This window comes from Pteropus medius, unplaced genomic scaffold (assembly GCF_902729225.1).
Source record: "Pteropus medius unplaced genomic scaffold, Ma_sr-lr_union100, whole genome shotgun sequence".
Classification (NCBI taxonomy): domain Eukaryota; kingdom Metazoa; phylum Chordata; class Mammalia; order Chiroptera; family Pteropodidae; genus Pteropus; species Pteropus medius.
In genome coordinates this window covers 10,112,489-10,256,667 of record NW_024350319.1, presented here as the reverse complement: position 1 = coordinate 10,256,667, position 144,179 = coordinate 10,112,489, and the positions used below count along the sequence as shown (strand labels likewise).

General features: G+C 33.5%; 1 protein-coding gene across 1 annotated transcript; it reads left to right on the top strand.

Annotated features, from left to right (window-relative positions):
- The first annotated feature begins 31,741 nt into the window (after positions 1 to 31,741).
- On the top strand, positions 31,742 to 124,678 carry PIGK (phosphatidylinositol glycan anchor biosynthesis class K). Its single transcript, XM_039838626.1, has 11 exons — positions 31,742 to 31,896; positions 35,217 to 35,270; positions 39,599 to 39,690; positions 59,287 to 59,422; positions 61,100 to 61,211; positions 64,010 to 64,106; positions 66,250 to 66,367; positions 67,051 to 67,161; positions 71,507 to 71,679; positions 94,797 to 94,881; positions 124,327 to 124,678. The coding sequence occupies exons 1-11, from the start codon at positions 31,804 to 31,806 to the stop codon at positions 124,441 to 124,443; spliced, it is 1,188 nt and encodes a 395-aa protein (XP_039694560.1). The 5' UTR covers positions 31,742 to 31,803; the 3' UTR covers positions 124,444 to 124,678.
- The last annotated feature ends 19,501 nt before the right edge of the window (positions 124,679 to 144,179 follow it).

The window sequence follows — 144,179 nt, the reverse complement described above, 5'->3', positions numbered from 1 at the left end:
GTATGGGTGGATGCATTAAGGCAACTATGTGGATAAAGGATCTTCCTGTTACAGACCATGATCAAAGTGTAGCCATCCTCCTCCTACCTCCCAAGATGACTCATTTTCCCCATTAAGATATCTTTTCATTGCCTGTTTGAAAGATGGTTTGTGCCACCATGATAATATGATCTTGAACTGTGTGGAAGGCCTGACTCTGTGGGAGGGTATATGAGAGAAAGGAGGCTCTGATAGGAACTGACATCTGGGTTCTGGCCAGAGAGAGAAGCAAGACAGCAACTGCTTCCAAAAACCAATGTCTGAATGTCCATTTCAAGTTCATCTTTGCAGATCTTTTCTTGATTTTATTTCTTGTCCCACAAACGACTGCTTTCCAAGCCTTAACTATAGTTGTGATTTCGTTTTACCCAGGGGAAGAAACTCAAGAATTAATTGAATTTTGTGAAGTAAATGGAGTTTTTCTGAACACCTGTGAAACCATGTGTCATATGGTAGCCTTAAATGAGGCCGGCGTTCCAGTTCCAGGGAAATATGCCATATCACTTACAGTCCCAGCTTCTATTTCTTTACCTTAAGAACAGCTTACAGTAGTAGTGAAAGCAGTGTCTTTTTCCTGTGGAACAATGCTTGAAAAGTACCAAGGTCCATAACATTGAGGCTTACTTTGTGAACAGGCACAGCTGAGATGAAGCACTTAGGACTGAAGAGGCTACTTTCTGCAAGACCTCAAGGTCACACTTTAAAGACAAGAATCTTGCAGAGCTCAGCACACATCTTCCCTCTTAGGGAGGAATATATCCTGAATGGATATATGATTCTAAATGCACGTTAGCATAGCTGAGCAAGGATGGCATCTTGCTTGTATAAAGAGTAGATAAGAAAGACTGCATTGCTCCAAAATAGTCTAGACAGCCTGAAAAACATAGTAACTGTAGTTACGGCAAATTTCCAGGTAGCCTTATGCAATGACAATCAGTGCTTTTTGGTGTGTTCCAGGTGTATGGAAGAGGCAAGATGTTCACAATTACTTTTGCAAAAGAAGTGCTGATCTGGTAGAGAAGGGCTAAATGAAGGAAGTATAATGCTTAAAAACCAGGCTGATGATTTGGAAGAGAGAAAAGACAAAGGACAAGGGACATCAAATATACCCTTGCCATGGGAAAGCTGGCCCATCATTTCCTGATATACAGTTCTAAAGGTGGTTATGTAAAGGGTTCATAGCCCTTTTCTCTTTGTTTACTTGGGGATGCATTCTTACAGGTGTTAATTAAGATGATTGCTACACGTCTGGTATCTCCAGATAGAATTTTTCTGTTCCCTCATTGGGTGTGTGTGCTAGGTTTGACATACAGCATTGAGAAAGACAGATATGATCCCTGCAGTCAAAGAAGTTACATTCTACTAGAGAATATATGTAAGAAGTGCAGATGGACAATAAACAAATGAAAATGCAGAAACAACATCAGAGAGTGAGAAATGAAAGGCAAATACTTTAAAATGCCCCCAAGACAAGTAGGAACATATCACATAATGATAAATGTAATGATGAAAATCAAATCAAAACTGTTGATTTGAAGCGATGGGGCAGAGTCCAGATTTGTTTGCTGAAAGTGGCAGTGGAGATAACCATTGGAACAATAACTAGAACTTTCCAAATATACAAACATCCTTCAAGAGGAGGCTTTTGGTGGGAATGTTTCTCTGGGTGATCCCTAAAGAAGACTCACTGTTAATATACAGGCTGTGTCTCAGCAAAGGTCCGAGCCTGCTCTGTCCGCATTAATCAAGTGTCTACAGGTAGGGACCATTTGCTCCATTCACACAAAGGAGGCTCAAGGGTTCTAAACCCAGAACAGCACTTCCCAAACTCCACAGATGTCTGGAGCCTATGCTATTACCCTTATCCAATCTTAACAGATATGTATGCCATCTATAATTTAACTGGGGCCAGTTTAGCCATAGAAAATTTTAGTGATAAAGTGCAAAATATTTTTCATGTTCCATTTCCTTGTCCCAGGAGAGGAAACTAATGGGATCAGCTATAGGCACTCGTACAGTTGACAGCGATGATGTGATGACAAGTTTGGCCATAATACAAAGGAAAAATATATTGAGTGTTGTTTTGCATCAAGCATTGTAATAAACACTTTATAAAGTATATTACATCTTTATATATTACATATTCTTAAATCAATATGTAAGGTATGTATTATTTTCATTATATAAATGAGATAACTGAGAGAGAGTCTAATTTGAAAGTTATACTCATAATGTTAATCCACCTGCAAAATCCTGTGAATCCACATCCCTTAGGACATTATTATCATAACTCCTTTGAAGCTTACAAAGGCTTGCAACATTTTTTTCTTTGTACCTTTTAATTTTTTCTAAGGGTCCTTGCATTCTTTCTTTTTTTTTTTAAATTTGACAGATGTCATTTTGCATTGGATGGGGGGGGTCGTTATTTAAAACACAAGCAGAACAGCAAAACATGTATAAGAACAAATTTATCTCAGTAGATTTCCTAATTGTTCAAGGTCCTTTTCTGTTAGAAAGTTTTTGCTTGGTTCAGCTGTTGAACGGACAACACAGCATTCCTATTTACTGAATTCTTGAGTGTCAAATTTTTCTCATTCAGCACAAAAAAATCAGTATCTTCCTCCTAACCTAATTAATCTATTTCCCTCACAAAATGACAACTTACTTGGCCATTTGTGCATTATGGGCCATTTGTAAATATTTTGTTTACCCAGAAAAAAACTAAATTTATAAGCCTTGCATTTGTGTGTATATTGTCCTGGTAAGTATCCTTCGTGTTTACATGTACTCTTTTTAGAAGGTCTTTTGAGACTTTTACTTTTTTGTTAGTGTGGAATGTACACACTGGTCGGTGAAATCTGGGGTAAATGCAGGCTGAAATAATGGTGTGTAACACAATTCTTTAGCCAAAGCAGAATTTTCCTATGCTCTATTTCTTTTCTTCAGCCTGTCTGAGTACCTAAGCCAGACATTTGGATTCTGGATCTCAAAGACCTCTAGGAGTTTTTGGGTTAGAGGTAAAAGATTTAAAACTCTCCCCTAATGTCTGAAAACATTAAGAAAATTTCCAAGTATATAATAATATATACGAAGAATAACTAAGATTTGGAAAACTGTACTTCTTTATTTATCTATTGATTAATTAATGCATTCATTGATCAAATAATTATGAAATAAACTTTTACATTCCAGACCCATGTTTGGAGCTGAGAATACCAAACAACAACAACAGCAGCAATGAACAAACAAACAAAACAAGACTCAAATGGTTCACTGTTTAGTAGGAAAAGATGAATAATTAAGTACAGAGAAATGAATATGTGTTAATAATATGATAGAAGTTAGATATGTGGCGGAAGGTTGTTAAGTGGGAATATAAAGGTATATGATTCACATAAATATATGTATGATAAAACAGAACTTACAAAGTTTTAAGAATAGACTTTCTTCCAATATTTCCTTACCACCCTTAAAAATTATTTGTTTTTAGCAGTTTTCCCTTCCAGTTTTTTCCCCAGATACATAACTGTTCAGAAACATTGTCAAACTGTAATTACATACAATTCCATGCTCTACATAGCCACCTTTTGAAATGGCTTTGTGAGAGTTCATTGAGAAGCTTCGACATCAGCAACTTAACCATTTTCTTCTATGACTGCACATATTGGTTGCTTCTTCTGTTAGGCCACTATAAGCAACTCTAGTATAAAGAACTTTGTGTATATTTTTTTCATATTTTAAGTTATTATTCAGAAAAATTTCCAAAAGTGGGATTACTGGATAAAATGGAAAGTGCATTTTGTATTCTTGATTGATTAATAAAATTTCCAGAAGTGTCTAATCCATTTATAGTGCCATAAGCAATGTTTTGAATGGTTGAGAGTCCCAGTTTTACTATAGTCCCACTAATAAGGAATTACATTTTTTATTCTTAATTTTACCTTAGTAGATTAAAATTACACAGTAAAAAAATTCTACCTTAACTTAATTTGCATTTACTTTGCTAAGTCCTACCTTCTGTCATTTTCCTTCTAACTTGGGTATTTTTCTTTACTTCTTTTCCTTCCTTTACTTAGTATTTTGCTGCTCTCCCACAATCATGCTTTTGTTTATGTCTCTCATAATATTTTCTATATTCTGCATTACAGAACAGTTTTTTGCAAAACTGTCTGTGTCCTTTAATAGGTTATCCAGCACCTTTTAGAAGGGATTTATCTTTGTATCTGCCATAGTGTCAGTATTACACATGGTAAGGCCTAGTGTATGAAGCACTTTATCACACTGTCTCATTTAATTCACACAATAATTTGAAGTGGGCATTATTTTCCACTTGCAGATAAGAAGAAAATAAAACTGAGTCTCAGATCACATCAGTAAAAATTGACTGAAATATATACACAAAAATCAGTTCCATGTAGGTTTTAGATCAAAATATAATGCTAAAACCTAAATGCTTATAAAATGATAAAAGCGTCTAAAAGTTCTTAGAAGAAAACATAGAACATATTTGTGACCAAGGAGTTACAAAAGACAAATATCTCAAATTAAAGGTGTCATTAAAGGTGTTTGTAATAAAAGAATATAAATCAGACTATATTAATGTAGTAAGAACTTTTGTTCCTCAAAAGTTACTTTTAAGAGAATGAATTAAGAGAATGAAAAGGCATTGTATTGAGTAGGAGGAAATATTTGCAATACATATATCCAATAAAGGACTCAAATATATGAAGAACTTCTCCAATAAGAAAAAGATAATCTAATAAAAAAATGGACAAAAGACTTGAGCAAACACTTCATGAATCTAAATTCAATGGCCGATAAACATGTAAAACGTAATAATTTTGTTAGTCATCAGAAAAAATGCAAAATAAACAATGTGATACCACTAAATACCCACCAGAATGGTTAAATTGAAAAAAGACAGTAAATACCAATGTTAATGAGGCTATGGAGTAATCAGAGCTTACATAGACTGCTGGGGGAATGTTAACTTGCATAACAACTTTGGAAAACTGGAAATAACTATTAAAACTGAACATATATTTATTTTTGTATTCACCAAAAGTTATATATTAGAATCTTGACCAGATACTATTCTAAATAACCCCAAACTGGAAACTACTTTAACGTTCACCAACGTTCACAACTTATGGAACACATAAATTGTGTTGTATTCACAAATAGAATACTATGAGCAATAAAAATCAACAGTCTACAGCTACATGAAACAATATGGATGGGTCTCACAAACATAATATTGAAGGAACACCAGACACAGAAGACATAAAGTATATGGTTTCATTTACATAAAGTACAAAAACAGGCAAAATGAATTTATGCTGTTAGAACTCAGGGCAGTGGTTATTCCCTAGGGGAGTGAGGTGACAGAGTGAGAGCTCAAGGAGTGTTTTGGGGATAATGTTCCTGTTCTGCTCCTTGATTTGGGCACAAGTTACATGGGTATGCTCATCTTGTGCAAACTCATTCAGCTGTACAAATAAGAAGCGTACTTTTCTGTGTGCTATACTTTAATTAAAAAGTAAAAGATTATGGAGTATGGGATTCAAATCTAAGACCATCTTATTCTTTAATTCCATGCCTTCCTGTTTCATGCTATTTTATCATTTAATAAGCAGATCAAAAGTGAACTTGCAATCCATGGCCCTTTGCTTGTGCTTTTATTATTGTACTTACAGTCAAATTGCTGCTCTAAACACTATGTTGCTTGCTTTTAGGTAATAACTTATTTACAGCTTAGTCTCTCTCACGTGAGGTCTGAGCTCCTCACTAGCAGAGACCATGTCCTAGAAATCTGTATTTTCCCAGTGCTTTGGACAATGCCTGTCCTAAAATAGATACACATGAATGTAGGAATGAACTATCTATATCTGTATCTATAGAATTCTTAGGACTCAGCCAAGGAAATTTAGCAAGATGCTCTAGCAGGAAAAAGTACAATTTTTCACATTTTTAAAAATGTTGAAGGCTTTTTAAAATTACACCATGATGACTTGAAATCATGAGTTAATGCCATTTATAGGGATCTCTGATTTACCATGAGGGAGAATCTTTAGGTGCTAAAAAGTCTAGTTTAAGCAATGTCTTTATAATGTCTAGAAATAGAATGGTTTATAAATACATGATTAGGTTATATAAATTACAATGACAATAGTGTTTTATGATTCATTCAGTCAATTATTTCTTGAGTACTTACTATGTGCCGGGCATTGCTGGCATTGCTGTGCTGCCAGGCACGTAAGTGAATAAAACATATGCATGGAGCATATGTCTAGGAGGGGAAAAATAAACAAACAACATATGTCTTAATTAAGTATATTATTTATTAGAAAGTGATAAATGCCATAGATAAAGAAAAAGTAGAGAATAAGAAAAGCCAGAAGCTGGTCACAATTTTAAATAGAGCGGTGAGGGAAGGCGTCGTGGAGAAATGACATTCCAGCAAAGATTTGAGAAGGTGTGGAGTTAACCTGCCAATACCTGGAGGAATAGCCAGTTCAAATGTACTGGGGAAGGAGGATGCCCGACATGGTCTAGCAATAGCAAGGAGGCTGGTGTGGCTGGAGCAGGGTGAAGCAAGAGAAGGGCAGAGAGGAATGAGGCCAGATCACATAAACTGTGGCAAGTTCTTGGACTTTTATTCAGAATAAAACAAGAAATTAGTGAAGGGTTTTGAGCCAAGACTAACATATTCTGACTTACATTTTAAGAGGAACATCTGCCTGCTGTTTTAGGAAGAAGTAAGAGAGCAAAAGTAGGAGCAAGGAAAACAGTTGTGTGAATCAGATAAGAGATAAAGTCAGTAGAGGCCATGAGAATTTGTTAGATTCCAGATGTATTTTGAAGATAGAACAAACAGGATTTCTGGACAGATTGGATGTAGTATATGAGAAGAAGAGAAAACATCAAGGATGACTTCGTGTTTTTTGGCCCGAGAATAGCAGGAAACTATTAACTAATTGGCCACAGTAGCTTACTAATTTACGAAGGAAGATACACAGAGAACTTTGATTTGCTCTGATGGAGTTCGGCACAAGGTGGATTCTCCCTACTACCTACTGACTATGTTTCCATTTTCATCCACGACCTTTAGTTTATGGCCACCATCTGAGCTCATGTTGTACAACGTCACCGTCTTGTATAAGTAAAAAGAGGAATTTCCACTTATTTTGGGAATATACTTGGAATTTAATGATTTAGAATTTCAATGTCCATTCATTTGCAAAAATATTTTACCTACCAATGGAAAATCTGTAATTCCATCAAATCTAGTCTTCATCAGTCATCCTAACCTGGCTATAAGAAATATAAATAAGGAAACAGCATGAACTCCAAGAAGCCTCTAAATTTAAAAGCTACAGCTAAAATACATATGGAAGCATTTTTATTTTGATTTAAATAAGTATTCTGAAATACATTTTGAAATAAAAGCTCTTTTGAGTCCCATTTAAGCCCCAGAGAAAAACAAACATATGACATCAATTTATTTTTTTAAATTTGTTTTTGTAGAAAATAACACATTTTAGTCTTTATTATTTCTTTTTTTTTTTTTTTGTCATTATCAACAAACGGCAATTCTGTGAGCCTAAAGGCCTAGCACTTCTAAATCACACATATGTCGGAACCATTTTGCCCTTTTGAGTATGTTTTGTTTATTTTTGTGTTTTTACTATGTCACATGAACTATGTATTAGTAATACATATATTAATCAGTTTAGGATGAGTAAGATATAATTTTTCTTTGCAAGGAATGAAATGTGTTGTTTCTTAACAGTCACAAGGCGTTCATGTTGGTGTGCTGGAAATTTTTAAAACTTACCAGAATTTACCATCTGCTACTGTTTTTTAAATCTATTCTGTTTAGCCATGTTTCCTCTATTAATTGTTCTCCTGCATATAATTAACTAGCATTCGCAATGTTTTTCTAATAGAATTATAAAAATAAACATCTAGTGGAGATTACATGAACAGATTAATTTAAAGAGGTCTCTTCCCCAAATAAATTAACATTTTAGATTGTGCAAAGAAAAACTATTACTTAAGCATTTCTCCAATCATGTCACTGTCTTGTGCAAAAATTTTAGTGGCACCTTATCTGCACTGTCCGATATGGTACCCACTAGACACTGTAACTATTTAAATGTAATATGTTAATTATTTAATAATAATTTTAAAACAATAAAATTAAAACTTCAGTTTTTCAGTTGAACTAGTTACACTCCAAGTACTAAATAGCCATGTGTGGCTAGTGGCCAAAATGTTGGATAGTGCAGATATAGGTCATATCTATTATCACAGAAAGTTCTAATGGAAAGTGCTGATCTAGAGAGTAAATTGCAATTTTTATAGCATAGAGTTCCATAATTTCATTTTAGTTTATCTTATTGGGTGTATCTTCCACTATACTGATCATTTGCAACCCATGCATCCTATACATTTTTATTTCTGAGCCCTTGCTTTTTTGAGTCCTTAGCTTATAATTAGTTTCCTTTGTTTTACACTTAATGAAATATTTCCATGTCTACAAGGATCCACTTAAATGTCATCTTCTTCATAAAGGCCATCTTTATTTAGCCCTAATGGATTGAAGTATTTTCTTCCTTTGTACTCTCTGGAATGTTCTTGTATATCTTACCTTGTACCTTACTTATGTATGTTTCTTTCTATCATCTGCTCTAGCCCCCAAAATGTGTCTTCAAGGTAGTATCCCTATACAGCTTATTACAATGTCATGTACATAATAAATACTTTAAAATCATTGTTCGAATAATTTATAACAAATTTAAATATTACTTTTGTTCTGTGAGCATTTGCAGTCCCATAGTTTGATGTGCTTTAAATTTGTAAATTTATTTGCTCCATTGTTTTTTAAGATTATGATTTTCAAATTTCATCTACATTGACTAGTTTAGATGGGGCTCAGGTGGGTAGGGGTACTAACTGTGTAAGTTATAGATGCAAGTTTCTCTTTCTGTGACTGTAATTCAGTGCTTGAGCATTTCAATTGCCTTCACTATTATCTCTCATGCCTGTTGCTATAAAACAGAATGAAGTTTAAGTCAAACAAACAAATAAAGAGTGTCCGCTAATCTCTGATAATTGATGCTAGGTGATAGGTGTCTTTCCACTCAGTTGCCACTGGTTTTGCAGAATCCCAATCATCAGGACAGAAAAAGATTGTTATGACCTTATTTATGCCTTTCTAAAAACTATTGGCCACTGCTACACTGCCATTATTTAAAGCTACCCAAGGTCTCTCGTAAGTTAATCTATTTTCAAATTATGAAGTCCAAATGGATACCCAGAGGTCATCACTCCTCTCATCTTCAGAAAACACAGCACAAAACCATGGCATATTCCTTTTAAGGAAATTTCAAGTTGTGTTTCTTTTGTTTCCCACAACATTCTCATTTATAATTTTCAGAAATTTGCAGGTGTTATTTTTAAAGATTATTTCATGCTAATGAAATGTCAAAATGTGGAACAACATTTGTAAGAGAAGTGTTTGTATATCTCTGTTATCCTGAGTACCTATTTTCAGAAGGTGTTTCTTAACAAGGCCCTGTGGCTTCATAGGGACATTCACCCTCATATCTTTGGGCTTGTTAGCTACTACTCAATAGAAGCAAAAGGAGAAAGTTTTCTTATGCTCACTCAGTAGTCAATGTATTCATTACATACTCTTTAAATTTATAATAAATACCTTTAAACTCATTTATCTTATGACTACACCACTGACCTCTCAGCAGGTGACTTCTACATTTGTTTATCTCCAGCCTTGGCCTCGCTCCCCTGTGCTCCAATTCTGCCAGGAAAATGGGTTGTTAGGTATTGATTCTTTCATTCAGTTAACATTTATTGATCACATACTGTATGCCAAGCACTGCACTAGTTTTTTAGGGAAAAAGACACAGCCAATGTGGCAAAACCCTCACAGCCTCCATAGAGGAAAAAGGTACAAAACCAAAGACGACAATGTAACAAGGGACATCATAGCAGAGTGGAAAGAGCATAGGCTCTGGGGTCATAATTTCCAGTCTTGTCTCTTTCTTATCGAGCTATCTAATGCCTACAAGTTCTTAATCAGTCTGAACCTCAGTTTTCTCTTTTATAAAAATGGGAATATTATTCTCTAACTCATTAAGTTATCGTGAGGGTAAATTGGTAAGTGCAGAGTTGAAACTTAACCTAATTCTCTGACTTCAAATTTTAGTTCATTGCCTATTGACTTTTGTATTCTATCATTTAAGACTCTGATCTTAATTATCCATTGTTCTCTTTCCCACCTTGTAAGCTCAGATTAAACTGATTTGCTTTCTGTGCCTTGGATATATTTGCCTGATGCTTCCTTGTCTTTGCTCAGGCTCTTCCTTTTGCCTGGAATGCTTCCCCAATTCCACATGTCTAAATTTTTCCTGCTTCAAGGCTCTTGATGAAATATAATCTTCATAAAGCTTTCTTAGGTTTTTGCAGCATGAAATAACTGCTTCCTATAAAATCCTGTAGCATTTTGTTCAAACTTTTTTTAAAATTATGTTTTTATCAGACAACCTGCATGGAGTACCATAATGAGAATAATAATTAATATCTATGCAATGAAATATTGTAACTTTGGCAATAGTTTGTTTTTGAGCTCAAGGAAGATATGGTGGCACAAACTTACCTCTGAAATGAAAAGAAACAAATGGAATTTGGAAGAGGAATGTCCACCTTTTCCCCATGTCAAACCCTGGTTTGCCCACTTCGCCACTTTTATTTTCTTTGTCCTCAGAAAGCTGCTTCTATGTTTAAAGTAAATTTAAAATGGTGGTAATAAAACAGACATAAAAACTAGGTGATATAAATCATTATAAACAACTTTGAAGTGGGCATATTTAAGATTTTGTTCTTACCCTGGTTCTTTGTAAATGAGTTTCTTAGCTTATTATTCCTTGAAACATTTCTCAAAACTCTGAATGCTTGAAAATTTATGAATCTCTAGAGCTTCAAACTGTTTTAACTATTAAAGAATGGATTTCACAGGTAATCTCATTTGTTTTATCTGCCCTTAGACCACTCAATCAGTAAATATGTTAAAACTTTGTAAGAAATATTTTCCATAGCAGCAATTTGATACCTATTGTAAGGTTTGAGAGTATATAATGAATTAAATTATTCATTGCCAAAATAATCTCACTTTCTGTGTTTGTAAAAATATCAGTAAAGCTCATAGATCTCTGTTAGATGCCTAGACTCTCTGACAAGTCAATGTGATTCGATAATGAGCTATTATCACTTCTGTGCCAGTCGTCAACAACCAGGCAGGGACCAGAAAGTGCTGGGGCAAAACCAGTGGGCAGCCCTGTATAGTTTTACATATCCACTGATATTGCCATTTGTGCTTTCTTTTGCAGGAATGGCCATCAGCTCCACTTTCTCATTAATATGAATATATTGAATTATAATGTGTAATATGAATGTATGTATGAATACAGACAGATGGTTTCAATGAACTCTGTGAGCAACTCTACCTTATTAACCCTAAATCACAGATATAATTTCATACTCCACACAAAGAAGCAAATAAACTCTTTCTGTTTGCTTCCTTATATTATTTCTGCCTTGGTTCTTGCTAGAAATTTGAAAACACTATTTATTTAGCTTCTCTATACATTAAATTTGAAAACCTTGGTCATTTTATCTGTTTCTATAAGCCAGGCTACAGACTGCACAGCACAAATACTTTCTATTTTTTTTCTTGAAAATGTCACAGACTTTAAGTTTTTTACTTTCCAAGTTCTTTAGAATTTTTTTTATTTCTGTTAATAGCAAAAGATTTTTGTATTGAATATCTTTGCTACATATTTCTCACACTCTCTGAGATTTAATTATTGTTTTTCTTGTTTGTCTGATCTCTTTATTTAATCAGAATTCTGAATTATTTTATTCTATACTAAAGGCCTGTATTATTCAACGAATCCATGGATAACAGTCAACTGATGGCCACTGCCTACTGCTGAATGTCTATATAATGTATTTCATTTTGAAATACTTGATCTGTGATAATGTCAGGGACTGGTGACAGAATTGTATAAATCTGCTGTCTATTTTAACTATATTCACATCTAGTGGTTTCATTTTTACCTTCACCTCACATGTACTGTATAGTTTCCAGCCTTGGCACCCTCCTGGAAGAGAAAAGATAGATCTAATGGATGGCTACTACTGATGCCACTGGAGCGAGTGTTTTCTTCATCTTAAGTGGCACTAGTGGTTAAGAGAATGGCCTCTGGTAATAATTTATTGTGTGGTTAATATGAGATCAGGCCCCTTCCTTCTTCATGGCCTTTGACTTTCCATGCCTGGACATTTGAATGTGAGCAGAGGGAGAAAGAATTTCATTTCTTTCCTGTGGTAGCCTCCTCGATGGAAAAAATGAGTTTGATTTGACAATTACATAACCTCTCTACTATTGCAGCACCACATGGCAACATCAAAAGGATCCTAAGGAAACTGGGAAATCAGGCCTATGTGTGATTATGAACCAAGTATAGAAAAGATTCCACCAGTGCCTTCGTGGAACTAGGCAGGCTAGTGCTTTAAATTATTCTGGAACCAGTAAGTTCACAGTTGACTTATAATCATTTCCCTTCATGTGATTTGAACCGTGAGTCATCTGTTCCTCTGAAATTGTGGACACATTGGTGTATTTTTAACTTACTATGAGCCACTCTTCTAGAATAAAACAGAGCAGAAATGCAGTATGCAGTTGTCGAGGAGGAAATGGAGCACAAAGTCTTGCTTAGAGAGCTATGTCTTTCAGGAGCTGATGAAGGACTCCAGGGCTGAGGTTCTCCGTCCATATTCCCAAACTGCCACCAACAGCATAGATGTGTTCATAAAAGGGAACAATGATTATATCCGAGAAAGACGAAATCAGTCAAGTAGCCCCAGACAGTCAAGGAAGGAAATATTTGTCTCTTTCTCTTGCCTGAAATGAGGCTTAGTCAGTCAGGGAGAAGGACTGGCCTGGCCTCTGAACAAGCCACGGGTTTTAGATCATGAATTATACCAGAGGCCTAAAGTTAAGCAGCAGCTAAAAAAAAAAGGACATCACTCAGGGAACAGAAGAAGCAGAGGACCTGTGGCCTGAGGACTCTAACTCTTCCCTGGCACCTCCTCATGTAGACCACACTCTGCCCTCATTATATGAAGACCGTCAGGAGAAAATCAGAGGAAAGCTGTCTGAGAGACTATAAGTGTTTCTCTATGAGAGGCTAAATGCTACCTAGAGAGATCTTTAAATGATTTTGTGATACTAAGCTTTAAAATGTAGTAGATGATGTCATTTTTGTTCCTACTTACCAGTGGATGAGTGGCTCAAGGGAAATCTAGAATAGCTGTAACTAAATAAACAATTTACATTTACTTCATATACCTAAAGTTTCAAGTCTGGATTCCCGACCCTCCTATGTGCTATGACTGAGTTAAACAAATAATTGGATTACAAAAAGTCTGAAAAATTAGGTTCTCTTTTTAAAGTAATACATTGTGGAAGTAATGTTATACAGAAAAACTATCTATGACTGAAGCTATTTTGATATGAAATAGAGCAGCTCATTTTCCAGCTCTGCCACTAGGTATGTCTGTGGTCTTGGGTGCATTGCTTAATCTGTCTGCCTCAATTTTTCCATCTTTAGAAATGTAAAGTTATAGCTATCTTGTTGAATTATTATAATGAGTAACATGATTATTTATGAGTAACATGTGTAAAGCCCAAGTATAGTCTCTGGCACAAAAATTATGCTAAGCATTGACAATTATCATTAGTATAATTACTATATGCCAAAGCCTTCTTACTTTTTATATAACAGAGAAAGTCAGAATCAGTGGCCCCCAATTATTATTTGCTTTAGATGAATAGAGCTTAATAATCGTCTTAGCCACAGCCAATTCTCATTCTGCATATTGTAGACACCCTATGCTTACCAAAACCACAATGAGAGTTAGATTTCATTAGTTGTTCACTAACAACCATTCTGCCTGTTCTCTGGAAGTCTTCTCTTCCTCAGTTAATTGCCACTACATCCTTCCAGTTGCTCAGGCTAGAAGCTTTGGGTCATCCTTAACTCTTCTTTTCTTTCATCTCCCATGTCCTGTTTTCTGGAACTTCAAAACATTCCCAGAATCCCAATCACTCCTCTCCACCTTCACCATCGTGGTCCAACTACCATAATTTTTCACTTGCATTATTGCAAAAGCCTCCAGACAGGTCTCCCTGCTTCCATGCTCTGCTGCCCACCTCTACTCTCAGCACAGTAGTTAAAACAATTTTGTTAAAAATTAAGTCTGATCATGTTGTTCTTTGCTCAAAATCCTCCAATGGCTTCCTATCACACTCAGAGAAAAAGCTAAAATTTTACAATGGCCAAAAATGCCTTATGCATCTGCCTTTACACATACACGCGTGCGCGCGCGCGCGCGCGCACACACACACACACACACACACACACACCACCCCCAAAATCAACCCTTCACTCTGACCTCATGAACTGCTCTTACTGTTCCCATTCTCCTCTGTGTTCATTCTGCTATCTTGAGATTTCCAGACCCTGCCAGGTGTGTTCTTTTCTCATGGCCTATGACTCGCTGATTCTCTGCTTAGACAGTTCTTCCCTCAACTAGCATGTGGTTTATTCCCTTATCTCCTTCATGCCTTTCCTCAAATGTCCTCATCACAGTGATACCTTCCCTGACAACATTATTTAACACTGCGAAACCCCCTTTCTGACTACTCCCCACACCCTATATATAACATTCTGTTGCCTCTCTTGTCTCTTATTTTTCTACATACTACTATCACCTTCAAGCAAACTATACAATTTGACAGTTATTTTAAAGATATTTTTCTATCTGATGGTCTATCTTCAATTAGAAAGTAAGTTCCATGAATGCAGGGTCTTTTGTTTTTCCTGTATCCCTAATACCCCATACATAGTAAGTACTCATTATTCATGAAATGGATAATAGTGGATACATACTGAACTTTACATGTATTAATTGAAATCTCACAACAACCCTATGGGACAGAGCTTATCATTATCCTTATTTTACAGATAAGGAAATTGAAGCATAATGTGAATAAGTATCTGGACCAAGGTAACACAGCTAGTATATAGTGGAGATGAATTTCCAATCCAGGCATCCTAGTTCCAGAGCCTTCCTGTCTTTATTTTTAATTTACCAAAAAAATCTTTTTTAAATTTTTGTAAAAGAAGAGACAATATAGCTTACTAGTTGAAAAGGAGATTCTGGAGTATGGCTGCCAGGGTTTGAATCCTGATTCTGCTCTTTCCAGCAAGTTAGTAAGGCCTTTGGCAAGTTACTCAAGATCTCAGTATCTTAATTTCCCCATCTGGGATAGAATTAGTACTACCTTAGAGAGTCATTGTGACTATCCAACAAGTTAATACAAGTAAAGCATTTGGATCAGGCTCAGTAAATACTAGATGCTATCATCATCGTCATTATTATTATTATTATTGTGAAATGAATGAAACCATTGGACATGCCCACAGAGAAACAAAGTACATTTGCAAAATTTCTATAAAGATTTATACAGTTTTCCTCTTAATTTAAGTTATTTTCAAAATATGTAAAATAATAGACTCTTTCTTCCAAATTAAAGAGAATTCTAGGCAAGGACTTTGGAAGGAAAGAAGTGAAGCTCAGATTGCAAGGACATGCAAGCTGAGAAGCAGAAGTGACCATTAAGCCTGGCTAGGAGGAATAATTTTGAGCTCATAAACTCATTGACTCAGGGATTTAAAAGTTTCAAAAGGTATGGAGGTGAAAAGCAAAATTCTGCCTTTTCACCATCTATGCCAATACTCTATGCTATTGCCAAGGGTTACTACCACTAGTAGTCTTATTTTTCTCTCCAGAAACTATTTGCTGTCCAGAACCTATCTATAAATATAGAAGCATATGTATTTTATTTTATGAATATAAAATAAAGTTTCTATCTGTTTGTCTCTGTGTTAGTGCATCATACAATTATACCTGGAAGAGATTCTATCATGTTTGAGAAAAATTCATTGAAGATGGTTTGACTTAAAATACAGAATGCACAAACGAAGATGAAAGTCACTTTGGAGAGTCTTTTGGGTCATTCCAAAGCAGCATGCAGTTACCCTCTAAAGCGACTGACACTGAAGTACAGAAAGCTTGTGTGCTGCCACCTGGGAAAGAAGTGCTGTATAGATGACTAGATCAGAGACCAAGAAATCAAACTGGTATTTTAGACATGGATCTGAACTGGAAATTTGCAGAAGTAGGCACTCCAAATTGCAGGTGTTGATTTCTCATAAAGCTCTTTGCCACATAACATTATTTTTAGCAGTATTCTTTGGAATGAGTGGCAGAGGGGATTTATTTATTTAATATTGGGCAATGAACTTCTCAAGCCACCCCGGGCAGGTTTGCTAATTCTATGTAGATCCTTTCCTGCTTCACAGAGGGTAATTTGTAGTATAAACAACAAATATATGAGTGTCTACTCTGTGCCAGGCATTGTATTAAGTGATAGGGTTATAAAAATAACCAACATTTTGTTTTTGACCTCACAGAGTTCAAGTTAGGTTAAGAAAAAATTTTCACTAATGGCCTGAAGGGTGTGTCAGGTATAACCCACTTTGAACCTGACACTCTTAACTTTGTAGGGAGGAGAGCGGAGAGAGGGCACCTTCAGATACTATAGATACATTTTTAGAATAGTTCTTTATTTATTCTTTCAAGACATATTAACTTAGTACAAATATTTGGTTGGTAGGCCATGGTAGGTCATTGTAAGGACTTTGGCTTTTTACTCTGGGTAGGATGGAAGAGATTAGAGTTTTTTGAGCAGAAGAATGAGATGATCTGACTTACATGTTAACAGGTTTACTATAGCTACTGTATGGAGAACAGAGCCTACAGGGCAAGGGCAGAGAAATCTGGGTGGAGAGAGAGAGAGTGAGAAAGAGAAAGAGAGGGAGAGAGAAAGGATGATGGTTGCTTGGACCAGTGTGTTGATGTAGAGGTGATAAAAATCAATTGTATTCAGGATATATTTTGAAGATGTGTTTGGTGATGGGTCAGAGGTGGGGTTTGAGTATGTTGTTGATGGAGAATTCGATTTAACAGAGGTAAGACTTTAGGCATGTATATGCTATATGTTGGAATATGATGAAGTGAGCACGAATACAAAAGAAATGATTGTAATGACTGAACATGGAGTTGCACAGAGAGGGATGTGGGCACCTGAAATGAGGTGAGGGAAAGTGAAAAGGTGGTAGAATCAATGAATTGTTGATTTTGATTTGGTCAGAGATCTTTGGAGACAGGATTCTAAGGGAGTGAGCTAGAAAAACATGTAGTGATGGGAGGCTGGATACTGGATATTTAGATTATGGAATGATTGCAATTTTTTGTAATAACAGAGTCTAAGATATATCATAGAAATGAGTGGCTGGTGTAAGGTGATAGACAAGATCACGGAGGAGAGGAGGTAAAAGTGTTTAGAGGCTAGAATATTGGAAGAATCATCCATCTGGATTTTGATCTAAGAATTAAGGCAGCAATAGCGTTGAAGAGAGTGGCAGTGAGCCAGGAATTAAAATCTGGTGGATGACTGCAATAAGAAGAGGTAATAGGTAGTGTAGTCAGCTGATATGAGATTCAAAGTCAGAGAATTTTAGTGAGGAAGAAAAGAGAATGAGTTGGAGGTGAAGCAAGGCAGACACTTATCCCACATCCTATTTTACTTGCAGGCTTAATATTTCCAAGAACATGGAAAAAAGTAGCTACTACATGAGAAGATCCCAGGGAAGAGGCAGGTTTCCAATGGAGCAAGAAGATGAAGGAAATGTTCAGAGAAGGAACTGAGAAACCAAGAGTTTGCTGATGATGATCCATGTGATCCAAAGGGCATAGGGATCCTTCCCATTCCTGCCACTGGAAAGTAGAGGCTGGGAGCATGGTGGTCTTATTCCAAGAGGCTTCTCAGAAGACATAAACTTTTCAGGCTTTGGTGAATCATGAATCTGTTAGCAGAATATATATTCTTTTGGATTTTTGAAGTGGAAATGCCTTTCGCATATTAGGATTAATACATTTTGTTTACTCTAGGAAAGACCGAGGTGTAGAACTAATCCACAAAACCACTATAGATTTCCTGTAATGGGCACCCAAAGGACTCAGCAGAAACTGAGAAGAGACCTATTTGGATTGATGGTGACCCCCTAGGACTAAGACTATTAAACAAATAGTAAGGGATAGAGACTTCCTGAACCTCTCCGTAAGCCTCCTGTTTGGTAAAGGAATTAACACTCAGGTAGAAGAGAGCTGAGGTTCCTGGAACATTTTGTGGTGCAAGACTAATAGATTAAGCAATTCTACTGGGTAAAAGTTCTGAGCCAGAGACTGTATCTATTACCTAGTTTTTGTTATGCTCACCTCCTTGATGTTTGCAATCTGGTTGGGATGTCTGAGAAAGCCAGGAATGCATACATCTTAAACTGATCAAATCTGACAATGTTTGGCACTAAGGCAGCACACTGCTCCCTTTTGTTTCTTAATGGAGTTAGATTTTCTTTATAAAGCTTTTTTCCTATTAAAATAAATCATTATTACACTTCACTCACAACCGTCAGCTGGAATAATGTAATGGGTTTTTAGAAGCACTTTCTTTCCTGATATATCATTTTGGGGTAAAAATTGATCCTTTGTCTAAGTAATTTCAGAAGCATTTAATTGACTCATTTCTGGAAGGTTCCATTTCTACATTCTTAGAATAGAAATTGAATGGAAGTTGACATACTTAAACTGTACAGATTGTATTTGAAATCTTTACAGCTATCGTTAGAAGAGTAGTAATGAAAATTGAATGGATGTGTCACTTAACTATATACAATAGAATACAAAACTTATTTTTCTCTGACACCCATAACTTTATATATAACTCTTGTGGCACTGTTACATATTGCTTAGGTATAATTTTATTCTAAATTTTCAGCAGTTTTGTGCCCTTTTTAATTTGTATCAAAAATAAAATATTGTAATTCAAGGAACAAAATAGTCGTCAGGCTTGTGTGTGCAGTGGGTGCAAATTTCACAGACACAAGCTAAAGTGTGCAAAAGATGACAACTCACTTTATTTTACTTTAAATAAACTTAGTTTCTACTTTTAGTTCTTGTTTTACCTGATGGCAGAAAGCTTTATCTTGTAAACTCAGGCGGACAGAGTCATTTCTCAGTCATTTAGGTTTCAGCGTAGTCCAGTTTGAGTGCTGTCCCTTCCTCTTTTCTCCCCAGGATCTATAGTATCTTATTTGAGGGAAGAGAGCGAGGGAGCAGGATTTGGAGGGGTCATATGTAGCATTACAGCATTGAATAAGCAGATAATTCTGCTCTGAGGTTCTCCGAGGTGACTGGTTATCGCTCATGTTGATATACACTAGGTCTGCATCTGGTTTCTGTTTGCACAGTCCCTCCTGATATCTACAGATGTCAGCTCTCTTAAGGACTTCAAGACCCTTTGAGCCTCTGGCTGTTTGCTTTGTATGTTTTATTCTCTGAAGCAAAGAGAAGATTTGGCCATCGCCCCTCACTTCTCCAGGGCTGTGAGTGACCCAGAGTTGTCACTGGGCTTCTCTGTTCTACTGCCTTCATCCACTGTGGACCAAGGCAGTTCTTTAGGGTTCTTTGAGCTTTATCTTCAGAGCTCCAGAGGTGAAACAGACACAAGTCCCCTCTATAAAACCCCTCTCTCGAAATTTATATGGTGGGCCTGTTATCTATCACCCTTCCTCAAGACCAGCTCTTGGAGGGGGCTGGGAAAAAGGCCTCTTGTAGGGATCTGCTAGAATCTAAGCTTTCCTCTTTCACTCTTGAAATTCCCTTCTCAGAGGATGGTTTTAGATGGTACTCTGGCTCTTTTATTTTAAGCCTCAATTCTTCTAGAGCTCTGCCTTTTAAAACTCAAAACCTACTACTTTTAAGGACCTACTTTGGGATCCAAAATACATGTTGACCTTTTTTTTTTATATCCCTGCTATCCTCTGAAAGAAATGGATGCTTGACCAAGTAGAAGGAGCTACTTAGATAAGGAAGGGCTGGCCAATGAGCAGAGAAGCAGGATGTAGAGAGTAGTAAAAGACAATTGGTAAGTACCTGGAGCTGCTATCCCATGGCATCTGCTCTGACCGAGTGACCGTTTCCATTTATATCTTTCTCTCCAGGTTCTGTGACTTTAGTCTATTTTAATTTTCTCATTGCCTCTTCAATTAGTTCCTTTTTCTCCCTTCCTACTTTCATCTCGAACAGGGAGATTTGGTTTCAGCTCTCAATTTATCTCCCTTCTTAGCCTCTGTTTTTTTTGTTTTTCGTTTTTTTAATTTCATGTATTTTAACACCTTCATCTGGTATATCTATAAAAATAGTGCCTACCTCCAATCATGACCTTTAAGCTCACATTTCAATGGCCTTGAAGACATTTCTACTTGGACCTAGCATCACCTCAAAATAGCATGTCTAAAAACAAATTCTTCATCTTCCTGTCAACTTTCAAAACTAGCTCCTGCATTTCTCCTCATTTCTATTAATGGCACTGCCATTTTTGTAGTCACTATGTTCTGGCATTAAACAGTCAAAAATCTCATGTATTCTCACTTTGAAATATCTCTTATACACACGAAGACACAAAAAAAAACCCCATCTCATTCTGACTCTCACCACTGTACTGCAGCAGCTTATCTTAGTACCTGCACTTTGATTTCACCTCGTCTCCTCCTGCTATGTGTATCCCTTTTGGGTTTTTCGGTTAAGATTACTTACCCTGTGTTGATTCTATATCTTGGTTTTCACATTCCATCTTTCTTCTCAGATTTTGGCTGCTCTGATTCTGAGTGCCTTTCAGGGTATTTGTTCTTCACTTTTGTGTGCCAACTCTGCATGCTGTCTTGGTTGATAAGGATCCCACTTGACAGAGCCTAGTCCTCACCTGACCCTTGCCTAACTGGGAGAGTTTCAAATTAACTCACCTTGCTGCCCGCATGTGCTGAGCACCATCCTCATATTAAAGAGAGTCTTATCCTGTCTCTTCCTTTTTCCCTTTGTAGTCTTCAGGGATTCTTCATTACCCATAGGAGAAGATTCAATAATGTTGATTCTTGCATTTAAATTCCCCCACATTCTGTAACCAACCAGCTTTCTGGCTCTCCTACTAATGACTGTTATAAAAAAACCCTTAGTCAGCTCCATTAATTGGTCCAATTACCATCTCTTCAGCACTTTATGCTTTTGGACATATGAAATTTTTTTTGTGTGTCTTTTCAGATATCTGAAATCCCCACCCCTAATTCCACCAACAGAAAACATACTCTTGTTTCAAATTTTAACTTAAATTCTTCCTTGAAGCTTTTCTCCCAGTTTACTATATCTCTCCTACTAGAAACACAAAACAATAAAAGGAACTGAAACAATGAACCATCATAATCATATAAACAGAAACATAAAATATAAAGATATCTACATATAACAGTTGCATGTTAGTCATTTTATTGTTACAGTGATTGGATTGGCCAGGCTTTGGATGGGTTTCTGTGGAAAATGAGAGGTGGTTTTTAATTTCTCTATTAAAGATCAAAATGACCTCTGAATCCCCAAAACTAACCCTTCTTCCCAGGTCTCTTCCTTCTTGATGTTTACTGTATGCGTTCTCCCTAATGGCCTACCTCTCTTCCACCCCAATTCCCTGCCTATTGGTCTTTCTTCTTCCTCACTGCCTCTTTTTTAGGCTGTTTTTCCATCTACTTTGCCTAAACCCTGATCTGCAGGTGCTCCCTGGGTGATATCACCGTTGACTCCAAGGACCAGCTTATGACTCACACATAATCACATCTACCTTTGACTCTTCTGCTAGTAAGCTCAGTCTAGACCAATGTTTCTAGTTTGGAGGTTCTGTAAGTAATTCAAACTCTAAATGGCTCGACCTGAACTCACTATTAGGCCCCACAACCCCAATTTGCTCCTCCTTCCTTATTTGCCATCTGTGATAGAAAAGCATCATCTCTCAGTCACCCATTCTGAAAGAATTTTCAACAGCCCTCAGCTCTTTCTCTCCCCTCAATACCAATTCTTTCTTCTCCTCACAACCTTTCAGATCATCCCATTATACTAAGGGTTATATCAAAATTTTTACCCTGGACTTAAAGGTCCTATACAAACTGTTCTATGCCTAATTCTCCAACCTTATCTCATATCACGATTCTCCTTTTTGCCAAACTCTAATAACTCATATTTTTTTTTTACCCATGGCCGTCTTATTAGGATTCTTCACAGCTTAGTTTAAATGCCACCTTCTCAGAGTCACAATTGACTTAAGTAGTTCCCCTTCTATTATTTTCTATTACCCATCATTCTATTTCTTTTTGTCTTTGTTCTTACTATGAACTACATATGGTCTGCTCTTCCACTGGCAAACAAGTTTCATGGAAAGAGGTGCCATTGTCCGGGTTTTCACTGTTGCAGCTGCAAGTGCTTGCCGTGTAGTAGGAACTTAATAAATCTTTATTGAGTTAAAAATCGATCATCGAATTCTTTCAATTCTACTTTCAAAATGCCTCTTAAATACAACTTCCCTCTCCATTCTTACTCCTTTTTCTCTAGCTTGACTCTATTACTTGAGCAGTGAATGATAGTAGATAAATATGCAGTTTCAGGAATAGGGATTTTTGGTTTTGAAACCTAACCTCTACACTAGCTATGGAAGCTTAAGCAAAGTATTTAATAACTGTATATCTAATTTTATAATCTTTATTATGAAGATAATAATAGCATCTGCCTTATAGGGCTGTTATAAGAATTAATATACATAAATCAGGCAAACAATTAGCATATGCACATAATAAGCATTATATGTTAGCTATTACTTTTCTCATAAAAACTATTATCAATGCTTCCTAACTATCTCTAATATTTTTACTGCTATCTTCCTAAAATATAAATTTGATCATAGTACTTTGCCACATGAAAATTTTTAATGGCCGTGTATTGTCCACAGTATGAAGTTCATTTTAGCACTCGGCATTTAATACATCATTCTTTACAGTCTGGCATCATTTCCCACACTCAGACCCATGCTCCTACATTTCAGTTTCTTGGCTTACTTGTCATTCCTCAAAAGTTAATAGCATGGCTTCCCCTGATTCTATATCTTGGCTCATGTCCTCACTTCTGTCTGGAATGCCCCTTCCAAAGAAGCAAATTCTTAGTCTTTCTCCCCATCTCGGAACACCCGATTCTGAAGTTGCCTGCTCAGTGAAACCTTCCCTGACTCTTCATAATAATAATTATAACAATACTAAAAATAATGACAGCCATTAAACTTAGTGAGTACTTACCATATGCCAGCCACAGTGCTAAACATTTCACATTTATTATCTCATTTAATCTTTTTAACGACTCTATGAGATAGGGCTAATGTTAGTCTCCATTATACAAATGGAGAAACTGGAGTTAAAGAATTGTTTGTAAGAGTTAACAATTTCTCTGTACTCTGGTAGAACTTTAGATATACTTTGATTATAGCTCTAAATCCCTGTTACTCTAGTATTTATTCAAGTGACTGCTCTCTCTCTCCTGGCCTGCAGAATGAGCCTGTTGCAACTAACAACTGACTGTGTTATTCATTTTTGTTTTTTTCTTTATCCGTGGGGCTCACTGTAATGCCTGGCACATGGTAGTTAGACAGCAAGTGCTTGAACTATGTCTTTACTAAAATGTCCAAAATCAGTTTTAGACAACTTTCTTTAATTATATATAGATTTTTTAAAATCCTCGAACCTGGCTTAAAATTGCCTCATTAACTTTTATTTGAAATAATTATAAATATCCTTTAAAGAAGGAATAAGAAAATGAGAGAGTCACATGGGGACATTAATATTTGTTTTACTTATTTGAAAATCAACTTAGATCTTAAATAATGAAAAGCTTTAACTGTAAAAACAAACGTGAACAAAGCATTTATATTCATTTCATTGTACTGACACAAAAGAAAAGGAGTAAAAGTACATTTTATTTTGATTAAATTTATTGTGATACCTCTATTCCTAATGACGCCCTTAAGAACTAAAGTAATTTTTGTTTTGTATTTTCTTGAAACAATAAGATGAAGCTAAAGAAATTTACTGACATAATATCCCTACATATCTTTCACTGATAGGTATTCTTTCTTCAAAACAATTTATCTCTTATTGGCAAGGAAGCTTTGTAACCACACATGAAAATATTGGGCTTTTTCATCAGAACTGACAGATAAAATTAGAAATTCTATGAAAAAATCTAGTTTATGTAAAAATTTTTGTTAATTTTTTTTTTTTTTGCCAGAATATGCCACTACAGAGAGATGTCTGGCAATGTGAATTATAACTTAACTCTATTGATTCTACTATTCCCATGGATATATATATATATATATATATATATATATATATATATATATATATATATATATATATATTAGAACTATTAAGTTGAAATTTGCAAAGATTTCCTTAAAGTTATGTGTAAAACAAGAATATTGAAAATACATTATTTTATTGAGTAAGTGAAATTCAAGAAGGCAGTGGAAGTAAATTTTGCAGTGCAGTTGCAAATCAGACTACCAGAGTAATTTTTGCCTCCACAGACTTGCAATTTGGTGTTCTATTAATGCAAGCGGAGAACAAACTGGAGAACTTGCTGGGGGCAGGGAATAGGGCTGGCCATAGGGGAGAAGAAAAAGAAAATATTTATAACTAACATTAATTAAGTATATATTATGTATCAGACACTGAGCTAAGGCATATATATGTAATATCTCAAGAAGTAAGCATTATTATTATGTCCATTTTACATATGAGAAAACCAAAGCATAGAAGAACTATATAACTTTCCCAAGGAGACATAGCTAATAATGTCTAGCTGCGACCACAAACCAAGTAGTTCTGACTCCATTAATATACTTTAAACCACTATGTCAACATGACAGACTCATGAGGCCACAAGGTGGGCTCTAGAGGTTCTATGTTCAGTTTAGCCTCCATGAATAGTAATTCATGGTGATTATAGGTAAGATCGTTAAGTTCAACTTAAGAAAATTGACAAATAGGAAGTTGAGAAAAGCATTTCTAGTTGAGACTGATCACTGTTAGTCCTGGGGACCTTGGAAGGGGTTCCACTTTTTAGGTATGTTCCTTAGACAACAAGAAAATTAAATGAAGAAACAGAAAGATTAAGGTGTACGTATGGAATCGTATGTTTTTTATGGCAACTGAAGAGGACTTACTGCAAACACTATTTATAAAATACACTCTACAATATTCTCAAAAGTCTGCAGAAGAGGTAGTTCACAGCCTCCTTAAAAAATATTATGGTCATGAGTTTATCTCAGAGGTCTAACCTAAACCTATCAAACTGAAATCTAAACCCCTAATTTCCTTAAGTATAAATGATGACTATTTGTTCATTCACATACACTCAAAGAAACTATATAAAGTGCTGAATATAACTCTGCAGGGACACAGTGACATTTGGACAAATTCAGAGTCATTACTGAGAAGAATTTTTAGGCTAGTGGAAAATTCTGAATCTTAAATAATTTCTCAGTTGTTGATGAATCTGTCAAGTATTGATATAGAGCTAACACTAAAGGTCTAGGTAATGATTAGCACGTGTCGATTATCCATGTCCTTTAACTTTTCTCCTCCCTTTGGCTGACTATCCATATGATTGTTCTTCTTATTTGCAATTATAATCTATCCATCTTGCTATTTATTAGCTGATGTGGTTAAAAATGTTTGTTAGTAATTAAAATAACTCTTAAGATAAATTTATATATCAAACATAGAATTGTTTTAAAATGTCCGCTTTTACTTTCTTTGACATGCCATGTCACTTTCAGATTAATTCACTGAATTTGGCCCTTGCCAATCGTCTTTCTTTGTTTTGTAACAATAATATAATCTCTTCTTTTTATTGATGTTATTTTATTTTTTAATGGACTTTATTTCTTAGAGAAGTTTTAGAGTCACAGCAAAATAAAGTGGAAAGTACAGAGTTCTCATATATACTCTGCCCCCATGCCTTATACGTACAACCGCTAACACTACTGATATTCCACACCACAGTGGTACATTTTTTACAATTGATGAACCTATACTAACACACCGTTATTACCCAAAGTCCATAGTTTACATTAGGCTTCACTCTTGGCGTTGTACATTCTATGGATTTGGACAACTGTATAATGACATGTATCCACCATTGTAATATTATACAGAATGGTTTCACTGCTCAAAAAAATCCTCTGTGCTCTGCCTATTTATCCCTCCCCTGCCTCCCTCCCCTGTTCAGTCCTTGGCAACTACTGATCTTTTTCATAATCTCTTTAGCTTTGCCTTTTTCAGAATGTGTTTAGTTGGAATCATTTATTGATTGTATGTAGCTTTTTCAGATTGGCTTCTTTCAATTAGTAATATACATTTAAGTTTCTTCCATGTCTTTTCATGGCTTGATAGCTCATTTCTTTTATGAGCTAGATGGACCACAATTTATTTATCCAGTTACCTGCTGAAGAACACAGTTGCTTCAAGTTTTGGCAATTATGAATAAAGTTGCTATAAAGATCTATGTGCAGGTTTTTGTGTGGACATAAGCCTTCAACCCATTTGGGAAAATACCAAGGTGCACAACTGCTGGATTACATGGTAAGAGTGAATTTAATTTTGTAAGAAACTACCAAATTGTCTTCCTGTACCGTTTTGTGTTTCCACCAGCAATATATGAGAGTTTCTGCTGCTCCACATCCTAGACAGCTTTAGTGTTGTCAGTGTTTGGATTTTGGCCATTCTAGTAGCTGCTATGTAGTGGTAGCTCGTTATTGTTTAATTTGCATTTCCCTAATGACATATGATGTTGAACATCTTTTTATATGCTTATTTGCCATCTGTATATCTTTTTTTGGTGAGGTGTCTTTTGCATATTTTTAAAATCTGGTTGTTCATTTTCTTAGAGCTGAGTTTTTAAGAGTTCTTCATATATTTTAGATAACACTCCTTTATCAGATATGTCTTTTAGAAATATTTTCTATTTTTTAAAATATAAAACTTTCATGACTTCTATAGTTATTATTTCCCCCAGTTAGTATCCTTCATTATTTAAATTTCTTTGAAACTTCATTATTTATATATTTATTAAAAATACATTTATTGAGCACTATTTAGTATGTCCTAAGTCGTGGGACCATGAGATGAATAAGGCATGGTCCTTGGCCTCAAAGACAATATAACAATTGTTACAATTGAAATATGTGCAAGGTGTAATGGCAGCAAAAGATAATTGTAACTTCTGGAAAAGATAGAGTCAAATGAATAACAACAAAAATAGAAATAATAATATCTGAGATTTATTTATTAAGCACTTACTTTGTACCTGGCACTATAGACAAGAGTTTTATAGCCACAATAATATTTAAAGTTCACAATAACCCTGTCAAATATGTATATTTTAATCTTATTTAATTAAGGATTTCTGTTCATTGAAAGGATTTCTGTTCATTCAAAGACCACATAAACAAAGTTGAAAGAACAGAAGAACATATCTGAATATCTAAAACTAATAAAGGATTAAATATCTGTCCTTCATAAGGAACTCCTGCAAACAAACAAGGAAAAGATAGAAAACACAACTTTATAATGGGCAAAGACTATGAGTAGACAATTTACAAAAGAGGAAATCCTAAAGCTTAGCATGTGTATGAAGATATGCTCAAAAGTATTATTACTCAGAGAAATGCATATTAAAACAATGAGCTATTACTTAACCTCTATTAGAATGAAAAAAAAAGAAAGAAAGAAAAGAGAAATGCCGGTTGTGGGGGCATAGGAATCTTCATGCATTGCTGGTGGCAGTTTAGATGGAGCATCCATTTCAGAGAGAAATATGGCTCTGTTTCATCAAATTAAATATGCATATACTTTGCCCCAGTGATTCTCTTCCTTCTTTGCTAACAGAACCCTAGCTTGTTTTCTAAATGTAATGTTAGCAGCTGGGGATGTGGGGGAGGTGCTCGGTACAAATAGTGATTGATCTGGGCTAGATTCACCAACCCTGTGCTCCTTTGTCAAGTCTGGAAATGGGCATGTGAACAAGCCCTGGACATTCATACATAAGGGGACATTTGTTAGGAGTTTACTAAGATTGTCTTCTTTAATACACAATAATATGATATTTGGAGCTTCAGCAGCCATCCTGCTACCATGAGAAACAAATCAGAGTCTTAAAGCCAATATGCTGAAACAGTGGAGCAGGAGGACCCTTGGTCTTTGGAGACATCAATGAATTTGCAAACCAACGTTGAAACCATCTTTCAGTGGACTACTTATCTTACCAGATAATTAAATATCCTTTTAGTTTAAATCACTTTTAGTGGGACTGTCTGTTGTTTTGGGGCAAAATCATCTTCTCTAATACTGTCCTCAAATGTTTATGGAATGAATAGATACCGATTACTCTAATCATCACAAAACAAACTGTTCTTCATTGACCCTATTTCTGTAAGAAATTAAAGAAGTGGAAGAAATAATAAATGCTGATAGCATAATATTAAAAAATATTGGTTGGTTTTGAAAATAGCTACCTTAGATCCAGTATTAGTTTCCTAGGGTTACCTTAACAAATTACCACAAAATAGGTGGCTAAAACAACAGAAATTTACTCTCATGTTTCTGGAGGCTAGAAATCAGACATCAAAGTGATGGCAGGGCAGTGGTCCCTCTGAAGACTCTAGGGAAGAATTCTTCCTTGCCTCTTCCTAGCTTCTGGTGGCTCCTAGCAATCCTTGATGTTCTTTGGCTTGTAGTTGCATCACTGCACTATCTTACATGACTTTCTTCTCTCTGTGTGCTTTGCTCTTCTTATAAGGACAAAAGTTAAATAAAGTCAATTGCACTTGTAGGAAATGCTCAGCTCATGGAGACTTGAACTTTATCAATTAACTTTATACTGAGAGAAGCAGTGGTTTCTTGATTGACAAGGGAGGATTACACTACTAATGAGATACAGAGTTTTATATCACTAAAGCACGCAACAGGACTTTCTGTCTAGGTCATAATGACATTTTTATGACAACACACGATTTCCAAAAATCAGATTGGGAAGGGCAGTTGCTCTACTCTTGAAGCAATGTTATTATGAGTTATTTCTGAAACTAATGAGAAGGTCATGAGATAGAAATTGATTATAGCATAACAACTATTATTAAATGGCTCACTGGGAGAAGAAAAATATTTGAGGCCAAACTGAAATGGAATTTAAAGTGGTCGAATATTAAAATCAGTACTAGGAAATGATATAAATTCACCATAAAGAAAGCACTTTTGCTTTAATTGTTTTAATTTGTATTTCATTATATATTTAATTTCATTTTATCAAATTTTATCTTGCCCAAAGGAATGTTTTGACTGTTAGATATAAAATGTTTCCACTGTTTGCTCTACGTTGTAGCAAACAGACTTGCCTGTGGCAATTAAACTATATAATATTAAGCAAATTGCAAAATCTCTCAGGGGCCATGTTCTGATCCTGATTAAATTTATCATTTTTACTCATTTTACTTTGTGTCAACATTTATGTAATAGTCACAAAATATTTATAATAAATTTATCGGAGTTTGTCTTCCAAAGAGCTGGGTAAATATTTAAGCCAGGCCTCGCTTGTATATAAATCCTAATTTGCCTCACTTCCTATGATTCTTAAATTTAAAAAAAAATGGCTCTACTAAGCATTCAGTTGTGCAAGTCAAATATCCAAAAGTCATCCTTGAAACTGTCCTCTCTCCTACTTCCCAAATATAATCCATTGACATGTTCTGTTGGTTGTAATCTTCAAATCCTCTTTGGTTCTCTCCATTTTTCATCATCTCTACTCTTACCACTCTGATCCAGGATACCATTGCCTGAATTGGAGCAATGACCTCCCAAATGCTCTATCTGCAGCCATTCTGCTCACTGGAGCCAACATGATCTTTGCCATTCTGAGGCTTTCTATGACCTGATGCTCAAGGCTTTGGAGGGAGGTGGCACCTGCTTGGCAATGCACTTTCATCTTGCAGCACTCTCTTTTGTTCTTTGAACTGGAAGCACAAAGTCATTCAAAAAGTTTCCCTAATAAGCCAAACCTCTCTTCTGTTACAGGTTCTTTGCAACAGCTATTTCCTCTGCCTTGAAAACTCTTCCTTCCCTTCCATCTTTGCCTCATTAACTCACCAATTTCATCTCTATATTCTTACAAGATTGGGTCCACCACTAGGAACTCCCTTGTTAGACTTTTCCATCTGTTTAAATGCTTCTATTATTAATGCCTGCCTCCCCTAGATTATAAGCTCCATGAGGACCGGACTTTTTTTGTTCTCTCTTCTTTTGCCCTTGACTAGCACAATGCCTGGAACATAATTGGTGCTTAATGAACATCCACTGAGTGAATGAATAGCACAATGGTCTACTTGGTGCAGGAAGGAGGAGAGAGAAAAAGAGAATGAAAAAGAAGATATAGTAGGAGTATAGGTAAGTAGAGAGAGCAAAAATAAAGTGATCTAACAGTTAATAGAATCAATATGTTATTACTTGATTGACGAATAGTAAAAACAGCATAGATAAACTTTATGGTGCTTATTGTGATGGTACGCATAAAAACTTTTATTAGAGCAACCATGGATGTGTGTGATTTTGATCTGATAATCAAATGCTTGTTTTCTTTTTTAGTTGCTAGGTCAATTATTCACTTAATGCATAACTGAATTAAATTTTAGTCTAAATGCTGACTCTGGTTACAAAAAAAATTATGCAAAGAAAATAATTCAACAAATGTAAAAAGCCAAGTGCACGAAGATACTCTTTACAATATTATTTTATAGTAAAGCTTAGAAATTTTTTATTGTCCAATAGAAGGGCAATTACTTTGGCTGAGGAATCAGTATGGGGTGGAATTCAATATTACCATTCAATGTTAAAATTATGAAGCTTATGAAGCAGCATAAACACGTTTATGTCATGCTATATGAAAAGCATAACTTAAAATTGAATGCATGTGATGGACATAATGGAACGAATATACATGTATTTATTAAATCCTCAGATCATCTTTGAAATAAGTTTTAGCTCCACAATTACAGAACAAAAATTTAATTTCTTCATATTCATACTTTCAAAAATAGACTCCAAACCTGTTGCAGGACCCACCCATCTTCCTATCTGCAGTCGATCAATTAATCATCTTTTTGTGCCGAAACGCTTGCTCTTCCCACACATGCTTCATATATTCAAAGACTTGGCAGCACTACGCAAAAAAAGAAGTAGCTTCTGAGTTTATGTGATTACAGGTATTTCTTCCTCATCTTTCGAAAAAAATTTCAACGTTATATCTACTTTGTAATGCAAGAACTGAAAATGCAGTTAAAGAATTGAGGTTCTCCCTATCTTGTCCCAGCTAATCCGGAAACTGCAACTCTCCGGCAGCACTTACTTTTAAAGGCTGGCGAGACAGCGGCCTCAAGGAGGTGGGGCTGGCGTCGCAAAAAAAAGAAAAAGAAAAAAAAAAAAAAAAACAACCAAACCACACACGCAAAACCCGCCGCGCTGCTTTACGGCACTCGCTCCGCCCTCCAGGTGCAGGAGAACGGAGCCGGCAAACATGGTCGCCACTTATATTCTGAGCCAGGGTGTGAGTGCATTTGCAGTGCTGTTGCTCTTGTCCTTCGACAGCTTGGCTACTAGTCAGATCGAGGTAGGAGTCAGGCCCTCTGAACGACAGGGCCCTGGGAGGACAGCTTTGTTGTGTCTGTGAGCTCCCCAGCAGATGTCTGATGCAAAAGCTGAGGGAAGCCGGGAGTCATCAGCCTCTTACTAGTCAGACTAGACTGTGGGGAGGGTATTACAGGGGTCTGGATAGGACATTTCGGTCTGTTTCAGCCTTTTAAAATGACGAATTAAAAGAATCGAATTCCAGGACACGGAGAGGTAGGGGACCCGATCCTTTGCTCCGACAAATGTGCAGTCCCTATCTGGTGAAATGTGAACAGAATGCAGCATTTAACTTTTCTACTATTAAACTACGACGCTTCCCTTTGATAGGAGTCAGGTGGATACGGTGTTTTATTTTTGGCTCACAGCACTTTCTGGCCTTTTTCAAGCCTTTACTATCTCCTGTACGCTAAGACCTTAGTCCAATTCAACACTCTTGATCTCTGGCATCATTTTCAGGCCTGCGTAGCGAGCTGGCTAAGGGATCAATATGGTCGGCAGATATTTGAAAATCTGTGTCCAGAGTTTTATCTTCTGTCTATCCCTATCCCGTCTCCTATGAGGTTGTTCCTTCGATAGAAACCTGAAGTCTTTAAAAGTAAAGTCTTTTATCCCACATTTGAATTAAAACTAAATTCTATGTTCTGAACTTCTAAAATAGATTTTTCCTCTAGTTCCACTGGTTTAATGCAGGCCTGGTCATTTCTTATGTAGACTATTGTAATAACTCATCTTGTTTCCCCGAGGTTTCTAAACTCCCTCATGTAGATGCTAGATTAGTTTTCATAAAATCTAAACCTGTTCAGTTTATTCTCTGATTGAGTCTTTTCAATGTTTTTCCATTGCATACAGAATAAAGTTAACATCATGCATGATCTGGTCTCTGCCTACTCTTCCAGTCTTCATATTGGAGCCCATTCCCCACACCATCTCAGTACATTGAGCTTAGATCAGTGGACTCCAAACTTTTTGAATACACACAACACCAGTTTAAAAAAATATTGAGGATACACTCTCTACATATTCATGAATTGCTGATTTATATATTTAATATTTATAAAGCATATTTTTAGATAATGTGAATAGAAGTTTTGTTTTCCTCCTTTATTCCAGTAGATTATCTTGTATGCTTCATTTTGGATATCATTTCTCTCTGTATTGACCATTGCTGTGCTTTTTCACATTACCATGTTTTATACCTCTTTATTCTGTTTACTAAGATGCAGTAAAAGCATAACCTCTATAGAACCTTTCCCTATCTCTTTTCTTTTACTATTATAATTTGTACATTAAGTTAGTATAGCACTCATTTTATAATCCATGTATGCTTTGCACTGTTATTCCATTGTCTTTCACTTAGAGTGCAATAGCTCCCTAACTAGTCTGCATCAAGTCATTTTTCCAGTGTTCTCCAAGCTGCATCCAGAGTAGCATTTCAAAATACAAATCTGATCATGTCACCTATATACATCTTAATATTGCTTTAAGGATGAAGAGCACAATCTTCATTCTGACTCATAAACAAGGCCCTGCATACTTTGGCCCCTGCTTACACCTCCAATTCTCTCTTTCAAACTTTTAGTCGTGCTAATCTTTCAGTTTCTTAAAACCTTTAAGCCCCCATCTGTCTGTCATTAGGGCCCATTTTTCCTCTGGAATTATCTTCCCTCTTCTTTTCATCTTTTGGATCGTAACCCAAATGTCACTTCTCTAAGGAAACCTTCTCTGACCCATGCCCATAGCCCTCACTCCCAGATCAGGTCATTCCCCTCTGTTATACTTTGTCCTTAGCTGCTTAATGTGTGTCTATCAAATTGGATAGTAAATTCTTTGAAGGCAAGTAGTATGATTGTTTTGCCCATCATTGTATTCTGAGCACTCAAGACCATGACTGGCACATGGTACCTAATGAATGTGATGAATGAATGAATGAATGTTATATTGTCATGTAATGTGTTTGCATGCTTATCTTCTTTAATTGAACCTGGGATTCTTGAGAGAAAGCAGCATGCTTTTCAATGATTTTTATATTACTGTACATTACATGGTACCTGACACTTAATAAGTTCTCTACTAACTATATTTAGAATGAATTAGTAACTTTGCAGTGCCTATATTGTCAACAACCACAAATTTCACTGAAGTCTTAATGAAGAAAGAATTTTGGAGTTGGAAGGGATATTAAAGATTATTGGGTCAACACTTTTTCTACATGAGGAAAGTCCAGTCTAAAGAGCTAAATGACTTAACCCAGTCTCGTAGTCAGCTGACCGATATGACCTGGGCTAAAACTCAGGTCTTCAAATTCCTAAACCAATGCTTTATCACTGTGTAGCACATTGCTTTCTTAGCATCTAGGCAGCTGTTAAGGTTAAAAATATATATGTGTGGGTGTGCGTGTGGGTGTGGGTGTGTGGGTATATGTATGATACCCACACATTTGAGTGAATTTTTCATTTCATTCTCCCTGAGATTTTCTCGTCAGTTGAAAATTAATACAGCTAAAAATTGTTATGTAATCACTAGATTTCAGTCACCATTCCTACATTCTGTGAGTCAGGTAATATTATCATTTCGTGGATGGGGAAATGGAGGCACAGAGAAGTTAAGCAGTTTTCCTAAGTTTATACAGCAAGTAAGTAATAGGGCCCAGATTTGAATCCAGGCAGTTTGGTCTAGTAATTAATACTGCTTGGGAGCAGATTTGAAGTCATTTTGGTTTATATTCGTTATTATTTTAATATATAATTAAAATCATGTTCATTAGGTGTCTGTGTGGTATTGGATGCTAGGGATTTTAATGTTCCATGTTGGCAAATATAATTTAGACTTACTTTAATAGATTAGTGAAATGGTACATGGCAGTATGTTAGAAAATGTGTTCAATAAAATATATTGGTGAGTTCAAATAAAATAATTGGAAGCATCTAGCACAGAAAACAAACAAATGTGAATGAAATTTCAACTGGAAGGGTATTAATTGTTAGATATAGAATCAATATATGGAATAAGTTATGAACAATTTGAAGACCAAAATTGTTCAGTCTGGAAAACGAGGAAGAGCTGTCTGAGACAAAATCTTTAAGAACAAACAGCTCCTCATCAAAATAATGCCCCCCCCAACAAAAAATAAACTCTTTATTTATAGTCTTTCATAAGGTCAAATACTAGAATCTTTATAAACAAACATAGTGATGATTTATTGTTATAACTATAAAAACTCCATGAATCTTATGTGTCTTTTATAAGTCTTTATTCTGGGAAATGTGACTTTCTTCTAATCTTTTTGCTATTATTTGACAGGATCGAACAGAACAGTTCTTTAGAAGTGGCCACACAAACAACTGGGCAGTTTTGGTAAGTATATTCTGTAAAGGAATACCATACTGTTCACTTTAGAAATGTGTCTGAGAAATTTTGTGTGAATCAAATTTTTGAAACTAAAATTTATTTTCTTATATCTTATAATAGAAATTCTGTATTTTGATTAGATATATTTTAAATTAACCATATCAACTTGTAATATTCTTTGCCTAAAGTATACCTGTCAAGTGGTGATGTGTTAAAAACTATACTAAGAAATTAGGGGTGCTATTTTATAAAATGTAAAGTTATTTAATTGATAGAAAGAGTAATTGTGTTTCTTGTTTACAACATTAGTTTATAGGTACTCTCTAGGCTGTTTTATTTTTCTTAAACAATTTTTTTCTCTTTATAAAAATAGATGTTCATTGTAGAAAATTCAGATTATACAGAAACAGAAGAAGGCAGAGATAAATTTTTGTTTTGTGGATTTCACCTCAATTGAAAAAAAAAAAGACATGAAAAATGTCTTCAAGTCTCACATGCCAGAATCAACATTTTGATGAACATTCTTCTAACCTCTCTTTTCATATATAAGCATAAAGATATATGATTTTATATAACTGGGATCATATTATATGTGCTATTTTACATCCCCATAGCAGGATATCTTGGGGAATCTTTCCCTGGAAGTAGATATGATGATACGTGATCTTTTCCAAAGGCTATTTTGTTTTTTCTTTTATGAATGTTCTGTAATCACCAGTTATGGGCATTTAGAGTCTAATTTTTTCATTATTTTAAATAGAGCTATGTTGGATGTCCTTATACATACATCTTTGTGAACTTGACTCATTTTAGGATAAATTCCTGATATAAGGCTGTGAAGTCACGGAGCATAATTGTTCTATAGAAATGCTGTACCTCTATTTCTAATCTTGAGTCAACTGTTTGATATTGATTTTTATCTTTTTTTCTTGACTTCTGGGCAACATTTTGTTTTAATCTGCATCGTTTTGATTTTTAGTGAGGTTTGCTCATTGGCCCTTTTTTTTCCTGCCTTTTCTTTGTTGGTGTGAATTATCATCTTTAATTTATCTGGATTCATAAATTTGTATTTATAATTCCCCAAGTAGAATACATGTAATCAGTTTTGTTTTTCTCATGCTTGGAAAGTATTTGGATAATAGTTTCTCTACTGGAGATTCATTTAATGATATTTATTTACAAGATTAGAAGATAAATAAATTTGACTTAATAAAAAATATTTAAAAGGGCTATCTGGAAGAAAGGATGAGGAAATAAAGAGGCAAGAATAGAAGCTGATTTTTGTGAAAAATGAAGGAAGCAAAGTATGTATAGCATTTTAAAGTCAGTAATTCTTGTAAGAAAAGGAAGAAAATTGGAGAACATGAATTTTAAGACTATAGCAGGAATGAACAGGAAGTGGGTAGAGGAATTCAACTAAAAGTGTAGAATAGACATGTACAACTATAAATAACTTTACTAAGATTGAATGTTTGAGGCCTTGTAAGTTTATTGAGAATAGTTTCATAAAAGTATATAGTTATCTATGGGTTGCTAGAAGTAAATATAGAGTAATTATAGCTACTACATGTATTTGTATTCAATATAATTTTATTGTGATTAAATAGAACAATATAACATGGGTTTACAGCTCGTTTTCTTGTTCTCCAGGAAAAAACACTTTCTATATGCTACCCCTCACAAGATATCTTATGAAAGAATTGAACAAAAGCTGCCCAAGATGAGACAGGTTCAAAGACCACTTAAGAGTGGGGAAAACTATCAGGAGGCAGGCTGTGATTTACCCATTTGAGAGGATAACTTGCACTACAAGAAACTAAGGGCTCTTCCATGATTAGTGTCCCTATGGGAATTCTTAAAATAGTAATTGCCTGTGTGCAGACAACTGCCAAAGGACTCATCCTTTAGAATAAGAGCTTGTTAGCTTGTACTATATACACATTAAAGCCTGCCTTTTTCTAGGAAACCTCTAAGCAAGTCTCTCTCCAACATCAGTAACGTGGGTTTCATATGAGATATAGAGGTGAAAAAGAATTATTGCTGAGCATTTCACAATAACTGTAGTTTTCATATTTTGTACAATATTTTATACATTAACTCGGACTTAGTATATAGTGAGACTTCAATAAATAGTAATTTCTTAAATGGATAATTATGACATTTGACCAGGGCCAAGTTGGAAGTACTAAACATGCATTTCTTTCAATGTTATGTAATTCACATTTTAAAACAATATATATCTTTTTCCCAGTTTGTAATTTGTTTTTAGTCTTGACTAGATGACCGGAGATAAATGAAATATCCCTTTGCTCTTGTACTATGACTGAGAAAGCTTTTGCCACCAGAGGGAGATAGAAGGAAAATTGGATTCTATTTTAGTCTAAGGATCGACTTGTAATAAAACATTTTTGCCTCTGTTTAATTTAAAAAAAGTTATAAAGATAATTCATACTCATGATTTAAAAAAGTACAGTGTGGAAGAGTGGAAAATGAAAAGTTATTGTACTCTTTGACCCCCATTTTTATTCTCTATAATCACTATTACCAGTTTCTTTGTATCCTTTTAGAAATTTCCAATGCATATAATCACATTTGTGTCTATTCCTTCTATTCCTGCCTTCTTTTAAAAAGAGGAATGGATCATACCACATGTTCATTTACAACTTGCTTTTTTTTTTTGTATTCCATTCAGTGAATATGTGATCATTTAAATTGGTATTTCCTTGTCTCTTTTTTTCCACCTTAATTTTGTTTTGTAAATTGCTGGTGAAAATGAGAGCAGTTTCTTAGGTTTATGCTAATTAAGTATTATAATAGATGACAAAAGCCTTTTGTGTATAGTAAAATGCACTGAATATACCGGTTTTTATTATGACTAATTCAGATATCAATTATACTGCTCAAGTTTAATTATACTGCTCAAGTTTATAAATTTCTGCCCAAGTTAGGGAACCTGTAGATTCTTTGCTGATGGATAGCGATTTTGTTTCTAGCTTTGGTTTTAATTTTTGCTAATACAGGCCGTGTTATAGTGAAAATCCTTGAATACATATTTTTGCATACTTAGATGAGCTAAATCAAAAGATAAGGACGTTTTCAAACTTGATGTAAGTTGCATATTACCCTCTTAGAAGGTTTATATTAGTTTACATTCCCATCAGTAGGATATGGGTATTCATTCCTTTACATTCTTGCCAATACTATGAATTGTCAGACTTTTGGATACTTATCAATTTGATTTTGTTTTTAAATTATGACAGAAGTTGAACATCTCTAAGAGTTTTATTGCCCATTTTTAATACTCTTGTTATGAAATGCTTGCTCTCATCCTTTGCTCATTTTTAAAAATTGAGTTCATCTTTTCCTTATAGTTATTTTAAGTTTTTCATTTTGGTTAGGATTTTGTGGTATTTTTCACATAAGGAGTTTACATTTTATGTAGTCAGAAATTTTAGTCTTTTCCTTTTGGAGTCCAGGTTGAAAAGTCATTTTAATTAAAAATCTTGTAGTTCCTTTCTATTTGTAGGGGCAAGAACATTTATGTTATTCTCAATACTGTCATTATACTTACTATTCACAGAGGTAAGTGATAGGGGATAGGAGGGTACTTGGTGGGTAAATAGTTAAGAGGGCTGACTTTTGAGGCCTGGTGTTAGATTTTCCAAGTACTTTTGATATCATTTTTAGGAATGTTTTTTTAAATTCCATTTTGTGTCATTTTAGAACTTTTATTCTCTATGTCAAATATAGAAAAATAATTGCAGAACATTATGGTGAAGTTTCTTTTTGTTAAGTGTAAAACTAGTTTGAAATGTTTTTAGTTTTCTACTCAGTTCGACAGCTTCTTTATAATGCATCTCTTATGTACATATAAAACTGTTTTGTATGTTATGTTTTAGTCTTTATTTTACATTTTTCACAACTGAAATTAGTAAGCAATCCAGAGTGAAAGGAATATTATATAACCCAAGGTAGCTAATTTTCTTTCCTGTGAAGAGATTATGGGCATTGTCTTTGATTTTAAAGAATTTAATCTTTTAGAAAACAGGAACATTATAGAAACACATAAATTGAGAGTAAATAAATTGATTCAATATTTGATTGAATTCCTCAAAGGTTTGTTTTCTCTTAAGCTGAATGGTCTTTTTATTTAATGCTAGTTATGAAAGACTTCCTCTAGAGAGATTGGTTTTATGGACAATTCTTTATGTTCTTTACTGTTTTAAGCCTGAATTATGGTAAACTCTTTCTTTGGGCATCTAAAAAGAAATAATTCTATAACTTTGTGGCTTATCTTGATTCATAAAAGTAATATATTTGTTTTAATACTTCAGGTGTGTACATCCCGATTCTGGTTTAATTATCGACATGTTGCAAATACTCTTTCTGTTTATAGAAGTGTGAAGAGGCTAGGTATTCCTGACAGGTAAGAATTCTTAATAAAGCTTAACTCTGAATCTCAAAAGTCACCCTTAAATGATTGTTATTATATTTGTTTGTTTGTGTTGCTTTTGAAAAAGATAAGGAAACCTGATTTGAAATTTTTTTTTATTGTTGTTAGAACATACCATTGTGTATAAAGCAGCTGTTATTTAAGGCCATAGTGGCAAATTTTATAAAACATCAATGAACACTAAGGTAAAAAGATTTGATAAGTATAATTTTTTCGTATCAATTATTTAATCATTAAATGCCTCAGTCTGTGTTTTTAATGGCAGGCAACAGAAGACAATTCTGACTGATTCAAATAGAAAAAGAATTTATGGAAAGCATATTGATTAGTATACCAAATTGATGGGAAGTCTGTAGCTTTAAGTAGTCAGGAGCAAGGAAGACTACGTAGCAGGGAAGACATGTAAAAATCATGGCATAAAACCAGTCCAGTGACAATAAAGCAGTTGTGAATTGCTGAAGGCTAGACTCTGTCAGGTACTGCATAGCTGTCAGGTGTTGCATAGCTGTCAGGTATTGCATAGCTGCTACTGTTGCCTTTGGAATTTTTCTTTTTTAATTTATTTTTATTATGGTGACATTGGTTAACGAAATCCAGTAAGTTTCAGGTGTACAATATAACAGTAAGACATATATATATATATATATATATGGTGTATATACATATACATATATATATACATATATATTGCATTTTGTGTTCACCACCCACAGTTAGATTTCTTTCTGTCACCACATATTTGACCCTTTTATCCTATCTACCTCTCTCCCACCCCCTACTCTCTGGTAACCATTAAGTTTATTGTCCACATCCATGAGTTGTCTTTGGAAACTTAATGTTGGTGCTGCTGCCTGCTGCCCAAATCCAATCTTTGCTGGCCCAGCTTCTTATTGTCTCTAGTTCTTAATTTAGAGCCCTTGATGGGTTGTCATATTGGCAGAGCATAGATTAAGTGCCCTGCTGTGGTGGGGGGAGGTTGGGGTAGTGACAGGAAGAAGAACTATATGGCATTGCTAGCTTCCAAATAGGGAAGTGGGCCCAGCCTTCTACGAAGACTCAAAGCGAGTTATTTCCTCATTACTTGAGGGAATTCAGGTACTAAGCAGAACCTCCACACCTTCACCCCCAGATACATGTCCTTTGGTTTGCCAGATACCATAGATCTATTTTTATACTACCAAAGCAGTTATAGAAGAAACTGCAGTCAATTTAGTGTTTAGGTTAGATGTATTTAGTCCTGTGTTCCTCTCTACCTTTGAGATAGTGTAGAGAGAGCTTTGCAGTCAAACAGATCTGAGTTTGAAATCCGGATTTAGTGGTGATTTTGGTTAAGGTACTTGGTCATACTTAGCTTGTTTTCTTAGCTATTACATTGTGATAATAATACCTTCTTTGCAGGATTCAGGTACTTGCAATAAACAGTAAATAGAGATATGTATAAAGTGCTGCAGGAGCAGAAAGGCAGCAGTGAATGATTTAGGAAACAAACTTATATTCTGTGTAAAATGATCATTTTAGCCTGAGAACTGACAAGTACTATAATTCCTGTATTTCAAATAGAAATTAAGGCAACTCAATAATACTACCATTTTTAAAAAATATATTAAATTAAGTCTAAGAAAGGATGGTTTGTTATATCAACGATACAGATATTATTCTTTTGATTAGCCAATTATTATAATTTATCAGTTGATTCTCCTCAAATAGGTCTATATGGTTAATCCTTTGGTTTTTAACTGTCATTGATTCTATACTCTATGTTTTCCTCCAGGGAGCTACTTTGATCTTTAAGTTATTAGGAAATGTTTAAATAGTTTAAGTAAGATTTAGATGGACTTTTTAGAACTAGACTATAACTATTGGATGTATTTTATATATTATAATTAGTAGATTTGTCCGTAGGTTTCTGAAGAATGTTCTTTAAAAGCTTATTCTTGTTTTAAATGATTTCTAGAGTACTACAATTTGGGTTGATGGTGAGTTTTTGTAATTATTTCTGTCTGATAAACTGTTTCTATAATTAAACCCAGCAGTTTTCTTAACTCTGTTTTTTCTTACTCTATATTTTAATTATTACATGAGATTAATATTCCTAATTTAAACCTTTCATTCTTTATCTCCCCTTATTCATAAACTGTAGTGTATGCAGAATAAAGTTCGAATCCCTTATGCTGGTTCTCAAGGCTTTAGCAGTCTGATTCCAGATGGGTTATTTTGATCATTTAATTTCTGATCAATTAATTTCAATCCAGTCAATTCCTTCTTGTAAGTCCCTGTATTGGCCTCTGTCATTGCTTACACTGATCCTTCTACCTAGAGTTCTTTCCTTCCTCCCTGCTTTCTAGTTTTCCTATACCTAAATTCAATCCATGTATTCCTTAAAGCTTTCTTGGTCCTTCCTGCATAAATAATATTTTATTTATACTTCTGTCATGGCACCTTTTTGTACTATGTTTGTATTCCTCACAGTGCATTCTTTGGTATATTGTGCAGAGCTGAATGAATGAATGAATAAATGAATGAGTAGTATACTAAAGACCCCTAGGTAAGTGGAACCTCGTTGGTCTAGGCTAGAAAAGAAATATTTATGAATACTGCTAATTTATATTCTTTTAAAATCTTTCTCAAACTGCACTGAGCTAAAAGTGCTTTATAATTGATTTTATAAACTATTCCCTGATTCCTACTTTAGGGACCCATGGGTGGGGTAATATTACCAGGGAGCTCTAAATTCATTTCTTTATATCAGATAGAAAAAGTCCATGAGAGTCTTGCATGAGATAAGTTAACGTCAACTTTACTTATTCCCTACCTTCCTATTATTTAAGTTTCCTCAGGATGAACTTTTTTTGATTCTTTTGTCCCTTTTAACTTTTCTCAAGTAATAAATATTAGAATTAGAAGTTTGAATTCTGGTATTTTTTCTGTAAATTAAAAAAGAAAAAAATTACGAATTGCCTTTTATTATTGTTTTTAAAATTACATCGGTAATATAGCTTTTGACTATTGTTTTTTATGGTGATGTGGATTAGATCTTATACGTAAGAGGACATTTTCTAATGTGGAGCATAAATAAAATATTTGACGAATTTTCCTGAATACTTTCTTTTACAATAATACAGAGAATGGAATGGTTATTATGGTTCTTTGGAAATGCTTGTGGCTTTTTTTCTGAGAGGTCAGCCAAAATGGACCCTTATTTCTGGCCTCCTCCTTTACTTGCCCTTAACAAATGTTCACTATCCACCATAATTCAGGTATTATGTTAGGGATTTTATAATGAATTATTTCATTTATTCTTTGAGGTCTTTATGAGAGATTGTATTTTTCCCATTTTATATATTAAAAATGGTTACTCAGAATGGTTAAATGACTTACTTAAGATCCATTAAAAGTACCATTAAATAATAGAACCAGAATTTGAATTCACATCTTTTGATTTTATGGCTGGAGCATTTCTATTATGTCATAGCTATCTCCTCCCTAAGAAATTAGAAGTTAATGTTTATATAGTATTTATAATTAGAGAATTCCTTTAATAATATCTCATTTTATTCTAATGGCAGTCGTACAGACATTGGTATATTATGCGTGTGGATCATTTAATACCTTATTAAATTCAAAAATGTATATCTACATGTTGAATGTAGTGTTGGGTTGTTATGAAAATAGTTAATATTAATTTAACAAATATAAGGAATGCCTCTCAATGATACCATTTTCTTATTTTTTCCATAATTTTTACTGTTGTCTAAGTCTTCATTATTTCATGTTTCATGTACTTATGCTTCTGTACTTTATAATGTTTGTAACTGTAATATATGCTTCTGTACTCAGCAGCTTTGTAGCTGTTTATTCCATCTCTAGTCTCTTTCCCCCTCCAACTCATCCTACACACAGCTGTTAGAAATATCTTTCTCAGACACTTTCATTTTGTCACTCCCACGATCAAAAACCTGCAGTGACTCTGTTGCCTCTCGAAAAAATCCAAAATCTTCAACCAGCCTTAGGTCTTTTAACTATTGCTTTGTTAATTTTGGCTTACTATGTTCTTTTTTTTTGTTATGACATCTACACAACATTTAGTCTCTCCCACTTACATATATATATTATATATATATTATATATATATTACCATTTATTTCATCTAGAACACTTGGAATATGCCCTGTGCTCTCCTTTTCTACCTATGTATCTTTCCTTTGTATCACTATGTAGAACTTTGAAGACTACTCTGTATGAGGAGGTCACTGAGTGATTTTTTTAGACCATTACTCTTAATTTGTAACATTTTCTAAATAAATACATATTAAAAATTTTACTTTATTACTATTTTTATTTTGTGTTTTTTACCTTATTTTTTACGAACAAAAGGACTGGAACTAGTTAATGTGCTTTGTAAATAATTTGCAATATATTATTGCAGTTATTGTCAGTATTAACTCATGCTGTTGAATGTTCTGATTTTTGTGTCACTTCTCAATAGTTTTTTTCTCATATATTTCATAAAAATGTAAATAATAATGTTTGACTGTGGATACGTTAGGTATTCTGAACAATCTGTCATTTTATTCTCACATCGGCAGCTGATCTGTCTGCCACTCCACATGATGTTCCTAATCATTTAATATTATAAATTCAGTGTGTAATATCTTGAATAGGGAAATATTTAGAATTGTTAAGAAGTTGAAATATGCTCTAAGGGGGAGAATGATGACAAGGTAAAAGGAGCATTTTGGCCACTGTTATTAATAGAACCCATTTGCAAGACTAAGAAGATGGTGAAGGGTTTTAAAGAGCAAAGGAGAAATTTCTTTACAGATTTATAAATAGGCAGGAAGGTTTTGGGGTGTTGAAAAAGCCAGAGGCTTATTTCTTCATCAATACCACAGTGTCTTCATTACTGACTCTGTCCTCATATCTGGTGACTTGTTTTCTTTATAATCGTCAGCGCTGAGCTTATCGAGAATGGAAGGTTTCGGTGGTGAGATGTCCAGTTGGAAGAATGCACAAGGGGCCCTAATGAGAATGAAACAGCAAGCACCAACTTTATTGTGGGGAGCAGCACGCTTCTATTGCGGGAGGTGCAGTTCTTCTGCTTCTGCTCCCCTTGGTTCCCCAGAGGACTGCATGGGCTCAACACATAGAGTACAATAGTGGCATTCAGCCACACATGCGTGATACAATAAGCTGAATTATGTTTACATAATTTAGGCGCAAGCACCCTACTACACTAATATAACATTCTAAATCTGTGATCCTATTCCTAGCCGTGAGCCTGGGTCACAGTCAGACTTGGGACCAGCCAGGCCTGGGACCCACAATTGTCTTGGCTCTTCTTGGTTCTCGTTTTTCCGTATTAAGTTTACAGTCAGCTTGTCAAGTTCCTAAAGCCTTGTTGGGATTTTGATTCACATCACAGTAAGTTTTAAATTAACTTAGAATGGGCTTCTTTATGGTAGTCAGTCTTTCAATTTATGAATAATACATATCTCTATTTAATTATGTTTAACAGCTTTCAGCTAAGTTTTATATTTTTTAATTTTTCTCTATAAACATTTTTGGTAGAATTTTTAGTCATATTTTTTGTTGATATTGTAAAAGATACTTTTTAAAATATATATTTTCTTCTGTTGTATATGCAGTTTTGTATATTATTCTAGCAACTTGCAGAACTCTCATTAATTTTAATAATTTGACTAATTTTAATAATTCGACTATTTTCTGGACGCCAAAATTCTCTTTTTGGCGGCCAGAAAATCTACAAACAATGATAGCTTTCTTCTCTTCAAATACTTGTACCATAAAATATTTTTTAAAATCTTCAAAAGTTCATATTTGAAAAATTTGAGATAAAAATTGTCTTTAAAGGCCTCAGAATTAGTGGTCCAGAGAAATCCTTTATTTTACACATGAGAAAAATGTGTTCCTGAGAGTTAAAGTGATATTTAAGAGTAGCAGCTCTGTGGTGGGGGACCTAACGCTAGAGCCCTGGTATGACGATTATATTATACTATGTTGCCCAATTTATTAGAATAAATAAGTGAATTATTAAAGAAGTCCAAGTGAAAGCAATTAAAAATAAAGTAAATGTTGATATACCTTATGAAGTTGATGTTTGCATGATAATATGCTTGATATACTATGGTAAACAATAATCTAACAATTTTATCAGAATTATAGTAGCCTATCTTCAGAGTTCTCCTATAATAAACTTTAAAGTTGTCCATCTTTTTCAGTTTGAAGATAACTCAGAAAATTATTTTTATTTTCACTTTGGCACCTCCAAAAAAATGAACCTATTGGCATCTTATATCTAGTATTTATGTCAGAATGTGCAATGACTTGGTTTCCTGAGTATGTGATGGCCTTGTTAAATAGCCTTGTCATATGATTATTTTAAAGTTAATTATAAACCCATTTAAATTCAGGTGCTTCAAAGGGTTGTATAAATGTAAGGAAATCACAATTTAGATGGAAGGTAAGTCAGCATAGTGTTTGAGTACAAGCTCTTAGTAAAACTGTCTCGATTTGAAGATGTCATGATATTATATATAGAAAACCCTAAGGACTCTACCCAAACTAGTAAACAAATTTAGTAAAGATGCAGGATACAAAATCAATATACAAAAATATATTATTGCATTTCTTTACACTAATAACAAACTATCAGAAAGAGAAGTTAGGAAAACAATCCCATTAACTGTCATCAAACACAATAAAATACCCAGGACTAAATTTAACCAAGGAGGTGAAAGACTTGTGTACTGAAAACTATAAGACGTTAATGAAAAAAAGAGAAGACACAAATGTAAAGATATTCCATGTTCATGGATTCGAAAAGTTACTACCCAAAGCAACCTATAGATTCAATGCAATCCCTATCAAAATCACTAATCATCTGGGACATGTAAATCAAAACCACAGTGAGATATCACTTCCCACTTGTTAGAATGGCTATTATCAAAAAGACAAGATAGCAAATGTTGGCTAGGATGTGGAGAAAAGCAAACTCTTGTGCACTTTTGGTGGAAATGGAAATTGGTGCAGCCACTGTGGAAAGCAGTATGGAGGTTCCTCAAAAAATTAAAAATAAAACAACTATATATTCTAGCAGTTTTTACTTCTGGATATTTATATGAAGGAACTGAAAACACTAACTCAAAAAATTATATGTACCCTCATCTTAATCTCAATATTATTTACAATAACCAAGACATGGAAACAACCAAAGTGTCTATGGACAGATGAATGGCTAAAGAAAATGTGAAAAAAAAGTAATGGAATATTTTTCAACCATAAAAGGAAGGAATCCAGCCATTCATGACGACATGGATGGACATTGAGGGCATTATGCTAAGTGAAATTAGTCAGAGAGAGACAACTGCTATATGATTTCACTTGTATATGGAACCTAAAAAAAACTAAACTCATAGATACAGAAAACAGGTTGGTGGTTGCTGTAGGTGGGGATGGGTGAAATGGGTGAAGGTGGTCAAAAGGTACAAACTTTCAGTTACAAGGTTAATAAATTCTGCAGATACAATGCACAGCATGGTGACTTAAAAAAGTACAAACTCTAGAGTCAAACATTAGTTTAAATCCTGATTCTGTTATTGAGTTTGACCAGACCGTAAAGTCTAGGCTAACTACAGAAATGGGCAGGAATGATGACTTGACTTACATTGCTTTTGCTTTATATTGCTACCAAATCAACAAAGAAGCAAAGTAAAAGATATGTGAGATCAGGATACGAGTAAGTGGCTACAACTCCCTCCACTTCCCTAGTTTTTCACCATGTCCTTACATATTTTACTTCCTACTACATCATCAGGCCTTTGGTAAACCTAGAAGTGTCCTGAGAATGTCACTGCTAGTTTTTTTTTTTTTTTAAATCTGGGACATATTTTTGAATCTCTCTTATCTTTAGTGTCTTTGTCTATAAGATGGGGAAACAGTACTTACATGGGGTAAATCTTGTTGGTTAATCAGTCTGGAGTAATTCCCAGCTCCATTTTCCTTTGCATCATTCACAGTCTCGAATTAGCCTGTCATGTTTTCTCATTACTTTTATTGCATTGGTCCAGCATCAAGTGACTTGTCATTATTTAGTCATTTTAAATCTTAGTTTTATTATTACTGTGACAGTTTTAATTACTAGAAGAAAGGTCATAAAAAGGTAGAGGTTTGTAAGTTGAGCTATTTTTAGTAATGAGTTGCCTGTGTATAGCCTAGACAGGAGTAATGTGCCTATTAGTAGGAAAAGGAGAAAGAAGCAGATGCTTGCAAAAATAGATGAATCATGTTAGTGACAAAACACTGCAATCCATAACATCCTACAGATTTTTATTATTGATTTATCTAAAACTGCTTTTGAGTTCTAGTCTCTGTAAGGCCATATTCTTGAATGTCCGAAAAATTGTGTGCTATTCTAATACTCATCCTCCTTATTTAGACTACCTTTAGTGATTCCTTGCAATTAAGAAAGCCTGACTAGAGTAAGTATTGTGTTTTGATAAAGGATTAAGGAAGCCTATTCTTTTTACAAAAAAATTTAATTTTTTTTTCACTCTGTAACTCTGTTCCCTTGGATATCTGATAAAGGTAGGCAACATTGCTTATCGTAAAAATGTTCCCTTATTGATTAGATAACTGCAATGGACAGGGATAAATAAACCATAAATACTTGAGGAGAAAACCTTCCTTTGGGCTTCTCTGAGTGTGGTGATTCTTGTAACTGGGCTTGTTCCTTTTAGGGATCCTGAAAACTATGTCTGTGGAGTTATTGCATAAGATATTGGACTCCAGTGGGGCATGAAGCTTCTAAGCCAAAAATGAATAGAAGTCTCATTCTCTCATACCTGAGTTGTCACCCGAAGGATCAAAGAGAACAGCTTGAGAGAATCACAGACACACATACATACACTTATGCTACACTATCAGTTACAGTCTGTTAGACTTGAGAGGGAAAGGTCTAGACAGCTGTGTATATTGCTGTATAGATTGTTGTGAGGGTACTCTTATGAATGCCTAATGCTGCCTGTATTAGTTTCTTATTGCTGCTTTAACAAATTGCTACAAATTTAGTGGCTTAAAATAATACCGATTAGTTCTGGAGATCATAAATCCAAAATGGTCATTGGGTCTGCATTGCTCTGAAGGCTCTAGGGGACAATCCATTTTCTTGCCTTTTCCAGCTTCTAGAGGCTGTCTGCTTTCCTTGGCTCACATTCTGTTTTTCATTTTGAAAGCCAGCAGCATAGCATCTTCAATGACTCTTCTGTTTGTCACATGTCTTTTTTCCTCTCTGTTTCTGCTGTCACATTGCCTTCTCTGACTCTGACCCTCTTGCCTTCCTCTTATAAGGACCCTTGTGTTTACATTGGGCCTACCCAGATAATCCAGGACAATTTCCCCATCTCAAGATTTTTAATTTAGTCACATCTGCAAAGTTCCTTTTAACCTTTAAAAGTAACGTAGTCACAGGTTTTGGAAATTAGGACATGGATGTCTTTGGGGACCATCTTTAAGTCTACCATGCTGATTTGCTGGCAGATATTATTTGCTGTTCTATATCCTTCTAACTGAATTTGATGCCAAGTGTGGTCATCTTTTGAGTTTGAATGTTTAATGGAGCCTGCCACACTGGTGTATGTGGCAGAGAAGGAGTATTTGGAATACTGAAAAAGTGAGGAATCATGGAACCCAAGAGTAATTTAACAAGAGAATAGCCAACAATGTTAAATACAGAAATGCCGTATAAGAAGTGCGCTCAGTTTCTTTGGTATCAGGTGAATAGAATTATGATTATAGTAGTTTGAAGAGTTAATGGGAAGCAAAGAAATAGAAAAAAATGACTGGGGGATGTTGACTGAGAAAGAAAAAGGGAGCATAGACTGAGGAGACTTAGAACCAAGACAGATTTTTTGATTTTGAGACAGAAGGAATTTATAGGTTGGGGGAAGATATCAAAAAAGAGGAAGACTAAAAACAGAAAGAGAGGGAATAAAATTAATTTGGGGCTTTTTAGTAACTGCATTAACTCCTCTATGACCAATTTTTTTCTAAACTAGGTTGAAAAATATTGGGGAACTAAAAAAAAGGAGCCTGATGCATTCGAGGTCATACGACTTAGAATAGGTGCTAGGTTGGTCTGAAAAAGAAGGAAGACAATTAGTGGAGAGTGAGTAGAAAACAAACTAATTTAATTTACTTATTTTCTTCTTCCTTTTTTTCTCCTTTCCTTCACTTTTCCATGAATAAATATGTCCTGAGGGCCTGTGGTGTTTAGAATATACTTTCCAATTTGTATAATTTCAATCGAAATGGGGATATGAGGAAGAGAAAAGGTGAGGGGAGTAAATATAGTCTCAAGAAAAAACATGAGTGCTTGGGTTGTGGCACCCTCAAAATGAGTCGGACTCAACTTGACCTTTCAACATGGAAAGTGCTGATAGGAATAAATATTTCTAAGAAAGTTCTGAGGACTCATAATAGAGAATTGATAGAAATGATGTTGTAATTCTGTCATTTATATCTGACTGTTTTAGGGGTGTTAAAAGAAAAGTGATTAACATTTTAAAATTAGTTTTATTTGGAGAAAAGATATTTCACAGTGTTATATTAATAGTTCTAAGAATTTGACTTGAGCATAAATGGGAGGTTACTCAATTTATTAAAAATGTACTCTGACATTAAATCCTTACTCCTGCCCATTAACTTATATTTAAGATAATATCTATGTCCAAGGCTTCAAATTATGAAATTCAGATATGTTATTTTAGAAAGCAAAACGCATATTAAGCAGAACTTAATTTACCTAAACTGTCAATTTTTCTCCACCGTACTGGAAGCAAAGGGCAGTCAAATAAGATCTTATTAGGAAGCTTGTTCTACAACTATATTTTAGGATTTATTCTGGGCAAATAAAAATCTAAATTTTCTGCTCTTCATCTCATTCTGTCTATATTTTTATGTTAAATAAAAATAGATATTCAAGTGTTAGCTTTGATATACTGATAAAAATTGTTTAGTAGATTATATTTATTCAAGAAAGTTAGATATTACCTTTTTTTGTATTTCATTATTTATTTAGATTTATTTAGACTTATTTATTTAGTTTAGCTCTTGCACTAAGTTTTTATAAGCTGGCGAACACTGACAAATTTATTTCTCCCATAGAACTATAACAACACATTGTAAGATATAAATATGTGATCGAATTAACAGTGCACATGACCATTTGAACAATTACATAATAAATTATCAATTATCCCAATATTGAGTTACACAGCTCAAGAGGCATATAAAAATTAGATACCTGTTCATTTACTAGCAGCTCACTTCTTTTTTTTTTAATTTGCAAGGGAGATTGGGAAGAGAAGGGAAAAAAAGCACACTTCAAACAAAAATAATAGCTGGTTAATAACATCTAATAGATATGAAAAAAGAACGAGAACTTAAAAAATTTTATGATTAAGAATTGTTTTAGCTACAATAAGAAAACTTCTCTGCCTTTAAAAATTATTTATTAAATTAAGGAGCTTATTCTACATATTCTGCACAAGACAGAGGCAATATCTTACAACAAATACTTAATGGCTCCCTCATTCCTTTTTAAGCCCTCCCCTGTTAAGTTGCACCCAAAAGTGCAAACGTAAAATTACCTCTGAAGCTTTTTTGCCTGGACACATTAAAGATGTGCTTCTGTGCACTAGATCTTCAAAATAGATGTTTTTCACAACAGCACAAAATAAGATTTATAGAAAGACATTAAGTAATCACTTTTCAACTTGGTTAAAAAATCTAATAAATATCAGTGGTTGTGCAAACCTGATATCTACTGGAATGAATGTGGGAGATATGAAGTGAGTAAGCAAATAATCACATAGGCCCCGCTTTCAGTGTTTGAAAATGACTGAAGGAATAAATCATGTAAGATCTAGAGTGTTCATAGTTCTTAAGGTTTGAATTTTATGATGCTAGAATTATATAAGTATTATACCAGATATTTTGGTATTTAATCTAAATTTCTAATGTATTGATAAGATTCTGGCATGGGAATAGATTTAAAGAAGACTTTTAATTCAATACTGTATGATTTCAGTAAAGGTAAACTGGTACAAATGATAAGCAGATTTTAAATGCTGAACAGCAAGAATCTTTTGCTTAGTGTCTAAATGGGTTGATTGTAACCCAAACATAGATGTTCTGTCAATCATCTAACCCGATAAAACTGCTTTTCAGTGCTGCTATAAAAGCTTCATTAGACTTATTCACCAAGCTAATTTCTTGACTAATATGTACAAAAAATTAGGTCATGTCCGACTAGCATCGGGCACCCTAGTTTTGTTGGCCATTAAAGTCTTTGCAGCACAGACATATTTTAGAGTAATACTCCTGTAAATATAAAAGTTGCTTGATGTTAAAGCTTCATGCTACTTTGGTCTTGTGATTTTGCTACATCTTCGTGTTTCATTCCACTTTTTATTAATGCTAGGGTAATAAGCATTGGAGCTCTCTCAAGGCTGCAGCATAATGAATGGCAGTACAATAATCATGTTCTTCACAAAGCTTGATGTTTTTCCAAGACTTAACCAGTCATCAACAATCCGTTTGGATGGTGGTGCACCTTCATCAAAGGCCAGTCAAGAACATGGATGCCTTCCATTTCTATAGACCAATGCCATGCATTGCTTCATATATTCTTTCTATTGTGGTAACTCTATACTTTTCAAGTTTCTCAATAACGGTTTAAGGTCTCATTGGTTGTATTGTGCATAAAAAGAAATATCATGTATTTGAATGTAATTTTATGCAAGTTGGGTAGTTCACGCCATGTTAATTTAGTTACAGAATACTAGGGTTATGCAAGGATTTAAAAAATTGGATACAGAAATGATGTAAAGAAACTTCTACATACGCCACTTGAAATCCTCAGTGTTTGAGTATGAAGTTCAGAGTAAGGGGAAATGAAATGAACCTCCTAACGAGAAGCAGATCTTCAGTCTAGTTATATTGAGCAATAGAAAGAAAGTGCACATCATATAGGTTACCTCATCTAGGTCAGAACTGGAAAATGCTGTGCATATTTCAATTCAATGCTTCTGTATACAGGTTAACTTCTCTTATGTGGCTTCTCAGTGGAATAGTAATGAATTTCTACAGTTCTCTTGTCCTCTTAAAGATCATGCTGTGCTTGGCAGTAATTTTCATTGTCCTTCAAAAACTCCATAAATTTGTGATGACAAAAGCAATATGGTTATGCGTTGAAAATTGTGGCTTAATCATTCACTGGGTACCAGGGCGGCAGTGACGTAGGCGGCAGTGGCTGTGGTTACAGGACAGGGGGTCCACAGTGACAGCTGCAGAGGAGGCAGTGCAGGTATTGACAGAGGCACCAGGCTGGTATTGGCTTTTGAAAGAGAAATGAAATTAGAATATTCCCTTCCCCAAGCATTCTTAGTCAGATTTTATTGTAATTAAAAAAAAGATTTTGGGAAAATTTTTCAGTTTTTTTTTAAAGGTGAAAACAGACTTAAAATCTGTAGCTCTAAAATGAAATGATTTTTTTATTTAAAATTTAAGAAATATTTGTAATGAAGTTTAAAGCATAAATTTCATTGAACCATGGAAAATGGAAATACTAAGATGAGGTTTTTATGAGGAAAAGTGATTTTCCTCATAAAGTGATTTTCCTCATTAGTATTTGCTGATATGAGTATAGAAATTATTAAAGGTTTTCTTTGGCTCTGTTCACTGCTTGGGAGTGTTGTGAAAGGCAATGTATTCCATTGTGCCAAGGAATATAATAGTGGATGGAAAGTGTGTGAACTCTGAAATCAAATTTCAACTCTGCTTACCAGCTGTGCAGCTTTGAGCAAATGATCCGATCTCCCTGAATTTCCTTATCTTTAGAATAGAGGTGATAATAGTTTTCACAGGATTGGTTTGATTTACTGAGAATTAAGTGTCTGAGATGACTGTAGCACTGTGCCTGTCCCACAATAAACTCAACAAATATTTGTTTACAGCATCCTTTACCCCACCTCATTATCTCTAGCATATTGTGGCTGCATTTTGAATACCAGTAATCACCTCTCTGTTAGAACTGGAAGAAATTTTAAGTTTCTTATTCAGAACTCTGCCTTCCTTTTTATTTTTAATTTGCTTGTCTACTAAAATTCTGTATTCAAATGTTTTTGCAAGTTCTACCATATTTTTTAACCAGTTTTTAACCAGAATTTAAACCAGTTTTCTCTTTCATTCTCTGGAAATGAAGTTTAGTGGTTAATTCTGTAATCTTACTTTGTTTCATTTTTCAATAATTTCTAATCTTTTTTTCCCATAATGTTATTGAAATGCAGAATCTAAATTTGATAATTTGGATAAAATATAGTAAATGCCTGTGCACTGTAATATGGAATGGTTAAATTCATGTCAATGACACAGTTATATTGCTTTACAAATAAATTATTGAATTACATTTAATCGAATTTTATTATTATTTTTCAGTTAATTACTCTTTCATTTTGTCTGTGATAGTCTTCATTTGATATTTTTCCTTTTTTTTGTCCTAATTGACTTTTATATTTGATATATCAAGATTTAAAAGAATTATTCTATGTATTTTGACAAAAATAGGTTATACTACATCGATAGCATTCATTAATGCAGCATTCTTTATTTTGACTATTTCTGTGAGCATTTCCAAAATGTCTGAGAAATATAGTAACTTGTAATTTTGGTAATGCACAGATTTGAATTCCAAGCTTTGAAGCTGGTGTGCTTGAGTTGCTCAGTGAACTAGTTAGTGAGAAGTTGAGCAGTAGAAAATAGAGAAAAAAAGATGAAAAACTTGTCTGTCTACACAATACTAATTTTAACTCTCACAGCAAAGGGTGGGGCATCTCTGCCGCTTGCCCCCCTCCCCCTCCCCCCGTTATAGGAAGAGTGGTTAATATTGAGGGGTGTTCGGAAGCAGTGAAGATTTAGGTGTAGGCTATAGGTGAAGGTACAAATGGTCGAGAGTGAAAATGGCAGGTTGTATGGCTGAAAAGACCTGTTGAGAGAAGGGCCAGAAGTAGGATATAATCCCAATGCCTTTCTGTAGGAGAGTCAGGGGCTTTGGGGAATTGATTGGAGACTGTCTAGAATGCTAGTCTCTGTATTTCTTTGAAGTTCTGTTCTTAGACTTTTTTCATTTAAATGGGCACTTAACATTTTCAGTTATATCTTATTATGTTTAAAGGAGAAATTATATGCTCTAGTGCTATTCTTCAATTTCAGAGTTTGTTAAGGTCTCTGGATAGTTCCATTTAGAATTTCAAAGGTCTATTTTCTATCAGTTATATGCCATAAATATTAAACAGTAATAATGGGTTTATGCATTCAACTTAATCATCCAAGTTGATTAAATTATCAATATAAAACAAAAAACATCATTAAATCCTTTCAGATGCCAGTTCTCATACTTTCAGGGCAATGCAGAATTGTTAAAAACCTATGCTCATGTCAGACAAACTGGGTTTGAATCCAAACTCTACTCCTTACTAGCTGTGTGACCTGGGTGGGACATGTTACTGGACTTTCGTGTGCTTCAGTGTAATAACTTGTAAAATAAGGATGATAATAATACATATTTTGGAAAGTGTATGGGATATGCTTGTAAGGTGCTTATTTTAACTAGTGCAGTGCTTTAGATATACCAAATACATAAGATATGTTAGTTATCATCTTATTACGCTAAACCACATGTAACTTTAAATACATGAGCCTGTCGCTAGTTAGCTCTACCCTTATGTAACATGTCTGCTGCTGTTTACTTCCTGTCTCTGCAGTTTTTCGAGTTTTATTTCTAATAATATAAGTAAAAAATACCTGGTATCACATAGTCTAGTAATGCCAGTTGTTTGACATTTGGCAAGTTGAAAGTAATTCAGAAAATCTTGATGGTGTAGCTCCTGTGGCTAACAGATTTGTTTTGATTAGTTTGATAGTGTGTTGGTGGTGAGATTTATTAACTTAGAGATTCCTCAAGGCATGGGAAAAAAAAGTGACACCTATGAGCAGAAACTCTGAGATTTAAGGCCGTCAAACATCCTCATGATTCTCAAATCTGCTTTAATTTTAGCTACTATTCTATATTAGATGGTGATGATGAAGGTAAGTACGGTGATCCTAGCTTTGGTAGCTAAAGGTGCTCTGAGGTAGTATTAGCTGATAAGTAACATGGCTATAGAATGTATAGCAATTTTAATTTTAAGTGAACAGTTTAAAAACGTAATTTATTTAAATTTCATTCAGTGAAGAATTTTTATTAAGGTAATATCAAGTCTACCGTAAATGAAAAGTTATGCTGTTTTGAAATTTCACACTCTAATGGTCTATGGTGGTAAATGATTATTTATCTATTAAAAAAAAATTTTTTTTTTAACCCATTGGTTTCTGGTTCCTGATTGGGCCAAGGAAGAATTTCAGAGAGGTGGGTAGAGGGCCCAGCAGTCCTGAAGCAGGACTTACCCATTCTTTCAATGTTTGGCAAACACGATAATGGGAAAGTATTTATTTTAGGCCAGTTTCTCCCACATATATATTTTTTTTACATTTTGAATTTTCATTTTTGTATTTCTGATCTTTAAAATGTATATAAGTTTGATCAAAGTATTCTCTTTACATCAAACACCAAAGAAAATATTAGCAGCTTCTTTATGTTTGTTTTTTATCTAAAAAAGGGATGAAGTATTGCTTTACTAATATTTATTATATTTAAATTAGCAAATACATATAACTTAGAAATTAGTAGATATGTATGGGTGTGTCCTCACATACTTTTTTACTGGAGTGAATGATTTAAAAATGTGAAAACTACTGAAAGAAATGTGAAAACTAATTATAAAATAACCACTGTATTGTTTGGATTCAAACCCGGTTTGAACTTTATAGAAATTCAATGCTTACTTTTCTTTCGGTTTTGTGTTGAGAGAAGGCCATATGACCATATGTTTTGTTGTGTGATGTAGGTTTTGCACGGGCTTGAATGAAGTGTGAAAGTTGAGTCATCACACATGGTAGTATAGGATTGCCAAACTGTAAGAATATTATATTCTTGAATTGATTGGATATATTTGAGGGATTTTATCTTTTAATAAGATACTAAGCAACTTCCTATCGTTATTTATAGGGATGTAGTAGTATGTCTTCAGTGTAGATTGTTTTGGTCTTAATTTCAGCAGTGATTTGATACCCATTCAGTGAATACTTAAATAACTGCTGTGATGCTAACCTGATATTCAGGTGAAAAAGACACTTTAAGGAGTCAGCAAGTTAGATCTCATGGTAACTGGTGTTCAAAGAATGTTTACTGGCAAAGCTTTAGTTAAATATAAAATCTGATTATCTTGAGTAGTAAACAGATCCTGGAAGTTATGAATCGCATTTTTTACAATATACTTTTTTGAACAGACTTTACATATCATCGAATTACATTGTTGTGTGAATGTCAAAATATAAAAAAAAAGAAAATAAGGTATAGAGTGAGTCCTGATACTATCTTTCTCTAGTTAAATATAACCATAGTCATTTAATTTTAGCAAAATAACATTATCCTTCAAATGTAATTAATGTTTTTGGAGTATTATTAGTTCAGTAGTTTTATTAGCATTTAATTTATAATTTTGCATTTATAGTTTTATAAGAACTGTAAGCCTAAGGAGTTTACTTTCATTTGTATATTTAAGTATCATTATACAAATAATTTAACACTTGGATCAATTGAGAATTTATTTTTCTCCAGAAAACAGTTCTGAACATTTTTTAAGTTTTAGAAACAGTGAATATGTGGTTAGACTTCTAAACCTTTGAAGTTGAGCCTGTTTCCTGTCCTGTTTTTCATTTATTATACACAAATATGAATTTGTTATGATATTTGATTATGTTAGCAGAAGGTGATTGTACTTATATTGAGGCTCAAAATTATCGGTAAGAAAACCTTAAACTAATATTGTGTGTCAGTTCAGTCTTGTTTAATAGTGGCTTGTAACAAAAAAAGATATGATTAATAATAATTTAATGTAATCATCTTTATTAAAAAGAGGAGATATATTTTCCATTTTAAGAGGAATAACTTTCACCATTCTGTGAGTATGAATCACTGACAGCTGAAGATCTGATCTTTGAATGTGGCAGGGTTGGAACCCTTTCAAAATAGAAATCTAGCCAATTTTCAAGAAAATCACAATGTTTCAGTTTTGAACTTTAATGTATTTGGAACATATGCAGCAGAACATTTTCTTCTTGCAATCTCCTGCCGAACTAATTACATATGCCACATTAATTTTTCCCTTATGTTTGGGAAGCTCAAGTATATGGTAGAATAAAGAATTGCCTGATTCATGTTCAACAGTTTTAATGGTAAGATCAAGATGAGAAGTATTTAAGTGAAATTTTGTAATTTTCTCTCAAAGAAAATATGTTTCTCTCAAATGAAAATGTTTCATTCACTCAATGAATATTTATTGAATACCTTGCTATCATTAAGCCCGAGTGTTACAGTGGTGAACTGGATAGATAAAGCCCCTGCCCTCAGAGCTTATATCCTAATGGAGGTGGTGGTGGGAGATGATGGGGATTTCAGATTTATAAATGATTCACAGAAAATAAAACTCATAATGAGAGTAGAGTACTTTAGCTGAGATAGCTGAGATTGGAATGGTACAAAGATTTGGGAGGAGAGATGTCTAAATTTGATCAGTAGCACTGAAGTGGGAAAGGCTTGGCATATTCTTAGAACAGAAGGGAGGCCAGAATGGAAGGAACATAGTGAACATGGATGGTAGGGGCTGAAGTAAGAGGTTGATGGAGACCATATTAATTGAGCTTTTTAGACCATGTAAGGAGTTTGGATTTTCTTCTAATTATAATAGAGAGTCCTTTTCAGTGTGAAAGTCTAATGATTTGACTTACTTAAGAAAGATCACCCTGGTGGCCAAAAGGAAAGTGAACTATAAAAAGGTGAGAATAGAAGCAAGAAGCTAGGTAGGGAACCATTCTAGCATCTAGTCAAGAGATGATGAGAGCTGGTGCTAGGGAGATGGAATGGAGCCAGTGAAGAGTGATCCAATTGGGGATGTGTTCCTGTAGTACACTGATTGCATGTTTTTATATTTAAGCATATGTAATTCTGAAAGTTAAATTCTTTAAATGTGTACCTTGTAAATCCTGAGAATGTAAAAATATTACTAATTAAAAAAATGTTTGGGGAGGACAGTGTAGCTCCTTCAGCTTCCTTTCACTATATGGCATAAAGTATACTTTATTAGGAAAAAATTTAAGTTAATAACTTCAAATTCTGCGGATAGATTCATGCCAGATTGCTCTTATTCCTCCACTTTAAAACTTGTACTACGTACAGATATGAAAAACTAAAGTTCTTTTAAATAGGTACTCTATTTTGAGTTACTTTTAAAGAAGAATGAACATAATTGCTCCATGATATAAATAAAATGTATTTGTTTTTAACTTTTTGATTTCCTGTCAATAATATATTTTCTGGAATTTTTTTATTTCTAGTCACATTGTTCTGATGCTTGCAGATGATATGGCATGCAACCCTAGGAATCCCAAACCAGCTACAGTGTTTAGTCACAAGAATATGGAACTAAACGTATATGGAGATGATGTGGAAGTAGATTATAGAAGTTATGAGGTAAATTGTTTAATAGCAACATTTTTGAAATGTAGTTATTGTTGCTTTTAAGCTTTAAAATAGTGGTAGAATAAAATAGTCTTACTTTTTTCCTTTAAATATTGTACATAATTGTTACTGAAGCCTTGATATAATTCTGTCTGTGGAGTTCATATTAAAGAAACAATATTTAAGTAAAATTATCACAACACAACCATTTTTTATGTATCTATCTAGGTTAAAACAATTTTATCTTGGTATTTATGAGTATTTGGTGAGGTTACATATATCAAATTTCTTTTGCAGTAAATGTATTGTTTTTCATATTTGATCTAAAATTTCAAAATTTATATTTTTAGTAAATATATTAATTGTGGAAAAATTAAAATGACTAATAAAAAACTCAACCATATTTCCACTACTTAGAGGTAACCACTTTTAATATGCTTCTATTGTTTTTAGGCATATATGATTAAAAATAAAAATGTAAATTTGAAAAATAGCATTATATTATATTTTCTCCCTTTGAAACTTCATTTTAAATTTAATAAATTTTGACTATGTTTAAAATTTGAAGTCTTCCTTGATAATCCTCCTCCTTTTACCAAGCCTATCAAAAGTAAGATGTAGTTTCCTGTATTCTCAGACTTGTTTAGAAGTAATTTAAAAAGCATATCTGTCTTCTCCCAGGCTGTAAGCTCTTTGAGGATATGGCTTATATCTTATGTATCTCATATCTAGCAGGTACCTATAGCCTTTTGAAGGCATTAAGAAATGTTTGTTCAATGATTAAATGTATATAGTTATTGGACATTTGCTTGCTTATTCAGTCATTATAAATTCCAGACCAAAAATTTCCCTTCCTTGTTAGCCAGCAAGAAGTCCTATTAAAACAGCATTTTGCTGTCTAATGGGAAAAATGTAAACCAACAGCTTATATACAGACACACATACCCATTTACATACTCATAATCTAGAGAAAAGTCCAAGAAAGCTAGAGAGATTTTCTGCTTTTTAAATTTAGATCTGTGTAATTTAATTTTAAATTAACATTACATTCTCAATGACTTTGAATTTGCTTTCAAAGAATCTCAGAGGTCCAGAAATTCCAGTATGGGAAATCTGGTTTAAAGTGTTAGGAATATTTTACATGTTAAAGATACCCCTAGTGAAATTTAAGTAACAAGATGCATTAAAAATCAAAGATAATTTGGAGATTATTTATGGTCCTATAATTATGGCTTTATTTTTATGATTTATTGTGGACCTACATTTCATGGTTAAGCTAGAATTGACTAAATAATTGCACAGATTAACTGTAGTAGTGATGTAGTGGAATTTATTTACAAATTTCTATATTTTTTATCTTCCTAAAGAGTTGCATATGAAAACAAATTTATAATTTTTAAGTTTTGGGCACTATTTTGCATAACATTTACAGTTTTAAATTTAGAATTAACTTTTTTTTTCTCCAAGGTAATTTTTGTTAATTCTTAGTGTTTTTTTTTTTTTTAGGGAACCAAAGTTACTTTGAGATATATATTTAAATAACTATATTTTAATTGAGTTAAATTTCTCTTTGTGTTTTATTTTCAGTAATACACAGAGAAAGAAGACAGAATGTTTTTGGAAGTTAAAAAAAAAATTATCAGGTTTTCCCAAGTTCTTTTTTATCTGATTCTCTTTTATTTTTCCTAGGTAACGGTGGAGAATTTTTTACGGGTATTAACTGGGAGGATCCCACCTAGTACTCCTCGGTCAAAACGTCTTCTTTCTGATGATAGGAGCAATATTCTTATTTATATGACTGGTAATTTCAGAATTTAGATATTTAATAATAGAATGTATTGCTACTCTTTTCAAAAAGAAATCTGCATGAAATTTAAACACCTTATATGATTTTTGGTTAATTGATTTGTTATCTAGTTCTCTTTTCTCATAATACATAATTTCTTAAAATGATATTTGAAGACAGTATAACATTTTGCTTTATTCTTTAGTTTATCTCCATTCTTTTTGCTATTACCCTGTTAAAGTTTATTTCCTTTTACTTAGTATCCTGCTAGACCCTCTTTCCTTCAATTTTATCAGTCTTCAGTTAATTATCCTGCTAAGGTAGTTAATAGAAATTGCAAATCTGTGACTCATTTTCTTAAAACTTTACAGTGGTTTCCCATTGATTGGGTCTCAAATTTTAGCGTGCATAAGGATTACCAGAATGCAGATATTTAAGCCATTTCCTAAAACTCTGATTTAATACTGGTCTGGCGTCGGGCTCTTAAAATGACACTTTAAATATACTCCTCAGATATGCACTGCAGTAGTCTTTTGTCTATACTTTAAGGACTATTGGAGATAAAGTCCTCCATAATATTTAGTATATTATATGTAATATATAATATATATATACTTTAGTTATATTATTGCTTATTTAGTTTTAGTTTATACTTTTTCTAATTCCCTTCCATGCATTTGACTGTTTCTGTCCTCCATAAGTTGATAACCTATTGCCTTTGCTTACTGATGTCTTCTCAGTTCACTTTGCCTACCTGATTATTCCTTATCTTTTTAGTCTTAGCTCAGTAGTCACTTTCTTCAATGATTTTCCAAAGTCTAGGGTGACCTGTGTTTCCAGCTGCTTGAGACAGTCCTGGTTTATACCTGTTGTCCCAGTGTAATTATTAATAGTGCCTCCTTCCTCCCTCAGAAGTTTCCTGGTATGTGTAATACATTTTATAATTGCCCTAAAACATTTCTCATCTCTTTGGCTGGTGTAGGCTCTTGTCTTTGCACTCTCATGTTAATCTATAGTTTCTATCTTAGCATTTAACTTATTACCTTTTCATCTGGTTATTTATTAACTTTGAACTCCAAGATGTCATTGATAATGTTTTTCATCTTTTTATCACCAGCGCCCTGTCTTATAGTAATATTCAGTAAATATGAATGTTTTTCAAGTGATATTTAAACATTTTTTCAGTGGACATTTCATTCAACTGATGATAAAACAGGCGTAGAACGATTCTTGGATGTCACACAGCAGGACAATTACTGACTCCTACTTAGTGATTTACTTTTATTTATCTAACATATTGTATTTATTCATAGCTTTTATTTTAAAATTCAGTCAATTTACAAGCTTTATAACTAACTCAGCAGAATTAATGTGGTTAGACAGTTATAAGAAATTTTCAAGCTTTCAGGGCAAATAAGATGAAGTAGATAGAGTCTTATAACTTAGCTTTATTTTAAGCTAGGGGTTTTACAACATTTTTTTTTTTCACAGTTGATTGGTATGCAAGAAATTCCAGTAGCCTAAGATAGGATTTTGTAAACTATAACCCAAGGACTGCCTGTTTTGGAAGTAAAGTTTGATTAGAACGCAGTTGCATCCACTTGTTTTACATATTGTCTGTGGTCGCTTTTACACTACAACAGCGGAGTCCAGTAGTTGCAACAGAGACAGTATGACTCACAAGCCTAAAACATTTACTACCTGGCCCTTTACAGAAAAAGTTTGCCACCCCAGGGAAGAGAAAGGAGGGCTGATAATTGTGATACTATAATAAAAATGATAATAGCTAATATTGAGGCTTACTATATGTAAGGCAATATTCTAAGTCATTGTGTATAATTCATGTCATCCTCACAGCAACCCAGAGATTTAGGTGCTAATACTCAGAGCTGTCATGTGTGGTTGTGTGGGTTGTGTACTGCACATAAGTATGTGGGTAGGGAGGTGAGTGGGAGCTAAAATTTAGTATATGTTTACACTTAACTAGGCTGTGTGCTTTGCTGTAGAGTTGTCTAATGGGAGGGAGAAACGTTTTTAATCCCACAGAGACATTGCCACTAACCACGTTTGAGCTCACAAGACTTGTATTCAGAGAGGGCATTGAAATAGATTTTTCTACTTTGCTAACTAGTGGGAAGTATCTTTTGAAAGTCTGCACAAAGGATCTATATAGGTATGCTAATGATGGTCTTGCTGACACATTACTTTGCAGTTGAGGAAACTGAGACATAGATTAATTTGTTTAAGATAACACAGTTATTAAGTGGAAAAGCTAGCATTTGAATCCAGACAGACTGGCTCTATCATGCATTCTGAATGTCACAATATTCGAGTCAGCTCTTCTGGGACAATTTTGATGGTAGTAAAAACATCAATTTTTAAGTGAGAACTGCACTTCCTAGTAGTATAGCATTCCAAGTATAATAGTAGCACATCATGGCACTAGCTAGTGTCTTTAACTTCTTTCTCACCTACAGTGTTTGCGGGCACTTGAGAAATTTTTATCTATGGAAACTCACTTCTGGCTTTCATGGAGCCAGTGAATAAATATTAATGTGCTTTTCTAGAATTAAACGATAGAAAAAATTTTAAAGATATTATATCTACTTCTTTTTTACACAATCTATCATTATTCTCTTTCTAATTGGTATAATGGAAAATTAAATTTTTTTGTTTTCATAACATTTTTTACTTTAGAGTATAACATAAATGATATTAAAAATTGCCATGAGTTAAGTAAATATTTACATCTGGATATATGCCATTTACATTAAAAAATGTGTCTATTTGATCTTTTTGACTCTTCTTGCAAGGACATGGTGGAAATGGTTTCTTGAAATTTCAAGATTCTGAAGAAATTACCAACATAGAACTTGCAGATGCTTTTGAACAAATGTGGCAGAAAAGACGGTAATTAGCAAATGACTGCTTTTCATAAGATAAATTAGTACCTAATTTTTCCATGGTTAGTAGATTTGTAGATCTCATTTTTATGAGATTTTAACTTATTTGATTGATTTCTTCTACCCTTTTAGATTTCTTCATTGTTCTACTGAGTGGAGTTGTTTTTAAAAGGAAAACTTAAGGTTTTTAAAGAGCATGTAAAAAGTAACTTTTTAGGATCATGTTTTTTGTTATTTAGCATCCTTTTTGGAGGAAATAAGAATCTCATTAACCAACTTTCCCATTCTTTGAGGAGATTGTGAATACACATTTATTTTCCAACTTGTACCTATACTTATTTTTGCATATTTTCTGGCCCCCGATATGGTAGCAATACATTATTTCTTCTTTGGGAAAAAAGTGTCAAAATTATGATTAGTATAAAATTTGTAACAGCTTATATTGAGGATGATAAATTGTTAGTAATCCAATGGTAAGCACCCCTTTCATTGAAAATTGTCATATGAACCTAAACTGAATTTAAAATAGCAATAGCTTTTCACTTGGTTACCTGCAATAAACACCTATGTGTTACCTTCTAAACATATGGTACAGAGGAGAATATGAGGCTTCTTCTGCCTTCAAAGAGTTTAAAGTATAGAGGAAAAGAGAAATATGTACATAACGATGCTACAAATTAAATATTATAAATATTGAACTATAAGCATAATCAGAATGTATGGAATTGTTGAAGAATATTTTTCAAGGTACTGGTTTCATCTTATTCATAGCTTACATTAATTGAATACATGGTACTGGGCACTGCGTTTTCCATGTATTGTCTCATTTAATTTTAATAATTCCTTGAGGTAGATACTTTCATTATTGCCAATTTTACAAATGAGTAAATTGAGGTAAATAGATTAATTAACTTGCCAGACTTTACACAGCTAGAAAGCACCGGTACTAGGCTTTCATGCCCAAGTAGTTCAATCCCAGAGCTTTTACTCTCATTGTTTTACTGTACTGCTGCTCATAACCTTAGATATTTCGGATCCTTACGGGCCTCCACAGATTTTGTCTCAGAACAAATGTGTCATATTAATTGTGTCTTCTATCACCTGCTCAGATATTATGGTTCAAGATTACATGCTTTTTTTTCTAGGTGCAATTTTAGCTATTTACCTAGATCCTCTGTCTGAGAGAAACCTTCAGGAAAACTTATCTGCTCCCTACTTTCACTTTCTCTAACCAAGCAGCTCGTTCTATAATATAGAGCTTATTATGTTAATTCTTTCACTTAACAAATGCTTTTGGTAACTTCCTCAAATTTATAGGATGAGGTTCGGACTTTAAATGGGATACTTTACATATTGACCTCACTCTACCTTTTTGAAACTAATTTCCCTCTATTTCCCTAAATTACTCTAAATCTTAGCTACATAGTACTATTCCCCTTTTCCCAAACATTTATATTTATTCAATTTAGGTGCCTTAGTACACGCTTTTTCTTTTGCTGGAATGTTCTGTTCCTTCCTTTGTTATATAAAATAACACTCACTCTTCATCGCCCATGTCAGATACCACCTTTTTCTGACCTGCCTTTTTTTACAGTTCCCTTCGTTCCTTTCTCAGTACTCTTTGACTTTGTTAGACTCTTAAGCTGTGTGAGGGCAGGGACTCATATTCTCAGCTTAGTGCCAGGCACATTGTAGGCTCTCAATAAATATTTGTAACACTTATTACATAGTTTATGTAATAGTTTATGTGTCTGTCTTCCCGTTAGATTTAAACTCTTCGAGTATGGTGACTAAATCACACACACACACACATATAATTTTTCTGAATACAGCTCAGCATGAAAACCAAATATGTGTTTGTCGAATTCAGTATTCATTTGGATTCTAAAGGGAGGGGGAAAGAGTTGGGGCAGCCACTTTGTGGCTCAACTACCACTCCCTTTTGAGGTGGTTTTCTAGGACAGGATTATGCCTTTAATAGTTCTAATGTCAAATTTGTATTGAGAATTCTACTGAAAAGTCTCAAATTTTTAACCAAAGAAATGGCTAAGATATGACTTCAATATCTTATGATATGGAAGTATTATAAAAATGTTAGTGTATGATTAACAACATGATTCATGTCGAGGATATTACCATTTCTCTTTCAGCTACAATGAGCTACTGTTTATTATTGATACGTGTCAAGGAGCTTCCATGTATGAGCGATTTTATTCTCCTAACATAATGGCTTTAGCTAGTAGCCAAGTGGGAGAAGATTCACTTTCGGTAGGTGTGTTTTTCCCGTATGTAATCTGCATTGACTTTGGAATGTGTAGCTATTTTTCAAATTGTTTATATGCTCTCTGGGTATATCTGTTATTTCGTACTTTAAAAATTTTTTTATAATGATGCTATTCATTATAGCATTGCTTGGCTTTTACAAAAAATTATTGAGGTTTACTTGACATACAACATTATATTGGTTTTAGATATATAACAGTGTTTTGATATTTGTATACATTGTGAAATGATTGCCACAATAAGACTAGTTAACATTTGTCACCATATGTAGTTTTAGAATTTTTTTCTTGTGATGAAAACTCTTAAGATATGCTCTCTTAGCAACTTTCATATATGCAGTGCAGTATTATTAACTATTGTTGCCAGGCTGTACATTACATCCCCATGACTTACTTATTTTTTAACAGTTTGTACCTTTTGACTCTCTTTACTCATTTGCCCCTACTGCTTTTGTCAACCACCAACATGTTCTATATATTTACGACCTTGTTTTGTTTTGTTTTTTTGATTCCACATATAAGTCAGATCATTTAGTATTTGTCTTTCTCTGACTTATTTTACTTAGCATAATGCCCATAGATTCCATCCATGTTGTCGCAAATGTAAAGATTTTATTCTTTTTTATGGCTGAATACTATGCCATTGTATATGCTTTGCTTTTTTTATAGCACCAACCTGATCCTGCAGTTGGAGTTCACCTTATGGATAGGTACACATTTTATGTCTTGGAATTTTTGGAAGAAATTAATCCAGCTAGCCAAACTAATATGAATGACCTTGTAAGTATTTGCTCGATTTGATTATATCACATAAGTATGCTAATCTAAACATGATAAGCAAAGCCTATTATTCCTTGTACTATGAGGGTATTATGCCATATGTTGAGTGGTGGCCTTTTAAAACTGTTTTGAATCTTCCTTTACAGTGGTATCTCTTTCTTAACTCTAAGAGACCTAAAGCTTTAGCCCAGTTAATTTGTTATTCCTTGAGGTACTTTTCTATTGTCATTCATTTGCTCAATTTTATGGAAATGTACTTTCTAGATTCATATTGGGAATTCCCTGTGATCAGGGTCAGAATCGGGGCCTGCACTCCTCAGGAGTCTTCCCCAGATTCTATCCTGTTGTTGGGATTCGTTAAGATAAATAAAACTTTCAGAGCTTTTGCTTTAATACCATTTATCTCTTAATTTGTCTTTTTTTTTTAAATTTACTAACTTAGTGTCTTTCTCACTTACTGGGAAGTTCTTGGAGGAGAGGGATCTTCTCTTCCATATTTTTGTGCATCCTACAGCTTCTTATAGAGTATTTTCACATGGCTTGTTGAATTTAGCTCAGCTTTTTTCCTGACTCTTCAGTGCTGATTGTATCTTTTAAAATAAATCTACTTTGAAGTTGCTGTTGAAAGTAGACATAATAAAAAGCTTGAAGCAACAATTCTAGATTGGATAATTACTGTGTATCAATGACTTTTACTCTTTTTTCCATTAATTTATGCCTTGTTCATTCAGTCACAAATATTTTTTGAGTTTTTGCTAAGTGCTAGGCACTGACTATACCCTAGAGAAAGAGTCAGACACTGTCATTCTGGAGCTTCAGAATGGAAGGGGAGCTGAGCAGACAGTTCTCTGGACTTTAGCACATTAGCCTACCAGCTTTGCACTGACCTCTTTTATTATGTAGAAACTTTTTAGATAAATATTTATGAAGGGGTTCTATTGCAAAATTCTGACAACTACTGCTATAAGCTATCAAATTCGATAACAGAACTACTTACTAATTACATTTTAAGCTTATATATTTGATGCTTCTTAAATCTTAATAAGAATTTGAATATTAAAACAAAACTTGTGATAATGTGCTACTTTAACTATAAGAAAATTATAGTCACCTAAATTTCAGTTACTTTAATTTTAAAATTGATTCCCGTTTTTGGATTATACATTTTATATTTTATGTAATGCATGACATGCTTTTTAAAAAGTTTACCATAAATGCATTTCACACTTTAAATGTCTAACAGATTAAAAAATAATTCTTCCATTGAAATTATTTAGGAAAGACTGAGGAAACTAATGTTTTCTTATTGCTCACAACTTCTATTTAGTTTCTTTAAGTTTAGTTGGTATACAATATTATATTAGTTTCAGGTTACAATATAATGACCCGACATTTTTATATTTCACAATGTGATCACCCTACTAATTCTATTAATCATTTGTCACCATGCAAACTTATCAAAGTATTAGTGATTATATTCTCCTTCATCTTTTTCACCCATCTCCCTGTCTTCCTCCCCTATGGTAACCATCCCTTTGGTCTGTGTTTCTATGAGTCTTTGTTTTGTTCGTTCATTTGTTTTGTTTTTTTAAGTTTCCACATATAAGTGAAACCATATGGTATTTATCTTTCTCTGACTTATTTCACTTAGCTTAATACCCTCTAGATCCATCCAGGTTGTTGCAAATAGCAAGATTTCATTATTTTTTATTACTGTGTAATATTTAGTTTTTAATAAACATTCCTCACTAATATCTTATCTGACCTTCCCACTCCATTTTTAAAATTGAATTTTAATTGAATGATGATTATTTTAATCTTGTTCAGTAGTAACGATCCATTTCCTTGAATAGAGCAGTGATTTGATATATCTTTAGATATTGTGTAATAATACCAACTGTATGTTGGATTATGTGTATATAGTAAAATTTATTGAGTGTCAGCTGTATTCAGAATACTGTATTAGGTGCTTCATGAGCAAAAAAATTGGAAGACTTGATTTTTAGCCCCTTAAAAATTTACAGTGTCATTGGTAACAGTTGAGCATATTTATAGAGTATCACTTGTTATGTGAAGTGTCTGGATCTTCCAGGTAATGTTCTTCCTCTCTGAACATATAGCCCTTGCTGTATACATTTACCATGCTTTTAATATTGCTCTGTAAGTGTTTATAAATAATTGTGATGTTCCCTTGAGGCCTTGAGCTTCTTAAATAAGAGGTATAAGCACCATGATTCATGCATCTTACTACTCACAGAAGTTAATTATGTATAGTAACTGATTTTACTATATAAATTATTATATATACAGTAACTGTACATACAGATAGATGTTCAGTGAATATTTATTGAATGAATGAAGGACATGAGAACAATGCACATTTATATGGTTCCTTTGAATACAGTGAAATTAGTGATTAAAATTTTTCTTGGGTAAGGTGAATTTTCAGATTTGAAAGAAGAGAAGTATAGCATACTCTAGGAAAATGGAATACCTGCGGAGGCACAGAAGTTGGAATACTAGATGATCCTTATTTTGATAATAAACACATAACCTGGCCAGAATGTGGGGATTCTGTAAATGAAGGAGGTTATTGAAAATTAAGCCGAGTAATTGCAGGATCTGTGGGTCATGTTGCTGAGGCTAAGGAAATCAGATCAATATGATAACATTCTTGAAGGAAAGAATGACTTCATAGGAAGTGAAAGTATGATTATTTTAGCAGCAAAGAAGAAGATAATATTCAGTGTTTCTCAGGCTCATTTGCCTTTGCTTTTCTTGCTTTCATCTGTTGGTACCTAATAAAGCCCATCAAATTACCCATATAGGAATGCCTTCAATATACCTAGGACTTCAGTCTAATTCTTGGTTTCTTTTATTTTTTACTTTGTTTCTTTATCTTTTTTGTCCTTCCTGTTTGGCATTTCACTTTCTTGAGCTTTTCCCCCACCCCTTTTCCCTTTTTAGCTTTTTAATTTATATTCTGATTTCTTCTTTTTATTTTTTTAAGTTGTTTTCATGAACCCAGGAAGACAGTGTGATGTTAGGCAAATGACTTAATCTCTTTGAGCCTTTATTCGAAGTAGATATAATAATTTTTATAAACCTCAAAGTTATTGGTAAGCTTAAATGAGAATATCTACAAATTGCTTAGCACAGTGCTTGGAACACTGTGTTTCATAAATTATAGCTGCTCTGCCCTTCCCCACCCCTCTCTTGTCTTGTTGATTACCCATTCATATGGTCTTGTCTCCACAGCTGGACTACTGCTGTGGGCCTTGGGCCCTTACTAGCAGGCCTGTAATGGTTTTCTTCATATAGCCTGTGCTTCTGCCAAACTAGGTTATTTCCTTACACATCTCTGCAGCTGTTCCTTTTTTGGGGTTGTGCTTACTTCCCATCTGTAATCTTCCTTTCCTTCAGAAAATAGCTTAAATCCTATTCCCTTTCTTTTATCTTATCCTCAAACTGTGAGTTTATCCTTTTCTGAATTAGAATCTGTCACCTTTTTTCCTACCTTATTATGTTTATTCATCTCTAACTGGACTTAAAGCCTTGAGGACAGGGCCATGTCTTATCGATTTTTATATCTTCTGTGGAAGGTAACAGTATGAAGTATGTGTAATAGGTATTTTTTATGCTTTACTGAGTGAATAAATATGTGTCTGTCCTTGGTAATTCACTGATGTGGAATATCAGGGGTAAGATAAAATTGTTTTGAGATCTGTGTAATGATGAAATCATGTTTTCAGACTATATCCTTTGGAGCACTAGTGTCTGGAGGTGCCTTAGGTTTATTTTCGTCATGGATAAATGAATTAAGTGATTTGTTTTATAGAATGGTGTATATAGGTTCACAGCGGAAGAGGATATCTAATGGGGAGACCATGCTTCAACTTCTTGTGATTCGGAGCAGTTCTGTTTTCATCTTTTTTACATATTGGGCTATCATGTAATATTTTATTTGAATTTAATGTTTGAATGAAGGATTAGGTTTACAAAATGTTTAAAAAACCACTCTAGTAGAACACCCCCCTTAAGATGGATATAGATGTAGAAAAAAGCAATTCTTTCATCATAGTGTTTGCATGTGAATTTTCATAGCATATTATTTAAAAGAGTGAATGTTTTTTCCCACCCTAACCAGCTTCCCTTTTTATCACCTGTTTAATGTCTAATGTCTACTATAAGAATGAGTCTTTTATGTTTAGAATCAGTAGCTTCTTTAGGTTGAGAGAGCTTTAAAAATATACTGCATTCTACTATATTGTATTATTGGATTTAATAAAAGTTGTATGTATATGTACACATGTGTGTATTTATTATTGTTATGTATTTTTTTTAGTTTCAGGTGTGTCCTAAAAGTCTATGTGTGTCTACTCCTGGACATCGCACTGATCTTTTTCAGAGGGATCCTAAAAATGTCTTGATAACTGATTTCTTTGGAAGTGTACGGAAAGTGGAAATTACAACAGAGACTATTAGTTTGCAACCAGATTTAGGAATCATGGAAAGCAGGTATTCATCTTAAATTATAATTTGAATAGAATATTCTAGTTTCATAATTTGTACATGTTTATATAACATAAGAGTAAGAGATGAAAGTTGGTGTTTGTAAATGAAATTACATATTTCTACCTAGCCTTCACTTTATGTAGGCCATATGCTTTTCACATTTATGGGTAAAAGCTATACATATCAGTGAGAAGCTAAGATCATGATTAGGATTATATTATAACTCCAAAATACAATATTTGTAGTAGTGTGATTTGAGACTTGCTGAAAAGGACTGAAAGTTTTCCCATAACTAGCTGTCTCAGAGCCGTACTTCTCTGTCAATGGAGGTGTATACAATGGTTCAGAAGACCTTCACGAAAAGGCAGGTATGTGAATGTTTCAAACATTAATACTCTAGTGAGTGTGTATGCTGTCACCTATTGCAGTAGAAGCTATTAAATGATATGACATTGAAACAGAAGTTGGCAGCTGGGCAATTAGTGTGTAATAAAGGCCCTTGGAATCTGGCAGATGCTAAGCAGATAAACATAAAAAGGGGAAGTGAATGCCAAAAGAATATAGGTGCCAAATACATACTTCAGACTGTAACACAATGCTTTCATGTTCAGAATTTCTTTGGGCTCCAGAAATCTGATTTGTTGTCTGACTGCCATATATTTTGCTTCCTGAAGTCTGGATGTTTTGTGAGCCGGGTTCAGTAATATCTCTTGTTTTTCTCTAGTGGGCATATAGTCTTTTAATGTGGAACAGTTTATCTGGGGCTGTTGTAAACTTGAAGTGATCCTCCATTGATAGGTGCCACTGTTTAGGATTCGTTTTGGGGGCTCTTGGTAATTCATAAGGGAAAGGAGTGAGAGCAAGGTATGAGCCAGGTACTCCCTTCTTGGGAAGTAGATTGTGTGTGAGTGGGCAGTGAGTGTGCAAGCGTGCACATGTGCATAGGGGTGTGTGTGTATATATAGAGAGAGAGAGAGACTGAGAAAAATTGGTTGATTTCCGGGTATTTGAGTTTTAGAAATATTTATAATGTTCCATTTTTTTCTCTGTAAACATTTTTAAAGGCAAAATACTTTGTTAAGATTAAATAGTGTCAGAGTTAATAGCCACTTCCTTGAAATATGTAGATGATATGTTTTACTAGGTATTAAACTTTGTTATTTGTGATTGTCTAATGCTAACTATTGGAAACTTATACTTCAGGGAACTTTTTTGGATTGCCAAAGGCAACATATAAATTATTCTTAATTTTGAAATATTCAAAGACTTATAATTGGTCTTATGAATGTTTTAGGAATAAATTCAAGAACTATCAGAAAATGCAGTTCTTACAGAGATTTAAAATTGATATTATTAGTTATTTTCTATTCTGGATATTCAAGGCCTTGGATTTTTTCTTTTCCCATTTCCTATAGCTATTGGCTTAAAAAATATTTTCTGTTTTTTCTTAAGACAGCAGCTGATATCCTACAGCAATATCACTTTTATTTATTATTTAAATACTGACTTTCAAATTTTACCTTTGTAAAATAGCTAAACTATATCTTAATACTTAGCAACTAAAATCGAAATTGAGCTATTACATGTTTTACCAAATTCTTTTTGTAATTTCCCTTGAAGTTCAGCCTATAAGCTCTGATATACCTTCTTTTAACCATCTGAATACTGCATTAATTTCCTTTATAGGCAAGGACCATCTTTATACTTCTGTACATATTTTCTGTTCTCTCCACCTAATAAAATATTAAATATATAATAATTGTACAATAAAAATGATTTCAGTGGAATTCTACTAAATTTTGTTATGTATTCTGGAAGTATTGAATGTTGTCTCATAAATTATCTCCATTTATTATTTCAGATGCAAAAATAGTTGGTGCCGAGGAGTATCTTAATTTATCTTTAATCGAGGAGAAAATTATTTTAAGCATCAAAGCCAGGTACCAGGCACTGTTGAATTAGAGCACCCTCTAGTGTTTGTAAATACATTTTATTAAGAATATTGCTTACAGATAGTTTCATGATTATTGGTATAGGTTATCTAATTAATTTAGAATTAAGTTCCCAGCATGCTCCAGGAATTTTTAGATGGATGCTAAAATATTGTCTCATACATAGGTGCTATTTATATGCAATTGTGAGTGGCGATATTTGTTTTGAGAAAAATATGAGAGATCAGATATTACAAAAAACATTTTATTAAGGAAGTTATGGGCTGGAATGTATATATCATTTTTTAGATCTTAGGTTTAAAATATCAATACAGTCACTGCTATTAAAATTGGCAGTTATGCTTTTTAAAATATAATTTTCTACATTAATTAGGGTAACAATTGAACCGATTTGTTCAGACTGTCTGTATTTCATATTTTGTGTACTAGAGTATACTAGACTAAAACCAGATATGATGAACTTTAGTACATAAAATTGAAGTAGCTAAATGAAATAATTGTTTTTGTGTCTTCCGAAACTTAGCTATTGAGTAAGGAAAATACAGTCATATAGTTAGTAACAACACTTTGTTTCTGCATAGGTCTTACTAATTGTGTTATTAATTTATTTGCAAGAACAAATGAGGTAAAATAAGGGCTGACTGTAATAATCCAGGCTTACGTAATTTGAGTATAAATTGCTTTATCTGAGTATACATAGATTGACTTTTGATAAGTATGCAGACAAATAAACAGCCTGCCCTCCTGAAAAAGTTGGGCTTTCTAGAATCTAGTAATAAGTTTGTGTCAGAATTACTCAGGTTACCAGTTTTGTGTCCTTACTGTATAGGGAAAATAGCCTCCAGCTTATAGATGTAAAAATATAGGCACATTTTAGTATTACAAAATGTAGAAGTCTAAATTCTGCAGGCATTACCCAAGAAAAAACAATCCAGTTTTTTATATATGAGTAAGCTGAGGCTGAGAAAGGTTAAGAAACCTGCCTAAAGTCACACATCTAATAAATGATAGAGCAAAGATATGAATCTAGGAATGCCTCATACTTCTAAAAGAAAAAAAAATATATCTATTCTTATATTATTCTTTTATAACTTGCCCTGAGTTACTTGGTTAGGTTTCTTTTAAAAGGATATAAAATAAAAATGATAGTTCAATGAATTATCACAAAGTAACTACTCATGTTACTGCCAGAAAGAGAACTAGAACAATGCTGGTACTTGGAAGCTCCTCGAAGCCTTAGGCCCCTTCCCAATCTCTGTCCTCTTATTCTCCCTCAAAGTTAACCACAGTTCTTTTATGGAATTTATTTTCTTGCTCACTTTAGTTATATCACCTAATTGGGTATTCCTAAACATTGTTTTAATTCTTTTGCTAATATTATGGTTTTGGAATACATTTATGTTGTTGTGTGTAATTTTTTTATGTTGTGTGGTTCAATTTTTTTGAGTCTTTAAAAATTGAGGTATAATTTACTTATAGTAAAATCACCCTTTTTAGTATACAGTTCTGAGTTTTGGCAAATGCATACACTTGGATAATCACCATGCCAATGCATCACCACAAGAAATTTCCTTATGCCTCTTTTTATCTAATTCCTCCTCTATATCCCTGGAAACCACTGATCTGTTTTCTGTCCCCATGGTTGTCATATAGATGAAATCGTACATTCTGTACCTTTCAGAGTCTGGCTTCTTTTACTGGCATAATGCATTTTAGATTCATTCCTGTTGTCACATGTATCTGTAGTTCGTTCTTCTTTATTGCTGATCATGAGTTACAGTTTATCCATTCATCAATTGAAGGATGTTTTTGTCCCCCAGTTTTTGGCAATTATGAATAAAGCCACTATAAACATTTGCATACAAACATGAGTTTTCGTTTCATTCGAGTTAAATAACCTAAGAGTAGATTTGCTGGGTCATTGGAAGTGCATGTTTAATTTTATAAGAAACTTCCAAACCATTTCTTATAGTCATTATACCATTTTGCATTTCTACAAATAGTTGTTCCACATCCTTAATTACACTTGGTATTGTCTTTTTAATTTTAGCTATTCTGATCATCTCATTATAATTTAAATTGTATATCCCTGATGACTAAGGATGTTGAGCATTATTTAAGTCTTTTGCTCATTTAAAAAAATAGATTGTTTCTTTCCTTACTAAATTGTAAGATTTCTTTATATATCTTGGATATAAGGTCTTTGTCAGATACATATAGGAAATATTTTCTCTAAGTCTTCGTCTTGCCTTTCATTTTCTTAATGTCTTTTAAAGAATAAGAGATTTAATGTTGATAACGTTCATTTATCAGTTTTTTCTTTATACCTAATGCCCTTTGTGCAAGGATTCTTAACCTTAACTCAGGGTCACCAGGACTTTCTTTTATTATCTTCTAGGAGTTTTATAGTTTTCGCTTTTATTTTAGGTCTGTGACTTACTTTGAATTAATTTTGAGCATAGCGTTAGGTAGGGGTTGAGGTTAATTGTTTTTCCATATAGATATCAAGTTATTCTAGCACCATTTATTGAAAAGATTGAATTATGTCAGTGCCTTTGTCAAAAATCATGTGACCATATAAGTGTAGGTCTATTTCTGGAGTCTCTTCTGTTGCATTAAACTACATGTCTGTTTCTACCAGTATTATACTCTCTTGATTGGTTCTTTTGAGTATTCTAGATCCTTTGCATTTTCAAATAAATTTTAAAATTAGCTTGTCGATTTCTAAAAAAAAGAGCTACTGAAATTTTGATTGGGATTGAATCGACTCTATATATTAATTTGAGGCCTTACCAATATTGAGTCCTCTGATCCATGAACATATCTCTACATTTATTTAGATCTCCTATAATTTCTCTTTTTTTTGTAATTTTCAGTGTAGATGTCTTTTACAAGTTTCATTAAATTTATTTCTAAGTATTTTTGTTTTGGTGCTATTTTAAGTGATATTTTAAAATTTTATTTTCCCTTTTTTGCTCAAATATAGAAGTGCACTTAATTTTTATATTGACTGTATTGTGGGATCTTATTGATTCTGTTGATCAACTTAATCCCAATCAAAATCTCAGCAAGCTTTTTTCCTTTTTTTTTAGAAATTGACAAACTGATTCCAAAATTTATGTGGAAATGTAAAAGACCTACTGTAGTATTTGTTATGTTGTTGAATATAAGAATTCTAGTCTTTATTTATAATGTTTACTAGGATATTAAATCAAAATTTAAATGTACATAATTAGTAGAAACATCTGTTTGGAGTTGGGCAAAATAGATTGTGAGAAATATGAAACTTTGTGATCAAACTATTCACTGAAAGTTGTGCATAGTAAATTGATAGGATTATGAAACTTTATGAACCAAAGATTTACCAAAATGGTTTTTTACAGTAGTTGATAGGATTTCTCTCCTGCTATTCTACATACTACTGTATTTTTCAAAGTGATCAATTTATTCATCATATAATTCTATATTAAGTATCTCATCTGGCATTTTGTTTTACATTGTTATTTATAAATGTTTGTCACTTCAGTTATTCGGATATTCAGGATTACATTAAAGTGGACTTTCAGAGCATGAATTAGATGTGATTTGATTTATAAAGATACCAACACTGATAAATTATCCATTTTCTTATTTTACATACTCCTAAAGTTCTCATTGTTATAGTTTTAAAGTAATGTGTTGATCATTTCATGGGCATTTTTCTTTAAAAGCAATTTATTTCACTACCTAAAATTGACAAAAAAAAGTCCATTGAATTGGTTTATAACTTTTAAGAAATCAGTGTATATAAATAGTATAGCAGAATATAGTACTATATCTCTTTGTATAAATAAAACCTCTCTAAATATAAATTAGTAAATATTATATTTACCAGGAATAGTGATTTCCATCTAGTGTTTATTAATATTTAAATCTATATTAAAGCAAACTTAATTTCATTTTAAACACTAAACATATGGAATCTAAATTTTTTAAATTGTGAAAAATATAAAAATGATATGGTATTATTTACAAAATAGAACATTAGAACTTAATCTGTTGGAATTGTTAGGGAATAAAGTTTTGAATTATATGGAAAAGTAGATTATGGGACCATTTAAGTTTCTTTTAACTCTTTGATTCTGTGTTCTGTGACTCTTGGTCTACTTACTAATTGCAGTATTATTGCTCTACTCCACTAATTTAAGCTTTAATGTTCTAAATGAGTTAAATCAACTTTATGTCTATTACTCACATTACAGAGGATATTATAGCATAATAATCAAAGTTAGGGTCATTGGAATGAACTTCCGAATTCAGAGCCTCTATCATTTACCAGTTGTGTAACTTTGGGCAAACTGCTTGACTTCTTTGATTCTCAGTTTCCTCATCTATAAAATGAGAATGATAGTGCCACTTTATGTTATTGAGAGAATTTTTATTTTTTTTAAAGCTCTTAGTTATATGCCTCAAATATAGTTGTGTGCTCAATTAATGTTCAGCGTTATCGAGAGAACATATTATGTACTAATAAAAATTATTGCTAGAGCCCTAGTTTTAGTATATTTTTGGCCATTTGCAAAATTATTATTCTGCTTTTATTAATCTAGTATTAATCTAGAAAGTAGTTATTTCATATCTGGAGGTTTCTCATTTGGAATACTACCAAGAATTGGGAAATTGTGTTTTACCAGAAGATGGCAGTAGAATTACATATTTCTACACATGGGACAATCATATTTTTTTAATGCTGCAAATTGAAGGTAGATTGTACCACCATGTAAATTATGATATTTGTTTCTTCAGGCCACTGACAGGAGAAAAAGACTTTTAATATTGAATTGTCCAGTTTAAAAAAAGGTGGTAAAAATTTCTCTATCTCTATAAGTTGTTTTGCTTTAATAAACCTAATAATAATATGGAACTTTGGTTATGAAATTGGTAAATCTGCAGGGTCTTTTCGAATTGCTACTCTTCAGCTATATTTTAAAAAACAGTTTGCATGTTATTAAATACTTAAGAAATTGAAGGATCAAAAAATTTTCTTTGCATGAAGATTATTTATGATTAATAATAAAGATACAGCAGTTATTATTTATAATTTATCAGTGAGGAAAACTTGATTCAATTAAAAATTGATTTATGTACAACACTTTAGGGTTGTAGCTATTAGGGAAAGCAAGAGACAGAAGACATTTATATTAACAATATAAATCTGTAATCCCATTTCAGAAATTGTCTTTTTTTAATTGAAATCACGTTATATTTTGTCACCTGATTTTCAAGTATTCTACAGGCGAGGTTTTGCCAAATTGTCCCTCCTAGTGCTAGAAGGAAACTTGAAGGCAATATGATACAGTAGAAAGAGTATGGAGGTGAATGGACTTGCATTAAATTTTGGTTTAGTTTCTTGCTTTGTGTTTTCAGGTATATTACTTTATATTTCTGAAACTCAGATGTTGTATCTGTAAAAGGGTGTTCTACTCTCTATCTTTAGAGTTATTGTGAGGATGGGGAAATGTATATAAAATGAGCATACTTTGTCAATGCGTTTTTAAGAGCATGCCATGTAAAACTCATCACATCCATACCGATGTCTCTCCTCCAATGCAAAAGGTACGGTGAGAGTGTTAACATCTTTATATGGTGTACTGTAGTTCTATTTATAATGCTTGATTTGCATTTTTATCAAACATGCCACATATTGCCCATTCTGACAGGAATTATTGTTAGTCTGGCCTTCCCATACTTACCCATGTAGTTGATTTTTTTAAAAACTCAATTTCAGGACTTTATGCTTATTTCATTGTATTTTAATCTTACCAATAAATGTCTTATAAGTATTAATTATTATAATCTGTCAGTCTTTTATAATATTCATTCTGATATAATATTAATGTTAAAACTATCTATAGATTTTATCGTAGTGGGTAAAAATGAACTGGGAAAAATGACAGGGCCATGAGGTCTTTGCTAGCCGTATCCTTCATGATTGATATCACTTTCAGGGCACAGCTGTTAAGTGTATTGGAATCCTATGGTTTTCTCAGGGCTAATCAATAATTTGAAATTTCATGACGAATTATTTTTAATAAAACCAAACTGTACCTAAAATGTCAAGCAAAGTCATCTATGTGAGTTTTCATTAGATCGATATAGTAAATTGTAATTAAAGTGTATTTTTCTACAAATGTAATAGATAAATTCCAGCAAAGGGGCAGGTAATTAAAAATGCTTATTTTAAAATTAATTTTCTCGTAAGTGTAAAGAGAAATCAGGAGGCTGAAATGAATTATGTTCGTCTTTGGCCATGTCCTGGTAATATAAATAGTAATTAAATATTTATCTGAGAAAGGAAACATATGTTTCTTCATGAAACAAATATTTATTGACTAATTCTATTATTCTCCATCTTTCTCTGTTTGAAATTCATGTCATAAATTCTTGTCATACTCAGTGATATTTTAAGACTCTACATGTGATGAAATTGTCACATATTATTCTGTAAGTACTTTCACTAAGGGAAGCATACAGCTAATACTGTTATGGAATGTCTTTTTCTCAGGGAGATTGATCAACTTCATTTTAACTACGATATTAAGAGCCTGTCTTTGTTCTTCATCTGATGGGATTAGCTTCTAATATTAATATTTTCCAACATGATTTCTTAAAAGTGAAAACAAATTAAAATTAACAAAATAGAAGTATTAAAAGGATGTGATCTCAAAATACCTGAATTTGTCACATGATAACTAAATGTGGATGCTGGCTGAAAATTACTTTGTATCACACTGTGATTAGTGAACCTAGTTTAGATGGTCTGAACGACATTGCCAGAGATTCAGATACTTAGCAGTTTAAACAGTGTTGTATTAAAATTAGTACATCTAATTTTTAAAATGTTTATTTCTTTATACTAAAGAAAGGGGTGTGTGTGTGTGTATGTGTGTGTGTGTGTGTGTATAGAGAGAGAGAGAGAGAGAGAAGATGGAGTAGGAGCATAGTATTTCAGGTTTTTATTAGGTGAATTAAGGATGGCATACTTTAGGACAATCCATTGTACTTTTGCTTTAAGGTACTGAGACAGGTAGTAATGAGCTATATGATGAGACATAAATTATGAATACAGACAATCTCTGGCTTAGAGCTACCACTCTCAATTTCTGCTCCTTACAATAGAAGGAGTTGTAACTGCTCTAACTGCTTTGCATAAACATGATGTAAACATTTAAAATCTTTTATCTAATGATAGGGAAAGCTCTAACTTAGTCTTTAAAAATAACTGATGTTCATCACACTTTCTCTTTAGTATGATAAAACACTGTAATATATATCTTCTAAATCATAGAAAATGATTAAAATATATCTTGTATGATTTCAGTGTTAAGGGTAGTTTTTTTCTTTCTAATTCTTTGAAAATTAAGCACAGTAAAACAATACGTATTCAGAAATTTGGCAACTTTAATAATAAAGAGTACATGAAGGTTGCCAGTGAGTTGGTTCTAAATATGAGAAGTCCCATTTTTACCTTAGATGTTAAAACACAACTTGACTTTAATGTCCTTTGGCATTCATAGTTTAAAATTTCATCAGAGGGAAACATTTCTCAATAAAAGAATACCCTGTAATATTCAGAGTTAGGTGTCACATTTCACTTTTTCCAGAACAAGAAATTTAAATGAGTTAGAGAGGTGGTTTGAATTAATAATAAAAAGCAGTCAGTTGACTTCACTTTGAAATTGTTGCTGACTGGTCACCAAGAAAGTAGTTGTGTGGAGAAGAACAATATATTGTTTAATGAATGGCATTTCTGGCTTTTTTCAGATGGAAATAGAAGTGGTGGCACCCCCTTATTCAGTAGAAGGGACTGCACAAGTTCAACTTCCCACAATGTGTCTAGATAGTTGCAGCTGGTGTTCCAGACATGCAGCTTCCTTAAGCAGTTGGCCATAAGCTCAGATTCTTTGTCTCTGTATAAAAAGAGTATCTATGAATGAGATCCCTTTCCTAGAGCCAACCCATGATATGTCTAGGAGTACCTTGATCCACGCATGCCTTTTTGTGGGGATCATGTACTTTATCTTGCTGTAGGCCATTTTGTCTGTGAGGCAGAAAGTATTTGCAAGAGCCCATTGCTGAACAGTGGCTCTTAATAGGAAGCTTTACTTTCCTTAATAATAAGGAAATCTCTTGGAGAAAAACATATAAGGGGCTAAAACCCAAGTGATAAGTAAACATGGAAGGCCAGGCTCCCTAAGTGATAATTATTGATACAGAAATCTAGAGTTTTGAGTTAGAATGGCCTTGTGTGAGGGCCAAGACAAAGGCTGTGGTCTATTTGTGGGTAGTTGGGCTTAAGAAAATTACTGTCAGCTTCAAATTGGTTACCTACCTAAACTATCATTAAAGAATAAATAAAAAGTGAGGATGTTTTCAAACATACAAAAGCTGATTGTATTTTGAATCTGTATACCCTTAATTAAACAATATCTAAAAGGATACACTTACTGAAGAAGGTAAAGAGTAGAAGAGAGGTTTGTATACAAGGAAGAATGCTGTGCCCTTAAATTAGTAAAAATGTAAGTAAGTTTAAGCAAACACTGAGTCTCTTTTATAATTATGATGATAATATGATGATGGTAATTGGGGTAATAAGATAAAGTACTAATGTATTTAATAACAGTATTATATAAGGAGAGGACATGATTGGTTTTAACATATTAGGAGTTTTTTTATGTGTGGGGAAGAGTAGTAAGTTTTAATATTTCAGACAGCATGGTATGTGTGCATTTTACATTTTTAGAATGACTATTAAATGAATAGAAGTAGAGGAAATAAGATGAAAAACAGTACAGGAGAAAAATTGGAATAAAAAAAGTAATGAAGCAGCAAAGGAGTGAAAGTGAAACAAAAAGCAGGAAAAATAGAAATTACAAAGCAAGAAGAAATTATATTGCTTTATAACAATACATTTAAATAAATTAATCTTAGTTTAAAAAGGATCATCATGTTAGGATAAAAAGAAATCTAGCTACAGACAGAAAACATGGCATTAAATGGCTAAAAATAAAGGGGTTATCAGACATCTGATAACCAAAAGAAAACATATAGTAAGATTAATATTAGATAGACAAAATAGACTTTAAGAAAGAACATTAGCAAGCATAAACTGGGTAACTAAAGGTAAAAGGTTTAACTCACCAGGAAGTTAAAGCATGTCAAACTTTTCATTTCCTCATTACATGGCCACAATATGTTTTTCAAAATTTACATACTTTAAAAAAGTTTGATAAATTCACCATTGAAGTGGGAGATTTCAATATCACATTATCAGAATTGACCAAAAAATTCTTCCAAATGTTTTGGAATTGAAGATAAGAGCAACGTGATTAACACACTTGATCTGAAAGATTGAACAATTATAAAATAAACGTTCTTTTCAAGCCCAAATGTAATATTTAAAAAAATTGACCCATAGTTGGCCAAAAAGAAAAGCATGTCTGTAAAGTATTGAAATCTTATAGAACATTTTTTCTGATCACAATATAATTATTATAATCAATAGCAGAAAGATTGTTTCAATATGTACAGTGAAATTTTAAAACATTTTGAGTAATTCTTGGAATAAATAAAAATCAATGGAAATTTTAAAAATACTTAGAACTGAGTGATAATGAAAATATTAAATATTAAAAGTAGTAGGATACAGTTTCTGATTTCTGGATAGGATGAAATAATTTGAATCCGGTTTATGATCCCACCAAGAACAAGAAGAAAAACCAGACAAAAATTATAGTTTTAAAGACATCAGAGAAATGCAGAGGCAGTAAGGATTGAGAAGCTAAAAATCCAGATTTGAGAAAACTGCACAGAGATGAGCTGAAAATCTATAGCCATTTTCCTGTGGAGTTATACTGATTCTGGGAGTAAGCCAAAAGTTGAGAATCTGGGTTTGGTTCAGGCAGTAGGTCATTTCTTGTGAATAGAGAAACAAGCAAAATGTTTGGTGATTATGTAAGGCTAGTGTGACACAGTTGCCACTCAACCACAAAACCGATTTTCCTTTCAAAATGTTTGCCTCATTCACATGGCCAGTTTCCCTTTCAAAATATTTGCAAAATTCTGAAGCTAAAGGAAAATTAACTACTAAGCAATACTAGTTGAATTTACTGGTCTTATAAAGAGATAAAGATCTTCAGGCTGAGAGTCCCTGAAGAACATACCAGGCGAGAGCTGACTGTCCTGGAGATGGTGGTGAACTGACACTGACAGTTTCCAGCTACTTTTCCCCTGGGTATGCTTACTGATTCTGGGTGCAGCAAGAACAGAGATCAGCAAACTATGGTCATGGGCCAAATTTGGTTTGTTGCCTGTTTCTGTAAATAAAGTTTTATTGGTAAACAGCCATCTTCATTTTTTTACATATTATCCATGGCTACTTTTATGCTGTAATGGCAGAGTTGGGTAGTTGTGACAGAATGTGTGGCCAGAAAACCTAAAATAGTTGTTCACCTCTATGCTAGAGGAATCTGGGTATGACCTCTGATAAAAGGTCACTAAAGGAGACAGAATGACTTTAAAAAAAGTATAGCTTCTGGCACTTCAGTAGGTCTTGAATGCCTAATTCTGAAGCTGTGCAGGACAACAGGACAAAAATCTAAGCCAGAAACCTTTGAAAAGCGTAGTGAAAGTTACTGGTGTCTCTCTCTCTGTTGAGGGGACAAAGACCTGCCAGGCTTCAATTTAAAACCTTGAAGAGTCTCACCATAAGAATAGGGGCAAATTAAAGATAGAATGAGTCTTATTAAAATTGTAAGACAGTCTTGATTCAACTCAGTTCCTGATTGGCTGGGAATGATCAGACTACTGCTCTCTAACTACTCAGCAGAGAAAAGTGTGGATCTTCTCAGATGGAAAATAATACTGTTGGTAGTTTTTTAAAAAATTATAAATATGCAGTGTTCTATATACAATCAATCAAACATTACTAGGCACTGCAAGCAGGAAGAATACAAAAGAAATCACAACTTGGCATATCATAGTCAAAATACTGAAAAATCATAGACAAAGAGGAAAATCTTAAAAGCCCACCAGAGAAGAAAAGGCATATTACCTGCCTTTAATACTGACATAAATAATGGAAGTCATAAAACAATAGAATGACATGTTTAAACTGCTGAAAGGAAGAAAACTTCTAAGGTATAACTCTATGCACAGAAAAAATATCTTCCAAAAATGAAGGTGAGATAAACATTTTTAGATAAACAATACAGAGTTTGTTGCCACTGCACCTGAACTAAAATAAAAACTAAAGGGAGTTCTTCGGCCAGAAATAAAGTGATTCTAAAGAGAAACACAAATTCAGTAAGGAATGAATATGACCGGAATAGGTAAATAATGTCATTTAAGATAATTGAATATTGATTGGACAAAAAATAAAAACAATCTCTTTTTGAGTCAAGATATTTGTAGAATCAAAGTATATGACAAAAATAATGCAAAAAACAGAGGGATAAATGAAATCAAAGTGTTGTAAATACTATTATTGGAGAAATGGTAAATGTGATCAGTTTAATTAGATCAACAAGTCAAAATTAGATGTTCTAATGTCCAAGGTAACCACCATAATACTGGTAAATGTATGTATAACTATCATGTTAATAGAGAAAAAAGATTAATAAAATATTTGGTTAATTCAAAAGAAGAAAGAAAAAGGAACATCAAATAGAAGGGAAATGCAAAATAGTTGTAAATCCAGCTTTCTCAGTTATTAAATTAACTATAACTGTACCAGATACCCTTTTGAAAGATTAATGTAGTCCTACTAAATTAAAAACAAAACCTCAAAATGTGCTGTTTACGTGATATATCTTCAGTAGAAGGGCATAAAAATTACTTGGGAATATGGCTAAAGTAAAGTAGAGGGGATTTAGGAAAAAAGCAATTAAATATTAAGCCATCAAGTAAAAAAAAAAATACTTGCTATTTTTTTCAATTGTAAAAAATATGTACTCTCTCCCAACAAACCGCCAACAAACAGTAGCTTAGATGATTTCTACCTGTGATATTTACCAACCTCATATGGGGATGACAGATAGAAAGAATTTAAAAAGCATGTTACAAACTCACTTGATGGAATTAGTTAATTTTGAAACCAAAACTAGGAAAGGAGACTATGAAAAAAATATAGAGCCAACCTCACTTATAATCACAGATGTACGAATCTTAAATAAAACTGCAGTTCACTAATGTATAAGTAAAAATACTTCAAGACCAAATAGAAGTTATCTTAAAATTGAAGGAATGATTTGAGATTAGAAGATATATTAATGTATTTCATCATATCAATACATTAAATAAGAAGTATTTGTAATTGTTTCAGTAGATGCAGAGAAAGCATTCGATTAAAATTCATCAATCATTAGTGATGAAATAAGCAACATGGCTTAGCAAACTAGAAATTTAAGTGAGCTGCCTTGAGTTAATAAAAGCAATGTATCTAAAGCCAGCTGCAAACATAACACCGATGGGTGAATCTTTAGAAATGTCTCAATGAAAGACAGACAAGATAAGGATGTATGCTATAGTTCCATCTATTCTTCATTGTATGACTAATCCTAACTAATACAAGAAGACAAGGGAAAGGAGGTATAAGAATCAGGAAGAGGCAAATTTTCCCTGTTTTTTAATAGGCCATATAATGGAAAATCTAAGAGAATCTACCATTTAATAATTATTAAACAATAAGAGTAGAAAATAGGAGTAGGAAAAGATGTCGTGCTACCCAAAGCATAGCAAATAAAAGATTGATAAAGTTTACTGCAACAAAATTAAAGTATCATACATGGCAAAAAAAAAAAAAAAAAAAACCCCAAAAAACAAAAAACTGCAGTTTTGAGAAAGTCTAGGTGAAATTATTTGCAACATGTATGTAAAAGAATTTTTGTCCAGATTATATGTTACTCTGCACATGGGTTAAAAAAAAAAAGACAACACAATAGAAATATGACCAAAGGAAATATAGTTTGGAAAAGAGGGAAGACTCCTGTCTAGTGACCATTTAAATATATTTTTAAAAGGGAAACAAAAATTAAAACAATGAGATCCTGTTTCTGTAGAAAATTAAGTGGTGATAATGGGCAGAAATGGGAACTTACACATTTCTGGTGGTAATGTAAATTACAGCCCCTTTGGATAGCAGTTTGGTTGTTTAAAATGTGCATAAGTATGGCCCAGCAAGTCCACATCTAAATAATTATTCTAGCACAGGGGTTGTAGACTTTTTCTGTGAACGACCACGTAGTAAATATTTTAGCCTTTGTAGGTCTAGGCTGCAAAGATTCTGTTGTAGTACAAAAGGAGTCATAGACAGTACATTAACGAATGAATGGCTGTGTTCAAAGAAAGTTTATTTACAGACACTAAGATTTGAATTTTATGTAACTTTCATTTGTCATGCAATATTATTCTCATTTTTATTTATTTTTTCAGCCATTAAAAATATGAAAATCATTCTTAGCTCACAGAACATACAGAAACAGGTTATAGGCCAGATTTGGCCTGTGGGCTATATAGTTTGCCCCTGTTGTAGAATATTCATTGCACATGTGGATGAAATAGACTGGAGGGATATATATTGCAACATTGTTTCTAATAATAAATAATTGGAAGCAGATGTGTATCAATATTGGAATGTCTAAATAAAATGGAGCATTTTCATATTATATAGCTATTAGCAGTAATGAACAAGAATTAATAATCTTACTGACATACTTGGATCTCAAAAACAATATTAAATGAAAAAAGTAAGTGGCTGAATTATACATAGAATGTAATTTATTAATGGCACTACTTATGGATATTCTACATGTTTTTCATGTATATATGGATATGTATGTGAAAGCAAAATAAAATGACTAGAACGATACACATATAACTTTAGTTACATGTACCTAGTAGAGTGCCTAGAACAGGGTAAGTGCTCAATAATTTTGATAGGCTTTTCTCTGACCACCTCTTACTACTGTTATTTTAGAATTGCCTTTGACTCCGCAATTATGTATACATAATTCCTTATGTATACAAGTTAGCTGGTATAGTGAACTTTTGGAAAGCCTGCCTACAGCTTCTATCAGATAAGAAATTACTTCTAAATTCCCTCAGTGAGAACTAGAGCTTAATTTTCTGGGATTTTGTTATAACTGCTTTGCTTGGGAGGCATTCTTTTTTTTTTAAATTTATTGGGGCAACATTGGTTAATACAATTATATAATTTTCAGGTGTACATTATAATTTGACATCTGTATATTTTATTGTGTGTTTACCACCCAAAGTCCAGTTTCCTTCAGCTACCATATATTTGATCCCCTTTACCTGTCTACTTACCCCGACCCTTTGCCCTCTGGTAACCACTAGTCTATAGTTCATGTCCATGAGTCTCTGTTTTTTTGTCCTGTTTATTTGTTGCTTTTAGGTTTATATCCCACATATAAGTGATATCATGTGATTTTCAACTTTTTCTGTCTGGCTTATTTTGATTAGCATGATTATCTCGAGGTCCATCCATGTTGTCACCAATGGCAGTATTTCATCTCTTCTTATGTCTGAGTAATATTCCATTGTATATATGTACCACAGCTTCTTTGGCCAGTCATCTGTCGTAGGACATTTCGATTGCGTCCATGTTCTGGCCACTGTGAATAATGCTGCTATGAACATCGGTGTGCAAATATCTTTTCGGATATGGGTTTTCAAGTCTTTGGGGGTAAATACCCTGTAGAGGTATTGCTGGATCATATGGTAGAACAATTCTTAGTTTTTTGAGGAACTTGCATACTGTTTTCCATAGTGGCTGTCCCAATTTGCAGTCCCACTAGCAGTGTATGAGGGTTCCTTTTCTCCGCATCCTCTCCAACATTTGTTATTACTTGTCCTGTTGATTATAGCTATTCTAACAAGTGTGAGATGGCATACCATCGTGGTTTTGATTTGCATTTCCCTAATAGCTAGTGATGTTGAGCATCTTTTCATATATTTGTTGACCATTTGTATGTCCTCTAGGGAAAAGTCTCTTTTCAGGTCCTCTGCCCATTTTTGATTGGATCGTTTGTTTTTTTGTTGTTATTGAGTCGCATGAGTTCTTTGTATATTTTGGATATTAGACCCTTATCAGAGGTGTTGCTTGCAAATATATTTTCCCATTCGAATGGTTGTCTCTTTACCTTGTCGGTGGTTTCTTTTGCTGAGCAGAAGTTTTTTAGTTTGATGTAGTCCCATTCATTTATTTTTGCTTTTACTTCCCTTGCCTTTGAGATCAAATTCATAAAATCCTCTTTAAGTTCAAGGACACTTTGGTTGCTTCCATGTCCTGGTCACGGTGAATAATGCTGCTATATGAACATTGGTGTGCAAATATCTTTTTGGATATGGGTTTTCAAGTCTTTGGGGTAAATACCCAGTAGAAGAATTGCTAGATCATATGGTAGATAAATTCTTAGTTTTTGAGGAACCTTCGGGAGGTATTCTTTTTTAACTAGTATGTGCAATTTTATACCACACTGCAATCTGACAATAAATAAGATGCATTCCAATAACTGGGCCATAAATTAATGTAACCTTAGTTCTCCTGGGAGTTAGATTTCTGTTCTCTACCTCAAATAATGCCTCTTTCTCCTGGCTTGTCATCTTGCTTGTGCTTCTTCAAAGTAGGTAATGGCCAAGGTTATGTTTTAATATCTTCTCTCACAAGTTTTTAGTTTGATAATTATAAGAATAGTTATGCTCTTGAGTTGTAATAGAATTTTCCGTGTGTCTCTACTGACCAAAAAAATTGAATTCTTTCTCCCTTATAGTGTCTTCAAACTTTCAGGAATGTCATAGGGCCCTGGGTTTGTGAAGTATATCTTGCACAACAAACAGTATGTGTTGTCACTTATATGAATGCTTAGTCATGTTTTTTAATGCAGTTTAGGAGTAAAAAAAATTTTTTTTCAACAAGATTGATTTAAATTAATTTGGTTTCTTTATGTGCTTTTAGTTTCAAGTAATTCTTTTTAGCTGTCAATTTAAGAAGTTAAACTAACTTTTGAGCTGTGTTTAAGAGGTTATACTAAACTGTCTTCCTGTTTTTGATTTTGATATGTTTAGAGAATTTCTTAATGATTTTGGATTACCCTAGATGATGTCTTGAATTATTTACTGATCTTCGTCATTTTTATTTTGTATTTGGCATAGCACAATGTCTCTGCTTTCCTTTTCTTTTTGTTGGGTATGTTTCTAGTGTTCGAAAAGATGCTTTGGCCTTCTGCACACAATACGCTATGTCATTTTACACATGAATAATCTAATCTCAGTGTCGAAATATAGAATAAAAAGTTCTTTTGTTTCTGAATCAGAGATGGCCTTATATGTGGGCACAGTAAGTAATTTTACATTGTTATTTCAGGAGTGCTTGGATAGTACAGAGGAGAGAATTTTGAGGGCACTGGGTATCTATAAAAGTAAATAATACAAAATACATCAACGCTTATAAAGACTAACTTCATAGGTTTCAGAATTTTGCCAGCAGTATTTTATTTACTTATGCCAAGGATTTGGACAATATTTCAATCGCATTTTAGTTTGAGATGGTAGTATCACTCTATTAGATTCAAAATCTTTACATAGTATAAACAAATTTTATTTATTATTATTTCCTACAAAAACACAGTTTTGAAAAAACAGTAAAAAAAGATACATATCTTTTTCCATGGAGAAATTACTCTCATTAAATTGTTTAAGGAGATATTCTTAGTGAAGGATCTTGAAAAGAGATAATATAAAAAGTCTTCCCTTTTAGGAGGGACTCGAAATGTTAAAAAGAAAAAGCAATAATGGCTGGTTTTAAGAAAGAAAACACTACCATTTTGTGAGAGAAAATTCCAGGTTGCCTTAGGATCGTAGCCATATGTAAATTGAAATTAACATTCATGGTCTTCTCAGTTTCTGAATTATACTATAAACATGGACTACTTGATCAGAGCCTTGGCTACTGAGGATTTGAGAGATGGGGATTAGAAAGTGGGAAAGCACTAATTCTGAGAATGAAAGGTACCTTGCAAGAAGAGAGGGGCTGTTCCTTGGAGGGTTAGTGGTGAAGGGAAACAAATAAGCAGCTGAAGATAAGAGTCCAAAGGAAATAAGATAAACACAAACAAACAAAATAAAAAAATTTTGTTCCCACCTCTACCACAAAAGTACCATTTATTAAAGAAACTCCACTCCATTGTAGCCACAGAGGAGGGTGCTCTTGAACTGAGAAATCTAATATGCCAACTTATCTTCCTTCTTCCCCCATCAGAAGGTAACTTGCTATTGCTGATCCTGAAGAAAAAAAAACCCAATATAAATAATCTTCCACAGAGAAATAAAGAAGCATCCATCTATACAAAGTTACTAGAGAGAGAGAGAGAATGAAAAGAAAAATAAAAAGGAAATAAAAACCACAAAACAGGAAAACTGAGACACAGCACTCGAACATGAATATCCTGTATTAAACAAGCATTATGAAACAGCACCATAAATCAGACACTACAAAACTCACAATTGAAAAACAGGAAGATGTATGAAACAGGAGCTGACTGAAGTCTAGAATGAAATTGATGGAAAAAGACAAAAATCATTTCAGAAATGAAAACTAAATTACAAGGTACCCAAGGGAAGATAGATAGGTATTACCCAAAATTCAGTAAAAGACAAAAAATAGAAGTGAAAAAAAGTCAAGAAAATGAAACTGAAATAAAGAGAGTTAAAAGGATCAGAGAGAAAGTGATAGAGAAGATCCAATATATTTAGTTCAAGAACTTGAACTAGAAAAACAAATGACATATGAACAGAAATAATTATAATAAAACTTTTCTGAAATAAAAGGTCCAAGTTTGCACATTGAAAGGACTCCTGTGTGTCTGGGAGAATTGATTTGAACAACTGACTTTTAACTATATCTTATATTTTAGTATTAGACCTTAAAATAAGAACAAAAAACCAAAACACTTGAACCTCTGAGCCAAAAATAAATACACAAATACTTTAAAATTTTTAAATAAATTAAAAATGAAGATAATTAAAGTGGAAAGAAAATTAGCTTGAAATCACACTTCTAGCAATATATAAAGCAAGAAAATGATAGGAAAACATTTTTAAGACGTTAAACATCATCAATAATTTTTGTAAAACACTGAATAAATAAAAAGCTCCTAAGCCCGTACTGATACCCAAGATTACTTGTGAATTGCACTTTGAGTGTCTTTTTAAAAATGTTTTGCCATTATTAAGAAAATTTTCAAACCTATGTTTGGTTGATGCATGCTGAAGTGTTCAGGTGTGAACTGTTGTGATATCTGAAGAAAAAAAAAAAGAAAATATAGAAACATGTTTGGAATTTTTCATAACAGCTACTTGGCATTTAAAAAATGTCACTATTGTCAATAATATTGTAATAACTATATGTGGTGCCAAGTGGGTTCTAGACTAATTGGGGATATCACTTCGTAAGTTATATAAATGTCTAACCACTATGTGGTACTCCTAAAACTAATATAAAATAATATTGAATGTCAACTATAATTGAAAAAAAACAAAATTAAAATTAAAAAAAGAATAACTGCATTAAATTATAAACTAGAAAAAAAGTCACTTAAAACAAATTGCTAGATTTCCAACATTTTTGTATCTTTCATATATTGACCGGGAGATTTTTGTGAGTAAATTATTCCATTTTATACATTGTTACTTTAGATTTTTGGAATGAACAATCAAGAGTGTTGTTTTCATATTTCTGTATACTCTTAGAATTACTTCAATGCTTTAATCTTAATTTTTTTCAGTAGATATTTATTGAAGCTGCTGGTGCCTTAACATGAATCAAGGTACTGGCACCAAATGGTACCGAGTAGTCATTGTGTTCTTCTCCACCGCAGACGTATAGTAAACAAGATACGAACAAACACAGATGTGCCAGTTTCACTTAGAAATAACCTTGATGAGGAAGCAAAATTTTAAATTGGGTTATTTAGCTTCTTTATCATTGAGTTGAAATAGTTATTTATGTATTCTTGGTATAACTCCTTTTTCAGGTATATGATTTATAAACTTTTTTTCCTGTTCCGCGGGTTTTTTTTTTTAACTTTCTTGATAGTGTCCTTTGAAGCACAAGACTTTTAAATTTTGATGATATTCAGTATATCTATTTTCTTTTGTGACTTAGTGTGTTTTTTACACCTTAAAATATATAGATAGACTTCTGAAATGTAAATTGTGAAATGTCTTAAAATAATATTTTCTTTTGTTAGTGAATATTTTATTTTATTTTTAATTGTGGTAAAATCTACTGTTTTAGTTTGCAGGGGCTGCCACAACAAACTACCATAGCTTAAACAACAGAAATTTACTTCTTTGTAATTCTGGAGACTAGAAGTCCAAGATCATGGTGTTGTAAGATTGGTTTTTCCTAAGGCCTCTGTCCTTGGTTTACAGATGGTTAAGTCTTGTCCTAGTGTCTTCATATGACTTTTACTCTGTCTCTGTGTCCTAATCTCTTTTTATAAGGACACTATCATATTGGATTAGGGTCCACCCTAAAATCTTCATTTTAACCTTGATTACCTCTTTAAAGACCCTATCTCTAAATGCAGTCACATTCTGAGGTACTCAAGGTTAGGGCTTCGACATACAAATTTTGTGGGGGGCAACACAATTTAGCCTATAACATTTACATAACAAAATTTACCATTCTAACCATTTTTAAGTGTATATAGTTCAGTGCAGTAAGTACATTAACATTATCACATAACAATCACCACCATCCATGTCCATAACTTTTTTCATCTTTCAGTATAGAAACTAACCATTAAATAGTGACTCTCCATTCTCCCTTCCTCTGCCTCTGGCAACCACTATTCTACTTTTTTCTCTTCCTGCAGAACAATGTTTTGCAACAATTTTTTTCGTCATTAATGAGACTCTTCAAAGTTCTCCAAATTAATTATTTTTATGCTAATTCTTCATACACAGACTTTTACCTAGCTAAGAGGTTCTTTAAGCTCTTAAATCATATCAAAAATTTTGTTCTTATTTGTATATCTGCCTTTTCTTGGGAGATAGTCCAGATTTCTCATTATCAGGTTGCTTAACTATAGCCCTAGAGACTTAGACCAGTCTTGACTGATTATTTTTCAAGATAATTCAGAGTTTCAATTTTTAAAATTTAATTTTTAAATTGTTAAGTTAATGTGTAACTTAGGAAAAATGTAAAAGGAAGTTTAAATATGTTTAGGTCTTATTGTTTTAAAATATAAGATTTATTTGCTATTTTGATTTTTTTTAAAGTTTTTAAAATTTTTTTCACTCAGGGAGATTTTATTCTTATTTCTAATCTGCACTTTATTATTTCATACTGTATTAGTTACGTGTTATGTCAACTTTGCATCTCATTGTAAATGTAGATGTTAAAGAAAATATTTTCCATATAAAATAATCTCTGGAAGAGTTACTGTTGTCTTTATTTTATTCATATAATCATTCAGCAAACATTTACTAAGTCATTATTATATGGTAAACATCAGATGTACCAAGAAGAATAAGATATGGTTGTGTTCAGGGAGGTGAAAATATACTTAGATGGGTCTAAATAAATTGTTATATTTGAAAGAAGAGTAAACAAAGAAGGTTGGTCCAAACAGAAAACAGGATGGAGAAAGTCAGAATCATTGAGCTTCAAGGCACATTGGCGCATGACTGGTAGTAACTGGATATGGCTGAAACGATAGATTGGTATGTAGAAAAGGAGTTGCTAGAGATGAGGCTTGTACATGGTTGGTTAGAGCACAGGTTTTGCAGACCTTTAAATACTATGATAAATAGCACACCCTATGAACAGGGAGTTCTTAAACATTTTTAAGTCTTACAGTGAAAGTCAGGACCTGAGAATGTTAGGTGATGTTAGCTAATCTTAATACATTGTAATTAAATGCAACCTGAATGTGTTTATAGTTATATCATTTAAAAATTATCATTAGGGGTATTTTCATGGATTATTGATAAATACCGATTATTTCAAAAACATTAAATACATATTTTAATATATTTCATATTTGGCATATTGAAATATTTAAAAATAGTATATACCTTAGCTTTTTAATTCCTTTTTTCCAGCTATAAGGAAGACTGGATGGATGAGGAAATAATGGAACCACTGAAATATGCTGAACAACTTCCTGTAGCTCAGATAATACACCAGGTTTGCTTTCTATTTTATTCTTTTGAAAGAAACAAGATTTTTAATCTCCGAAAAGTAATTGGCTTTTGTTAGGTTTTTCAGAATCAGTGTGCTATAGCTGAAAGGCATTCCAGGCCTTCTGTCCCCGTTTAGACTCCACCTATTACAGTTTGAAGTCTCATTCAAAGCATAATATTAAAAGGCTACTTGCTGTGTAACAGTAGAATTCTTACTTATATAAAATACAGTGTAAATCAGAATTATCTTTTGTGTATTACTTAACAAGACTTAATTTCAGAAAACTTTCATTTGAACCGTTATATACAGTACTTGTTAGTGACAGGAAAAAACTGAAAAAATATCATTTGGTGTAATTTTTTGAGTAGCTACAATGAGAAAACAATCTTTCCCTACTTTTTCCACCCCACCCCATTATTAGCTCTTGTAAAGTGTAATTTTAAATATCAAGTGGGCAATTTTTTCATTTCCAATTATAATGACTCTATCATCTGTTCTATATGACTGTAATCTTAGAGAAGGCAGTGTGGTAGGTATTTAAACTTATATTTTGTACTGTGATTTTGATAGCATAAAAAGCCCTGCTGGGCCAGAATCTAAGAATTTTAAATGGTCTGTTGATGAGAGTTATAGCCTTTAGACCTACCAGATTTTTCAGAATCTATAGATTATAGGAGATATTAAAAATCCTTAAAGGTCAACATTTCTTAGAATTTTAATGAATGTTAGTTATTCTTATGTCTTTCTATATGTCTTTGTCAATCAAAAGGATTTTTATTTAGCTGTTACCCGTTGATTAGAAAAAGTGCCAATTTGAGCTTATTATTAAAAGAAATAGGAGTTTACTTTAAAATGTTGGCTATATAAATCTTTTCATTGACATTAAAATTTAATATTAAAATTCTATTAGAAATTACAAAAAAAAAATGGCCAGAAATTTGCCCCTTTGGGAAGCTTGTCTGTGTTTCGTAATCAGGTCCAGTTTATATGTCAGGAATTCTCTAGTGTTGTCAGAGCCTAAATGACCTAACAGCCTGCAAATGTCACATTTAAAATTCTTTCTTCATGCCTGACTCTCAGCATAAATGAATTAAACAGCAGAGCAGGGAGCAAGTCAATATGTTCTTAACAGTAAGAGTGAGCAATGAAACAGTTTGTGGTTGGTTCAGAATAGGTAAATAGAATCTGCCCAGAATAATTCACCTAGAATAAAATCTGAAACAGGAAACAAGAATTAACCTTTAAGATGGTTGACCAGATGAAATGTTAGTCATTTTTTTTTATAGCAGGAATGATCCTATAAACTACGGTTTATGTAATAGCTGCACTTTGCTATTATACAGTGTATGAATTCAAAGATGAATATTTTTGACCCTGGTGGAAATTTTATTATGATATTTTTGGCAGTAGAAAAAGCTGTATTAATTTAAACAATGAATTATGAACATTGTAATTAACATTATGTAGTACCTGAATTTATAAAATTTTGATTTTTTTAAGAAATTTGCATGATAGGTATTTATTTTTTTTGTTGTTCTTATTGAATAAAATTAATTCTGTTCTCAAGGAGTAATCAGGAAAGGTCACTATTGAACCAGACTCTTATTTATTCCTTTTGTTACTTCCTTTTTTGACAATAATACAACTTTGGAACTGTTACCATTGTCTGTCCAAATGATCTTTAAGAAACACGAAATATGTAGCTAGAAGTTCATTCATAAATGGATTATTTGAAAGCAGTTTTTCCCATAAAAGAATAGTAATACATGTGATAATTAGATTCATCCAATCCCACAAAAGCTTTTCAATCTGTAATATATCTAAATTACAGTATTATAGTATATATCTAACTTCTACCTGTAATTATTTTTATACTGAAGTAACTACTTTTCCTCTAATTTTGAATCATGCTTTATCTGTACCTATTTTGGAGCATGTATCATTTCTATTTAAAATAATGTTTTTATTCATGTCCTATATCTCCTATTTGATTGTCTTTCTGGACATTCTCGATTTCTTGATATTCTTTTCAGCATCTTGCCTTGCTTGTATCATGTCTGCATATGTCTGAATGGATGGATATGTAATTTTAATGGTGCACTAAGAGCCAGGAGCATCTCCTTTCCCTGATACTCAGACAATAGAAGCCAGGGCCTCTCACTGGTAGTACAGTTTAGAACCTTCAGGAGAGGAGGAGCAGTGACAGGGACTGTAACATGAGAGCAACTTGAGAAATAGAAGAGAGAAATAGGTCTCAGTCATTTGAGTAATTAATTTCTTCTGTGTGTTACTCAGACTGCATTTTATAATTGGGAGCTAGGCAAGATTCTCAGTATTGCCATTTTATACTGCCAAATTACTTACTGTTTTTTAAGGGGTCCTAGCAAATATGATTGTAGATCTAGGAAACCCAAAAGACTCAAATTATGAACAATAGAATTAATAAAAGAATCCGTTGAGATAGCCAGATATAAGATAAATCAAACTGAAAGCTTCTCTATATTTGTAATAAGTACACAGAATGGAAATGGGAAAATTTTTATTTCACAATAGTGGAAAGAACTATAAAAGACTTAGGAGTAGATTTAACAAGGAAACCATAGGACCTATATTATAAGAATCATGGAAACATACCATGCTTCATAAACAAAGATATACCGAATATATAATGGGGTGGTGAACTTAATATCATGAAGGTGTACTTTTTCCTAAATTAATAATTCTAATTAGAATAGAAGCAAGTACTTTGTGTGTGTGTGTGTTTTAATATTAGGGAAAAATAACCACATAGTTTATGCGGAAGAACAATTAGTCAATAATAGCCAAAGAGATGCACCTACCTTACCAGATATCAGAACCCAGCCTCTACAGTTAGTAAATATGGTAGGACAAAGCAAAGAAATAGACCAATGGATTAATGGAATACAGTAGAAGAGTAGATTTCCAATTTTATTTATTATAATTCTCAATAAAAATACATTTTACATACATAATGATACTAGGTGTATGTATTTGTATGTGTGTATAGAAAAAAGAAATAAAAATTTCATAATACATTTATCCTCATTATGTGTGATGCACACCAATATTTTCTTTTTCTATTTTATATTTTTAAAAATCAAATAAAACCTATAAATTGATTTCAAAAGCAACACGTAGTCCTGACCTGTGACTTGCAAGACAGTAGAATAGAGAATTCAGAGGAAAAAGTCATTATATTCGATCATTTAAAATATGATTAAGAAGATATTTCAGCAGGAAAAGCATCAAACTTCCATTTCATACTATATGTGAAGTAAGTTTTGTATAGATTAAAGATTTAAAGTAAAATAAATAAATAAAAATTTTAGAAGAAAGTAAGGAAGAACTAACTAATGAACATAAAAACCGAGAAGATATGTTTAGTTCCATAAAAATGGAATATTTTACATGACACAAGATACAACAACATTAAAAGACTAATGTTAGAGTCAAGACAAAATGTTTACAAGGGATACAACAGTGAATTGGTTCATAGCTAAAATATACAGAGAATTCTTGGAAGTTTTTAAAAGGCAAACAAAGCAACTCAGAAAAAAAGGCAAAAGAAATGAAAAGCAGTTCAGAAAAGACAAACTTAAATGACCAATAAATGAAAGAAAAGGGCCTCAAACTCAGTAAGGAAGTACACATAACAAATTCAGTTAAATTATTTTATATCCATCAGACTGGCAAAAATTAAAAATTACACTTTGGAGAACAGTTCATTAGTTCCTCAGAAGGTTAAACATAGTGATACCAAATGACTCAATGATTCCAATGTGGTATAAAAAAACATGCATCCACACAAAAATCTATTCACGAATAATCATGTAAGCATTATTCTAAATAACCAATAATTAGAAACAACCAAAATGTCCATTGACTGATGAATGGATAAATAAAATATATCTGTACATTGGAATATCATTTGGATAAAAGAGAATGAAGTACTAATACATGCTACAACATGGGTGAACCTTGAAGACAGTATGTTAAATAAAAGAAGCCAGTCACAAAAGACCACATATTCTATAGTTCCATTTATATGAAATCCCCCAAATAGACAAAACAATAGAAACAGGAAGTAGATTAGTGGTTGCCTAGGACTGAGTTTAATGGAGAGATGGGACTGCCTTCTAAATGGGTACAGGTTCTTTTTTTTGGAGTGATAAAAATGTTCTAAAACTAGATAATGGTGATCATTGCATAGCTCTGTGAATATACTAAAACCACTGAATTGTATACTTTAATGGCTGAATTTTATGGTATATGAATTATATTTCTATAAAGGTATTTTAAAAATTAAAATCATCCATTTCTGGAAGAGATGCTTGGAAGAAGTACCTGTATACCTGGTTCGTAGATATCTGAATTATTTTTACCTCTTTAGAGGGCATCTTACAATATCCTTTACAATAATATATATAGATATATCTATATATATATCCTTAAACCCAGTGGTTCCACTCATGAGAATCTAATATACTACTAATATATAAATAAAAGTACTAATAGATGAGAATCTCAGTACAATGATGTTCATATCAGCCTTACTGTGGCCACAGCAGATTAGAAACTATGCGAATGCCTCTCAGCATAGTTGATACAATGTGTATGATTTTTCAGAAGCCACAATTTAGTAGAGCAAATATATGTTTTTCTGTATTGTCTTGTAATTGGGTTTATTTTTTTTTCTCACCTACCCTTTCTGCCTCCTTCTGTTTCTGCCTAATGGTAGAAAATTTAATATAGTCACTCACACCCAGGATTTCCTCCCTCTTCCACTCCTTCCTAGGATGATAGAATCGTAGTTTAGGTAATGGGGATAGTTGATGTGATTTCACGGCACTGAGAGATTCAAGATGTTTCTTAACCGAATTTATTGTTATGTTGTATACTTTTGGACTGGAATCCATCTCTTCTGGTAATTATTGAGATAGCTGGTATGCAGAGCACATCTGTTAATATTTAACATATCTGTCCACGTGGCTGCATAGCTTTAGCAATGTTAGAGGAAGAGAACACAGTAGGTAGTGAGAAAGACCAGCTCCTTGTTGTCATTCCTTCTCATTTTCTCCCTCTTCTGTCTTCTTTCTCACTTTTCTTTCTTGCCTCATTTCCCCATATCTCCTTCTATTTCATTCCCATAAGCTAAAGTTATATGAATTCTTCCCAGATGTTGGTAAACTTTGTTAGTATTTTCATTGACAAGTGAATTAAATGAAGTTTTGGATGCATTGCGGATAAGTATGGTGATCATTGATTGCTGAATTTAGGGGTCTTTGTCATGCTGACTAGGAATCAGAGTTAAAAGATCCCTAAAGGTCACACAGAGCTTGTTGATAAACCTATTTATGATACTTAGGTTTCTTTATAGCCAACAGTGGTAATATTTATTAAGCATTTCTGAGTAGGTATGCAAATAATAGGATTCATTATATTAATATTTTAGGCAGCCGCGTGGTCCTGCAACAAAGTAAAGTGCAAATCATGGGAAAGCGTAAAATGCAATTACTGATTAAGGGGCATTACTAAATATGAAAGTACAGCCAATTTCTTTAAGGATTTGTGGAGTTTGTTAGGTCTTAGAATATTATGAAGAAACAGAAAACACACACAAAGAAATTAGTTGATTAACCTAGCATTCTTATGTTTATAAACATAAAGGAGCAAAGAGCTTATACAGACATTCCTTAAAAGTTAAAGTAAAAATGGCTAGTAAGCCAATGAAAACAATATTCATTAATAATCTAAGAATTGTTCATTTTAACCATAAAGTACCATTTAAAAAAATCTCAGATTAGCCAAGATATGAAAAGTGGTAATACTCTGTGACGACAAAACGCACACACTACTGGAGAGGAGTGTAAATTGTACCAATTGAGGATAATATGGTAATTTGCACCAAAATTTGTAAATATGTTTATGAGCTATTTAAACATGGTCAATTGAATACACATTTATTCTCCTTCCTGAAAAAACCCACTAAAATGATGGTAAAGACATAACAATATATAAACCCCAAAGGACAAAGAAAATGGAAGAAGAGAAGAGAGCAGATGAGAAGCAACAAAAATTTGAAGAAGAAAAGTAGTGGAAGAAATGGTAACCAACTTAGTGGAGTGGAAAAGCTGAACCTTAACTTCCATCATGGGGGAGACCCGTAAGAATGAGCCAGATTTTACAGCAGAACCCTGGGAAAGCAGGCACCAGGCATCTCAAAGCTGAGTGTAAAGAGGAACTCCCTGTTTAGTTCTCAGAACACTGGCATCCTGGCTGATATAGTATCAGGCCATTGATTAGAGAATTCCTCCCTGAAGATACTACCTAATAGAAAAATAATGCACATTTTGACATTTGTAGGATCCCAGGTGGATAGCCAGGCCTCAGGCTATTCACCCCACTGGGAATTCCATTGTTTGATAAGTGCTGCTAATGCATAATGATCTTATGAACTGTGTTTTATTTCCTCATTCTTATGCAGATAAAACCAAAGATCATCAGGCTTTTAGGGAATGTCTTTGTTATGAAAGACAAAGATCAAAATAAATAAATGGGAAAAGAGAACTTAGCAAATACCATGAACAGAAGAAAACATCATCATCATCATCATTAAAACCACCACCACCACCACTATCACCTCAGAAAGAAATGAGACAATACTTTATCTATGACATAGGATACTATACAAAAGAGGAATATTCAGAAAACAAGGAAGAGCTCTTGGAAATTAAAGTTCTGAAAGTAGAAATAAACAAAATATTATCAAATGGAATCCAGCAATATATAGAAAGGGTGATGTTTAAATATAGAGGACAATCTGTTGATGGCCAGAGGAGGGGGGAGTTGGGGGCCTGGGAGAATGGAGTGAAGGATTAAAGAAGTACAAATTAGGAGTTGACAGATGGTCACTGGGATGGGGAACACAACATAGGAAATACAGTCAGCAGTAATGTAATGACTAAATGTAGAGTCAGAGGAGAGAAAGAACAATAAGGAGGTTCATTTCATAAACTATATAAATGTCTAACCAATGTACTATGTGCTTGAAACTAATAATAAAATAAAATTTAAAAAATTTTTCAATAGAAAAGTTTGAGGCAAAGTTGGGGAAATCTCTCAAAAAGGACAAAAAGACAGAGAAGGAAAATTGGAAGAATAAGTATTGGTAGACAATTCTAGAGCCTCTTCTGATTCTAGAGCCATATCTTATGAACAGAAGCACTGACGGGCTTTTGTTCTAGATTATTTTGTCAAAGATGTGTGTATAGGGAACAACCTTGGAAGACATAGATAGTAACTCCCTTAGGAGCAAAGGGCAGATTTGCTTCTTGTCCCATGTAATAAAGATAATGTCTTCTTTCAGGGCAAAGATTGGACAGATTTGTTGCAACCTTTTATAAAAGATTTGGGATTCCCTATCTCTTACGTAAACCTACTATGTGCGTAGCATCTACCTAGGTTTGCCACTGCATTGTTTTCATGGGACTTGGAAGCAAGGAGAACTGGCACAAAAATGAAGTTCGTGCCCCCATGAATAATAAAGTTCTTTGTCTCTGAAATTGTTTCAGGCCAACTTGTTACCTTGGAAGCAGGGTAAAATTTCAGACCCTTTACAGTTTTAGACAGTTTTAACTGATGAGGTCCAACATCTGCCTAATAAAAGTACTAGAAAAATAGGACAGAAAAAGTAGAGGAGAGGATATATTAAATAATACAGGAAAAACTTTACAGAACTCAGTGGTTTACTAAGTGTTCAATGATATGAAACAAATAGACCCCTTACCAAGGATTATCATTTTGAAATTTCAGAACAGTAAAAAATTAAAAGGCCCTAAAAACTAAAAGAATGAAGAAAAAAAGCCACAATCAGAAGAATAAGAATCAGAATGTCATCACATTTCTCAGCAGCAGCACTTAAAATGAGAAAGCAAACATGTCATTAAAATTATGAGAAAATAATTTCCAGTTTAAGATTTTATTTGTTGTTAAATTATCCTTCAAATATCATGCTATAGGAAAGATATTCAAAGTCTCAATACATATTTTTCCCAATCCTTTCTCAAGTTTCTAGAGGTATGATTTATTGAATGAAAGAATAAGCCAAATGACCTGAAAACATATTATCCAAGACACAAGTGATTGATCTATCAAGGTGACATGCTAGTCAAATTCCCAGATTGATGGCTTAAAGGGAAGTCTCAGAGTGACAGCTTTGTAGAAGCTTAAAGAGTAAAGACTATTCAATAATATCTCAATAAAACTGGGAGGAGGGAGTACAAACCCATGTATGCTTTAAAAAACAACTTACTCAAATATTACATATCAAAGACTACTTTGACTTGACAGATATATTATCCACTTTTTTTTTTATTGCGTTCTTATCTATATTCCAGACTTTCTTTGGATCCCCTATTTCAATTATAAGACTTCTTACAAATCCTATAATATTTTTATAAGATTAGTAGATTGCAAGATCTGTTTTTTTTAAATGCATACCTGCATAGTATACATGATGATGGTAAAGTATAACTTTACTGTTCTCTTTCATTCAGACAAGCTGCTCAAAATATTACTATTACAGCTATGTATCCATTAAAGATTCAGTTTATTGGACAGAAGTACTAGAGAGTGTCCCATCAGATCTTGGTTTAAAACATAGAAGGTTATCTTGAAAAATATAGTTTCATCTATACTTTGTTATTCCTTTTTAATCCTAAAGATAATTTTTGTCCAGTACAACCAATCCATATGGTTTCCTGGTATGTCCATTGCTTCTCTTTGGAGGTATTCTTGGCGTTTGAGTGGGACAGTTCTTTCATTTTGCAAGACTGGTCCCTGCATCACAGGATATTATTTGATATCCTGGTTCTTCCAAACAATGGTTGCCATTGGCACTCCTCAGTCATCATGTCTGGACTCCACCCCTCCCATGAAAGGCAGTACTACCTCAGGTTGAGGACCTCAGCAGGTTAATTGCAGTGTGTGTCCACAGAACCTTTTATTCGTATTGTTCAAGTCTTTTAATATTATAATTGTGACATTTAAAACTATGTATACAGATGTTCCTTACCTACAGTGGGTTTCTTACCAATAAACCCCTCATAAATCGAAAATACATTTAATACACCTAACCTACCAAACATTGTAGCTTAGCTTACACTTTCATTAGCCTACATTTGGGCAGAATCACGTCACTGCTGCTTACCATCACGAGAAAGTATTATACCACAGCTAGCCGTGGAAGAGATCAAAATTCAAAATTTGAAGTATGGTTTCAACTGAATGCATGTCACTTTTACACCATTATAAAGCTGAAAAATCTTAAGTTGAACTATCCTAAGTCAGGGACCCTCTGTAACTGAGAATCTCTTTTTCACTTTTCTACATTCTGAGATGTTGTCTTGGACGCTGCAACTCTAGCTCTGTCATTACATGACATGGATTTGGATAATTTTTCTGTTCTTCTGTCCTTGTTTATGGTAATTCTTCATCTTGTTTTACTGTAGCTATTTTGGCATTTTAATGTTTTCCTATTCCAGTAATGCCTACCTCATTATAGTTAAAGGTTGACTGAAATGTCTTTCAAGTAGAAAATCACTGACACCTTTTTAAAATGTGCCTATTGAATTATCGATATCTGGAAACTCATCAAAAGGTTGCTGAATCTATATCACTCCCCTGCCTAGGACTGACTTAGATTGCTTTAAAATCTTATAGAGCTTTCTCTAATCATAGCATGTTTAAAATTGAAGACTAGTGAAAAATAATATTACTGTTCATTTATTTTTATTCCAATTAAAAGGCATATAATTAAATTGCTTAAAGCCCAGTGCTATTCTTTTAATATTAACTGGGATATGATTTTAAATTTATATAAATTAACCTCAGCTTTCATATTGTAACTAGTGAGTCACTTCTAAAAATATTTTTTCAAGGAATAAATGAAACTAATGCTATTTGAAAATAGTGATCAATATTTCAATATTTCATCAACTTTATGTAAGTTTGAAAAATTTTGTCCATCTATAAATTTGTCATAATTTCTGATAAATTTCCATATTAGAATTGTAAAGTGTGAGCTTCAGTAGTCATTAAGTATTCCAAAACAAAAACAAAAACATACTCGTTTTCACCAAATTTTTAGAAATTTTAAAAATGAGAATAGTTGATGTTGGGGAAGAGGCAGTGAGATGGGCATGCTTATAAATTGATGATAGGAATGAAAGTTAAACAATCTTTCTTAAAAGTAGTTTGTTAGCGGATGTGTACTTATAAATAGTAATAGTAATTCTACCTCTAGGATTTTATTCAGAAGAATTAGAATAGGACAGAACAATTTGTTTTTAAAACTGTTATGTTCATTATAGCATTTCTTAGGAAACAGCATAATGTAGTGCGGTGAACTGGAATTGAATCCAAGCTTCACTATTTAATAATGACTGTCTGGTTTGGAGTAAGTCTCTTAGTCTTCCTTTCACAAGTTATACTTTGGAAATATGATGTCATATGATAATGATGATGAAAGTAACAGTGAAGATGATGAGAGTTTCATGTGGGTTAATGTTGCCGAATATATCTAGTTAGGTCTCTTTCCAGTTTTCCATAGCAGATATTCCAAATATTTGCTACAGTTTTTGTGCTTCTACCTCACTTCTGCCCCCTTTCATGATTACCTTATGATTTAGCTTCTTAAGTTTAGAGAAAATTTAGGTCTTTAGGAAAAAATACCTTCAGTATATCTTCTGTGTACCTTCAAACATATTTATATCCTCTTCAGTCTTTATCTTTTCTGTCCATCTCGAAGGGAGAAGTGTGTGAATTGTATCAGAGATAAGCTTACTTACACAGTTAGGAACCTTGTCCCATTAATTACGTGTTTTTCTTGTCTTTACACGCTCCACTGCTCGCTCAGGTATTTTTAGTCCTTATAAAAAAGTCTTCCTGGGTCTTGCTTTTCTTTATAGCTTCACTTTTTCTCCTTTCTCTCTTGTTGATGTTTTAAAAATAAACTAGCTCAACACCAGAAAAACACCTAATTAAAAAATGAGCAAAGGACTTGAGTAGATATTTCTCCAAAGAAGATATACAGATGGCCAATATGCACATGAAAAGCTGCTCAACATTACTAATCAATAGGGAAATGGAAATCAGAATCACAATGAGATACCTCGTCACATCCATTAGCATGGATGTTATAAAAAATAAAAATAAAAACAGAAAATAACGAATATTGGTGAGGATGTGGAGAAATTGGAACTCTTATGCACTGCTAGTGGAAATATAAAATGGTAGTACAGACACTAAGGAAAACAGTATGGTGGTTTCTCAAACAATTAAAACAATTACTATATGATCCAGCAATTCCACTTATGAGTACATACACAAAAGAATTAAAAGCAGGGTATCCAACAGATATTTGTACCCCTATGTTCATAGCAACATCATTCACAGTAGCCACATGGCAAAAACAACCCAAATGTCCATCAAAAAATAAATGGATAAACAAAATGTGGCATATACACACAGTGGAATGTTATTCAGCTTTAAAAATAGGAAATTCTGACATATGCTTGAACTTTCTAAGATGTTATACTAAGTAAAATAAGCCAGACACAAGAGTACAAATATTGTATGATTTGACCTAGGGTAGTCAAATTAATAGACACAGCGAATAGAATGGTGAGTGCCAGGAGCTTAAGGAAGAGGGATTGTAGAGTTATTGTTTAATGGGTACAGTTTCAGTTTGGGAAGATAAAAAATTTCTGACAGTGGATGTGGTGATGGTTGCACAACAGTGTGAATGTACTTAATGACACCGAACTGTACACTTAGAAATGATTAATATGTAATTTTGTATTATGTATATTTTACCACAATAACTGAAGTAAATTAGCTCTCTTCATTTCTTCACTCCCATTTTCCCCCCCTCAATCCACTTTATTCTAGTTTGTATGCCAGCAACTACTCTATGACTGTTCCTACAAAGTTTACTAAAATTTCCCAAACTTTACATCATCCTAATCTTTGACTACTTTGTGGTACTGAGCTCTGTTAGTTAATCTCTCTGAAACCTTTTTTTCTTTGCTCATGGACCATCACCATATACTGGTTTTCCTCTTATCTCTCTGATCACTTCCTTTGAAAATCTTTTGCTGATCTTTTCCTAGACCTAGCTTTAGGATCCTGTTTTACAAATTCCTACTGAACATGAACTCTCTACTATTGAATCTACCATAATGGTTTTCAAATGTCAAATATGCCAGTGACTCTAAATTTTCTCCTCCTTATTGAGTTGAAGAACAATATTTTATTTTATTGACAGTTCCACTTGGATCTCCAACACATTGTCTAAAGCAGATTTCACCCCTTTCCTAAATGGTTCTGTTATGTTTTATATCTTAATGCCTCAGTAATATTAGTTCAAATTCTTGAACTTTTTTTTCTTCTCTGTCTCTCCTTGCTCCTTGAGTTCTTTCCTCCCTCTCCCTCTCTCCTCTCCTTCCCTCTCTTCATTCCTTCCTCCTTCTCACAATATTAATATATAATTTTTTAAGTTCCTTTTTATTCTGTCCCGTAAATGTTTTTCAAATTTCTCTACTTTTATATTTCATAGTTAATCATAATCATTATCAGAAATTAATTATTACCATTGAATAAGTTATTACTCCCATTTTGTGCATAGATAAACTGAGGTTCAGAATGGTTTAAGTAAATTCCCTAAGATCTTTTATCTTGTAAGTAGCAAAAACAGAATTTGTAGGTCTATCTTCAAAGCCCTACCTTATAACTACTATGCTATATTTTCTCCTATGAACATTATAAAGTTTTTATGAAGGAACTTGTCTCTGGGAAATTTGATGAATGAGGTGTCGACAGATGTAATACATGTTATGGTTAATTGAAACCATATTTTAGAACTAAATATCAACAGAGTTAGTTCAATATTCAACACATGCATATCCATTTATTTAGAAACTAGCCCAAAGATAGTCACCCTTTTTATAATTCTATTCCTTATTTCCTTTTCCATCCCAATTGTCTTTGGCTCCCCAATGAGGGCTTGCGACAATGTAGAGATCTGAAGGAATGAGAGCAGAAAAAGTGATAGGAGAGGGTACTAAAAGTTACTTTACTTAATTAAAATTTTACCAATAGCTAACTCACTCAAATCAAGAGAAATGTTTCTTCTATGTGGTCACCTAATCTGAGGATCCATTTTTAGTTCAGATAGTTCATCAACATTAAAGATTTAATAGTCTTTTGTGAACTATCCTAATAATCTAACAACCATTTAGAACATGATTTCAAAAACATCTTTTCTGATTTCCATAAAAATGATGATAAATAGCACATTTGGAATATAACTCATTCACTGTTTGCCTGTACTAATTCTTAATCTGTTTTCCACCATCAAAGGCAGCATAATAGATAGTGATTTGTCCAAAACTGTGAGAAAAATGAGTGTCAAAGAGCCCTGATGATCTCTAACTTATATGAGTGGACTTTGACTACTTGAGAATTAGCTACACACAACTAAAATAAACAATCAGTAATTAAAAACAACTAGACAAAAACACATTGCTTTCATAAGTCAAAGTAATTTAGAGTTCATCACATTTAGAAAGTAAATATCCCTAATGAATATTAGACATTTGACTCTGTGTTGCTTTGAATATTAAGATCTTGGTAGTAATTAACTTTACTCCTTTTATATACAGCTTCATCATCTTAGTTACTAAGACAAAAGGCTTTCAGAATAGTTTTTGGTACTTCATAGAAAATACATTATAAAATTTTAATTTTAACATTTTGTATATATAGTAGACTTGTTAAATTATATTTTATAGTGGATTTTTATTTTTTAACAGATACCATGATATAATCATAATGACAGTTCTAAATTGAGTTTTGGTCTTATAAAATTCACTGTAATTTCATAAATTGCTAAATATAAAGGATATTTCCATTTTCTGTATTCTGTTATATAAACAAGTATCACATAGCTTCTGATATATTCTTAGGTTTTCTGACTGATTTGTCTTAAGGGTTAAGTGTAGAGCATAATATTAGGGACATAAGTGGTCTTTGGTGGAGGATTATTTTGGTGTTTGAATAAATGTTGACTTTCTGGGGATTGAGGCAAATAGTACTAGAAGTGAGGAGAGGAACTCTTTTCCAGATCCTGGAAATGGAAAAGTAATGTGCTCTTTGGCTAGTTCCCTAGCTATATATTTGTACCTACTTTTAAGATATAGAATTTGTAAAAGGAAGAAAAAAGTACATCACACAGTGAAGAAAATAGAAACATCACACATATATCCTGTCCTTCTAGTAGGAAGATTTTAAATTACAGTGCAATAAGATAAGTTACCACTTTAAAAAAAAAAAGTGAGGGAAATACATTATTGTTTTTATCAATTGGCTGTCATTGTTATATGTCTATCCTAATAAACTTGACAGCAGTTAAAACCCAAGGCATCCACCAAAAGCAGTTTTGGAAGTACCATATGGGTGGGGGAAAAGAAAAGAAAACCCAAAAGGATTTCTTCTCATATAGATCTAGAACTGGCTGTTTAGTTACAGACATATTAAAATATAGTAGCCTTCAGTTTTATGCTTTATACTCGGTAGTAGTTAAATACTGACTAGCAACAGATCGAAATAGTGTAACTAAGAGTTTATTTAATCTATCACCTAAATTGACCTGAAATCACCTTAATGTGCTTCTCGATGAGTTGAAATTATCATTTACTTTAAAACTGATTTTTGCATATTAGAAAAATCATATTTTACAATAAAAGAATCAATATCTTTAGTTACAGATTTTTAACATTCAGGATTAACTTTCATTGTACTAATCTTTTTTGGTGGGTAATTACTGCAGTATATTTCAATTATAGTTTCTAATAACTTTTAGATAAGCACAAATTTCTTTCAAAGGTTATTTTTACGTTGATCTACATTTGTATATATTAGTGTCTGATCAAGGGTATTTGATTTTGTTTGCGTATCCTTTTTATTTACTAGTACTATCTCCAAGGTTATTAATACCTTTTGAAAACATGAAAATATCCATGTCACGTAATTTTGATCAATTAAGAGATTTCTAGTTTAAAATGTGCCAGTAGATATTTCAATCTTGTGGAATAAACATTTACTTTTAGGTAGTGTTACTAAATCTATAACATTTCTAGAGACAAGTAATAATTAAATATGGAAATGTCAGCATTAATTAATTTTTCCCAGCTAAATAGCTCTATTTACTATACCTAAAATTGTTAAAATTTGCAATAGAGTAGATTTAACTGACCTTTTGACAATTTTTAGGAGTTTTCAGACTTCTTACCTCTTTCCTAGCTGGCAGTGTCGTTCAGACAATCTAAACTAGGTCTGCTACTCACAGGGTGGTACAAAGGAATTTTCAGCCAGCATCCACATTTAGTTATGTGACAAATTCAGATATTCGGAGATCATATCCTTTGAATTCTTGTGTTTTGTTAATTTTAGTTTTCACTTTTTGGCTGTTTCTGCCAAAAATAAAATAAAATAGTAATTGTAATAGACTGTAAACCTTAGCCTGCTGTCTTCAGCTAGTACAGAAGTAGAAAAAGGCTGTTTTACAATATCATCATTGATTAAACCATATAGAGGGCCGTTTCCATGGGGAAGATCATTACAAGTAGAGTATGGGAAAAATAATTATAAGTTTGTTTTTGTGCAAATATGTTAAACATTTTTATAATGACTATCTCACTGAAAGTGACTACTTTTGTTAAAAATACTTTGTTAAACATTAGATAATCTATTTTAAAAGAAATTCAGTTTATAATCTTTTTAGGTATAAGCAAACGGTGTTCCAAAAAAAATTAGGTTGACTAAAATTAACTTGTATCTCCAAAGAATGGCTTCAGTTGAGCCCAGAAGAGGAGGGCTTCCTGATCTGTTCTTCAGACTATATATTTCAAAAGAGAAGATGCCAATCTTCAGACTTTAACTCTTAAAAACATTGTGGTGATTCTCTTGGGAGACCCACAGTCAAGAAGTTATAAAAATTCTGCCTAAAAACAGGGAGTTGGAAGTTAACGTTTTCTTAAACAGGAAGGTAACAAAAATAGTCATTTTAATTTTTTTTCTTAACTGGTATATTAGTGAAGTTTTTGGTTTTTGATTTTTTTGATACAGCATGAAATATAGTTTAAATGTCCTTTTTGGATTTTTAGGTAGAATAAGTTGTGATAATTAACTATTTTTCATATCAGAGCAAGGAAGTTTTCCTAGTGGATTGATCATAAAATAATCTAATTGTATACTGATTTTTCACTGCTTTCATAGAATCTTATGTCAATGTTAGAAGATCTTCTAGACTTAAAAATCTATCCAATCCTTGCATCTCTTAGATGTTATCCCACCAAAAGGTTGTCTAGTAAAGGACAGATTAAGACAACTCTAAATGATGGATCAGTCCTCTCATACCCCTCAGAACAACTCAATATTTCTCTGAACTCATTGGAAAATTATCTTATATCTAATTGAAAACAATCTCTCGTACTTTCTACTCCTTCATTTTAGTTCTAGCATAAGGGCTATATAAAGCAATCTAATCTTGGTTCCATCTGCTAACCGTTGTTAGAAAATTGAAAAGTTCTTACTTTTCTCCTAAGCTTTCTAAGATTCTGTCTCAAGGAAGACATTATGGGGTAGTGGAAAGACCATGGTCTTTGGAATGAGTCAGGATGAGGCTCGCACCAAGGCTTGCTAACAAACAGTTTTGTTTCCATGGGCAATATACTAACCTCTTTTAGTCTAATCTTTCATATACAAAATGGGGTTAATAGTACCTTCAGTGAAGAAGTGTTACAAGATAATGTATACAGAACAGCAGGCACATTCTTGAAGTAAATATCGCTTCCTCTTCCTTCTCTCTCCTTTCCACCGCCCTCCTCCTCCATATTTAGGAGAATGTATTTAAGAGTGCAGTTTTATTATTGGGGCAGAGAATGAGGAAACAACAAGAATCAATTAGTTACTCACTGACTAATGGAAGGAAAGAATAGGTCAACACTTACACCTTTCCCTATTTCCATTAAGTTTGATTGAATGAGTAAACCATTGATCCACGTATCTGATTGATAAAACTGGGTATACATATAGAAAATTTTATTTAACAAGAATACAACTAGTTGGTATACAAAAATACTTAGAAATGTTTGTAGTGTGCGCCTGTTTCATTCTGTTTATGTCAAAGATACAAATTGCAAGCAAATAAGCTGATAAAAGGAATCTAGGCATAAAATACCCAGTTTCTTATATATATTGTATTTTTACTATACAACTTAAATTCATATTTATATTTGTAGCCATGAGATTAACATTTGATTAACTCTTAAGTTTACCATAGTATCTTCCTGAAGCACTAGTTCTGCAGGATGTTAATAGATAACAGGTTAAAAAAAAAAACGGTTTTATAGTATAAGTTAGTGAAATGCTTAAATAAAAAATTATGTATATTTCTTTACTGTAGGACTTGTGATTATCTTTAATAAACTGATATAAGCTGTGAAGTTATCAGAGACTTAAAACATTTTATCTTCTTTTGAGTACATGCTTTATCCTTATATTTTTTGGTCATTATGAATAATATAAAAACACAGACTGAAAACCACTATATGGTTAGGGGAGGAAAATCTTCCTTCTACTCTCTTAGGTTTTGTGGCTGAGCCTGAGAATTAAACTGACACAAGACAGATTAATAGGAGAAAAACACACATTTTATTTAATATTTTATGTGCACATAGCAGTCTTCATAAGGAAAATGAAGACCCAAAGGAGCGGTTAGGACTGGAGCTTATATTCTTTAATAAAGAAATAATAAGTTTCTGGAGAAATTACCAGACAAAAGGGCTTGGGCTAGGGGCGGTAAATTGTGTGAAAATGACAAGGAAATATATGGGGGCAAGTAATGGAAGATGAAGGTTATTTTAGTAGGTTAGTTTGTGTAGATTCATTTTGGCATTGAATCTCAGTCTTTGGTGATAAGAATGTTCTCTTCCTGGTTCAGGGAGGGCAACTTTCTCATAGGAAACTTTATGATTTTCTTTTAGGTAGAAAGGTGGAGAGAGCCTTTCCTGTATCTGCTGTTTTTTAAGTGCCTTAAGTTCAAAATAATCAGTATGCCAAAATGGCATATTTTGGGGTGACAATTCTGAACCCATTCAAAAGCAGTTCTCTAGAGCAACAGTTGGCAAACCATGGCCCCAGGATCAAATCCAGCCTGCCAGCTGTTTTTGTAAGGAATTCTATAGTTTAGTAGCATTGTGTAGTGGTTAAGAGCTCTGACTTGGAAGTCACATTAAACCTTGTTTGAATCCTAGCAAAACCACTTATTAAAGCTTCTAGTTTATGACTAGTCACGTTACTCAATCAGTGTTCTTATATTTAAAATAAGATAATAATTATGTCCCAGTGCTGTTGTAAGGATTAAATTTGATAATGTATATGAAGTTCTTGTAACAGGGTAGAGCCTTTGGTCACTTCATAAGTGATAATCATGATTTAGGTAGTAGTGGTAGCTTTTGTAACAGTTGTTATTTTTCCTCATCTGTAAAACAGGGTAATAATGTTAGCTAATTTAAGGGCACTGTGTTAACACATTTAAAATTCTTAGTGGTTACCAGAGGGAAGCGGGGTGAGGGTTCCATAAGGGTAAAATACACGATGATGAAAGGAGATTTGACTTTAGGTGTTGATCACACAATGCAGTATATAGGTGATGTACTATTGAATTGTACATTTGAAACCTATATTATTGCATTAACCAATGTCACCCCAATAAATTTAATTTTTAATAAAACATTAAATATGTGAAATACTTAGGGAGAAATTTGGCAAAGATTCGCAAGCCCTGTACCTTGAAAACTAAAAAAATTTTAAAGAAGTCCTAAATATTTTAAAAAATATTTGGAAAAATATTTTAAAAAATTAAATTCTTAAAATAATGCATGGCATAAGATAAACATTTAAAAAGTGTTAGACATTATTATCTGCAATTTCTGCTCGATACTTGGGTTCTTCCCTAGGTATTGTTACCAAAGATCCCTTTTGTTTTGCACTCTGGCTGGAAATTTCATTCCTCTTTCTAGGCTGAGTCTCACCTTTCCAAATCTGTTAGGGATGTAGAAATTGTTGTAGATTCTCCTCTTTACTGTCTGGCTTAAAACTGGGTAAAATGGTAGTTTGTATTTTTTTTTAAGGCATAATTTGTCCAATTTATTGCCATACAATTATTTTTATATTCTCTTATTATCTTTCAAGTGTCTGTATAATTTATAGTGATGTACCCTCTTTCATTCTTCTCTCTTTTTTTTAAAAAAAAATCAGTTATTTTAGAAGTTTATCAATTTTATTGAATTTTTCAAAGAAGCAGATTTTGGTAATTGATATTTTCTCTTTTTTTTCTTTTCCCCTTTATTGAATTTCACTCTTTTACATTTTCTTTTTTCTGCTTACTTTGGATTTCATTTGCTCTTCTTTTTCTGTTTTTTCCCCAAGTAGAATCTTGGATTATTGATTTTATCAATTTCTGTTTTTTTCTAATGTAAGCATTTAAAGGATACATATTTCTACACGTTTTGTTTGTATCCCACATATTTTGAAATTTATTTTCATTTTCATTCAATTAAAAGTATTTTCTAATTTCCCTTGTGATTTCTTCTTGTGTCATTTAGAAATGTATTGCTTAATTTCCAAATATTTGGAGATTTGTCCAAGTATCTTTTCTGTTGCTGATTTCTAGTTTAATTCCATTCTATGGAATATTCTATGTGATTTTTAGTCCTTTTAAATTTATTGAGACTTGTGTATAGACCACAATTTGGTCGATCATGGTGTCCATGTAAAGAATTTATATTCTGTTGTTACTTGGTGGAATGAAATAAATATCAACATCACTGCATCAGATTGGTTAACATCGTTCAAATTTTCTGTATTACTGATCTTTTTACTTATTCTGAGATTGTGCCAAAATATATAATTATACCTTTTCCTTTCAGTTCTGTCAGTTTTTGCATCATGTGTTTGAAGCTCTGTTTAAGTAATACACATTTAGAATCTTTATGTCTTTTTAAGAATCAGTCAGTATGTTCTTTTTTATCCCTTGTTCTGAAGTTTATTTTGTTCTGAAATTAATATAGCCTGCCCTGCTTTCTTTTTCCATAATTATATTGTGTCTTTTTCCATGTGTTTACTTATAATCCATCTGTGTCTTAAATTTAAAGTAGGTTTCTTATAGGCAGAGTATCATTGAGTTTTATGTTTTTATTCAACCTGTCAATCTGCATTTTAACTGGAGTGTTAAAAGCCTTTCACTTAATATAATTATCAGTATTTAAATTTGATTTAAATCTAGTTGGATTTAAACCTACCATATTGCTATTTGTTTGCTATTTGCTCCAGCTGTTTGTAGTTTTTTCTCTTCTAGCCTCTTTTGTATTGAATATTTTATATGATCCCATTTATCTTCACTTTTGGTTTATTAGTGAATCCACTTTGATTTTATTGTTTCTAATATGCATATTTAAATAGTCTACTTTAAATAATATTATTTCATGTATAATCTAAGAACTTTATAATGATATATTCCCCACTCTTTCCTTCCATCCTTTGTGCTGCTGTCATTTTATGTTTTGATTCTACATATGTTACAAACCCCACAATATATTATTATCATTTTTGCTGTAAACAGTGAATTATCTTATAAAGAAATTTTAAAATGAGGGAAAATATTTTATTATTTATCTACTTATCATTTACCTCTCATTTATTTGTGTAAGTCTGTATTTCCATCTGGTATAATTTTCTTTCTGCCTGAAGAACTTCTCAACATTTCTTGCTGTAGGATAGGTCTGTTGAATTCTCAAAGCTTTTGTTTTACTGAAAGGTGTTTTATTTCACCTTTATCCTTGAAAGATTTTTTCACTTGGTACATTTTCCCTAGAATTCTAGTCAATAGTTGTTTTCTTTCAATACTTTAAAGATGTCTTTTCATTGTCTTTTGGCCTCCATGGTTTCTGACAGCATATCTTCAATCATTCTTATCTTTGTTCCTCTGTAGCAAGGATCTATACACTTTTTCTTAAAGGGCCAGACAGTAAATATTTTAGGCTTCTGGATCTTTGTTGCAACTACTCAACTTTGGTGTAGTGTAAAAGTAGCAATAGATAGTATCCAAATGAGTGAGTGTGGTTGTATTCCAGTCAAACTTTATAAAATCATGTGGCTGGCTCATGCCATAGTTTGATGAACAATGCTCTGTAAGAACAAGTAAATCTCTTTTTAAGATAACTGCTTTTAAGATGTTCTCTTCATCATTGCTTTTATTCATTTTGATTATCACGTTCCTTTGTCTGTTTTCTCTATGTCTCTTATGCTTGGTGTTGATTTTTGTGATTTATAGTTTTTATGAAATTTTGAAAAATTTCAGTCATTATTTGTTTTAGATATTCTTCTCCCTCACCACTTGAGACTCCAGTTGCACAAATGTAATACTGCTTGGTATTGTGCCATAGCTTACTTAGGCTCTGTTTATTCTTTTCCACTCTTTTTCTTTCCGTGCTTCATATTGAATAATTTCTATTGCTCTCTTAATAGTTCTCTGCTAATTCTTCTGTAGTGTCAATCTACTGTTAATTCCATTCAGTGTATTTTTCATTTCCTATGTCATATTTTTCATCCCTAGGAATCCTATATATGGGGCTTATTTATATATTCTATTTCTCTCCTCCTATGTTCACGTTTTCCTTTACATCCTATATTTAATAGCTGTCTTAAGAGCCCTGTCTGCTAAATCCATCATCTCTTTCATTTATGGGTCTGTTTCATTTGATTGATTTTTCTCCCGGCTATGGGTCATTTTCCTTTTTTCCATTCCTGTTGTTGTTATTGTAGTTGTTGTTGTTTGGATGCTAGATATTGTAATTTTTTTGTTGTTGTTGGCTGCTTGGTTTTGGATTTTTGTTTTATTCATATACTGATTGCTAGATTTTATTCCAGGATCAGTTTGATCTCTATAGGATCGCTTTAACGTTGTTTAGGCAGATCTAGAGCCTTTTTCTTTTCTTTTTCTTTAATTTTTTTTTTTTTGAGATAACCCCTCTATCTCTGAATTATTCTGATTTAGTTCCCATTATAAACTGTGACCCGATGCTCTGCAAAGTATGAGTGCTGGTGATTGGCCTGTGGCTTTTGATGTTTTGTTTTGTATATTTTGTCTTTCTCTACCAGCTTCTTGTTATCCATGCACAAATTAGAACTTTGCCAAAGACTCAAGGAGACCACTCTGCAGATCTCTAGAGCTTCATGTCTCTGTGCAGCTACTCGCCTCTCCAGTAGTCTACTCTGCAAATTCTAGCCACCCAAATTTCCTGAATTCCAATCTGTGTCTCCTTAGCTCCACAAGATTGTCAGGCTGTTTGGGTCTTCCCTCCTTGTCCTAAAGTTTGGAAACTGCCCCCAGGCAATAAGCTTGGGCATTTGAAGGATGAGTTGAGTTTTTCAAATTTTTTCCCATTCTTTCAGGGACCAGAAAACTGCTGCAAATTGTCCAATATCTGAAAACCATCATTTCTTTTGTATGAAAATCTAGTTGCTCAGAAAGGGCAGGCAATTCCTGTAGCATGTAATTCTACATTGGCAGAAACAGAACTCTGATTACCTCGTAATAGATGCACATAGTTACTATTTGATATTTCAGTGAGACTGACAGCAGAGCATCTCATCTGCTTCTAATGGATCTCTCTCTCTGACTTCTACATATGATATCTAGACCCTATTTTAAAGGGCTCACCCGATTAGGTCAGCCTCTCCTTTTAAGGTAATCTCCCTTTTGATTAACTAAAAGTCAGCTGATTAGGGACCTTCATTACATCTTCAGAACTCTTTCATCTTTGCTCTTATAATGTAACCTAATCGTAGGAGTAATATCTCATCATATTTACAAGTCCTGTCCACACTCAAGAGGAATCGATTTTACAAGGTCAGAATACCAGGGAGAGGGCATCTTGGGGGCTGTCTTAGAATTCTGCTGACAATAGTTTGATTTATACTATTAATATAATTTGAAGAGTACAAATTATATTTTATAGAGAGGATGTTGATAAACTGGAAATACTAATATACAATCACTGATTAAATATTTGAAAATAAACAGCTATTTTCTAAAGTAATTATAACCGTAACCTCAATAGATTGGTTTTTTTTCCCCTTTCCTTAAAGTATAGTTTAACTGAACTGATATGTTTATTGTATTTTAAGAAGAGAATCTTATTGAAGCCTTGGAAAGTTTTCATTTGCTTGCCAATAAACATATACAATTATGAAAATCCTAGTTTTTTCTTTTTACATAATTTTAATACTTAGATCTGTGCTTTGTTAACTGTTTTAAAGTTCTGTGGTAATGTTCTCTTAGCAACATCAAAGGGGAGACTGATGACTATTCACAATTGGCAGTGCAGTGTTGCTTAGCTACCTATCTTTTTAATTTGAGATATTAGACATTTCAATAATATTTAGTCCTTAAGCTTTTAAGTGTTGGCTCCTGACACATTGCAGTGCTTTATTTATGTTTTTTCACCTTTGTATTATAGCTGTTACTGTGAAAGTTTAAAAAAAGAGAAGTGTATTTAACAGCAGTCAGTAGAGAACCTTAACAATGTAAAATTAGAGCTAGAGAAGCTCTAATATGAACACAAATGAAATTATAAGCTATACTTTAATATGAGCTTACTTCAAATGCTGTACTACAAAATGCAATAATCATACCAATCTGTCATTTGATTGTGAGTAAAATCATTCTAGAATGTCTAAAATATTACCTACAGTTGTTTTAAAAATAGCAATATTATTATACTCCAGGAATATCATTAAATACATACTGGAAAAGCACTTTATTATATTATGTTGCTGTCGTTATTCACATTACTTTTTTAAAAAGTGGAATATCAAGTACTAAATAGTATCATAGTATTATTTTCTAATTTGGAAAAGATGAATAGATGTAGATTCTTCTAGGTGGACTATTATTTTAATACAGGGTTTTCCTGTATATTTCTCTCTACCCACCCACCTAAAATAAAGACATACATATATATACACACATATATATTATAGAAAACATATTTTCAAAAGTATAAAGAAGAAATTAAAATCACCTCTAATCCTATTTCCCCTAGAGAAACACTATTAAGACTTTATTATATTTCCTTTCTTTGAATACTGTTATAGAAATGAAGATCATATTTTATACTCAATTTTCATCTTGCTTTTATTTTTCTATTATTACAGTATAAGTATCTTTCCAAATCATTAAAATTTCTTGAAAACATTTTATGACTTTAATTATGTGGATGTACAATATTTCCCACATTATTTATATATGTTGTTTCTTTTTTTTCTTTAAATGTAAATAACACTGAGAAAAAATCTTTGTGTAAAATCTTTGTCAGCATTTCTGAGTTCCTTAATATAGATCCTAGTTAAGAGTGTAACAGATCCTAGGATAGAAAAGATAATGAACATTTTAAAGATTTCTGAACATGTTAATAGATTACTTTCCTGAAAAGTAGACCATCCTTATTAACATTTACTAGTTTAATTTTAAAAAGAGAAACAGTTAATATATTTTTAAAATTTGTTTTTATGATCAAGAAAATTGAATTTTTCAACTGTTAGTCATTTGTAATTTTTTTGTGTGAAATTTTTCATTTTCCTGTCTCATTTATTGATATATCCTTGTGTCTTTTCTTACTGATTTTTGGAACATTTTCATGTGCTAAATTCATCCCCTTTTCTGTCATATTTTCTCATTTATTTGCCTTTTATGTTGATTTATACACTTTGCAAAATACAAATTTTCAAAAAGTGTTTAAAAAACTCTCCACCTTTTCTTATTTTCATTCATTGCTTTTAGACTTTATAAATTTCTTTATTATGCAGATTCTCCTGCATTTTATCTCTTTTTTACCCCATTCACCTCTAGTGGGTGCTAGCTCAAGTTCTCAGAGCCTTCACATTGTCTCAGATCCCAGCAACAGCTGGGCATTCACAGAATTTCTCTCTGTGGCCCTCTCATTGGCTATTCCCACACTTGCTAATTCTTTCAACAGGGTTTCTGCAGTCAACAAAGCAGATGCACATCTCCATCTTGTGAAGCTTTCATCACCTTCCTTCCCTCAGCCAGGCTAGGGCATCACCCTTTTTCCAGTGCCTGGCTTTTCTCATCACCATGACCTTGTTCCATGTGCCACTGCTTGGGTGCCACCCCTCCTCTCCAGCCCAATTATGACACCTTGTTCAAGGGCCAGCTCTCTCAAGTCCTTCCCAAGTAGCCACTTACCTGACAGTCTCCTCAGCTTGTTGGCACTTGCATTTATGGGTTCTGCTCTCCACATGAGTTCCTTTGTAACTACTCTTCCCTAGTACTATTAATATAGCTAGCATTATGATGTGTCCCTAGGTGCTACTTTACAAAAATAATTTAAACAATTTTTCCATATAATATTTTAACATCTAATTCCAAATCATGTAAAGTGTATTTTAGTTAATAGTGTTAGGTTAGAAACAAAACTCATTTTTTTTCAAATGTTAATCCATTATTAGAGCACCAATAAGAATATTCCCTTGCCCATTGTAAGTTTTAGTGTACACTAAATCTTTTTGGATGCTGGGCTGATTGCGTATTTTCTATTCTGTTTCATTGATCTGTCTTGCATCAGAACTACATTATAGATTAGCTTTATCATATTCCTTTTGATATTCTGGACTGTTTACTCCTCTCTGTAGAATAATATAGGTTGTTGACCTTACATCTCATACTATGGGTATTCTTAGTTATTTTATATTTTTTATTTCTATTGTGAATGTAATTTTTTTTCTATTAAATTTTCCAACTCATTTTTTCCTGGTGTATTGGAAGGGTTTTGCATTTTCTTTTCCTATAGTTATCTCAAATCTGAGTTCTTTAGTCTCAATAATTATGTCAATTTTGTAAAGTTTGTAGATATCTAATCATACTATTTGCAAATAACGAAAATTTGCTTCTCCTCCTTCTCAAATGTTACATCTGGATTGGTTGGAAATTCCAGAGCAACATTAACTAATAATGTTAAAAATGGGAATTCTTATCACAGAAAAAATAAATCATGGTTAAGGAAAAATTATAGTCAACTTTCTGTTAAAAATAAAATGATAGTTAAAACAAATCATTTTTAATAGCCTAGATTAGATTAATTGCTTTGCAAATTTACTATGGGTAGGATGCATCAAGATCCTGGGAGATGTTCATTTCTCCAGAAGGAGGGAACAGCTGATTAACACTAACTGCCAACTTCAAAAGGAAAGGAACTAGACTTTAGATCTGGATTGCAGTTGGGAGGAAGAAGGCTAGAGGGAAACTAGGGGAGTTAGTCTCTAGATTCCTTTACTTTGTTTCTTTGAGAGCAATTCCTGGCATGGTGACAAGTGGAGTCAGTCTATTTCCAGGAAGACTATAAGAGAGAGCTAGAAGTGAGCGTCACTGCAGCTCTCTTAAAGTGGAGGGGGAGGGGGATGTGGCAAAGAACATTCATGAAATTTACCTTTAGGAAACAATATAGTAGGTGTTTTTCTTGGACAGCTTTATCAGAGTCCGGCTGTAAATAATGTAACCACTGTAAACAGTATTGTCAGTTCAGTTCAAACATTTCATTAAAAATTCCTAAAACTCTAGCATTATGATCCAGATGAAAACATTAGGCAGATTTCTTTCCTGTTAGCCTGACAAGTTAATTTTGAATTGATGAACGTTATACAAATCAAAATAACTAAAATCAGATTTTTTCAAACATCGTTCCTCATAACTGGCAAACACAAATGTAAGTCATCTAAAAAGTACTTTGAGTTTCATATCATCACTTTTCTAGGTAGGAATGAGTAGTTATAGACTAACTTTTCAAAAACTATCATTGCAATAATTGTGCATTCATTCATTTCTAGGAGGTTTGTGTTACTCTGCCCATTTCAAAGATTCAGAAATTCAGAGTAGAGAAGTCGCTTGGTAGGCAACATAGGTTTTAAGTATTAAATCTAAAGTTTGAACCCAAGGCAGTTGATTCTAAATACCATGCTCTTTGAACCAACCACACCACACCCTGATTTTTAAATTAATTTTTTTAAATTATAAAAGCAATGTGTGCTTAAGGCAAACAATACATACATATGAGGGATATATATACATATATACATACATATAACATATATACATATATATATTTGTATTTTACATAGATGTGTCTAACAGTAATATGGTTGATAGATGGAAAAGAAAGGGCACCTTGGAAGAAGAGAAGCTAGTTAGGAAACTATTTCAGTAATCCTGATAAGAAATGATAAGAACTAAAATTAAGTGACACTGGCAATAGAAAACTTATAAAGGACAGATATAAGGGGGACAAAAACCTATAAGAATTAATAACTCATTGAAATGAAAAGGTCATTGAAATGAGAGATGGGAGAACTAAGAATGGCTTCTAGGTTTTTATCTTGGGCAACATGGTGATGGAGAGATGGAGAACCAGAAAGGAAAAGAATTGGTTAAAGGGATCAGGAATGAGTTTAGTATTGGCCATAGCAAAATTTGTGATCCCTTTGGAATATCCAGGTGGAGGTATCTGTTAATTATACGTGAATCTAGGGTTTAGTGTAGAGTTCCAGGTTAGTGACATAAATTTGGGAATCATAAGCCTGTTGACAGAGGTTGAAATCAGAGTACAGGTGTCACCCAGAGATATTATATAAAAGGAGAGAGTAATTGGCTGAAAGCAGAGCTCTAGAGAACAGTAGCATTTAAGGATCAAAGAAGACAAAAGGAATGGCTAGAGAAGTGGAGTAAAAACTTGGCCAAAATATTACTAATACTAAGGGAAGAGAATTTTAGAAGAAAAGGAAAAAGATGCAGAAAGAGCACCTAATTGAAAATCTGGCATTTCTCTAGATTAACTTCGCAATTTATAAAATTGACTGAAAATAGAATTTCATTTTATCAAAATATTCTTTGGAATTTTGTTAGTGGATTTATAATATTTTATATATTAGGTAACTATGTGATATTTTAAGGCATAGATAATAAACATAAGTAACTGTAGAATGTGGCAGCGAATGTATATTACTGGCATGGCTCTTACTGATGAAGTGTGGTCCATTTGTTTTATTTTTTGAGCTTTCTTCTCCTCTCCTCCTCCTCCCTCCTCCTCTCCCCCCCCCCCTCTTTCTCTCTCTCCTTTTCTTTCTTTGAGTTGAGGATTGAGGGAAGAGCATTAGATGTCCTGGTTATATAAGGGAAAACCATATTATAGATGCAGATCCATCTAAGAGATTTATGAATTTTTCTTGCATCTAGTTTACATGATGACTAAAGCAAATTTCAGAATATAGTTTCTGTTCACTCTACTCTAAATACGATTCTTTTATCATAACCTTATAATCTTGGCCAGTAATTCAGGAAGAAGGACTTATAAAGGGATCATAGTCACAGACCTCCAATTTCAGGGCCATAATGTAGCCTTTGAAATGACAACAAGTGAGAAGATTAGTATGCCTTTCCTTGCTGGGCAAAGAACTGTACAAGACCCTTGGCTGAGTGTCAAGGGGTAGGAAATGGAGAAGAGGATATAAAATGGACTCAGCCAGACTTTGCCCCCTGGAAGTTTTCAGGTTGATAAGCAATAAAGATAACTAAAAAATAGATGGAAGTAAAAGTAGAAGTAACTACAGATTCAAAGAAAAGAATATATCAGCTGGGAAAATCTAGAGGAGTTGACATTTGAGTTAGTGAGTTTTGAATAGACGGAATGGAGTGTGGAGCATTCTACCTCAAGGGAGTAACATGACCAAAGGAACTGGCCCCCAAACAATTATTTTTTTGAATATCTGAATAAATGGAATTGGGTAGCTTTTGTTTTTCCACTAATTTGCTCAGTATAATATATGAATGTCTCCTGTGGTGCATGTATGTGGAGGGAATGTAACAAGGTGACCCTCAAATAGCTATAGTCTAATAGAGACAGATAAAAACAAATTAATGAATATGTAAATTCAAAGTGAAGTCTGATAGGCTACTGAATAACTTGGATAAAGAGAGATAGTTGGGTAGGGTAGTCAGGGAAGGCCCATTTGAGAGAATAAAACATTTGAAACTGATCTTTGTAAGAACCTCTTTGAGATATTTGTCTTGATTGACATCTTTACCATTGTTGCCATCCCAATACATTTAATTTGGCTAAATTACTCCCCCTTAAAACACAGCTTGTGAAATTCTATTTTTCATCAGTATTGGCTTTACCAATTGTTGAATTATTCACCTATTGTTAAATTTATCATGTCGTCCTTATTTTGCAGAAACCGAAGCTGAAAGATTGGCATCCTCCTGGGGGTTTTATTCTGGGATTGTGGGCACTCATTATCATGGTTTTCTTTAAAACTTATGGAATCAAGCATATGAAGTTCATTTTCTAGACGTGAGGATGTAGAGAAGACTGCATGGAAGACTACAACCTTGGATTAAAATTTATGTCATTACATTTTTCAAAAAAATACATTGCTCTTGTGTGAATTGACAAAAATAGAAGTAAACTAAAGTTGACAAACTGTTATTTTATAACTTAAAGAAAAATAATTGTTAATGCAAGTACTGTGATAAATATATTTGTTTTTCCTTTTGTCTGTTATTAAAAAGATTGAACAAATATCAGATCATTGACCTTTTTTGAAAATAAGTATTTTCATTTGAATATCCCTTATTCATTTGGAAAAAAAAAAGTGAAGACATTAAATTCTCAATAGTAGAGGTAAGTTCAGTTAGTACTTTTGTATATGTTCTTCCAGTCTTTTTTTCCTATGTACATATTTTTTTCTAAATTAGAGATCATATAGAATATACCAGTTTGTAACCTCACTTTTCATCTTACAATATGTTAACCCTTTTTCTCTCCTCGATATTCTTCAAGAACACATTGAGAATGGCTGCAGAGTACCCATTTTATGAATGTACTGTCATTTATTTAACAGCCTTCTGTTGTTGGACCATTTCAATTTTTTTGTTCCCCAAATTTTTCTTTGGGTTATTCTTCAATGTGTGAAAATTTTACTGTCAGCTATTCATGGAATTCTGCAGCCATGAAATATTGGTTTCTTAATCTATGAAATATTGGTTTCTTAATCTATGAAAATAAATATGAAATATTGGTTTCTTAATCTATGGTACTGATAGTCTCCAGGGCCTTATTTGCTTGTCAGTTTATTTGGAAAATTTAAGACCTTTGGTATTTTCACATATTACTGCTCAAGAGAAACTAACCTCATCTTTTTCATTTCTGAGCATTCTGTGATCTTCTAGAATTCATCACCTCATCTTCAGTTTCCACATTGAAAAAGACATTGTTTCATTCTGTTTTAGTTGTAAACTTTGCCCACTGGCTGGGTCTACACTTTTCCTAAGACAATCTCGTAAAGTGGATAGTGTATATGGAAAATTCACACTTATGGCCCTGCCTTCACTTCTGACTGATGTATCATATAAGGCAATAAATAATCCCCTTTTCTGTTCTCTGACAAGATGCGAGAACTCATATCTCTTTCACTGATTTTTTTGCTTACCAATCATCTTTGCACCTTTCTTATAACTAGAAATAGTATTGAGATAGCAAAGCTATCAGCCTCAAATATTGTTTTTCCACACATAAGGAGGATAAAAACCCTGAATGTTGAGTATTCATGGCCCACAGGATATCTTTTTGTATTTTATCTGTTTTATCTAATAATTTATGTGTTAATCTTTATTCATTGTAAAGACCTGTTGTATAATTGTAGGTAACATTAAGAAGACAACTCTTCCTCCACAATATACCTCCTAAAATTAATATTCCATAGGATTTGTTTTTTTAGTACTTAAATATTACCATTTAATTAACATGCCAAATAGTCATGATTTCACAGGCAAAAGATTAACTCTGTTATCTCCCAGGTTAGAAAAATGATAGTGAGGCTTTTTGCCAGCTCTGAATCTTCATTTTAACTGACCTTTTTATTGGTGCACTAGATACATGAAGAAGGAAATTTATTCGATTATATGGAGAAGAGTCCTTTTGTACACAGAAAGGGAGAAAATCAAACTTAAATTTGAATAGCTGGATAATAGTAGTGCTAAGAGACAAAAAAAAGTTGGCTATGTCACCCTGCAAACACACAAGGTCATGGACACTATGGTAGGATGGAGCTACTTAGAGTGGTAAGGAAATATGACTGTTCTTGAACCAAGATAATTTAGTTTGAATATAATGAAACATACCTGATGGTAAAGACTGCTGGAGAGGAAAGGGATTCATCTTCAGAGGTAGTACAAGGTGCCCTTCTTAGTTAAAACTAAACTAGGAGAAGTAGTACTGGATATAATATACAGGATTAATTTTGCCCAGACAGAGTTTCAAAAAGCAGTTATATCTCTTCGTGTTTCATTATTGAATTTTCAGAATGTAGTTAAAGCAAAAGGCTTAAAATATGTTAAATGTTTAGCTCGTAACCATAATCTTTTTACTTAAAGTATATTCTGCCTTCAATAATAAGTACATCTTCTGCGTATGGTAAGTGGGTAATATTATAAGTGCAATTAAATGGCCCAGACTTTAAATGATAACATAAAAGCACATCCTTAAATATATTCTATTTGAGTCACAAAGAGCCGAACAACCAAGAGGTGTTTTTTATTTTATTTTATTTTTTTTTGTCTTTGTCACAGCATTGTCGTGAGGATCAAATGAGATAATGTTATGACTAAACTCTTTGGAAATTGTAAATATGTGGTGCTGTCCTTCAGGAAGGAAAGGAATATAGATAAATGGAACCCAGCAGACATGTCCTGACCTTTTAAGGGAGGGACAGGGTATAGTGATACCATTCTACAAAGGCAGCCTGCATGAGAAAAGGAAACCAAGTATGTGGATTTTAAATTTATGAAAGACATTCATTTGCAGTTTATGAAAGGCAAATTTAGATTGGATGCAAAGCTGATTAAATTGGATCAAGAAAAATTCGAATTAAATACATAAAATAATGCATGCATTTATGATTTCAATTTTTATATATCCTCAGCTAGTTGAAAATGATGATTCCCACAACAAGCATAACTCAGCTTGTTTCTGCTTAGTGAGTATTTTCTACTGTGGTATATGTGGATAACATTTCTTCCATTATGTATGTTGTATAGCAGAGTTACAGTTATTGTGGGAATCATAATTTGAATTTTTGACTCATGTTTCTGGAATCTTTACAACAAATGTTGCATTAACATAGAACTTTTTTCATTGACTTTACCAAAATTAAATCCATCTCGCAAATACTGTTTTAACTTGTGAAAGAAATATTTTATAAACATACCACAAGGTATGGCTATAAAATAATGAGATCATATCCTTTTCGCTTTATGGCATCAGTCTCGTTACTTTGCTATCACATCTCCTACCCAAGGGCATTTATCACAAAGAAAGTGTCTCCAGTATCGTCGTTCTGTCCGCCTGTCCCGTCTGCACGTGTACCTGCTGTGTAAATATGAAAGCCTTTCAATTCATGGACAGTACACTTTGATAGTAACCAGTCCTTTTTTTAATTTTAGTGCAAAATTTTTACCCTTTTGGAAGTGTGCTATGAAATATTTGGTTTAATTTAACTGTGTAGACCTTTGCATAATGGGATTGATATAGAGGAAGATGTGACCAAAAAACAAAAATGGTATTAAAAATTCATTTACTTCAAACATGGAAGGGTGGTCATCGTCATTCTTGTTGTGTCCGGGCTGCTTGCAGCCACAGACTTCGGACTTTCAGATTTGCCTGAAGAATACTCAGTCCTTGGGTCCCCCAGGTGGGGTTCATATTGATATGACCCATGTTCACGTGACCCTCTTCTGACCATGGAAGTACCAGCTCTGGATGTGCTAGAGTTTCAGGGACAGCCGAGAGGAGCAATGTAGAACACTTTCCTAGGGGTCATTAAATAAGATCATAAAGGTAAAGCACATACAATGTCTGATCTGGCACAAAAGTAAAGTTCAACTTTTGTTCTTCGCTGGGTAGAACTCTGACTAGCTCTTGTTTTTAACCTCCGCTCAGGCCCAGGGATCCCTCCTTAAAGAACTCCTACACTCTCCTGTTCTCTTCTGCTTTTAGCAGACATTGGGGATAGTAGTTTCTTTTCATTTTCTTTCAACACTGTCCAACAATTTAAATCACAAGGCTCACTTGCCTCTCATTTTTGCCTCCCTGCTCCTCCTCCCCACCCCCGCCCCATTTTAGGTAGGCTGAGACTTTTCTCAGTCTTCCCTCAACCTTAGTTTTTTATTGTCTTTTCTCTCTGTGACCTAGAGACTTTGTTGGAAACACGCCTTTAACATGGTTTAATGGATAATAATCCAGTCTGAATTTCTTTATTCCTCCTGCATTTCCAGGAGAATATATCCTCTCCTTCCCCACACCACGTTAGAACTTTTTAAGTGTCAAATGATAGAAACCCAAATAGAACAAATTTAGGACAAGAGGGGAATTTACTGGAAGGATATTAAGATATCTCATGTGATCTTGCAAATAGAGGGCCTGGTCTGAGCCTCACCAGGGACTGGAATGTCAATTGGATTCTCTTCTCTGCATGTCTCTTTTATCCCTTCTAGAGGCTGGCTTTATCACGTGGCTGGTAACTCCAGAGCCTCGTATCCTGTGCTTCACCACAAGAAAGAGGAACATTATTCTCTTTTGTTATTTCCAGTTCTCAGTGTCTTGTGGAAGAACCGATTAACCTTGTCAGCATGAAGGGTTCACCTGGCAAGAGGGCTAAGGTCCTATAAGCTCATAAGGACCTCTGGTGACATACCTCTGTCTATTTGGGTCTCTCCCAGAGAAGGGAGCCAGGCAGTCACCCTTACTAATACTTTCTACCAACTTTGCTATTTAGTGAGTGGTCCATGGAGCTGCAGCATCATCCTGGAGCTCACTAAAATGCAGAATATCAGGCCCCATTTCACATCTACCGAAGTAGAATCTCCATTTTAACATGATCCCCAAGTAATTCACATGCACATGAAAGTAGGACCGATCTACTATACCTTCCTAGACTATACAGCTCAATTTAGCTCCTAAAAGGAGATTGCAAAAGATTGCAAATACTTTTAAAACAAGCAGCTATGTGTAGCATATTTTATGGGTTAATTGACTCTAGCATTATTATCGACTTCTGTTTAGACCTAAGACTGTGCGCCACTCTCATTTTTTTTTCCTTTTGAGGCCTTTACAAAATGTTTAATGCTGAAATAGACATCTAATTAGCACTTGCTGTATGTAGTACTTACTTGCAAGATCTTTGACACTCCTCTCACAAAGAGGTGGAGTCCAAATTCCCCTCCCCTGAATGCGGCCTGGCCTTAGTGACTTAATTCTTTAATAAATAGAATGTAGCAGAATAATACTGCATGACTTTCGAGGCTTTGCTGCAAAAATGCGTAACGTCTGCCTGGCTCTTTCTCAGGACACTTGCTTTTTGAACCCAGCCACCATCCGCTCAGGAAGCCCAAGCCACATGGAGAGGCAATATATGTATATTCTGGCTGACAGTCCTGACTAGGTCCCAGCTAACAGCCAACATCAATCTCCAGAGATGTGAGAGAGGGAGCTTCCAGATGTTTCCTGACTACAACCAAAAAAGAGACCCTCGTAAGAATCACCTAGTTGATCCCCAGAATGGTGAAAGATAATCTGAAAAAAAAAAGTTATTAAGTTTAGGATGGTTTGTTGTGCAGGGATAGTTACTAAACTACTGTGTTAATATGTTACCCAGTCTATTAGATGCTAAGAAGGATTCAAAGAAACAGGATTCTCTTTAAAAGAATTACAAATTAATTCTGGAAAGACACACATGAAAAGATGAAATAACTACATAGCAGAAAATGTCAAGTGCTATTTAAGAGCCATAGAATAAGAGTTTTAAAAAGAACTATTTTTAATTGCTATGTAAATATGTTATTAATATTGTATTTACCCTTGGGAGAAAGAACAGAGAAGACTTCGAGAATGAAGTGAAATTTCATCAATCAAATTAGATTTCTCTGTTCTTTTTCATCTGCATTTTTCATTATTACTCTTTTCAGTACTGTAAATTTTCTTCCATCCTGTCCCACCAACTCAGGCTTTTATGTCATTGGAAGACTTTGCTTTGCAATCTGAAAGGTAAGTTGGGAGAAGGTAACAACTCAACTTCCTTCTCTATCTCCAACAAAGTTACCTAATTTCACCCCCCCACCCCCCCACCCTCGTCAGTTATCCCTGCCTCCACCCCATTGGTCATAGAGACTGAGTTACTGACTCCATCCCTTCTGGAATATTGCTCACTAATTAATAAACCCACCTCTCTTGTCCTTCAATCTCCGTTTGCATAGAAGTGCTTTCCCTTTCATTGTATAAAATGTTCCAGCTTTCTCATCTTAAAAATTCTTGAAATCCTATGTGCCCTTTTAAATGCAAATATAGAAATGCTATATAAAGCTCTTTTCCACTTCATTTTGTAGTCTATTATTTTGAATGAATGGGAAGCATTCACCGACTTGGCTTCCCTGCCTCGTATTCATTCATGAATCTTTTTGTGAATCTAGCTTCTGCTCCCAGCACTCCCCTGAAACGATTCTCTTTACTGATATCGATGATCTCCTAACTGCCAAATCCGATGGAATGTTTCTGCCTGTATTTTTCTTATCTCTCCTTAACATGTAACAATCATTTTAGAAACGTTTGCTCCTCAGCCTTGAGGTGCTGCTCTCACCCCAGGTGTTCTTCCCTTAGACTCTCCTTGTCCCTCTTCTCCAAGTGCTTTCTTTTGCTCCAGGTGTTCTGCACAGTTTTGTTCTCAAACTCTTCAAATTCAGCTGTGCCACTAAATATTTTCATCCCCATTTGTAGTTTCCACTACCACCTCTACAGCCATATCTCTATATCTCAGCATCTCTCTTAAGTTCCAGAAGTTCCCCTTTCTGCTTGACACCCCACGGGAATCTCAGACTCAGCATACATTAGACTGATCTTATTTTTCATTATCACCTCATTACCCAGCTCTTCCTCCTCTATCTTCTTTTTCTTACTTTACATTCTGAGTCCTCTCTGAATGAGCACAAACTATGAAGATGAGTGTCCCATGTAAATACTCACCATAGCATTTCCTGCTTAGGAGGCTCTTAATAACCAGGTGGACAAAATGACATACTCTGTTAGCTTCTTTTCCCAGCCATCCCTATGCTTGCTTGTTCAATGGGTTCATGAAAGACAGTGGTTATGGTGGCAGAGATGAAGACGACGTATGGGCCAAACAGTTTGGATTTCTCCTTACAAAGGCTGATCTGGCTAATGCTACTACTGAGTGCCTGATTTATCAACAACAGAGACCTGCATTAACACTCAGCCACTAACTGGGTTGGTGCCTCTGTTTCACAGGGGGTCAGTCAGCTGATTTGTAGTAGGTTGATTATACTGACCATCATAGAGTGAGCAGAAATTCATCCACACTCAAATAGACAAATTCTGGGTATGAATTTGTATTCCTTGCTCTTAAAGCTTCTGCCATCATCACCCTCTGTGAACTCATAGAAATCCTTTTCCACTATCATGACATTCTGTACAGTACTGAATCCAATCAAGGAACACATTTCACAGTAAAGGAAGAGCAGCAATGAGCCCATGACCATGCAATTAATCGAACTTACCACATACCCTATAACCTGGAAGTGGCTGGCCTAACTGAAGATGGAATGGCTTACAGAAGACTTAGTTATGCCTCCAGCTGGGAGACAACCCTAGTAAAAGAGGGAGTTCTGTTTTACAGGATGTAGTATGGGCTCTGAATCAGAGACCATTAAGTGGTGTTATTTCCAGAATAGCCAGAATGCATAGATCTGGGAATGAAGAGTAGAAACCAGACTGGCTCCTCTCAGCATTCCATCTAATGATACATTCACAGAATCTTTGCTTCCTGTCCTGGCAACTTTGAGCTTTGCTTGTAAGGAAAAGAATGCTTTTATTAGAGCATACAGCAGTGGTTCCATTGAATATGAAGAGAAGACTGCCACATGGCCATTTTGGGCTCTCTATATCACTGAACCAATATGCCAAAAATAAGAAGTTATTTTACTGGCTGGAGTAATTGATCCTAATCACCAAAGGGAAATCAAGTAGCTGCTACATGTTCAAGGCAAAGAAGACTATGTGGCAAGAGAATTCTCTGGGGTGTCCCATACTAGTTCCATGACCAATAGCACAGGTTAATGAAAAACTATAATAATCATTAAAAAAAAAAAAGAAGGCAGGATGTTTGAGGATTCACTCTTCTGAATAAAGGTTTGGGTCACTCCACCAGATGAAGAACTGACCAACTCAGCTTCTGGCTGAGAACAAGGGAAATTTGTAATAGGTAGAGAAATGTAGGAAGCCATAGATATCATCTATGGTCCATGGACAGCTACTAAAACGAAGACCGTATTAGCTTTGTGCATTTTCTCTTTGCCTGTTATATGTTTATGTGTGTATATTTCCTTCTCCTCTCCCCACCGCCCCACTTCATTTTATGCAAATTTGTGGTACTTAACCTTACAATATAATCTTTAAGTAAGAAAATATTCAGTTGGACTGTGATGGAATTTGAGGAATAATTAATATGGCTGGCATACAGTAACGGTTGGAATTGTGCAACTCCTCATTTTGGTGAAGGATGAGAGTTTCTCCACTTGTAAGAAGAATAGCAACATTTTGTTAGATGGAAATATAGAGTTATGTCTTTATTGTACAGGGCTCAAATGTGTGAGAAAAGTGAATACAGAAGCTGAGTAGCGAAAGGAGTATACTGTTCCAGTTATCAATTCATTGTCTTTAGCTCCAAATCTACTCATTACTGATCTGTGATAATGAAGCTGAACTCTTTTAAGAATTCTTCTTTATAGTGAACATGATGTTAAGCTTTGTCAATAGAGAGTGCTGGGAGAGCATGGCAGGAAGAAGGAGCTTCTCTTTCATTTTCTGGTATGCTCCTCCTATACCAGTGTGTGTGTGTGTGTGTGTGTGTGTGTGTGTGTGTGTGTGTGTGTGTGTGTGTGTGTGTGTGTGTGTGTTTTCTGCAGTTCCCGGTGGCTGGCAGAACAGAGCACCTTTCTATAGGCTGCTTCATAGCAGAGGCTTGCCAGCAAAGCACCTCTTCATGAATTCTTGCCTCAGGCAACCTGCCTCCAGCAGCTTTACAGTGCACTACATATGGAGGACATCTTCCCCAGCGCCCCTCCTTGGGCATCTCCATCATTGGGTGCTGCTGGCAGGACACCTCCCCCAGGACACTTTTCCCCACAGTCTTTCAGGTGGCTTTTTAGTGAGTGTGGAGGCGTGACTCCTTTCTAGCACTCTAGAGAGCAGCTTTTCAGCAAGTTTCACAGAACGAACACCTCAGTGGACTTCTCTATCATCCAGTGAGCCCTGCTGCACCTTCTCCAGCAATGTCTAGACCTCAGCACTGGGAAGGGTGGCTTCCTCCTTGGGTCCGCTATCACAGCCTGAAGAGTGGTGGCTGCTCCTGATCCTTGTCATTCCTCCATTATTTAGAGTTCTCTTTTTCACTAGCAAATTCCTCCTTACTCTGATTCATTGTTCAAATCACTATGTGCTTTCTATCTCCTGACAGGACTTTGATACACCTGCTCACAGAGACAAGATCCTATTAAACAGTAAGATTCATAACCACTGTCATTTAAATTGTTCAAATTATGCCTCTGGGTTCAAGGGAAAGTCCTCTTCCCTCCCATAGAGAAGGACAAAGGATTGGAGCCCCTTCTCACCACCTCCTCCTAATTCTGCAGCTTCCCTGGGAGACCTCCACTGAAGGTTAAGAGATGGAGGGGAGTATCTCCTCTGACACAGTCTGGCTCCAGAGCTGGCCTAAGGGATGCACAGACCTGGAAGCCAACCACCATGGGTCTCTTCAACTCTGTTTTAAAAACCCTAGACTCTCCTGGCTATAGGCGGCTTCTCCTCTCTCCTTGTAACGAATACCAAAAAAAAAAAAAAAAAAAAAAAAATGGAGGGATTTAGGTCATAAGATTTCTTATAACCCTGCCAAGAATGGAGATGGATCAAAAGAAGAAAAAGCATGTTAGAGGGAGGCTGGTGTAGGAAATAACCTTGTTTGGTTATGCGAAAGTGCTTACAGATTAGGAAGCCTAAAATAGTGCAGTGGTTAAGGACCTGAGCTTCATATTTCTGTTGCTTGTCAGCTTGATAAATGCACATCATACAAGGAACAGAATAATTAAAATTACAATTAAGAAAATACACTTATAAACCAATAAAACCAAAGATCGGGAAGAAAAATTAAGGCTGAAATAAGAGAAACCAAATAAAAGGAATAAAAATACTACACTAAAAAAACAGGAAGTTCAAAAATTATAAAGTATTGCTAGGGAAAAAGACATAAAAGAATTAAAAATTTGTGTTAAAATCAGAAGCTTAGAATTTCAAGTATATAGTTGTGAAAAAAGCTAAAGTAAAAAAAAGGAGCAAAAATGGTTTAAAGTGAAATCAATGAAAGGAAAAATTAAATGGAATATAAAGAGTAAGCCAGGTAGCTGAAACAATTTATTTTAAAGGAAGATTAAAATAAAGCTGAAGCCAGTAAAAGGAATATAACATTCTCTAAGTGCTAAACATTTAGAGAAGAAAACCCAGTAAAAATAAATATAGAAGACAGATGAACAATTTAAAACATAAGAAGAGCAAACATTTTATTTAAAAAAAGAAAATTACTTACTTTTAAAAAAAATCTGGCTTTTTTTATTGTTATTCTCCAGATACTTGACACACATTCACAAACTCCAGTAGATTGTCTCTGTAACTCTGATTCCTAGAGTCGTATTCTTTGCAAACTCCCTTCCGGGTTCCTTTAGGCCAAATGCTAAAGGCGGCAAGCAGTTCAGTATATTGAGGCCCTTGTTCCAAGGCTCTTGGAGCCCGTGTCTCTGCGGCTATTAATTCAATACGGTGAAGGGTTGGTCATGGAAACAGGATGGAAAGATATATGTCTTGGCTTGGCCTAGTACTGTTGTCTGCCTTGGCTCTATGAGCAGTGGATGCACCCTTCGCCCCTTGCCTAGAAGCCCAATAATCATTCTACAAATATATTTGCCAGCCTACCTAGCTCTTGGTGTTGAGGGGATTATGGATCCTTTTTCCTTCTCTTTACATTGCTGGCTGCAGCTTAGACAGTCATACTTTTTTGTAATATTTCTGGCCCGTTAGAAAACAAATCAGTGGTTTTCAGACTTTTTGGCTACCACCCACAGTGAGAAATACATTTCATATTGTGACTCAGTACATCCATATGTGTATATATCTGTATAACTAAACACGAAGTTTTACAAAATAAGTACCCTAATGTCATATACTGTTATTTTCTCTTCTTTCGTATTTTGTATTTTAGGATTGTCTCAGGTGAGAGCCGGATCAATGGTTTTCAAAAATATTTGGCTTCCATCTGCATTAAGGAATGAATTTTACATTGTGACCTAATGTACTTATATGTGTATCCATTTGTATAATTTAAAAAAGTATATAAAATAATATTGACTTCATACAATGTACCTTTTAATTTTTTATTCTGTTGTATTATAGTTTTGTTGATTGTTTCTGGGTAATATCGGGCTATATTTGCCTCTCTAAGCGTCCTACCAAGCAGACTTAAAAGGAGTACGGAGAACCACAGCCAAGAAAGATGTCCAGAAGGGTAGTAGAATTATTACAAATATTTTTGTACTGACAGTGCACTTTACTGCTCCTTGGTGCTGATCTAATCTATGTATTGCATTCTTATTCCTCCAATGTATGTCAAGTATGAATATCTTCTATGTAAATGACACAGCCTCTGTCTCTAAGGTGATTGATTACAGTAAAGGATGGGGAGCTGGGACTATGGTTAAGAGAGCTCTAGGAATTTCTAGAAGGTGTCATCAAATTGAGAGTGTTGGTTGGAGACAATTTTTTTTTGAAAATGACAGAAAACCCAACACGACTATGCTTAAATAAAAACATAGAATTTATTTATATAACTGAATGCCTAGGAGAGCGTTGTCTTTAGGCTCAGCTCGATCCAGCATTCAATGACACCCTAAGATTTATCTCACGTAGCTGCTTCCCCTATGATGGCTCCATTCTCAAAGTGATTCTCCTCGTGGCAGCAAATATGGCTTTAGTAGCCTCAAACACGAAAGCACCATGAGCCTGGGGAATGTGTTTGTATCCCTGCATGGAGTCAATTATTATGTCTAGGAAACTGGATACTCCAGTAGGTTTAAGCTGGTCAGGACCTTCACCTGGAACTGTGTATAGAGCTAAGTCCCCATAAACCACATGGTTAAGAGTGGAAGGTACTGATTTTCCAAAGAAAATGTGGAGGACTATGAGAAAGGTAAGAAAATGGATGCTGGGCTGCCAGTGGCAGATGTTTACCCCAGTGAGCCTGGGAGGCACTTTGGAGACAGGAAAAAAACATTGTGGTGGAGAAGGCTTGTCAATAGATGGGGACACAGAGGAAGGGGCAGCAGCACTTGAAGTGCAAGGAGCAGCTTGAGTGAAGCCTGGAGCCACCATAAATCCCCTGATGTACCAGAGCTTCAGAACACACATGGAGGAGCTGTGAGAGACAAGACAAACTAATAGAGGAGACCCTTGGGCTCTGAATCCAGGCTACGGAATGAGGACTAAATCTAGTAGCGAGTCAGAATTATGAGGAAGGCTCTGAGCAAAATTAGTACAGTTCATTCTCAAACAAAATGAGTTTGAACTGCATGGGTCCATTTACATGTGGATTTTTTTTCAATAAATACACTAAATGTATTTTCTCTTCCTTATGATTTTAATGACGTTATCTTTTCTCTAGCTTACTTTATTATAAGAATACAGGATATAATACATATTATATACAAAATTTGTGTTAATCAACTGTTTTTGTTATCAGTAAGGCTTCTGGTCAACATAGGCTATTAGTAGTTAAGGTTTGGGGGAGTCAAAAGTTTTACATGGATTTTCGACTGCACAGGAGGTTGTCACCCCTAATCCCCTCATTGTTCAAGGATCGACTACACTTTTTGAAACCCATTTTGCATTGGGGATGGAATGAATTAGAGAAAGGCAACCCTGGGAGGCCATGGTAGTCCTGGAAAGAGTTAAATGAGTGCCAAACCAGGAAGCCCTGAGAATGGAGAGAGGAGAGGAATTGATGCAAAAGCTGTGTGCTTATAACCCCTTGAAATGAACTTTCAATTCTGTTGACTTATGCAGAAGAGGGAGAACTCCTTTCATATTTAATTGGCTTCCAACAAAGATCAAATAATTCTAGAAGCTTTACTTTCAAGAAGGAAGAAACTATCTGCTGGGGAAAAAAATAAGTCATTTATTATGTAACTCATTATACAAGTCTGTTTCATCAAATGGCTAAATTACTTTGCAATAAATGAGACAGAAGAAAGACATTTCTATCTCACCAGAGGCCTCGCTGGGTACACTGGTCAGAATTTCTATCCTCCCCACCCCATAGAACCTTGGATCCAACTGTTGTGTATCAGCATTTCATATGTGCTTCTATATCACTCTCCAAATTGTGAGCAGGAGAACAGAACCCCTTCATGTTGATTGAAATAATTTCTCTTTCTCTCTTTTGCTCCCTTTCTCAAGTACCTCTACTTGGATTCAAGCATTGTAATAGGTGCTGGAGATATGGAAATGAATCCCAGCTAGACCTGAACCAACGGAGCCCTAGTACAGTGTGGAAAGTGAGACATTTAACAAATGCTAGGAGAGACATCTAAACAGAATACAATGAGAAGAGAGATCAACTCCAGCGATGAGATCAAGAACTGTTTCACCAGATGCAACATATATTATCGGTCTTAAAAGCCCAGTTGCCAGAGAAGGTGAGCAGGAGAAAGGAAAAGCATTAAGTGGGAAGCACTTATTAGGCAGGTAGATGTTTTAACATGGGGGAGGCCATAACAACCTTGACTTCATGGATGTCTACAAAAATATGTAGCCATTTCTTTCAAAGCAGGTTCAGAAATTCTGCCCATCCTGGCATTGAGTTATCTTGGACATGAGCCTTTCTAATATTCTTATTTGATTCTTACTACAGTGCTGTACAAGAGAAGCAATAAGAGAACCCAAGGTTTAGAAAATGGAGGTTTAGCAAAGTGTTTGAGAGGCACATACCTGAGAAGGGAGTAGAGAGTGGGCTTGTGAGAGGCACTGGCCTTTTGTATACTGTATACTACAGTATATAGCGATTCCCCTGCTCTCAGCTTGCAATAACTTTGTCCATTTGGAGTGGAATTAGATTGGAGAACTGGGGCTCCATTTTCTGCCCTCAGCTATGTAACTTCATTTTATTTGCCAAAATCAGCTCAAAAGTTTTGACATCTGCTTGAAAAAGTAGCCCATAGATAGAACAAACTACACACACACACACACACACACACACACACATTTTGCAATAGTGCTGGTTAATTTAACACGAAAGACATCTGGTGTTAAGGATACAAGTTTATTATTATTCAAATAAGTCAGACAAGGTCTGTTTCTATATTACAGCCACTTAGAATTATATTGAGAATAAGGATTAATCTTGTAGAAACTGAAACACTGATACTTAAAGTTATTTTGATGTTTTTCTTTAAAAAATAATTCTTAGCTGAAGAAAAAGTTTTTAGCTTTCGTAGAACCCCTTAAAGCATTGCTTTATTCATATGACTTCCATGCTTCACGAACTTCAGTGATGCACCACTAACATCACCAAATTCACACCTTCAACTTGGAATTCAAGGTCCACAATAACTTTACCACAACCTCTGTTTCTAGTTTATTTCCAAGCTCTTTTATCCATCCCCTACAGATTTCTTTCTTTTTGTCCAAGCTCACTTTTCTCTACTTACTTTTAGCTTTGGTCTTGCCTTGTCAGTGGAACCTGTTGCTATTGATAATCCTGTCTATGCCAAAAATCTTGACAGGAATCCAAAGACTTTTTCTGAGGACTAAAGTCCCAATTTGGCACATTGTGGGAGCAAATCTTTTGCCAGTGAACTATCTATGGTCTTCTCTCACCCTGTGAGTGAGCCTGGCTGGAGCTACCTCCCCTGCTAGATCTCTTATTCAATACAGAAGAAAGAGTTCTAGTCTCATGAAAGGCTTAGCTGGGTGGACAATTTGGTACCTGTCAAACCCATACCTTATTATCACCTCAAAGAAGGACAATAAGAAGTGATAACGAAAAAGTAGTGCATAGAATAATCAAGGTAACCCTCCGAACATCTCAACATTTTGTTTCATTATATCCCTTATTAATAATGCCAGGCCATATTATTGGTGTCAGCTACTCATATCTCTCTTGAAATCCAGGGAAGAAAGGAGGCTTCAAGATGTGACTTCAAGAGACAGAAGGATGTGGTTCTGACATAAGAAAAAGAGGAAGTTGAAAACCAGAGGAGAATACTGTAGAGAAGGGTGGTGGTACTATAAATTAGCAAGAGTCACAAGAAAGGACTTTGAGAATACTATGTTTGAAGGAAGAATCTATGAGAGATCATCGCATACCAATTTAGTTTTCTTTATAGGTTGGTGACAAACCAGGGGGATGATACAGACAGAGCATTTGTATTTTAGCAACATGTTTGCTAAAGCCTTCCACTGCATCCTTGTAAAAAAAAAGTGGTGAAATATGTACTTTATTAAAGTAAGAAATTTCAGGTAGATCAGTTTCATCCAAATCAGCATCTATCTCTTCTCCTTCATGGAAGCCTTGGCTGGAAAACCATCTCCTGAATAATATGCTTATCAGCTTTATACTTGGCACAGACAATAAGAGATTAGATGTGTGAGAGATGACAGAATTGAAATTGGTGACAAGCTGACACCAATAAAATTAAATTTAACATAGATAAATGTTAAGTTTTTTGTTTAGGTTAGTTGTTTTTTCCCTTGAGATTGATATGGTTTGGTACACAGGATTATAGAAAGATGCTATTGGGAATTGTAGTTGATACTATGACTACTTGCCCATTTTAAAATCCATTTAAACTATTTTTTAAATTCCATCTATAATTGTTTTATATTTTGTATCTGATAAATAACTCAAGTATCCAAAATGTGGTTAGTTATTTCTGCTGAATCTCCCTTATGCTGGCATATTTCCTCGGGTATTTTGTGATTTTATATAGATTATATAGATACATGCTTAATAAGAGTGTCTACAAAGGAATGCTCCACAAAAAGTGTGTGACTAGCAATATGGATTTGGGCTAAAGGATATTGCTCTGAATTGGTCAGATGGTCTGGGTTGGACTGGATTAAGTAACAGATTAGACAACACAAAATTAGCAAATGAGGGAACAGAACTGAAAAAATTACCTTGAATATGGCATGGAAAGACAAGGAGATGAAAAGTATGAAAGGATAATTAAAAGTATAGAGGATAAATTAGAAGATCTACTGTATACCTAATCTGAGTCCAAAAAAGGGAGCATAAAGGAAACAGGAGAGCTAATAGGTGAAAAGATAATGGCTAATAATTATCCAGTATTGATAAAAGATGTCATCTATAGATGTAGGAAATAATTTGTATCCCTAGCAAAATAAATAAAGAAAATTCATGTCTAAGACATATTGCGGTAAAACTTCAGAACTCCGAAATAGAAACCAGATTGCATAAGCAGCCAGAAACCATACAGAGGAATAATAAAGTGAACGACAGAACACCTCACAACAGCAGCATAAATCAGGTGACAGTTGAGCAATATCTTTAAAGAGGTGAGAGAAAATCACTGTTAACCTAGAATTGTTTATCCAGAAAAGCAAGGATGAAATAAAGACCTTTTCAGTCATACAGATCTGATATTGCTTCCCTATAAATATATCTTCACCAATGGAACTTCTAAAAGATTTAAGAAAAATAGAAAAAACCCAAGTAAAATTTCTGATATGCAAAAATGAATGTGAAGCATACAAATAAATAAACAAGTATACATTTAAATAACTATATATTTTTAGATTTTTAAATTTAAACTACATATTATAAAAAAAAAAAAATAATTTCTCCTTACTGCTAAATTGTACCCCTGAAACTTAGTGGATTTCGTTAACCAATGTCACTATAATCAAAATAAATAAATAAAATAAAAATAATTTCTAATGTGTGGCATTGAAAATGAGGCAGATGGAAACAGACTTATGTGGGAAATTTATAATTGAGAATTAGAGGGTTCTAGGGTCCTTGAATATTCAGTCAGGGAGAAAAAAATCTACAGATTGGTTAATTATAGAATTTGCTAAATTATATATATGATAAATTTCTTTCCAAGAGTGACTGCTAACAGGAAGTGGAGTAATGGTAATAGCAACAATCATAAGAAAGTGGAGTAATGGTAATAGCAATAATCATAATCTGTTGAAACAAAGAGACAATAAAGGAAAGAAAAAAAAGAATGAGTGGAAACTGCAAAGCAAAATCACAGTAACAAGTCTAAATATATCATTATTTCTCCCAAATTAAAAATAAACTTAACTCTTTAATAAAAGAGATTGTCAGATTTGAGAAAGAAAAAAAGTTTATGTTGTTTATGAGAAATGCCTAAAATATAAGGACATGAAAGATTGAAAGTGAAAAAAATGGAAAAAAGACATTCCCAGAAAATAGTAACCAAAAGAACACTGAGGTAGCTTATTTTAATGGCAGAAAAATACAAACTTTACAGGAAAAAAAGCAATGTTAGGGATAAAAGTAGTTAATACCAAATGATAAAAATTAATCACACCAGGAAGATGAAACAATTATAAACTCAAAACAGCTAAAGCAAAATATTTGTGGACTTGAACGAAATTCAACATTATATTGGAGGATTTCAACATTCTTCTCTGTTATTGTTTGACAAAGCAGACTGAAAAATCAATTATTGCTGTTAATAAGAGAAACAATTTAAATGAAAAAACAAAACACAATTGAAATTAAAAAGATGTAAAAGAATGCAAAAAAATGTAAATACACAAACATTAGTAAAATAAAAGCAATGTAGCTATACTTATGCCAGACAAAATCGACTTTAAGGAATGAGATATTACTAAAGACAATGAGTGATATTCCATAATGACAAAAGGATCACTTCAACAGGAAGGTATAACAGTCCTAAATACATAGGTACCTAATGACACGTTTCCAAAACATAAGGCAAAAGTTTACAGACAAATAGACAAATTTGCAGTAATAGTTATGAATTTCAATATATCTTTTTCAGTAACTGATAGAACAAGGAGACAAAAAGATTAGTATGTGTAAGAAATACTTGGACCACATTAGTAATAAACTTGACTTAACTGATTTAAAGAATGCTATGCATGACCAGAACAAAATATATTTGGGGCCATAAAACAAGTCTCAATAAATTTTAAAAAATGGAACAAAATTAGAAAATAATAACAAGAATATTTCTAAAAAATTCTTAAGTATGTGGAACTTAAGCAGCACACATACAAATGACCCATCATTATAGAAGAAAAACAATGGAAATTTGGAAATGTTTTGAACTGAATTAAAATGAATATTCAACATATTTAAAGCTTGTGAAATGCTGCTAAAGCAGAATTTAGAGAAAATTTTATAGCTCTAAATTCATATATTAGACAAGACAAGAAGAATGGTTGAAAAATCAATGATCTAACCTACTTCAAGAAGCTAGAAAAAGCATAGGAAATTCAACTGAAGAAAGGAGAAGGAAAAAAATAATAAAGATAAAATTCAGTAATATAATAAGCAAATATACAATAAAGACAAGAAAGTCCTGGTAAATTAGAATGAGGAAAAGAGATTTACTAGATAGCCTACAGAAATTAAGAAGAGAATAAGAGAATATTATGAAAAACTTTACTCAATTTAGATGAAATGGACAAATTTACTAAAAAACATAATTTACCAGAATTGACACAAGAGGAAAATCTGAATACCTTATATGTATTAAAGATACTGGATCTATAATTAAAAATCTCTTCACAAAGAAAATTACAGTTCCAAATGGCTTCAGTTCTTTTAAGCACTTTAGGAAGAAATAATACCAATATTACACAAACTCTTCTAGAAAATTGCAAAAGAGGGAACATTTCTCAGTTCATCAATGATACCAGCATAACCTTTATAGCAAAACTTGACAAAGTTATTACAAGAAAGAAAAATTGCATGTCAAACTATTTCAATGAACACTTACATAAAAATCCTTAACATAATATTAGAAGTCAAATACAATAATACAAAGAAAGAATATTACATCATGAGGTTTATTCCAGTTATGAAAGTTTGTATTAACTTTTGAAAAAGCAATGTAATTCAGCACATTCACAGAGTAAGGGAGAAAATCTACATGCTCATCTTAATAGATGCAGAATAAGCATTTGTTTCAATATAAAACACACTAAAAATAAAAACTCTTAGCAAACTAGGACTAGAAGGAAATCCCCTTCATCCGATACAGCATATCTACAAAAAGCCTACAACTAACATTATTATTTTTGGTGAAATATTAAACAATTTTCCCCAAGGGTAGAAATCAATACTGGACAGGACATCGTACTTATTATAAGAAAATAAAAAAATATAGGTTGGGAAAGGAAGGAACAAAACTGCCAATATTCACAGAAGTATGATTGTGCATGAAGACAATTCAAAGAATCTACAAACAAACTTTTAGAATCATTGAGTTCATTTAGCTCTAATGATGAATATAAAATCAATATGCAAAAATCAATTGTATTTCTATATACTTATAGCAAGCATGTATAAAATTAAATTGATCAAAAAATCATAATAACTCCATCAAATATCTAGGAACAGATATAAGAAAAGATGCAAAAGTCTTCTATACAAAAACTTCAAATCGTGTTCATGAATTGAAAGACCTGATATTGTTAAAATGTCAGTTCTCCCCATAGAATAAATGCAATCTCAGTAGAACGCAGCAGGTTTTATTATATATGAAAAATGGTACTCTGATTCTAAAACTGTATATGGAAATATTGAAGAAGATGAATAAGCTGGATACTTTCTACTTTTAGATATCGAGATTTATGAAGTTATAATAATTAAGATAATGTAGCAATGATGCAAGAGTA

Excerpts from the sequence above, each read along its gene's own strand:
- PIGK (XM_039838626.1), top strand. The coding sequence starts at position 31,804 with ATGGTCGCCACTTATATTCTGAGCCAGGGTGTGAGTGCATTTGCAGTG. Across the intron at positions 67,162-71,506 it reads AAACTAATATGAATGACCTT|TTTCAGGTGTGTCCTAAAAG; the intron begins GTAAGTATTTGC and ends TATTTTTTTTAG. Across the intron at positions 94,882-124,326 it reads TAGCTCAGATAATACACCAG|AAACCGAAGCTGAAAGATTG; the intron begins GTTTGCTTTCTA and ends CTTATTTTGCAG.